General features: G+C 35.5%; 1 protein-coding gene across 1 annotated transcript; it reads right to left on the reverse strand.

Annotated features, from left to right (window-relative positions):
• Positions 1–15,615: 15,615 nt before the first annotated feature.
• LOC149807853 (uncharacterized) lies at positions 15,616–79,650 on the reverse strand. The gene is made up of 15 exons (XM_089947197.1): positions 79,524–79,650; positions 70,353–70,449; positions 69,800–70,018; positions 68,227–68,448; positions 59,435–59,647; positions 49,765–49,956; positions 42,270–42,461; positions 38,628–38,819; positions 31,746–31,828; positions 30,848–30,922; positions 28,364–28,451; positions 22,953–23,053; positions 22,330–22,401; positions 17,166–17,310; positions 15,616–15,747 (listed from the first exon to the last, which is right to left on the reverse strand). Exons 2-14 carry the CDS (start codon positions 70,438–70,440, stop codon positions 17,191–17,193), a joined length of 1,857 nt encoding a protein of 618 aa, XP_089803323.1. The 5' UTR covers positions 70,441–70,449; positions 79,524–79,650; the 3' UTR covers positions 15,616–15,747; positions 17,166–17,190.
• Between the last annotated feature and the right edge of the window lie 64,529 nt (positions 79,651–144,179).

Here is a 144,179-nt window from a genome sequence, read left to right on the forward strand (position 1 = left end):
GATTACCGTTTGAAAACCGATCCCGAGTTTAAACGTATCGTGGAAAGTTACCAGTTCATGGACCCCCTGAACCCGAGGGATAGTTTGTACGGAGGAAGGACCAATGCCACATATTTGCTGTACCAAGTCGACGAAGAGAAAGAAGAAGAAATCAAATACTTGGACGTGTGTTCGCTGTATCCTTACGTGTGCAAATATTGTCACTTTCCTGCAGGGCACCCACAATTGCTGACGGAACACATCAACATTCGGCAATATGAAGGCTTGATCAAGTGTAAAGTTTTGCCTCCCACGAACCTATACCATCCCGTCTTACCTCACCATTGTCAAGGCAAGCTGATGTTTCCCTTGTGCCGTACTTGTGTCGAAACGTGCAACCAAGATCAGCCTTGTCAGCACATCCAGGAAGAACGGGCCTTGACGGGAACCTGGGTCAGCGTAGAATTGTTCAAAACTATGAACATGGGATACCAGCTGTTAGAAGTGTACGAAATTTGTCACTTTCCCAAGACACAACAATAGCACAAGGGTGACCCCAGTCAGAAAGGCATTTTCGCCGACTACGTGGATGCCTTTTTGAAACTGAAACAAGAAGCCAGCGGCTATCCTTCCGGGTGTTACACTCCCGAAGACCAAATACAATTCAAAGATAAATACTGGGCACAAGAAGGCATCATTTTAGATCACATCGAGAAAAACGAAGGCAGGCGATCGTTTGCCAAAGTGATGTTAAATTGCTTCTAGGGCACAATGGCACAACGATCTTGTTTACCCAAGACGGAATATTTGACAGAACCTTCCCGCTACTTCCAGATGATTCACGACAAAACCATATTCATGAAACACGTGGACATCGTTCGCGAGGATTTGATCTTAGCGAATTACGAAGAAGATGTGGACTTTGTAGAAGCCGATCCCTTTGGAAATGTCATCATTGCGGCTTAGTGACAGCTCATGCTCCCTTAAAATTGTACGAAGATTTAGAACTGTTAGGGGAACGCGTCCTGTACTTTGACACGGACAGTTGCATTTACATCGATCACCCGAGTCAACAGCACCCTGACATCGAAGGAGACCGTTTAGGAGCCTGGACAGACAAGATTCGAAGTTTCGCGAGTGGCAGTCCTAAAAATTGCGGCTACGAATACCGGGACAAACAAGGAGAAGTGCACACGAAGTGTAAAGTTAAAGGATTGACTCTGAATTATCGTACCAGTCGTGTGGTCAACTTTGGAGTATTGACAGAAGCCTTGCAATCTGGAGAAGATGAACACTTTAAAGTGACCACCTATCAGCCCAACAAGATTGTACGTTTACCCACTCACCACATCGTCAGTCGACCCTTGGAAAAAGTCTATCAAATCGTGTACCAGAAGCGAGTGCGACTTCCCAATCATTTCGCCTTACCATATGGACATGTCGGTATTGGTCTGTATATAAAAAAGAACCCTAGACAAGATCGATGGTTCATTGTGACCACCAAGACCAAGCGAACAAGATGAATACTTTCAGAGAAACACAAAACAAGTTCAGACAGGCACAATTCAAGTTTGGGGCCTCTGAAGTAGAATGCGACTGTGAGCTTTGCGATGGGAACGATGCTGTACGTTGTGACCTTAGCGATGTCATAAAGCATCATGGGAACTTTAGTGTCACTACCCCTATCATGGAAAGTGATGCTGTGCGTGTCAAACCTGAGGAATGCGAAAGCGATGCCGCTCGTCCTCTTGGACACTTTACTGGGTTTCGTTTTAAAGGTGAATGTCCACCTTCACGTCTATTCCCCTACGGATGTCATCCATCCCTGAGCACACTCCTGTCCATGTCACCCTACCCTCATCGAAACGAACCTGTGAAAGACGAATATTCGTTCCCGGTACGTTTGTCGGAATACTGTGACTTTGAAAATCGTCTTCAATCGTTCAAAGAAAAATGGCCTAAGTATCTGGGAGGACCGACCCCCGAAAAATTAGCCAGAGCTTGATTTTGTTTACTTGGGCGAAGGGGATAAAGTCAAATGCTTCAGTTGCGGTGTGTCACTTCACCACTGGGAACCGCAAGATTCGGCCTACCTAGAACATGCTCGATGGTCACCGAATTGTCATTACTTACCCTTAGTGGGACCGAGATATTGAAGTAACTTACCATGTCGTTAAAGAAGAAGAAACCAGATTGGTTAGGAATCAAATGTTGGACATCACCGAGACCAGTATTTAAACTTCACTTCAAAAATGATATTAAATCATTACCTAAAGAACTGCAAGAGAAGATTTACAAGGAAGTTTGGCAGGGACTTGCCAGAGTGAAATCTCAATGGGTAACTGTAGAACTTTTGTGCCGAGAAATTCACAAGAGGAAAGTGAAAAAAGTCAATCAGTGTGTTAGATTTCTCTGGGTCAAGTGTACATTCATCCTATTATATCACTCTAGACCGTTTACATCAAAAGAGTTCAATGAGATTCTTGGACGTTACCCTGAATGGCAGTGGTCAGAAATTACTCACTATGTGGATTACTTTTGATCTAGGAGAAGATTGTGAATTGTACTGACTGACCTATTCATGGATGCTTTGCTAGAGAACATTCGTGCTTTGCCTGTGGAGTTAAGAGAACTGATTTCCCGAGTGCTGGTCAAAATACAAGTGAAACGTAAAGAACAATTGCATCCGTTACATCACCGGTGTTTGAACCACTGGTACCTGAATGCTATACAAGGACTGATTCAATTGAAAGTGTTCCATTGGACAGACAGTGATCAACGACCCAATGGTTTAATAAAGGATTGGTTTACTATTGATGATTCTATGTACTACATTGTAAACTTACTGCATCGAATTACAGAGGAAGAGTTAACGAATTACCATCTTTTACACAATGTCAACTTAGCGAAAGAGGAAACTTCTGAACGAATTGTAATGTGTAAATTAGTGATTAAACGATTTAGATTCGACAATGAATTAAAACCATGTCTGTGCAAACGGTACATTTATTGTGTCAGAAAGAAGATTTAGTATGACCTATTCATGGATACTTTACAAGAGAACATTCGTGCTTTGCCAGTGGAGTTGAGAGAACGCATTTACCGAGAGCTGGTCAAAATACAAGTCAAACGTAAAGAACAATTGCATCCGTTACGTCACCAGATGTTTAACCACTGGTACCTGAATGATATAATTGGACTGATTCGTCAGAAATTGTTTCAGTGGTCAGACCTTGTTCAACACTTTGAGTTAGTGAATGAACGAAATGTTCATCATTTTGGTTACTTCGAGATTCACCTAGAGCAACGTATTGAGGAAGACGTGTTAAAGGATTACCAACATATTTTACGTGAAATCTGCTTAGCGGAAGAGGAAACTTTTAAACGAACTCTCAATTGTAGGATACAGTATGCAATATTTAGATTCCCAACTGGAGAACGAAGATCTCTAGTTAGACACTATAAAAACAGGAGTCCATGACACGGCTTATGTCACAAGTGATTGAACAGATTCCGTGGAAGGAACTCAATTACCATATTCAAACCGTGGATCATTATCATCATTTATTACAAGAACTGTATCCAATCAATTTGGGACGACGCATAGTGTGTGTCTTAGTGACTTGTTTTCTGGGATTTGTGGACTCTTTACGAACAGTACTTACCACCCAATTCAACATGAAAGTGGTGCCTTTAAATGTTCACGAGAGACTCATTTTTCTCAAAGCCTTACGTTTTCATCTGGATACTTCTCGACCTCTGCGGAAAAAAAAAGATTCGTCAACTTTTAGCTACCGAAGACGTGTATGACAATGTGTGTGTAGCTTGTGACTTACACCCCCATTGGACAGATGTACGTGCCTGGAAAAAAGGGGGTTTTGAGGCTTCGACCCAAGAAGTGGCCCAGTATGCACGAGAGTTGTGATCCTTCCTTTCAACGTCCAAAGAAAAAAGTCACTTTTCAACCTGTGTTAGTGATGGTGCCAGAAGAAGAAGAACCCGTCACCCAGGACAGAACTGTCGTGGACATGCCTGAAAAACCCTTTCGGGGGGACACTTTTGTGACCTTACCCCCTGTTGAACTGGTCAGAACATTACCCAAAACATGTTGTTCAGAAACTTGTTTCTATTCCACGTTGATGGTTTTCATGTGCCTTTTATCGTTGTACTTAAGCCTTTGGCTTTTATTTATCTTTGTATTTCGTGTTCATGTTTAAAACATTCAATAAACATGTCCTGAAAAAAGTATAAAAACTCTTTGTCTTGTCTGTTTTCGTGTCACAAGTGACATTCCTAACACTATTGCTACCTCTGCTGTTTCTGCTCCCTCTTCCTCCACTGTCAAAGTCATCGACGAACACTTAGATCGTGCCAGTTGGGAGGCTTTGTATCTTCGCCATCCCTTTAACATGCTCATTGCTGGACCTAGCGGTTCAGGCCAAACCGAATTCGTCAAACTTTTGATCGAACATAAACATCATTTGATCGATCGACCACCTCAACGCATCGTGTGGTGTTACAAAGAGTGGCAATCGGCGTACAGCCTCTTGCGAGAAAGTCAAGGCGATTCCATCGTGTTTGTGGAAGGCGCTCCTAAAGAAGACGACGGAATCGTCTCTGACTCCCATCAAACCCATTTGGTCATTTTCGACGACATGTTAGGAGAAGACGAAGAAGAAATTAAACTTTGGTTCACGCGCAAAGGGCATCATCGTAATGCCAGTGTCATTTACATCACTCAAAATTTGTTTCAACAAAGTAAAGCCCATCGCACCATCAGTCTCAATGCGTATTACGTGGTCTTGTTTAAAAGCCCTCGAGATAACTCGCAGGTGCAAGTCTTAGCCAAACAATTAGGAACGCCTTGGCTGACTCAGGCGTACGAGGATGCCACTCAAACTCCACACTCTTATTTACTCGTCGATTTGAAACCTACGACCCCCGATGATTTGCGAGCCGTACCCAATTGTTTCACCACTGGTGTCAAGACGGAGGGCCTGTCCTGTACACGTCTCCGTCCTCGACTTAACCTCACCAAAAAGATCTATAAAAACCTCAGACACTTTTCGTCTGTCTCACATACCGTCAATATGACGTCCCTTCAGTCGCTTCTTCCCGTCAAATTGATTCGTGCCTTGTTTGGCATCAGTCGAGGGAAAAATCCACAAATACGGGCTCGTGTCTTAGAAGCTAGCCTCAAAGAAGTCTTACGATGGTTCACGGTGACAGCACGTCAATTACTCCAAGGGATCATTCAGATTCCTCATCAAACCAAACGCTTGTTTGATCGAAACAAAGTCGCTCTGACCCAACTGGCCGATCTCCGCATCGACACTCTAACCAAAAAACAAATCATTTTGAAGCCTGAAGGGAGCGGTATTCTAGGAGGGGTCATCATTCGCTCTCTCTTAAGATGGGAATTCTAATGCTTCCAAAGTTCTCCCTAAGAAAAAAGTCAAACGAAGCTCCATGAAGAAGAAAAAGAGTCACGGTGGCAAGACCAGGTCCCCAAGGAGACCCGTGTCTCCAAGAACTTCTCCTCTTACCAGTCACCACCCCGGAAAAAGAAAAGCCCCCAGAAAAAGAAGCAGAGAAAGGTCCCCAAAAAAAGAAAAGTCCACAGAAAACTAGTCGTAAGAGAAGCACTTCGGCCAGGACACAATCTTACACTCGCAAACCACGATCTGCAAAGACGGTGACCGCGTCTCCGGTAGCCTCAGGTTCACTCACTTCTCCGTTGATGACACCAAGAACTGAGAAGTACTTGGAGACGTTGATCACACCAAGAACTTCTCCGTTGATGACACCAAGAACTTCCCCAGTGGCAGGAAACTCCAATTTAGTGGTAGTGGCCGCTGCTCACAAAGTACCTTCTCCCAAAATCAAAGTTCAAGAAAGATCGGACATGTTACAAAGTTTACTGGATTTGTCCAAGCAAGAACTGGCTCGATTTAGTCCGTTGCGTACCCCTGCACGACGTATCATGCCTGTCCTGAAGTTAATACGACGTAAAGACAATCAGTGGCGACGCGTTCCAGTGTAAAAAAGGTGTGTGACCAAGTAGGGGTATCAGTGTTTTGGTGCTCCTTAAGACTCAAAGATGTCACCCTCCAGAAAACATCCCTCTTCTAAATAACCCAAAGGAAAGAAAAGGAAAGGACTGCCTCCTCGTTTAGTCAAACATGGGGACATGTTATCTGTCCTGTCGAAAGCTTCTCCACCCCTACGAAAAAAACTCATTCAAACAGCCTCCAAAGTGGTCATCGATACCGTGTGCGAATGTTGTTTGAACGTGTTGAAAGGCACGATCCCTTTGTCCAAACACCAGAAACAATGCTTAGGCAAACATCGTCACGTTCTTCGCCAAATGGTTCAAAAGAAAATTCCCCTTTGTCGAAAGAAGAAGATGTTGGTCCAACGTGGAGGAATTTTATCCCTCTTGCTAGGCCCATTGCTGAAAGGAGTCTTGGGAACCATGTTGGGAGGACTGGTGGGAGGAATATAAAAAGGCCCTCTGGAGACCCAAGATCTCAGAATCGACCCCTGACATCCCATGGAAGGACGAAAACTAGCTTTAGTGCCTTACAAACGATGGATGGAATACCATCGTTGGCAAGAACAAAGCAGCCCTCATTTGCCTCCCAATCCCAATTTGACTGAGATGTCCCAGTTACAACATGAATTGCAGTCCTTGATGGATCGCCAAGATTTGTCGGAAACAGAAAAATCGCAAAAGTACGGTCAACTCTTGCAACGACTGCAACTTTTTCACCACAAAGTTTTAGACGAAACAGCTCTTCCCACTCTGAAAGGTTTTAAGACCTTGATGAAAAGTCCAGCACCATCACCACCACCACCACTACTATCCCCAGGGTTCACCAGAGACGCTACCCTAGGAAGACCTGAGGAAGAAGAGATACGAGAAGTGTTTCAAACACCGTCAGCAGCTCCCATTTCTAGTAAGATTGCAGCGTCCTTGTTGACCCTGTCCCCCGCAACCCAACGAGAAGAGATGAAACCTTGGGTTAAAAAGATGATCTCCACTCCTCCTTCGACAGAAGTGAAAAAGAAAGAAGGGAAACCAGAAGTGAAAAAAGAAAGGAAGTCCAAAGACATTCCATTGCCACCTCCACCACCACTACCTTCGACTTCTACTCCCGTAGCCCATCGGACACGTAAATCCGTTTCCAAACCACCCTTTCGACCCACCGAAAGTAGCATCCTCGAAGAGTGGGTACCTTATTAAGAAACCAAAAAAATGGAGAAGGTGTTAGCCAGCATTTACTACGATCCCTCCCATCCTGCAGGTTACGCAGAAGTTCAAAAATTGTATCGTGTTGCCAAAACTCGACTGAAAAGTCTTCGTTTACCTCAAGTGCAACGATGGTCACAAGAACAAGCTACTTGCACTTTACACAAACCCATTCGACGCAAGTTTTCCAGAAGTCGCACCCGAGTGGAAGGCATCGATCGTCAATGGCAAGCCGATTTAGCCGATGTCTCTCATTTGGCCAGCTATAATCGCGGCTACAAACATTTGTTTAGTGTCATCGACGTCTTTTCCAATTTGCCTGGGTCGTACCCTTGACTTCCAAATCGAGCAGTGAGTTAGTGCGAGCCCTGTAACGGGTGTTGAAACAAAGCGGTCGTCACCCTCTTCGATGACAAAGGGACAAAGGCACCGAATTTTTGAACCAAGCTTTCCAAAAAGAATTAAAGAAACGTGACATTCATTTTTTTACCACCGAGAATCCTGAAACCAAAGCCAGCATCGTGGAACGTTTTCAACGCACTTTGAAAGAACGCATGTGGAAATATTTTACGCATCACCACACTCTGAAGTACATCGACATCTTACCGCACCTGATGCAGGCGTACAACCAATCTTACCATCGAAGCATTGGACGTGCCCCGCAAGAGGTGACTCCCGAGAACGAAGTGCTGATGTCTGATCGCCTGTTTGGTACGTCCCCGACGAAAGCTGTCCCTAAGAAAAGCGGAGTGTTGGACGTAGGAGATTGGGTACGCACTGGCAAATCCAAACACACTTTCGACAAAGGTTACTTACCTAACTGGACTACCGAATTGTTTCGCGTCACTGGACGAGTGCATGGCCGTGATCCTGCCGTCTATAAATTGGAAGACATGTACGGAGAAGTGCTCAAAGCAACGTTTTATTCGCCCGAGTTACAACGTGTCACCAAAAAGAAGACGACGTGTACGACATCGAAAGCATTCTCGAACGCAGAACCCGTAAAGTGGGCAAACGACGTGTCAAAGAAGTCAAAGTACGTTGGAAATGATATCCACCCAGTTTTGATTCTTGGATCGACGCTTCGCAAGTTATCGACTATAAAAAGAAGTGACCGTCATGCCCTTTCACACAGACGCTGCTACGTCGACCACTCATTCACCCAGTTCTTCTCTGCAAGATTTACAAAAACAACCCTTGTGGGTGTGGTGTGGAGAACGTTTGCTTAAAACGCAAATCATCTTTTGCTGCCAAATCTTCGTGGTGTATTGTGTCATCGGGGCAGCCATCGCCAATTTGAGTTTGCAACAAGGAGACAAACAATTGTGTACCATTTTATTAAGCAGTTGCATCGGTTACCTGCTTCCCAATCCCTCCATGAAATTCTCTTCCAACGGGAACAACGGGAACCTTGTGTCCAGTGCCAGTGTCAGTCACCACTCCAACAACAAGAACAACCCTATTTTGGGCTGAGACGCGCCTCTGACGTCCAGTAACCCCTCGGACAGCCACAGAACTCTGGAATTATGAGTCACACTAACCAATTTTACTTAACTTTACCCAGTGACAGTTCCAACAACACGTTGTGTTGTTACACGGTCAAATTACCTCAGACCATCCAATTAGATCACGAAGCCCATTGGGAAGTGGCTTTAGTGGAAATCATTCACCCGACCCAAGTCTTCAATGTCCTTCCCAATCAAAATTCTTTTACGGTGGAAGTTCATAACGAACAAATGCAACAGTACTACCACCTATCACTTGTTCATTCCACCAGGCTATTATTTTAGTGGTCAACATTTGGTGAGCACCAGAGCCTCAAGGTTTAATGTCGTGTTTCTTAAAGCTTTGGAGAGTGCCAAAAAAAGTGTCACCCTGGAGTACCATAAAGTAGCTCGTCGCTTCCTAATGAAATTTCCTGAGGGGGGTAAAATCATGTCCATTTTATTTTGTCCTGAATTATTTGTCATGTTGGGCGGGGACATGGAGCTGAGAAAGAAAGTAGAACAACAAAAAGACGAATTAGCAGTCATTTACGACAACGATTCTTTTGCCAAGTTTTTTCGTGCCCCGGTAGAACTGAATTAAGGACTGAATTTGATCTTTGTGTACTCCGACGTAGTGGAGTACAACGTGGTAGGACACACCTCCGTACCGTTAATGCGTGTCATTCCTTTCAAAGTGGATTCTGCCACGGCCGCTGACTAAGGTTGAAACACTTATCACGTTCACCGTGAATTTGTACATCCTCACTATTTGCAAGTCAGCAAGTCGTATTTGGACACGGTCAACATATAAAAGGAGATCTGGGACAAAATATTCCATTCAGCAAAGGAAAAGTCACGGTGAAACTCCATTTTCGAAAACGGTTCTCTCACGAGTTGTAAGTCATGTATCCAGTGTACCGAGGCGTTGCTCGACACCGAGGACACGGTTTAGGAGATATGCTGAAATCAGCCTTTCGTTCGGTAGCCCCAGTCTTGAAAGCGATAGTGACACGCGAATTGCACGCATTGAAAGATGCGGCATTGACACAAGGCAAAGAATTTCTCCAAAATGTCATCATCGACAAACAAAACCCTAAAGAAGCCTTCTTGAGGGCTGGCAAAAATGTCTTGCTGCAAACGGGTAAAGACATTTTGGGTCGACGAGAAACACCTATAAATGCCCTGCACGATACTGAGTCAGGCATTCAGAAAGGACAAGGCAGAAAGAGACGACGAAGAAAACACCCTTTCATCAGACTTCACACTTCTAAAGCTAGAAAGACAAAGAAAAGAAGAACCGTTCAAGACCTAGACGTTTTCGATTATTGAGAAATAGAAAAAATGATGCACCGAGAGTCTTGCGCTTGTTCCAAGTCGGAACTGGATCTGTTTGCCATGCCCCCCCCCCATCATGATGTCCATGGAAGAATCCCAGTGGGTGGAAGTTCATCCTGTCTTCTCTTTGACAGCATCAGCTCCCATCGAATTTGAAATAAAGGGACAGCCCGAAGATTACATCGATCTGAATGGTAGTTACTTGTACTTGAAAGTTAAAGTTGTAGATCAGGACAATTCGGAGCTAGATGGCGATGAGGTACTAGCTCCCGTCAACAATTTCATGCATTCCTTGTTCAGCTCAGTGGATTTGTACTTGAATAACAAACTAGTCAGTAGCAGCATGGATACTTACCCTTACCGAGCGTACCTCTTGACGTACGGAAAAGAAGCCAAGAACACCCATCTGGATGCTTGTATGATATGGAAACCTGACACACGAAACAAGTTTACAATTCTAGATGAAAACAATGTGGGGTTTAAAGAGCGTAAAGAGAAGTTGCTGGAAGCCGTAGTGTATAACTGATGGATCGCTTGCATTTGGACATGTGGTTGCAAGAGAACTATTTGCTGAACGGGGTGAATGTCCGCCTGAGACTCAATCGCAGTAGTACCGCTTTCCATTTGTTGACTAATGCTGCTTGCAAAACTGTCATCGAGGAAGCCAGGCTCTACGTACGACGTGTGGAAGTGTTACCTAAAGTGGGAAACGACATCAGTCAGACGTTGAGCAGAACGACTGCCAAGTATCCAATACGACGAGTGGAAGTGAAAACCTTCACCATTGCTGCTGGACAGCGGTCCATGATCGAATATCATCTGTTTCAAGGACAGTTACCCAAACGTTTAATCCTTGGTATGGTCGAGAATACAGCCTTCAACGGAGCTGTCGATAAAAATCCTTTCAGCTTTCAACTCTTTGGCGTGTCCAAGATCGAAGTCAGTCGCGATGGCAAGACCTTGTGCACCCGACCCTTCGAACCTGACTTTAATCCCGAGAAGAATTACTTGAGGTCGTACTTGTCTCTGTACGAAGCCACCGGACAGTTAGGAACTAACACCAGTCACGGGATTACGCAGGAGGCTATGCTTTGTGGGCTTTTGATTTCACTCCAGACCAAGGCAGCGACGAGGGACATTTCCACCCTATAAAATCAGGCCAGATTCGAGTGGAAATTCAGTTTGCAAACCCAGCCCCTAATGTAACGGTGAACGTCATCCTGTATGCAGAATTCTATAATACCATATAAATCAACAGTTTGAGAGAAGTCATTCTAGACTATTAGAAGCTATGGAAGATTGTTATCCCTCTTTACCTAGTGGAGAAACTTTGGAGATGGAATGTGAAGAGACTGTGGAAGAAGAAGAAGAATCCCAAGACGAAGAAGTTATCATGATGATGTCCCGATGGCCAGAACAAGAAGCCCATTTAGTCTCCTATTTTACTACAGTCCTGGCAGATAAAATGAAAGAATTGATCAAGGAAGAGTGCTATGGATGTCACAACGATCACCCCAGTCAAATTCAACAATACAAATGTCTGATGTTAAGTCAAGAAGAAAAGTTGGACGAATATCTGGACAAAGCTTGGAGTCTCATCGAGATAGAATTCGTGTTGAATGAGTGGTATAAAGCCTTGGATAAACATTCTTCTCCTCCACTAACGTCTCTGGAGTGCCGTCGCATCGAATCTCTCTTTGACCAGAGTAAGAAGTCGGAGCTAAACGCCTTTTACTTGTCAGACATTTTCAAGCAAAAAGTCAGGATCGAATTGATCACTTATTACCTGTGAAGAAGAAAAAACCACACAAATAAATGGATACCTGAGAACTTTATTACCTTTTGAACCACAGTTCGTATACTGCTTCTTGGAATCCTGTCGTCTGTGCTAAAGATGAACTCCCTCATCGCAAACCTCAAGACCATCAAGCTTATGTGATCAACACGGACGACAGTCATCTCTCAGGAACTCACATGGGTAGCTGTCTACTTTCCTCAAGAAGGATGTGTGGAATATTTCGATTCGTCTGGATTGCCTCCTTTGGAAGACGATATCATTGACTTTATGAGAAGAAATGCTCAGACCACCCGATTCAATAATGTGAAACTACAAGGCACAGATTCCTTGGTGTGTGGACAATATGGTGTGTATTTTCTGCATCATCGCAGCCTGGTCTATTCCTTAGAACATTTAGTAACTCATTTTGATCCTCGTTCTTCTTCTAGAAACGATGTGAATGTAGATCGATGGTTTTGTGACCATTATACTGGTATTTTGTCTCAAGCTAGGAAACGTAGTGTTCATCAATGGCCTAATGACTTCCAACAGTGGAAATCACAATTTCATTCACAACGTTGTCAGCCCTGTCCAAAATAATATGTTAGTTGAAAAAATGTTTGTCATTTGAAAAAAAATGTTTGATGTTATATTGTTTGATTATTGTTAAAAATGTTATAGTTGTTTGTTAGTCTTAAGTGATTTTGAACAAAAACTGTTGTGTTTTGAAGAAAAAAATGCCTTTGTGGTTTGTTTGGCTATAGGACTCTTGATTCATGCTCTTTGACTTCTCTCTATCCCTCTCATGACACTCATCAAACTTTCCAACTCGAAAACCGTGTGGGGATGTTTTCCTTCACGTCCGCGCCTTGACTTTAAAAACTGGGGCAGTCTCCAGTCTAACCATCCATTATCGACTCATTCTCCTAGGAAGATGTGCTCCAGACTAGCTAAGCTGAACGAAGCCTACGTGAATTTGCATAGGGTCAGACACAGTCTGATACCGAAGCCAGAAGAGATAGAGAATGTGAGAATGCTAAAAGTCACTGAAGACCTGATAGAAGAGCTCTTCAGAGAAGAAATTAACAGGGAGAAAGAAGAATGGACAGATAAGTACAGACTTCAGAAACAGCAGAGAGAGCAGAAACAAGAACAACAGCAGCAGCAACAACTTGAACTAGACAGAGGCTTTGTCGACTGTCGTATCGATACTAAAGAGTTCTTCTCTTTCCGAAGAAGCAGATCTTATCCTGGGAGAAAGCCTATCGTCAGAGGACGTCGCATTCTTAGAACATAAAAGATCGCCATAGCAAACAAAAAAAAAAACAAAAAAAAGACAGCCCTTTTCAGGGCTACCCCAATCTCTAGAAAAGAAATAACAATCGATTTGCCAATGTGTGTATGCAGAGTAGTTTGAATATAAACACTCACTCTTTTCTGGTGTGATTGTACGTGTTTGTGATTGTAAGCGCTCAAGTATGTTTGTGTGGGTAGTCGATAATGATAATGTCTTTTTGCTCTTTGACGTGTGTGAAGAGTAGATTTTGGGTTTGATTTGATTGCTTTGCGTATGTGGATAGTATATTTAAGTGATTAATGAAAGTTTTTAAATTAGTAATGGGTAGTAAAACAGTGAGTGTTTCTTTTAGGTCCGCGCGTTGTTTGGTCATGATCTAGGTAATATAAGTTTTGTCTTAGGGGATGTTTTCCTTCACGTCCGTGCTTTTCGTATAAATTGAAAACTAGTCGGCAGTCGGGCTACCCATCGTTGACCTGTTAACAGCAAGACAATGAATACAAGGATTGTAAAACTTCTAGAACTCCAGATGCACCTGGAATATGCCAGGCGTATAGTGAATGAGCTGGCTGTGGAGGCCATTGTTGAAGAAGGGAGAATAAAAGAGGAAGAGGAGCAAAACAGGACAAAAGAAGAGGAGGAAAAGAACATAGGAGAGAGGATGGCTTACAATATTCCAGAGAGAGAGGATTGGGGTGCTGAAGCCAATTATCCTCCCTCTGCGCTCCCATCTAAGAGAGTCAACTGGAAAGATTGGAGTAGAAGATGTGTGTGTGGTGCCAGGCCGGGGAGGTGCAACAATTAACCAGGTGCCCTGGAGTTCAAAAGAAACAGACCTTTTCAGGGCTAGCCAAAAAATTTGAAAAGAGATAGTAATCTATTTGCCAATGTGTGTATGTAGAGTAGTGTGAATATAAACACTGACTCCTTTTTCCAAGTGTGAGTGTATGTGTTTGTTTTGTAAGCGCTCACGTAAGTTTGTGTGGATAGTAGATTATTGGGTTTTGTAAGTGATCAAGTAAGTTTGTGTGGATAGTAGATTTGGGTTTGATTTTAATGCTTTGCGTGTGTGGATGGTAGATTTGGGGTTTGTTTATTGCTGCTTCGCGTATGTGGATAGTAGATAATATGAGATGAGAAAAGTAGGGGATGTTTTCCTTCACGTCCGCGCGTTTTAAGTGATGATCTAGGTAATATAAGTTTTGGGTCTTAGGGGGATGTTTTCCTTCACGTCCGCGCTTTTTATATAAGAACCCACAACGTTCGTCATTCACACCATTCTACGGAATAACGGAAGAACATGGCAACAGTGACAAGTTTATTTAACGATTTGAGACATAGCTATTTTTGGATCATGGATGGGACTTATGTAGTAGAAAGATTGAATAAGGAAGGAAGATTTGAAGGTAGCCTGAACAATGTGAAGAGTCTTGAAGTAGCAAAAGATCTAATGGGGGAATGATTGAGGAAGAAGTAGAAAGAATCAGAGGATTCATTGACCCACCTTACGTGAGAGTAGGTAGTTTAAAGGAAGCCCCGGATCATGTCATAGAAGTCAGGAGCTTCCTAGAAAATAGCTTTTATTGGACTGACTGGTGGTACGTAAAGTGGGGTTTTAACCAGTTGATAAAAGCAGAAGAACTAATTAGAGAGGTAATGAAAGTAGAAGTGATGAAGATAAAAGAAAAATGGAGCAAAGAGAGAAAGGAAGAAGAGAATAAGAAGAAGAAATTAGAGTTTGAACGGTTGAATAACAACTGGATAAAGATTCAACAGAAATTTAGAGCGATGGGTCATCCTGACTGGATGACAGAGACTGAAAAGAGGACGAAGAAAGGAATAATGGAAAAAGTGAGAACTTGGTGGAAGAAGTGGAGGAAATAGAAGCAGAAGAAGAAGAGGAAACCCAAAGGCCCGTTTCAGGGCCACTCATTGGTCTTGAAAAAATCTTGATTTTCATTGCCTAGCACCCCCCTTTTTTTTAAAAAAAAAAATAGAGACCCTCCCTGTTTCAATTTTCCCATGTTCCATTTCCATAGGCCCATCAGGTCGGGACCGTATTAAAATAGGGTCCCGACCCTGTTCCATTTCCCCTTGACGCTAAACAGGCCCAAGATTTTTTTTCCCATGTTATATTCCCTTGAGGCTAAACAGGACAAAGATTTTTTTTCCCATGTTAAATTCCCTTGAGGCTAAACAGGCCCAGCGGTTTTTGCCCATGTTAAATTTATATAGAGGCTAAACAGGCCCAGGGTGGTTTCTAATGCTAATTCCCCTTGAGGCTAAACAGCCCCACTTCACTACTTGTGATTTTAGCATTGCAAGGTATACTTAGGGCAAAAGGTATGACCAATGAATAACTGGGATGTGGATTAGTGTATACTACCTATAATTTCCCAAATATGTGTATTGCCACGAGTCAAAAGTTTCTTCACTGGTAACTCTAGGGACATATTGCAAAAAAAGACATATACATCTTCATAAAGTTTTAATGAACACTAATGCTTGAAAACGTACTCAAATATCCGCGTCAACGAAAATCAAAATTCAGACAAACAAAATAATACTTGTTGGAAAGGTACTAGGTGCCTATTTCGCACATCAATGTAGTAGTCTGCACCTGAAAAATAAAAATGAATAATATAACTAAAATATTTGTATGTGTTGTGGCTAGAGCTCTCGAAGGGGACAACATCTAACAACAAGTAGTCGTCCATTACTATTAGAGATCTGAAACTATCACTCCTTCTACCTAGAGTATTTACAAAATAAAAATAAAATATTGATTTGCACGAGTAGGACACTCAGCTAAATTTTTAGTTTTATAAAGTAGCAGAGGATTCATATAGGACATATATGGAATTCGTGACAAATTCACTAAGTGCATGACTCGGAATAATACGATATGTCTCTAATACAAGTTAATATTTACGTCAGAATAAATAGCAAAATGTTCAAAAAATAATGAATCAATGACTTTAGGAAGAATGTATCATTAGGTATACAATACACTTGCAAGAAAATACAAATAATTATCAGATCGGTAAGACACATAGATGAAACAAAATACTAATTAAGAAAAGAAAGAAAATGAAAATAAAGGAGAATGAATGTATACTTTTATATTTCGTTAAAAACTTATTAGAAAATGTAATTAACGTCTCAGCTCTTTAGTAAGACAGGTAACATAACAGTCTCCCTCAATTTCAGAGAAGATATATCAAGGATTAGAACAATGGACGGGGAACAATATAGCCCCCTTAATGGAAAATACATCAAGGTAAATAATGAAACATGAACATAATTAATTAAAGAGAAAGGCTTTTATTTCACTTTTCTATTATTGAGTAAAATTAACGAGATTTGCAAACTTTCTATTTGCAACATCGCGCACAAAATAAATAAATAAAGTGAATACGTTAAAGCGCAAATGCATGCAACTTTAAAATAATAAGAACTACTTCCATCCCAATTTCGATTTCAAAATAGAAAGATAAACATGAAAAAGTCAAAGCATATGTGACACAAGAGGGAAAGTCTTTTTTAGTATATCTTTGGATGAGAAAACCATTAACGAATCACGAAATTACCTCGAAATGTGCTGTATAGATGCATCTAAAGATTTGAACAATAGCTGAGCTTATTAAATATATACACGATATTGTTTAGAATCACATATATGAAATCATCTTCAAACGGGTAAAACAACAGGAAGTGAAAGTTATTATGAAGATTTGTTGTACTCCTTATTGAACTTAAGACTCTAACTTTGCATTGAGCATACCATTATATAAAGATCGAAAACTTGCAAGGGTTTATGATGATATGACCCCAAAAATCCCGCCACCTTTAGACTGCTAAAATTCGGCTACATATTTTGATGGTGAAACGCTAATTTTCTTTGGTTTGTAATCGATGATTCCTATTCCTTTCTGATATGGCATATGGATACATATTTTAATTCTACAACTTTACATGTGTCAGCGTGGAAACAGTGTGCATGTCAAATAAGTGTCTAAGAAAGAGAGTAATACATACGTTTGTGACCTTACGTAGGAGTAATCTACTGTGAGGTGCAGTTTAGATTACAGAAGTCCTCTGCACAACACACACTGCACATTGGAACAGACCTGCCTACTATGATGTGATCAGGGTTAACCGGAACTGAGTGAGAGATGCACCGCTAGAGAGAGAAGTACATAAATTGTATATTTGTTTGACTTTTTATAATAGGATATGAACTATACTATATAGGCTTAGTCATAATTCGCACAATCCCAGCCAAGATTTGTTCTCACAAGGCCAATATCCACTCAGTAGAAAGTTTATCAAGGGAGACACGATCACTGTCATGTAATATACAATTGTAAGCAGATGACCAACAGAGAAAGGTGGCAGGCTGAGGAGAGCTTTGGCATTGAAGCTATTTGCATTGAAATGTAAATCTTACATATTAATTGATGATACAGAAAGTTTTAACATTTCAACAGCTGCATCCAACAGCATATTTGGAAACGGCTTCTTAAATTACCGGCAGTTTAGATAATAATTTATCGTTTTTGACTTTGTTTGAGCCATGAGCCCCCGACCCGGGATAATGCGCAACTACTACGGATCCGTCTCTTCCAAGGATACCTATAGCATAATCCAAGCAGTGTTACAGGTTAAGCATTTCATTACCTCATGATGAATACATTATTATATACAATGAAAAAAGAATAAAGCATTGCTCAAAAAAGGCAGGTCGAAATATCATGATAAAACCCCAAATAAAACAGCTCATACATTGCTAACAATTATATGGTACTATTTGAAAGGTGCTTATAGGTAAATACACACACACACACACACACATATATATATATACACGTACACACACACATACATACATACATACATACATACATACATACATACATACATACACACATACATACATACATGCACACATACATCCATACACACATACATCCATACACACATACATACATACACACATACATATACACACACATACACACACACACACACACATACATACATACATACATACATACATACATACAAATCACATTGCTTTTAAAGTGTTGGTTTGAAGCAATTTGATATACCAGTAACACTGGTATATCAAATTGTGGTCCGCCCCAAGCGCAATAATAAGAATATATAACCACTCTTCGAACTGTATGCTGTCGGTTCAATTCATATATATCAGTGATGAATTTCCACTTATTTATCCTTAGTGACATGAAAATAACGATAACATGTGCTAATAATCCCCGTTTTCTAAATGAATTTAAAATTCTATACAAGTTCATATCAGTCCTTTATTTCATCCGTTTCTCCTTTCCTTCTCATGCATAAGGGACAAAATACGCAGAAATCTGGAGTGAGAGAACAATAATTTTGGCTGGATAAAAACCTTGAAACGGAACGTTCACCAAATAACCAACAAGAAATACGATAAGTCGTGACGGTATATATGTACTTCGCTTGGGATGTATCTACATTTGTCATATAATCTCATATAATCAATGATGGAAAATTGCAGTAGCCTCTCTTATTTACGCGGTACATGTAATGTAAGTATGTATTGCTTTGTTGTTGTTGCTGTTGTTGTTTCTTAAACCTATTATAAGGTTCTAAAGATCTATTATTAATAAGCAAGAAAATGTCCATAGGCCGCCATCAATCTCTCTCAGTCTCTGTCTCTCTCTCCTTTGACCATCGTAGCAAGATACTGACGATTATCCATGAAAAGACGAGCATAGATGATTTTCGTAACAAGATGCCTCCCAATCTATGCAGAATGATGGTAATGTTAAGTCAAACCGACCAAACGAAGAAAGAGAGAGAGAGAGAGAGAGAGACAGGGAGACAGAGACTGTTATGATCTGTAGTAATCTTAAATAAATTATGACAATGACTTTGGTCAACTGTAAGCATATTGAAATAGTTTAATTATCTCTTGTTGGTTCGTCGTTCCATTTTGTTTCTGTTCAACACTAACTTCCATGCGCATGCATCTGAATGACTGAGTGTTCTGTGTTCAAGTGTAACTATGTGTTTGTACTGTTCTACTTTATTAAAACCATATTTCATGTATAAAGGATTAGTGTGTCTTATATTGATTTAATCAATTTGAATAAAAATAGAAACTCAAAAACGAACACAATCAAACTATTAATATGCTAAGTGATTGTGAATACCCAAAAAAGTCATTTAACTTCATTTTGTAGCGGACACACTAGGCAGGGATGTGAATTAATTCACTCGGTAAAAAGTTGCCTGTAGTTAGTCTTAACTCCGTTCACAAGGGAAATATGTGTATTTGTATGTGATGTAAATAAAATATATGTATATTATTACCCTATGATATACCACCACTCGCTGTTTACATTTTTCATTACACGGAAATACGGCAAGCCGCCTGGTTTCCTTTTAATGAAAAAGTGATAAATCTCGTGGCATATCATTAGTACAGCTGACACACACACACACACACACACATATATGTGTGTGTGTGTGTGTGTGTGTGTGAATTTAAGTGTTGTTTCACGAGGTGGTTAGATGGCAAGTACTAATACGATTGATGACTTGATGATAATTCTTAAGTAGGAAAAATAAACTGTGTTCGTATGTTTTTATTTGTTCTAGCAACTGAATCATCACAACAATATTTTAGCTTTCATTATTCATGAAACAGTTAAAGAGATGAATGTGGTATAGAGTATAGGCAATGCAAATAAAGTTTGACGAATTTTGCATAAACGAACATAATGAACCTGTTTGCCAGAAATACAAATTTGTTTAATATTTTCAATTTAAGATTATTATTATTAACATCTGTCTCTGAAAAACAAATCAAGCAGTTTCAAACTGATACTAATTGTATAAATCTGTCATTGGTTTATGTTATTGTTCTTTATTTCTCACTTTCCTTTTAAGCATCCCATTTTTAATTTTTTCTTTCATATACAAAAGGTTAATACAAATAACACTATCATAAAGGTTAAGTAACGTTTCATTCGTGCTCTACGGAGATTCTAACACAGGTACTCAGCACGCCATGCAATGATGTTTCTCATTCGGTGTTATATGCACTCATGTGTAGCCGACACACTCGCATGACGACCTAGTAATTAATTTTCATTGATTTACATAGTCATTCCAGATTACTATGAAAAAAATCATGGTATGTAGAATTTATTATAGAGAATTTTAAATATACACCAGACAACGGAAAGCGCTATCGCTGGATTCTATAGAAAAATGATTGGTAATAGCAGGCAGAATAACTATTTTAATACAAATGTTACTATCATACAGGTTTTACCCGAGGACTAGGGTACGAATCTCCGTTGAGTACGAATTAATTTTCTCTAACCTTTTAGCGATATGATTGAAATTTATTTAAAGCTACGTTAAAGATCCAAATCAATCTTGCTCTTTCTCTCTCTCTCTCTCTCATATATATATCCTTGTCATAAATGCATATATAGATGTTGTTGACCTAATTTACCAGTGTGTGGTCCTAAGGTGCAACAAATATAAATATCTTAAAAAAATTCCTCTATTTTATATGAGCAAAATTTTAAACATTAGTGGTGATATTAGGTGTGAATATTTTGAAAAATGCTCTGTGTGGGCAACCTACTTATATGCAAATTTATAAATCCCGGTAAACACACACACACACACACACACACACACATACATCATAATGTAGAAATTGTATTTACATCTCATTCATGTCTTTGATATTGTGATTATAAATTTCATCACTGGAAGATAGCTTTCAAACCTTATAATTAGCCAGTTACTTAAAACAGAGATTAAAATGTACAACAATTAGAGGACTTTATGGTAAAATTAGGTGTTTGGATGATATCTCGTTTGTAATAAGTGACATTAAATACCGCTCATCGGCTTTCAAAATGTTAGAGATGATTCGTTTAAATTTGAGGCGGTAACACGAAAGTAGTACGAACTGGACAAATAATTATAAAATCAGATTCATGTTTACGCAGACATTTGAAGTACACGTATGTGTGAGTGTATATATATATATACACACACAGAGCGGAGACAGAGAAAAACATAGAGAATAAATCTTGGTATGCACGAATGGATGTTATCCTTTACATAGACATTAAATAGTTTTAGTGTTTTAACATTCAATGCGACTAAGTGATAAGTTGTTTCATACAATCATAAATATCATTCACTATAGACATAATCAAGAATATCATTTGTCCAGTAGACAGATATTTTTTCTTATTGCGACAAGAATTTGATGAGATTTCAAATATGCTGATAGTATATTTGTAACGTGCTCTATAAAGTATGATTCACACAAGTAACATGTCAGCCTTTACTATGGAAGACAATGCCCCAAAGTGCTTCTATTTTACTCTCTTGGTACATATACGAAACCTAAATAATTGCCCAAAATGTAATTCTAGAATCTATTAGTAACATAATAACCATGATCTCGTACAACAACATAAAAACACGTACAGCTTAAGACCTATATATCCTATTCATGGTATAGCCAATAAATGTGTTTAAACGGGCTGTTAGAAGCGAACCAAACGACTGCCTGAAATATAATGAGTGCAATTACGTAGAAATGATCAAACATAAACCAGAAAACTATGGATGAAGAACAACACTTTCATTTGGCAGCATGGAAATGTTAAACATAGCAACATGTGCCTTTTTTGGCACGTGCGGACGAAGTGATTTAGAAAACTATTGATTATTGTTTATTTATATGAATATGGAGCATATTTAAAGTCATAATCTTATAAATTGATATATTTATGTATATTTTCCTTCTTTGACTTCAATTTTTATGAAATCTGAATTCCCCACCTAAGCAGTCTACTAAATAATTTAACAACGAAAAATGTCTAACCAGAAGACAAGTGCAATTTTGTCCCTTTCGCAAATGGAACGCTGTACATATGACACACATTACAACATTTAGTTTTTGCGCTAGCTATACGATACATAAAAAACAAATAAAAATACAATGGCTTACAAATTTATTGAAAAAGCAAACCTACAAGTAGGTATTGCTTAACTGAATTGATCATAATATCATTGATATTGCTGAATACTTTGACTTACACGTATTCTAGCGTATGATTGTTAATATACAGTAGTTTAAAAGAATAAGTAAATGGCTTTTATTTACGTGTCTTGGCTGGCATCCCATTGAGTACAATCTATCGTGTGTTCCCCAGCGGAATTCAGTAATATGGCATATCTATTGTTAAATAAAATACAAACGATTACTTTTGTAAATATCGAAATATTGAACCTAATTTAAATATCATTGACTTTATAGATTATCCCCTGCAAATGCTATATATTTTCTCCCATCATTCGTCATTTAATTCATTAGGTTCATTACAAAAAGCACAGTCAGGTGAAAATCACAGTTTGCATTGCTAACGATGGTGCAACATTCACTGATATTATTTTTTAAAAAATCGCCATTAAAAACCAAAGGAAATAAAATTAATAAAAAGACTGGTGATTTCATGCATTTGATTTGCAAGGATTGCCTTTTAATCAGGATAGTGTTTCAAGGAATCGTTGGGGGTTGGGGAATTGCGAGTTTCCCACTTTTCCTCCATCTAGTCTATTTTTGGAAGAAACGTTTCAGCAAATCTATATTTCATGTGCGTACATGCATTTGTAATGTAATATGTACACTTATCCGATGTTGTAACCAGTAAATGATCTCTAATGATCCGAACCTCAAATGTGTTATAATCATTAATGTTAATTCTTCTGAAACGAAGACCGTAATACCTCAAATTCAGCACATTCTTGGATGTTTAGACATTCTGAAGGATCCCCTAAATGCTGACAGTCATAGCACAGCGGCCCTCGTTTTCCACTAACTTCGAAGCCTGCAAATATGCACAGATTCCGTATAATAAAATACAATCATTATTATTGACTCAAATGCAGCATTACATGAAGTATAGTTGAAAATATAGCGTCATACGTTTTTTAAAGAAAGTACAAGCTACTCACGTAAATACAATTTCATAATGTGCATTCTTATTTGTTCTGGGATTGTACCATGCCATGAAATGTAGAATTATGTAAATTAGTCGGCACATTGTTCCCCTTTTTCTCAGTCTAGTAAATAACATATCGAACAACATTTCTTTAACGATAAACATTGGCAATGTATTATAGACATAAGCCAAAATGAAATACATATACATTGTGGAAAGAGCTTATAATCAGTATAATCACTTAATTGGATAATTAAGACAGAGTTTACATATACAAAAAGCGTAAATAATAACCTATTTTGATAGTCTTTTTGTCATAAATGCATATTTTATTTTAGCGTACTATTTCTGGTGGATTTTAATAAACAATGAGCATCTGCAACGTGATAACTGTTAATTTTACAAATTATTTATATACATCAAGAGTATTACGATTAATATAATATAAAGTAGTATTTACATAAAGAACGCGTTCAAGATGCATTTCATTACGACTCCTTAACAAACGATTTGAAATCTGTATTCATCTTCTGAGATAAGAACGTCTTACGTTGGTGTAAATAAGCCAAATGTCCCGTACAAGAGTGCAAGAGTCATCGTAACAAAAAAATTCAAATACCTTTCATATTTTTTTGTTTCTTTTTTATTTTATTTTAATTTTATTGTCCCCTTAAAAGTTTGACCATTGGGACGGTGAACCATCCCAAGGTCACCTTACATCTGACGTAGTCTCGGGACAATAACTGTATTGTAGGTAAATGTAATGCACACATATGCGAGCACATGTGTACACATTCATATAGTTCACAATCTCGTTCTAGAACGTTACAAATATACAGTCTAGTTTCCAAATTGTACAGTATTACATAATGCTCATATATGATAAAAACTTTTTTTTTGTCGTTTTTTATTTTACCTCGAAAAACGCGTTTTTTATACGTATTTTTAAATAAAAAATGCGTTTTTTGTATTTGGTACTTCCATTTTTTATCATCGCCCATACATGCAATCCTCTGTCATACTCTAGTAGATAACAAATATTGATCAATAATGAATCTATGATGCTAGCCTACGATACTTCACGTAAACATGCTACAACATAGTGCTGATATCTGGTAGTGTAGGCAAGGCGTGGTCAGATCAGTCAGATGGTGATAATGACATTGAGTAAAAGAAATTCAATGTTATTTGGACTACGGTTTAAAACCTTTGACATTTTTTCATATTTGTATCACTGAAACTTTAAAACTGGTATGTAGCGTGTATGTAGTAAAATATTGATTTTTGAGTTGCCTAAAAACTACTGGAACGATGTTTGTTTGTTTTTTTATTGAGAAAAAAAATGCGTTTTTTACGTTTTTTATTTTAATTTTAACGTATTTAACATCTATGATAATGCTGTTACACATGCATTTAAACACATCATTCTCAGTTACCATGGAATAACGGCTCTCTCTCTGTTCACAAAAGCATAAATGCTTCTTTCCTTTAAGATTTGATTGCAATATATATTTTCAGTTCTTTAATAAAAACCTTCAAAACATCTAACCAAGGCATATCCTTGTTTATTTTACATATGTGGATGTGATGTAGTATTTGACTAGAAGAAAGAAAGCAAAAAATAAAAGTTGTTTTTATCTTCCATCATTACTTGTAAATCCCAATATAACAGTTTTTGCACGTGGCACATTCTCTATATTCACTTTATTCTGAATCCAATGGGACACATCGTGATTATCACATTAAATCCCCCCACTGAACATTTTTACACAAAAAGTATATTTATCAGTAGTGGACAATTTTATTTCATATAGAAAATAATTTGTTGATAAATTTCTTTGAGTAACACGAAATTTAAATCATTGTAATTTTGAGTTTCTTGTCATTTTAAAAGCTTTAGTGTATATGTCAAGTCATATATGCATATTTAACCTAACATTTCATACCATTTATCTTCACTAGTTCATTTAACATTCTTTTTTAAAAGTAAATTGTAAAAGCCTTTACATCCTTTATTGCTATAAATAGTTTCTAAATGGAAAAGGATAAATTGTCTGACCAGCGTCGTTTTGCATAACTTTTACTTTTTACACAATTTGTTTTTGCATTGACTTATTCATTAAAAGGTTTAAAATGCTAACACAATCAAACCTGTTCTATCTATCACATGATTCAATGGGTTACAAGCGCTACTCTATTTTACCAATATAAATTTCCTATTTAAATGTCATGCAGGCAGAGTCCACTGGCCGTGTGATTCTTCAAATGGTGGTAACATACCTTCTACGCTCAGTGCAAATATCTCCAGCGACCGCACCAAGTATACAAATTAGACATATTTTGTTTAATTAGTAATGCTCGCTAATTATATATATATATATATATATATATATATATATATATATATATATATATATATATATATATATATATATATATATATATATATATATATATAAAGGCATATTATGTAAATCTATGTTTGAACCTTTCATATTTCGATTGAACTTAGAGTAATTCCTTGAATACCAAAGAGTTATATATGTTGGCATGTTTATGTTCATCTCCTTTATGAAAACTATTTCAAATTGATTTTCCTTCTCTTTTTGATAATAAGATGAATCTCTAAGGTGGTATTTTTAGATTGATGAAAAAAAGACGTAATGTCCGAGTAGAGGTACACTACACTATTGATATCACTCACGGTTTACGAGATAGCGATACTGGCACAAAAAAAAAACCAAAAAAACCCGGAAGCTTTACTTTCCTTTTCTCAACCAAGACCTGAAATTACGTTGATCGTGTATATGATAATTAGTGATTGTATTAATCTACCAATAACGAGTGAAAGTAATTGTGATGTGTAAGAGTTATAAAGAAAGATAGCGAGAGAGAGAGAGAGAGAGATGTATACATTAATTCATGTGCACAGTTGTAGTTTTCTCCACTTGACGGGATTGTAGTTAAATATCAAATTGATTTTAAACTACACTAAATGACAAGCAGCCAGGGATATGTGAAATAATAATGATAATACAACTACTAATAATGCCTTCAGAGGTCACCTATCTACAAATACCACGTTTGCATTTTCCCATTACTATACAAGCCTGACTGTAGGTGAAAAATGCTCAATGTCGACTTAAATATATATGCCCATGTTTTGTAGAAGAATTAATTGCAAGCCTGTTTCCTAGCTATCATGGTGCCAATTGAGTAGATACAAATACATTTATAACTCACTAATATCCGACTATCAATCAATCTTGTATAATGTATGTAGTTTCCAAATCATGAGGCAACTTTCTTGTTCATAGTAATTTAGAGATTGTTAATTGAAAGTATAGCTCGTGAGCTATTATATGCATGCCCCTGTTCTCGGAGTACTTTAGCTTCAATATTCTCAAATCTTTGGTTGACAACTTAAGCCATAATACCGGAGTTGGTTTAATTTGTGCAGAGGTGGCTGGTTAATTTCTTTATTCAATGGCACCACAATTCGTTGATTTAACTACTTGCACATTAGAACGCTATCTAAAAGAGGTAGGGTGGTGGAGCTGAGGTAAAATTTGTTTTACCTTACCATTTTCGATCAGGGTAGAGCTTAACTGGAAGCTTAGTAACAATATTCCCATCATATACAGTTATATGAAGCAGGTTGGCATTATTCTTCTTTATGAAATCGGGCAAAAGAAATTATCAAACTTGGAAATGTGCGAAAGTCTATTAGTAAATAAATCCGATACGTATTGTTTCCTTATAACAGACAAGCATTTGTTTTCACCACCAGGCCGAAGAACTACATATACAGTAATTATGACCAAAACTACTAAATAAATGTCTTTGTTGATACATAATAGAGGAAGAGAGGGTGTCTAAGAAACCCCTTCTAAAGGACAAAGCTAAAAATATCTGAGAATTTGTATCCCAAGATCAGATGATTCATACATGGTAATTGTGTTACAATCAGAAGGAAGACACGTTTGTCCGAAATTAGTATGATGATGATAAACTAGCTCATGCCTCTTTGACGGAAATGAAGGCTTGGTGGATATTTATATCACATACACACTGGTCAGGAACGTTTGGTGCTGATATTTCTGCTGTCAAATAAATAGGTGAACATCAGTAGATATCCTCTTAAGGAGGCACGCCATATAAGTTAACATAATTGTAACTCTTGCTCGTTGTATGAATGTCTGTATTTTGTTTCAAAGGTCAAATCGCATACTGATAATTGAACAATGTTCTAAGGTGTTAGCTAATCAGATACAGGTGGATTGGGTGATATGTATCAGCGCCTTTGATCTCCTTTCATTCTTTTCCAAAATTAATTTTTCGTACAATAGCTCCAACGACAAGTACTCAGCTTTTCTTGTATTACTATTACATTTGTGGTAATCGTTGTTAATATAAGACGAAATTATTCTCACACAAACAAGCAAACAAAACGTACGTGTGAGGTTATTCAACCACACTTTGGAAAGGAAATAGGCATAAAACATCAACAATGTAATGCCACTACGTAAGTAATGTTCATTACATAAAGCCATTGACCCCGATATATCTGTAGTCACTGATAACATATATTCGATCAGTTATGTATATAACGACTTGTATCAATAGTATCATCCCTCGTGCAGTAGAATAATTTCGAGCAGGAGCTTATGATACGTAAACGTTATAATAAGTGTGATCTCTGAACAATCTATACATGGTAGTGAACAAGACAAACAAATATAAATCACAAAAGGAGATGTTGCTTAGCATTTCCTGACTACGTCGTGTTTTTCGAAGGAATCTTGGGGAGGGGATACACGGAGGACATAAATTTAAATACTAATCTCATAACATTGTTGGAATAAGCCATTACCTCTTCATGTTTCCCACAGTTACGGAAATTGCCGCAATATTTATAAAAATGCAAATGTGATATAAAGAAATTATTTAAACAATTGTTTTTAAAGATACCAATATGTTATGTGTCGAAAATCCGTTTAATTAAATTATCAGTTTCGTTCATTCTCTATACATAAATATGTATTGCGGTTTTAAATCAACACTGTTTATTTGATGTATGAGTATTACGGAACATGAATTAAAACACCATTTATGTCAAACATGTGTCCATTTAATAACATGTGCCGTATTAAACTAGAACTGGTGAAGGTTATGTGAGAACCTATTTATACTTGCCATTGTCTCCACATCCGTGACTGTTACAGTAAGAGGTATTGCAGCATCGTGTGCATTGGCTGGTTACAGTTTCCGCCATATCACAGACCTATGCAGACATATGTGCAAATGAAAGCAGACGCAGTAACGTTCAAATAGGCTTAATAACATTACCGTAAACAACATCAGTATGTATGCAACATGCTTATAAGGAAGAGTTAATGTTTTAAGTTTATTATAGTCACTTATTTTACAAGTGACATAAACAATTTGGGCAACAAAGGCAGTGTGCATAACTGTAAGATGCAACAGGATTAACCAATCGTAAAAGCACAGAAAAGGAGATGTTGAAGCGAAGTAGTTTTAAATCATGGAATATACACATTTTCGCTTTATAATGAGTGTGAGGTGGAGACGGAACATTACATTCCCATATGTAGGCTGTTCAAAAAGTGTGGTTACAGTAAATTTACCTAATAATAATAATAATAATAATAATAATAATATATATATATATATATATATATATATATATATATATATATATATATATATATATATATCGTTCACAGAAAGAAAGCGGTCGTACTTGGTACAAAAGTATTTATTTACAGAAGGCATCGACGTAGTTACTTAGAATTAGACAAGATATACACGATTGGGTATGGAGCATACTCTGTTTTTTTTTTATGCCAAATGCTTATTAACAATAATATTTTTATATTGCTGCAGACGTAATAAAAAAGAGCCATGTTATTGTAAACATTAAAACATGATCGTATATTAAAAGAAAAGTATACATCCTATATTGTTATAATTTCCATCGGCAAACACTATATACTTGTAAATAAAAAAATTTGAAAGGAAAAAATAAAAAGAGAAGTTGGCATAATAATGATCGGTTTCAGAGAGCAGCACATTTAGTACAATCTAAGAGAAAATATTTTGCGTTTGCTGGTTTTGCCACATGGAAAGCTATTGCTAGGTGTCAAATTACTTTTGCAAAGATAGTCTTCTTAATAAACCACAGTCAAATAGAAGATTGCAAAATTTGTGTTATTCTTTCTCCTTGACCGTAATATATTGCGACATTTTCATGTTTCGTATTTAGATGTTTTCTAAAAGAGCAAAGCAAACGTTTTATTTTCGAATTTGTATACAGAGGATACTCCATGTTGCAACATTTTTCAGCTATAATGACCATTACTAGGGATTTTGCCTGTTAAAGGGAACTTGGAGATTTCTTCCATTGTTATACGTTTCTTACTTGCTGGATAACTGGCGGGATCAAAGACAGCGTTACTCATAGCCAGCCATGCCACGTCACATTATATATCGCAATAATAGAAAGCGAGTTCTTATAATGGCGAAATAAAAATATTCTACCAATGTTCGATCATTTATAAATATCGTAGGATGTATAATCTTATCTTTGTTATTTCAGTTATTTGTTGTATATGTATAGGCTGAAATAAGGATTCGTGTATAATTAAGCTAAAATGTTTGTGAGAAACGACATTCTTAATAACTTGTTTATTAAATGTTATGATGTTGTATCGTTTGCTATTTTTTAGATGCGATCATTTATTCATTTTTGTTTTGATTAATATCAACTAAGGATTGATAAGATATTACATTGATTTTGCGTAGGTATTCATTCAAAATAACCAGCAACCAGAATTGGGTTCTCGGGAATATTTGACAACGATATATCATCAGCAAATATTCTTTTACTGAACCTAATATCAGCCTCAATACCACTCAAAGAATTTACAAATAACAGTTGTCCAAGACTAAATCACTGGGGCACACAAGCAAGGAATCGTATTTTGCAGTATGGACTCAGTTCCTTCAAACTATTTCATGTATGTACATATTAGTGTTGTACCGCACTTGAGCTTTTGCGGCTATATAGTGATAACAAAAGGTCAGATTTAAAAGAATGTGAAAATGAATGGCCCCAAGCATTAAGCAGTTATCCCCTCCTAAAATGTATTGTTTAGTGCAACAGTTACGGGCATGCATGGACTATTAAAACTCACATGCCCCGGCAAGGTATTTAAAACGATGCTAAAACGAGCACCATGAACAAACATAAAACCACGCCCTACAGGACAAATTATAAATAATATAATGACAAATACAACCTGGAAATTTACTTTTTATCTGTTGGCATTAGTGTTGATATGTCCCTATTGTATCAAACAAGAACGGAGAAAAGCATTCTTTTATTTGGCATTTATATCGGCAAGTATACTGAACAAAACTAATCTAATAATTTTCACCACATTATGGACATGTACAGCTTCATCATGTTTGTATCGTTCGAAAACGTTATCGAACATCTGGTATAATAATATCATGTTTCGTGGTTGAGCATTTCTATACAATACAATATCATTAACATACAGCGATACTAACCACTGCAGTTGTATTTGTTAAACTTCCTAAATATCAATTCGCTTCTTTAAATCTCTTAGACGAAGCATGTGTCAGTGTACTTACGCGATTGTCCTGACTGATGCACCCAGAATTGTAGCGTATGTGTTCTCCGACGTAAAACTGTTCCAAATAGCATCCCTGGAAAATCAAGAATTGTATAGCTAATAAAACACCCCTTCATCATATGATGCACTTATTAATATTATAAAAGATGCTTAAGAGATCTACACTGGCTTCTACTGCTGTATTTATACTATTTATAACATTTAAAATCATCTTGTCTCAAGCATAGATTAAGATCGTAAACAAACAACTAAATAAATAATAATAACGTTCGAGTAAAATTTATTTGTAGGTCTCAAACCACTTAGTCTGTTAGCGTAGATATAACTGCAAATCAGAAATTACACGTTTATTTTCGTTTGATTAAACCACAGAACACCACATGAAAGAGTACAAGAAATTTAAAAAATATACCTTTATTCAAGCAACTACAACATACCTGAATCGGTCCAGTTTCTTGATAAATCTTTATGAGCAAAGGACGGACAATTACACGTCACATACATTTCCTGACTAATGTTAGTACAATTGTTCTAAAGAATCAAGCGAGAAATAAATGTCAATAAAGCAGGTGCGGTGTTTCAGGTAACTTCTGGTAGGAACGGTATAATGCATGGACGCAGTATTAAATTATATGATTGTAATTATATTTACATAGTCTATGTTGAAGCTTAAAGCACTGTCAACAGAAATGTAAACTGTATACACTATTTTCCACTGTGGACACCGTTGCCTAACTTAATAATTATTAGTTTGTTTCAAAGGTTGATAAAATAAAATTGTTTGAGTTTCATCATTTACACAGTTGCAGACATTATAGCTAGCAATACAAGTCTGGTTCCTTCGAGTGAAATTATGTTTTTGTTTGTATAACGTGTGTGTACGTACGTATATTTACCATATGTTCTTGACATTGTTCTACCAAGTTACAGTACTTTAAATGTGTCATGTCTTGGCAGGCGAAACATTTCAATGTCCTTCCTATACAAAGGAAAGGTACGCAATTAAAAAATATACTTTATTGTCATTTTAAATGCGGTTTAGTCCACTGTTATACTAATGATATCTATATGGTATTGGCTGGAATTTTATCAAAATATATGCTTGAAGTGCTTGTTTCGGAAGTTAATAAAATCAACCTCAAGCAATTACATGTTGTTTCCTTCTGAACAACCTTCTAACGATAACACCCAACAGCCTGTAACAGTATGTGCATAGACGTTCTATAAATAATAATCAAACTAGCATCGCAATTTCTAGACTCATATCAACGGGGAAAGGAAGTATTTTAAGCTATTTTGCAATTTTACAACTCATCATTAAGTATTACTGCATGGTGACTTGTATGTTGTTTGATATAAAAAAAAGAAACCCAACAAAACAAACAAATCAAACAAATAAACGTGTATGCGGAACTACTGACATGGTATGTTCTGAGATGAATTTTGTTCATTGTTCATATACGTTGATGCGCACCGTATTGGCATATTTGATGTTTTGCTGCACAGCAACACATGCAGGTGTTTTAGTACGTATACACTATGAGTAAGGTACCCTGCCCACCCACACCACACATGAACCAATCAAAGAAACAATGTCGATAAGCGTTATTAAATGTAGATTTTGTTACTGAATGGAAACAGTTCTACTGACATTCCATAAAACGCACACTGAATTTAAGGATACGTTGTGGTACAAACGACGAAACAGAATTATAGTAAATTTTAATGAAGAATTCTAAACCAAACTCATTTCAGAAAAATTAAATGTACAAAACTTTAAACTAACCTTTCTCATATTAATATGTTATCGTACAGAAATCGGTTGTTTAGTATATACCATTTGTGTGCGATCGAATGTGTACAGCTGAGAGGAATATCGTTTTCGGTAAATCTGGGCTCCAATAACAGTTTAGTACAGCGTTATACCGAGGTAGTCCTGAAGATATAGCGATATACCGCAATGATATTAGGTACCAAAACGTTTGATTTTCTTCTGAGAGAAGGGCCTGGCCTGGCACTCATGTGAAGAACGATTATGTATGTATGTTGCTTAAAAATATATTCAACTGAGTTGTAACAAATTAACACCATATCGTGTCAATTATGCTTTAATAAAATATTTATCTTGCGATAAGAGATACTAATTAAGATCTCGGCTCAAAGGAAATTAGTATGCCCGACCCCTTATATTTAAATGAATTTTTCCTTCGAGTAGATGAATTTGCTAATTATCTTTAATTGTTCAATAAGTTATAATTCGAAATTACTGATTAAATTTAGTTTACACTATACTTGACACTATGTACGAAGCAATATGATAATGTTTGAGAGCAGGTTGATACAACCAGGAAGTGTTGATGGTAACAAAATAACCGGGTGGGATTTCAGATTTACGAATGAACACTTTTTATATCAATACAAATAAAATGTTTATTGACAAATGACTTGAATGAGAAAATATTTATAATTAATGCATGCGTATAATAATACAATATTTGATCAAATAATATAATCCGCACGAACTAAATAATGAAAAACCAAATAAATGGCCTTAGTAGAAGGGAAAGGGGTGCATCATTCACAGTAATTTCACACCGAAAGAATGATGTGTTTTACTCAAACAGTAAAACCGTTGTATTTTGCTCATATTAAACATATTCACTCATATAGTGAAAATGACGAAAACAAAGGGACAGATTTACGAAATAACTGTACAGTCCCAAAAATACATTGGGTATTACAAGCCACAAAGATTATCACACTGCTAAAATGTTACATGTATAGAGTTACACACTCCGTCACCAGCCTACTTGGCGATTAGTCACACTGGTCAATCAAGCAGTCAGTATTCCAGGTTGATCAATCTAGCAACCAACGCCCACCAATCTCTGTCAGCAACGCCCAGTCACCTGCTACTTTACAGGCAACACTTGTTTAGTCAGCTGTACGGCTGATATGGTTATGCTACACAGCTGCTATGGTCAACATCTATGGTTAGCTCTGCCGCTGGTACCACGTCAACTTCGATCACTCCGATAACTCTGATCACTCTGGTCAGCTATACAGTTGCGACTCCGATCACTCTGGTCAGCTGCAAGTACATCTAACACCGTGTACTATGCATGACACGGGCATATACAATAACACGTAATGGCGTTATGTACGGTAAGCTACATAGATTATATTATCAGCGCAATAATAACAAAACAATACACAATAAGTGAACCCTACCGTGCCCGACAAGAACCATACGGAAGTAAACGTTTCTATAAAATGCAACTTGTTATATTGTTAATATAAATCTCTAACAAAGTCACAAACAAGAATATAAAATATTTGCATTATACTATGTAAGCCGAAGATATACAAAAAATAAACTTGGTAGTAAATAGTTATAAATTACACACAATGAATTAATAACTCACATGCCTCTGCAGCTGAAGATGTGCAGGTCCTTAAAGTAGACCGTTCACTGACAAGACGTTCAGTAATGTAACGAGTTTGGCCTACGGTGAGGTATATATACACAGACGATGGCGCAATTTATCATCGGTGTGCTAGAAATATTCGTTTCTTCCCCTCGAAAGCCTTTCGCGCGTGCGGATTAGGATGAACCGAACTCACTATTTCGAAATCTTTGCATAATATACACACGTCACCCTCGGGAATCGTTGCACACACAAAAACGAAACCCATGTATATGTTTTAATAAATAAAACGATTTATACGATTCCGTTAAATTGATACCAAGGCCTGCAACTTACCATCTTTACTGTGATATATTAGGACAGCGGAACTTTGACTATTATACCAGCACCGGGGTAAGATTTAATTTTTTCTCAAAGAGTAAACATAAATCACACTGGCACAATACGTGAGAATAAATTAGTTTACTTGCAAAATTGAGTAAACTTTAAACAAAAAGTATGTACTCTTCTGAAAATGTAACGATGGAACGCAGTCTTACGTTACACGTTTACAAAAACTATACACTATCTAATATTACACTTTTTACAACTTTTAATCCGAACAGTTGTGTCAAAATAGTAGTCTTGGGACCAAATATCTTTCAAAGCATCCAAGTTGGCCACTACTTTGGAAAACGTGATAATTTTCAAACTATTTGATGAAATGGATCATGAATATTCATATATTTGTAATATTCAAAATTAAATTGCGATAAATGAAACCTTTTATTGAGGAACTTTAAGTACAATAAGAGTCTTATCTGACACAGATTCATATCTGAACCTACTTATTGCTTTGTATAGTTGTACCGATAATTTAACGATTATGAAACAATTAACTCAAGTTTATAGTCGATAACGTCATTACATGTTATTATATATGATCATGCCATTTGTATTACACGGATGTTGATATATTATCAGCCGATTGTCTGGTTGATTGACAGGTGGAATGATTGACCAGTGACTGACTGATGGTTGACGGACTCATGGAATGATTGACGGTTGCTTAGTACCCACGTGCTGTGCTTGGATAATGACGGAGTGTTCTGTTGTATTTCCATACATGCACAGGAGTATATATGTCTTTTAGCAGTGGGGTAATTTGGGTTCTGGTATATCCAATGTGCTGGTGCCAGACAAGACGTTGGACGGAAGAATATTAAAGTTGTTTATTGGTGAATAATCAGGCTTCTGGACCAACCGGTTTTCAGAGCAAAATATTGTACTCATCTTTAGGCAGACCAGGAGGGGCGGATCATTAGTAGTAACTCCTCAACTTCCCAATATATCATTATCGGAATGAAAAACTCATACATTTCACTATTTGAGTAAACCATATCATATTTCGTTGAACCATATAATTTATTATTATTTTTGTGAACATTGTCGAGGTCACCGTTAATTGTAAGTCATTCTCTTTACTAATTCAAGTTATTTTCTTACTTACCAATTTACATTTCATGTACATTGCATAACATTATCGGGTTGGTGCATATTATATTAATTGTCCAATATTTGGATCTTGTATGCGTACGAATGTAATCTAATCTTTCCCATTGAATCATTCATAAATAGACATTGTATTTTTGTTACCATCATACGTGCTCTTCGTTATATTCTAACCACCACCCGGTTATATTGTTACAGGTGATATCATATATTTGAACCTTCATTTGTTTTAGCTGTAGGGTTAAAAGATCTGCAAACGTTATCTAATTCAGTAAATGTATTTGTATGGATCAATGGTGATTTCAACTAACAATTTAGAGCTGCACTTTGTTATGTACATATTAGAGATACTCAGGCAGAACGTCGATGGTAATATTCACTCAGTTTGCGTAAGACAAAATATACGCAGCCTAAAGAAAAATTATGTGAGTGTAATTTAAATCCACTTTCATCAATGGGCATTCTTTGTCTTTTCTTTGTTAGCTATGACTCCCTTTTATTGCAACATTTCTAGATTCTTACTTTGTGTGCAAAAATTCCCGATTCTAAGAATCATCTTTTACCGTCTCTATATTAGTGTATGTGTCTTCATAATTCTTCCTGACTGCTTCCTTTATCTCGTGTATAGATTTTACTCTTCTGTCAAATAATCAAAACTATTTCCTGATTGCTTAAATACTTGTAGCGTACTTATGGAATATGTTACTATCTCACCGTGTGCTAAAGCTTTGCTGCAGACCAACGTTTCCTTGAACTCGCGAGCCACACAGTTACAGGTGCAACAGTGTTTCACACACACACACACACACACACACACACAGATATATATATATAAGTTTACATCTAAATAAGTATATATATTGCGAATTGAAATAAATTAGAGGTTAATTAACTCAATTTCTCACCATAAACATTCCGAAAATGACCCACCTAAGAAAAAAAGAACATTGTTCAACGAATCCATTTTTAACCACTTTAGCGAAGTTTTCACATATTTGACCTAACTATTACAAAGTTTCAACATAATGTGCAGAACTATTTTGAACAAATATCGTTTTTAGATACGATAGCAGTATTCACATTTTAACTGCTTAAATTAAACAGACATTATTTTCTTGCAAAAGAAAACCTTTAATGACGGTATTGTGAAACGCTACATCAGTTTATGCTCCTGGACTAAATCATAGCTCTACCAATAAATTGTAACTGTATTTCAGATGTCGATAAGTAACCATTTTAAAGAGATGTTTCATTTCACTCATAAGAATGTAAGAAAGAAGATTGATCGGTTTTATCTTGGCGTGCGGGGAATCATGACATAACACGAATTGTAATTTGCGTGTCGTCTGTCAGAAAATAGTTTCAAAAGGAAAACTGACGATGATGTCTTTGATGGAAACTCCCTGTAATCAGATATATGTGGATATTGTTCATCATATCTTCCCGGTTATGTAGTTAACCCTGTACATTGCTACATACGCGGTAGCTGTTGTTTAGGGGTGATTGACAATTTTTTCGCAGATCGTGGTGCACATATGATAGCTGAACATAAAGTTGAAATTATTGACGATTTTCAATCCGACATTTACTACAGTGCGGTACCACCAACGGGGTAACGGCTTAATATAAAATTTTAACTGCACAATATAATATTATCATTTGCACGTAGAGGTATTTTAATAAAGTTTCTGTTGCGCATGGGGAAGTGCCGCATTAGAGGTGAAGACTTTCAATTTGTCTGTTGTACGGAGGAAAATTCCGTGATACGAAGTGTACCTACGCGTGCTACTGTCGGGTGATTCCACGGCGAATGAACTGAAATAAATATACCAATCCTTCTGTTCATTATGTATAACTCTTTCTTACCTTTTTCCTTGGCAGTTTTCTCAATGTTAAACAATTCATATGCTGTGTCCAATTAAATATTACTTTAATAGTTTATTCCGTTATGTGTGCCAATTTTTACTAATGCACTGCCTTATTAACATAATACCGATCCGGTGGTATAGTGGTTAGAGTGTCCGCCTCTGATGCGGGCGGTTGTGGGTTCGATTCCCAGCTGAGTCATAACAAAGAATTATGCAAATGGTACCAACAGCTCCCTCGCTTAGCGCTCATCATTAAGATGTCAGTTTTATAATTGTTTGCCCTGGTGTCAGGATAATGTGACTGGGTGACATGTGCTCGGCATGGTGCACCAGTTTTAGACATCTGTAGACTGTGACAAAATGTTAAAGCTACGTTAAAAATCCAAATCACACATACACACAGACACACACATTTAACATATCCTCTCATATTAAAAATATATTCTTTGTAAGAATATAGTACGCGGTGAAAACAATAATTGTCACGTATTTAGGCCGTTCCTAGGTAAATGTTTTAAAAGATCCTAAGAACGTCATCGATATTTGAAACAACATTTCAAATCAATCAGTAGTGACTTTTTTTAAATACTAGTCTTACTTGGACGTGTCATTGATTATAGCATGTAACAGCCGAACATAAATAGAATATTCTTGGTGTATCTCAATCAATATATAACATATTGAAAATTACAACAAATCGAATAAAAACGAAAGTTGGACATCTGTAACTTATGTAAGACATGCCTTAAATGCTGATAGTATAGGTCAGCACCTACTAAAAAGAACATTAAATCAACCCGTGGATCGAAGCGCACATTGCTGACCCCCCTGATTTTTAGTATAGTGTAAGTTTTCTTATATAATGTCTTTCTTCCACTTGTTGAGACTCTAAATGAAAGAAACTTTGAGCTATACAATCTTTATAACAAGACGAAACAATGTAGTATTATATATTTCCATTTCGGAAGCTATGGTTACTTTTTATGCTGACCTAAACACAACCCAATTGATCCTTGCCATTGCTCGTTGTCGGAACAACGTGACTGACCACCGCCAACTAGTTTGTATCCCTCCTGACAGTTCAAGGACACTGTTGTATTATAGGTTCCGTTGCCTTCAAGTCCGCCGTTGAATGTTATGAAGCCGTGTGAATCATGCGGTAATGACTGGTTACATCGTTTTACTAAAATATCAAAATGATGATGACGATGTAAATTTGAGATTCGATGAGTTTTATATCATGATGCGTTTGATGTGCTCACATACTCGTTTGATAATTAAAATTTATTTTGTTAAGATTTATCATAACATTGCATGGTCAATATCATAGTGGAGAGATGAAAACGTTTCTGAAGTAAATCATATCCTAAACATAAAGAAAACGTGTTTCGTCAAGCATATAAGGAAGTCAGTCATGGTTCGTTTCCTGTAGCTTTAATGCATTTAGAAACCCACAGATGAATGGGAAATATAAAATCTGACTGAATACAATAAACAAAATATTAAAACTCTACGTACACGATTTAGGGTATTACCAGACTTGTAAATCACAAGTGTACTCCATTGTTCCTAAAGTATATAACTGTGTAACAACACATATGCAATTCCATTTCAAAGTATAATATGTATTCAGCGTTGACATATAATCTGACTTCATTAGATTCAAGTTGAAACATGTGTCACATAATATCGACATTATTAGATGCATAAAGTATAGAAATATCAGATTAAAGAAAGATCATTTTAAGATAAAATAAATTATGATCGAACAAACCAAAATGGAAAAACTGTTGAGTGCTAATTAGGCATTATATATAAATACTAAGCTACCTATATCTGAACGACGACCTTCAATTAATTCTAGTATATGTGATTAGCAAAAGACGTTCAGGGAAATCATTTATATTTGTATTGAGATTTCCCGGTCCTATTATTTCGCTTTATTTTAGAATCTGGCTTCTGTGCATTGACATTAGAAACGAACGAGAAGGAACGATACTAGCGTATAAGTTTTGTCATGTATTTTGTACTTATTTGCTTTTATCAATCTTCATCATTTTGAAGTAGACCCTAAAGAAGAACAATCTTTAAACACCTGAAATGCCTAATAGACAATAGGTTCAAATGTCATATATGATACTTAATATTTGCTCAAAATGAACATGCATTAAAGACAATATATTCTTTATTCAAGAACTGCAGATCGATCTAGGAAATCAGTGCATGTTGAACATGAAAATATATAAAAAGACTGCCATGATGCCACATTACAAACTATAACAAATTTTGTAACGTTCGACACTGTTTGTAGCAATCAAAGTCATTTGGGATTGTAAGGGTCTCGGGAAAAATAGGACGCTAACAATACTTACGAAATGTTCTTATTTTGTTATGTTCATAAACATGAAGTTCAAAGTTTTGATGTGGAGGGAAAACAATTGATAAAATCTCCCTTGTACGGGTTATACCTTATTTAAATTTTTAACTAATTATGCACATAAAATACAAATGGATTATTGATCGATAGTTATTCATTCGTCGGAAAAAAATATATCGTCGATACCCCATTTAAGCAATGTAGAGCAAGTCATACAAATTGTTATTGATGTAAACATAGAAAGCCGTCAAAAACGTAATGTCAATTAATTATGGGAACACGTTCGCCCTTCTTACTACAAATGAAACTTTGACTAGTTCTGACTTTTCAAATACATTTGATGAATATATAACGTTTTTATATTCTTTTTAAGAAGTATAAATGAACTTTAAGGAATCCCATTATACAATTAAATGCGGTGTGAAAAATGTATGGAAAGACAAAATGTCCATTAAATGTTATAGAAATTGTATATAAAAGCTTAGTCGACTTAGTCTTTTCTCCTCCAGTCATTGACTTAATCACGACATACAAGAGATAATGGAAATTTAAAGATGATAATGTAATTCTCGTATATGTTGGTTACACATAAGATACACAGTTAGACTGTGTTATCGGCATTTACCAGGAAACAAATGTTCAGGTTGGAATAGACGGCAGTGTTGCATTTCCATGATGCAAAAGTGAAATTAATAAATCTAGAAAGGTTACTATTTCCTCGAAGATACTGTTGGTATTGAATATAGTTATGTTACGTATCGCAGTGCAGAAAAGTTACATATAAAAAGACAATACAAACTGGATTTTAGTGACATTTGATACACATGATTTTTTATATAGGGAGGTATATATTTCGGATATTTATATGTCATAGCACATTCGTTATGTGCTGGGCGATTATACAGTTACAAATTATGTTGTGTGTTGGGAATGTTTCATTGTTTTCTATTTCGTTTTCATTTCCATTCCTTCTGTTACATAAATTTGATACGTATGTGCTGCATTAGAAGTTTTCATGCTTAGTTGTGCATTAAATTATTTTCGGAAAATAATTGTTATACAGTATTCCATGTTTGTAGAATGTTATTTTATACTTACGAATACATAACCTAATAAAGAAGATGAATCCTGATGAAATATATTTATCTGTTTTCGGAATTATTTGTTCCTCAAGTTCCTGACTAAATGTGTTATTTCAAAATACAATTGCTTAGGATATCAAAATGCACCACCAAGTGAACATTATTTTTCTTATTTTAATCTGTGAATCATTTTACTAGACTCTTGCAAGGAATTGTTTTGTTTTGCGTTAGATTTTTTTTCCAGAGCGAATTATTTTTCAGGGTATTGGTAATTTATATTTTTTCAAGTCTGTAATTTTACAAGGTAACCGATACCACTACTTAACAACTATTTTCCTTTACGTTTTTCAGATTTAGAATGTTTATGAATACTTTCAAAATACCAACCTTAGATAATTTTCTGCAGAAAGTTTCGCTCGGTTGCCTTATATTCCAGGTGTTCCAATTTATACTCTACATAGTCTTTAAGAATGAATTGTCTTACCGTAGAAACATGTATCCTATCAGTTAAGCATTATGGTTTGTATTAGAAGATATAATGTTCTGAAAGCATAACTATGATACGCATTTTATATTTAGTTAGTTTGAGTGCATCTATTGTAAAATATTCTGCTATCTTAACCAATACTTAAGCTTCAGGAGAACCACAAGGCAAACTGTAAATTGGTCGGTTTTATGAAAGGTCACCTAGACTAAATATTCCACTTTCAGTCATATTATTCAAATGTGTCTATTAGGATAACATTTGCGACAGCTTATATTGATAATATCATGTTTTATGTCCATGTTAGACCGGAACATAAGTATTATACTTTTGGTAGACCTAAACCTATATATAATATAAAGTATGTTATAAGAAAGGTACCAGTAATGAAACAATTATATAAGGAACCTAAGTAGTAAAGTCACGACTTAAATAAGTGCATTTGTTTGCAGTACAAACTAACACAAAAAGTAAATAAGCGGAACATCGTGGTGCAAATTGCTGACTGATCTTACACTAACCTTTGTAGTTAGCATATTGTAACAGTTGTTTGTTTAAGTTCTTAAGTCATTATTTACGATGCTAAATGTAAACAATTAGATTCATATGTGCTTTATTGTACTAGAAGGTAAAACATTTAAAATTATATGAATTTGTATCTCTGCAAAGTAAGTTGCTTTCTGCATTTACCCATACAAAACCCAAGGGAACCATGCCATTGTTCATCGTCGGCGCAACGCGGTTGACCTCCGGCGACTAGTTTGTATCCCTCGTGGCAATTTAAGGACACTGTGGTATTATATGTTCCGTTGCCTTCAATTCCATCCATATATATGTGTGAGCTGTGCGGTACTTGCGGTAGTGGCTGATTGCATCGTTTTACTAAAAATATTAAAACCATATGAACGGACTAAAATTGTGTCTACAAAAATTACAAATTATGTTGCATGTATTAGGTCAACTATTGGTTTGACATGAAACATAATATTGTGAAGCTTAAGAAACCACTTAACATTAAATGTCATTGATTAGATATAACCAACTGTTTGAAGTCAAACATGTATTAGATATGATGGATTTTCCATGTTACTCCGAGCATTTATCGACTTGGGCCATTTTTTATTTCCCCTAGCTTCCATGTATTTAGAAAATCGTTTGTTAAATGGAAACTTTATTGAGTATAACTGAAAAGGATCGACGAGAAAACCAATTTAAAAATGTACGCAGACATTTTGGGCATTAACAAACGTGTACAATATGAATGTACTCCTTCTTACCTACAGTGAAAAACGGCATAATATGTTTAGAAATTTGCAATTAAATCAACAATAGTACATAGTTTCAAATTCGACATAATCTTTCCTTCACTGGCTTTAAGTTCTTACTTTAATCATGCCACCTAGAATATATACAGGCCCGGCAGTATACAGTTCCAATATAGCATATTAAATAAAGCACATTTTGAGACAACGAAAATTATAAAGAATTAAACCTAGAAAAACATTCCAGCAACTGTACAACGCGTTGTAATTAAATCTGGCAAACAGAAATGGTATTTAGAGTGTATACGGCACATTATATATAAAAAAGAACTCAACATCGTTCTAAGTCAGGACCTTCATTTAATGCTTGGGTCGGTGGTTCATAGAGGGCTTTACCCCGTGTAATGAGAATTTTTTGATCCCATTGCCTCGAGCTATATCAGAATCTGGAAGTGAACTTAAATGCTAAACTAAGGAAACGGAACGTTAATCATATATGATATGATCTCACATTTTGCCCTCAATGGTTTTGACAAATCTTTAGTTACTTGAAGAGGATTCAAGTGCATTTCCCTGTCAACAAACCCGAATCGCTAGATAGGTGATATGCTCACAATGACAATAGGTCGAAATGTCATATGAGATATATACAGTGTACTAAATATGAACAATCATTAACTGCATAACGAACAAGGAAATGTATCTTAAAAACTAAAATAAAGGCAGTAGGTTTCAGCACAATTTCGTCATTTTTTTAAAAAACCAAACGGAACATATGAAACAGTCATTCTAGAAAGATTATCGTGATGTACATACATAGTTTTAAATGGTATTTATACGATTTCATGTGGTGTTACATTTTATTGAAAGACAATTTCAATTACTTTTGACCGCTGTATAATATAAAAGCTTTCCTGATTTAATGTTTGGTTTTCTTCCAAGTGGTAAAATAAAAGATGCATCATACAATGAATTTTTAGATACGACAATGTAACTGTCGTAATTGCTGTTTACACATAATATACATAATGAGATCTAGTTTCTTAGTTTATATCGGGACTCAAATATTTAGATTCCAATAGACGATTATACTTAATTTCGATAATCGTAGAATGATAGGTTGGAACAAATTTAAGTAAATCATCATTTAGTGGTAGAACTTTGAGATATTGCACATAACATATGCTTTTTTCATAGGCTAATATGATACAAAACAATAAACGACATTCCGAACAATGATATAATGTTAACAGCAGTTAATATAATATATTATACGTATATTTAGATATTATTTAGAATTTGTATATTTAAATATACATTAGTAAATGTCCTGGGCAATAATATAGTGTCCTCTCATATGGCCATGAAATATGCATTTTTGTCACCTAATTTTACTTCATCTGTTTCGTTACAGAAATGAGACAAATATTTGTTGAAATAGAATATTTTAGCTATTATTGTTTATTTGTACAGTTTGAAATTAGTGAGGCTGTTCTGAAAACAGAATATTTTCAATATAGTCTTCATCTTTGTAGAGTATTGGCACATCATTATATATCTCTAGCATAATATGGAAGAAAAATTGGGATCAAAGGTATTCAGCATTTTTGTTAATGATTATTGGCTAAGTATCTGATAGAAAATATGTTTTCAGAAACAAATTGATCGCAAAATCTCAATGCATTACAATATAAACAATGACGTTATCTTAAGTGTGGGACTGTAACATATCCTATTTGATTATCTGCACCCTTTTGTTGTTGCACCTTGTACGAAGGGTAATTGACGGTATTAATAACATACGTTTTACTCATCTTGGTCTTTTAGGCTATACTACTTACTTAGTTTGTACTGTTCGTTGTAACGACACATTGGTCTTACCCTAATTAAAAGAAACGGCTAAAGGAATAAATTTAAATTCTACAAAGTTTAAACGTTTACGTTTTAAATGACAACGGAAGAGGAAATTAGATCATAAAGCCTGAAATCCAAGACAATCCTAAAACGTATGTTAAAAGTTTAAAAGTATAAACTGTTACGAATTAATATCAATCATGAATGTACTGATATATCGATAGCCTTTAATGTTCTGACCTACCACAATTATTGGTGCTTCAAAAAGAAACAAAAATTATTGTCTTTGAATGAATTATTAGCAATTCCAAAGCAGTCTTTTAAAAAAGGCAATGCACATTACAAATTAAAATGAATAATTTAAATAAATAGTTCCTCTCAAATTATAACCAGACCAATGTTAGAATATGAATAAATAATTGTTTATCAGCATTTATATAATCTATGACGCAAATAATGGACCAACATGTATGCCTAACATTTATTTCTTGGACATGATAGGGTCAAAACCCATGTAAACATGTTTACGCACATTATTTTAAAGTACACACTACAGTCACGAAAAAAGTGATATATCGCAATAGGTTGATTGCAAATGACCGTTAGCTCAAACGTAAAAATGCAATCATTGTAAACGTTAAAAAAAAAATATACGTGTAACACTTCCCATCCTAAAGGACAAGAAAAGTATATTCAAAGAAAATCTTTCTTTTCATCTTAGTCAAACATAATTCTAATAGAATTATCCTTAAAAAGAAAGCAGGTTAAGAACGACACAAAATGTATGCAAAATCTAACAATAGAGATAGTCTAGGTACCTGTTAATGGAACGTCGATCATGTTAACGTTTCATTTTGATGTGCCTATTATCAATATATCATTCTTACAACATATTGTTCCACTTTAACAATCTCTGAATTTTGTTTTTCCTTTTCTTAATGAAAGTACGGAGATCGTGACCACCAAACCAATCGGAAAAGGAATTGAACTAATAGTAAAGTGTTGCAAAGCTAATACTAAAGCTAAATATTCATGCTCATTGTGAAATAATTTATTTGGCGTCACATATTTTTAGAAGAATTACATACTGGTTGATTCACACCATTTCGGTCTCTTTGAATCAATTCTCCACAAACCCCTACATCGTTTGCATGAACATACATTTTAAATGATTTTCTCAAATCTGAGTTTGAACAAATTTTCGAATCTTTAATGATGGCAGTTAATTTATCAAAAGCATACGACCGTTTGTCTGATCAATGGAGCTGGAATTTCCTCCTACTGTACAAATTTGTCAGAGCATCAGCAATTATGGAAACATTTGGGCATAATATCCGATTACAGTCAACCATACCCCAAACTCACATCAGTTGGATTTTACTAATACACGCTGGGAAACCAGCGATAGCCTTGAATTTAATATACTCATTTGTATGTCCTTAAACTGCAACATAAAGCAGGGCCGATTTCACCTTTACTTGGCATAATTGTCAAATTTGCATGACTGAGTCGAGCAATGAAACTGTTAATGGTTTATAAATGATCTTAATAGATGAATGTAGATGACATCTTCTAATAAGCATCGACATGATCTAGGCCAGATGTTAGTGTGTTCATTATACCCCAAAATAGTGACGAAGAATGTTTCAATCATCATTGTTTTGAATACGTAAAGATTAATTCTTGTTAGTTTAAAGGCTTTTAACAATGTATACCTCAGACTAGAGGCAGTCAGTCAAATTTAATTCTAAATCGTCGGTTGAAAGATGTTTCTCCTTTAATAGATTCAATGGTCAACGGACATTATGTTCAAACACCATATGAAAAGGACTAAGATCTAAAAGTTCTTAAAATGAACCTTTAAAGCAAACGACAGCAAGTAAACACACCAATCCAAATGTGTTCTTGTATCAAAGCGATTTTACCAATCGTAATTTGCAAAGCTTGATGGCATATTTCTACAACGCTTTCACTTTCATGGTGAGTTTTCCTAACATTTGAAAGATGTGACACGATTTAAAGTAATAAGAGTCATCCGACCAAGCCATCGGCCAAATAAAATGAAAGAAGATGCTGCGATAAGTCTTCGTGACTCCAAAATGACTAACCAATGGAGTCGCATCATCTAGGCTAAGAAATGTCCTCCAGATATGCCAAAGGAAAGGCACTATATTAGTTTACTGAACACTTGTCGCCAAAGGGAACTTTAGGATGTTTCTAATTTCTCATAACAACCCCATGTACATAAAAATGATTGTGACCTGTGATTCCTATGTTTCCCACATAGCCTACTGACACAAACATGAGATTTCCGGAACTTGCTCCTGTTTCACTACTAGCGAGTGTATTGTGGTGCCTGATTAGAGCAAAGAGAAAGTGCTGAATAAAATGGATCATGACTGTCAATACTTCTTGACTGATCAATAACAGGAGCACGATTAATCTCATCAAAGGAAAAATCAATAAATGTGTCAGCTCAATGGATGATTTCCTGGTCAGCATCATTCTCAAAGTCTCATTTGACACTATCACTAGTACATGTGCAAGCAGAATATGAATTCATTTTCAATAGGATCAAAGTTTTCATCGGAAAATGCCCTGTCAGTTACAAGTGGATCAACCAAAAACTCATCTCCAGCTAGATCACTGCATAGTAATAAATAAATTCCAATATTTAAAATCACTGCTCCAACAGTCACGACTGCTGGAACTAAATCTTATGCTAGATTCACACAATGAAGAGGAATATTAACAAAGACCCCATCTACCTCCTAAATAAGAATCTTTTCACTAGAAGAAGACTTCGCAGATAAAGGTAAATCTCATGATAACAAGGGGTTTTATTCGTGTTTGTTTAAATATATATTTTGACTTGGCAGAATCACATAAGTGGCATAGTCTGTTTCGATATGAATGGTTCATAATTATCTATAGTAAAATCTGACTGGTATTTGTTTGACCCGATCAATGTGTTGTTTTCAATACCAAACAGTGCCCATGACCTTTGTGAAATCGAATAATTAGAATAGCTCAATATGTAATATGTTGCCTATCTATCAGCATCTAATAACTAGGAATAGCATACCCGTTCTACTTACAATAAGCGCGCATAGCTGAGACGGTTTTATTTTTCCAACACACTGCTGCCAAGAAGACTTATTGACAAAACTAAACTACTATTCAATGAATATTCATCTCCAGCACAAACAATATTTGTCAAATGTACCAACACCGTTTCCTCATCTAGTTAGATCTCGACATTGCTATGAACACGATTGTTTAACCCTTAATAAAAGTACTAATGTAATAGTTATTGTAGCATCAACAAACATGCTCTTGTATGTAAAGGGGGCGAGGTGTACTCCACCATCCATTTCTAATTATTTTAGTGTCGATTGCATTTCCCCTTCTTTGTTCTCTTTCTGTATCTGCACCCCCTATCTCCATCCCTCCATCCCTCTCTCTACATTTTCACCTGTCTTATTATCTCTCTGCCACACGTTTGTGTCCGTCGTCATTTGCGTCTGCGTCTCTTGCCTTCCTCTTTTTTGTTTATAATTCCCTGTCTTCTGTTTTCCCTGCCACTCCATCTGCTCTCTCCGCTAGTGTATTTCTTTGCATTCTGTCTCTCTTCGCATTTGATTCGTTTTATTCTTTACGAACTTGTAATTCCGTCATCTTATTTTGAAGGTAAGATTTGGTAAGTCATCTTCCCACCTTTATTTATCTATGAAAACATACTAGACCAAATTATATTGTTTTCTTCTGCAGATGGATGTACTTCTTTGACAGCATTATGTCTGTCTGCTGAGCACAAACAAAGCAAAGACTCTAACCACCCCTGCATATGATTTGAAACAAATTTCGCCGTATTAGATGCCATAATAAAACTAAGATATTGATTAGACTAACGTTGTTGCATGTGTGAAACTAAAATATTTACAGGGGACAATTGCAGTTCCTAAGTAAAATCCACAAACTATAGTCTGTTTAGGAATTACAATCTCGAATCTGATGATGTTTCATTATCTCTGACTGTTCATGATGTACCACTAATAGTGCTGTATAAAGTGACATTATATGCGGGAGGTCGTTGGTTCTATCCCTGGTCGAGTCATACCAAAGACGTACAAAAAATAAAAGAACATTTGCCTTGCTTGGCGCTCAGCATTAAGATGCTAGTATTAGGGCTAGTCAGCCTGGTGTCAGGATAATATGACTGGGTGGGACATCATGCTACATGTCTGCGGCATGATGCCCCAGTGCTAGACATCACTATAAACTGCCATACTGCAGACGTCGTAGCGATATGTCTGAAATAATGTTAAAGCTACTTAAAAAACCAAATCACACGCACACACACACACTCAAAATAATATACTCCAGAATAGATTTGAATCAATGTACACTAATCCTTAAGCAATGTAGTAGTACTCAGAGTCAATGAGCACGTTCTTATTCTAATAATTTTTTTAAATTAAATAGTTCCCTTTTAAACTATAACTGAACATAACTAAAAGTGGTTCGACTAGAGAGATGTTAAAATAAGAATACATAGTTATATTTGTCAGAAACTTATATAAAAAACTAAAACGTTAGCTGTCTAAATCGTTCGTTTACTAATGCATAGTACGTACAGCAACAATGTAAATTCATGGATAAATGTAATGAAAACAAAATATTTACACATAGCATGACAGAGGCGAACATAGATAGGATATCATTAGTGTATCAGCCTATCCTAATGTACTAGAATTTATAATAAATATAACAAAACTTAAATCATTATATAAGGAACACAGGTAGTAAAAGCATGCCTTACTTAATGCTACTGTGTTGCAGGTCAAGCTAACGAAAACAAGGAAGTCAGTCTTTGATCTTGGTGCAACACGCAAATTGCTGTTATACTTAGTGCTGCATTTGGTATATTGTAAGATTTTTGTTATTGTATGTTGTCAGCATTATTCTACAGAGATAAATAAAAGTTACTTATAATTCATTCTAAATAAAATTTGTTAAGAATTATATGGTTTTTCATCTTCAATAATTTATTTTCTTTATGTGTTTACCCAAACAAAGCCCAATGGATCCCTGCCATTGCTCGTCATCGGCGCAACGTGATTGTCCACCACTGTCCATTTTGTATCCCTCAAGACAATGTAAGGACACTGTTGTATTATAGGTTCCGATGCCATCGATTCCACCTTGAAGTATTAGTAGGCCGTGTGACACTTGCGGTAGTGGCTTATTACATCGTTTAGCTGAAAATATCAAAGTCAGACAGACAAACTAATATTTTAATTAGATTAATTTCATACCATGTTGCATTTGATACAACCACATATTTTCTTTGACCATTAAACATCATACTGTGAAGCTTAAGAAAAAACATAGTACACTAACATATCATAATGTAGAAATAAGCAGTAGTTTGAAGTAATTCATATCTTTAACTTATCGCTAATATCTTGTTATGTCCTGAATTTATATAACTCCGCTAGTTTTCATTTCGTGTAGTTTCTATTTATTTAGGATATTTAGTATTAGCGGAACGGCTGAAAATATATCATTCAGATTGCAATTTCAAAGCTACAATGTACCTTCTTATTAGCAACCTGGATCTTACCGGGTACAATAATTATACTACCTAAACGAGCATTTTTCAGGCTTATACATATAAAGAGCCGATACACCACCTACATTATAAAATGGCAAAACATGCATTTCAGATTGCATACGGTTAATGAAGGTAAAGACGATTAGGTATTATTGTTTTTCTTTCTTAGTGTCAATGATACCTTTAACAAATCACTGTCACTGGCGACATCATGTCGAAGAATTAGGAGCCAATACAGCATAATTTTAGATTGGATCAAAATAATAGCACCACATTAGTATACGCGCTGATAACGAAACTGATCTTCTATAATCACCTACCTATCTCATACTCACGAGACGTGTATCTAACACCAGCTTTGTTCGTTTTTGTACCACATGTCTCTGATTCATTTGCATAATTTCACAAACAGTAGATCGAAATTGTATGCCATGTACTATTTAACATCACTTAAAATCTAGTCTATAATTAAGAATACCTCGATAATTTTTTATGTTATGGAACGATCCTTGATACCAAAAAATCTCAAGAATACTAAATATTTTGAGGTCGGTACCTAATGCTTCGTTAATTACTCCGTTAGATAAGTGTCTACCCAACATTCATTTCACCATAATGAAATCACAGAAGCACTACATTTAATGTAACCATAAACAGATAAAGAAATACATTTAGGTCATAGCCATGGCTTTGTTGCACTCTAAATATCTTTCGTCAAGGAATGCAGATCGTACACGTTCACACAGACCGAACCGACCTCAAAACTGTACACATTTGGTATCCAATTTTGATTGTCTAGAGGACTGGTGAATGGTTTAGTTTTTCTTCTCTGGCATGTATTGGCATCTGGAATGTATTTGTACCTATATTTTTGCCTGTCGCTTTCTCAGCCCATAATCTGTTCAATTTCCACGTCCAATCTTCCACTTTTTCTTTCCGTTCGCAAATATATAATTTCCCCTTCCAATATGCCTTCAGACAATAGTATATCCCATCTGATCTAGAAGCCTCCCTGTCTCTCGGTCATTGATATGGCTTCACTTATCTTGCGCAATCTCTCCGTGATCGTTGTTCACTCTTCTTAGATGACGAGTCGACGGGAAATAAGAAAACTGGCAAACGCACCCTTTTAACTCCTTTATAGCGGAGACCAGGATGGCAACATGAATATTACTAGGTGGCTAACGCAGATATAACACGATGCATATTATTCTCAATAGGTATATTAAAGAAATAAGTGGGTGTGTGTGCACATACTACACACACAAACATAATTTCATGTACTATCTGAAAATAAAGGCAGGTATTTATTTTTTAGCTGTCAAAAGCATGCACTAACATAAAACAAATACATTGTATGGGCAATCACAGAGTATTTTATATTTGTTTATAAAGATTTGAGTTTTTGTCCAAAAAGACCCTTTAACGCATGCAATACATGACTTTAATATTACAGCATCTCTCTGGCCTTGCTCCGCAAGAATAACAATGTGTAATCGAATGATACCAGATAGACGATTGATTTCCATGAATGGGGAAATGAGAATGGTTACCGTCAATTTCCCAAGCCTCCTCTTCCGTGATAAATGAAGGATCTTGTTGCTGTTCCTGCTGCTCAAGGGCTTATATTGCCAACGGAGTTGAATGATGTGGTTACGGTAAATCTATATCGCAGTATATCTGATACGTTCATATATTTTTCATTGAGGTGGGGGAATTTAATCTTCAGTATCTCTCTCACCTGCCGTTTTTTCATATGTACAAACCGTGTTAATAGGTTATGCTTCCTTCTATATAACTTATTTGATAAGTTTTTGTGCTGTTCTGCTCAATCTGCCCCCTCTTTATATATCACTTGTTCGGGAGCACTTTATTTCCTTCACCAGACCAAAGAGGTATACACTTCATCACTAAACATTACAAACCTGCAGTAGGGACGAGTAACTTTAAGCTTCATACAAGTCAGCCAAGGCTGCCAAGACAGGAAATCGCACCTCGGTGTACGCTACAGTCGAATAATGATGTACAGCATCCCTTGAATAGGTTAACACACGTGTAAGGAGGCAGGCACTACAAACATTTGTGATTTGTGATGTGATGTGATTTTGATTTTTAACGTAGCATTAACAATTTTTCAATCATATCGCTACGATGTTTGCAATGTTGCAGTTTATAGTGATGTCTAGCACTGGGGCATCATGCCGCAGACATGTAGCATGATGTCCCACCCAGTCACATTATCCTGATACCAGGCCGACCAGTCCTAACACTAACCTCTTAATGCTGAATGCCAAGAGAGGCAGCTGTTAGTACCATTTTCTAAGTCTCTGGTATGACTCGGTGGGGATCGAACCCACGACCTCCCGCATCCGAGGCGGACGCTCTAACCACCAAGCCACCGGAGCGGTCCAACAAACATTTAATATAGAAAGTGATATACGAAGTATTTTAAAAAATAATCTCTAACTTAAGTATCAGCAAATCAATGAAGACCAAGAATTAGAATTAGTCACTTCCTCTTCTCGTACAATTTGTTTTTTATGATCAATTACTGTGGTATTTTGTCATCAATGACCACCACGTTTCTGAACTAAAAAAATAAATAAAATCGAAAACGGCGTCCATTATAAAAATGCAGACACTATTATATAATCATATCCTTGCAAGCTCACAATATTGAATTAAGTGGGGGCATCATTCATTTTCATAATACTGTCCTCCAAAGGTGATATTCCATATATATAGAAATATTGAACATTTATAAGTAAACGGTTACCCAATGTGTTCCTGGGTGCTGAATGTCATCTGTCTTTATAACAAGAGCTTGACAGTCTTTCCATTGCCGACAAGAAAGGTTATATTAACACTCATCATTTGAATCCGCGATGATGCGATATGAGAAAACGGTCCTTTGTATTCACTATTTGAAGATAAAAAAGTAATGAATCCGCACGAATATTTCCTTCAAGAGGTATATCAAGTAAACCGATAAACTGGAACTATTAGCACTGCGTGACGAGAGATCTTCCATGCATTTAGGTTCCGAGAAAATAACAAATATTAGGAAATGGCCACATAATTCTATATAATATATATCGCGATCTTCTTGTTTTAATCGAGGGTCCATGTTTCGACAATATATACTTCCAACGTTTCTTCTTGACCCATACTCAGTCATGTGTCATGATGTATATGGCTGATGATTTAGTTGACAACAATGACAATGCTCTTTGGTCTGGAGTGGGACTATTTCAGCCAGTTGTCGATCAAAACAGCAGACAAATGATGTTCATGGTATCGCTATATTGACATCTTGAGTATATATTTCACTTCTCAACGTGTGGTCTGCGACTGCTGTTTGGATATGTAGCATCATGCTCACCGGTTTCTATGGTTTGTGTTCCATGTTTTTGTAGTCTACGAACACGTCTCCCAATCCGTCTGATTTCCATTGTATTATCGAATTCTGCATGTAAGATATAGTTCGATGTTTGCACTAGGGCTGGGTAAATTGAAGTTAAACAAATAGTTATCCTCATTTTATTGGAGGGAAATTTCCCTTCTCGTTGCCAAGGTGAAATCAAATGCCCACAAACCAAGATTTTTAGTAAGTGTTCTGAGCAAACATATTAGCCAGCTCAGATGAATTCTGTCTTGAAGTGTTGGAACATAAAATGATTTTGCTCAGTAGTTTCGTTGACAGAAGAATTGAATAAGATGTCAATAAACAAACGTGTAAGATCTTGCCTTTGGAAGATGTAAATCTTGACCTCGTATCGGAGATCACGGGCAACTGTCAACGATTTAGCTCCCATTAATTGTTGTGGATACTTTGCCCGGCATCTGCACAGTCTTGCTATGTCGTTTATCACCTGAGGTTAGGAAAAAACATAGCCTGTCGTCTTGGATGACACTTTCGTACTCGATGGCACTTGCAATCAACTCGAAGACTACATTACTTTGAGTCAATCTCTAACGTACATCATAGTCATTCAGCAAACATTTGACAAGCACCAACTGTCCAAGTGTATACATGCCGTGTTTTGTAAACCACATCTGTATTGCATTTATTTTGGTGATGATTATCCACAGCCAAATATTTCTTTCTTAAAACTTGCATAATTGTTAGGTTTCCACGCCAACGAAGCATCCATATGTTTACTCTCGGCTTCTTTAACGTGCGTGAAGTTATTTTTTCTGAAAACAGTGATAAAGATATGATTCCTTGCTGCTGTAACAAGTGTGTTGCTCCAGTACATATCCAACTAACTGAACAAGGGGTGCGTAAACGTGTCGACATGATTGGTGCTGTCTTGTTTAGATCTTTGTCAGTTACAAATAAATTTTAATCAGCTTAATTTAATCTTACGTTTATCCTTTGATTTCCAAGACGATGGGAGCTGGACTCGATATTGACGACAAATTGCCAGATCGTCTTCCCCTTTGTTGACATGGCAAATATGTGGAGTTCTGAATTCATATATTTACAAGAATCTTGATACATTATCTTGTGAAACGCATCTAAACCTTTCACTGCTTACGCTATGTAACATACCTCTTTTTCCTTTGTAGTAAGTGTTATTTAGTAATTGAATATTCCTAAAAAGCATATGAAATGAATATTAGTCTATATAAGCATCGTTTTTGTGACCAGGAGAGTGCTATTATCAAATTGTCTTAAAGCGGGCGAATTTGTTTATGTTCGTTCCATAAAGTCAGAACAAGCAAGACCTATATAGCAATTAACTTGTATGTATACTACCGTAATACAAAAATGACCCCAACATATTTAGAAGTGAGTAGTTCGTCGAGATTTACGATTATACTCTGACTCATTTTCACGAATCAGCCCCTAACTGTAGTCTACCATCACGTTCTCGTTATAAAGTCCTTGGTAGCGCGTGCAAACTCCAGTATATCCTAATGGAATCACTCCCCTCGCTCCTCCGACTACGCTCCCAGGTTCTCCTTGAATTCATCAAGATGAGCATCACGGATATGAACGTTGAGGGACATCCTGTAGCTAATCATGCCGTAGTTCTTCACTAGAGTCTCAAACAGCTTCACATAGTTTTAGGCCTAGTGATTGCCCACGAAGCCACGAACCACTGCGATAAAGCTGTTCCAATCCCGCCTTCTTCTTACTAGTCAGCTTCTTGGGGAATCCATTGCTCTCAATGATCTTCTTTCTATGTGGTCTAACGAAGACACCTGCTTTAACCATTGCCTTAGACAGCTTAGGGAAGAAGTCTTTAAGGTACTTGAAGGCTGCCGACTCCTTAGCTAGAGTTCTTACAAATTACCAGTTTGATGTGCAGTGGTAGCATCATCACCTTCAGGGGATCCACCAGTGGCTCCCACTTGACGTTGTTCCTCCCCACAGAGAACTCTGTCTGTTGTGGCCAGTCCTGCCTGTGTCATTGCCGTCCCGAAGGCAATGATAGCAGGGAACGTGGTAAAACCACCTGGGAGACCCATTAGGAATGCCACAATTTGTATGTCTCCGATGACCTCCCAGCCGTACACATCATACTTCAATGCATCCATCAAGGTATGCATACTGTTGTAATACTTTCTGAGGTGGACCGAGTGAGCCAGGGGAAGATATTGATACCTGTTCCCCTTATGGAGCAGAATGGCTTTGATGCTTCTGGATGAGCTGACAATAATGAAGCGCCACTCTTTATGGTTTCAGACGATGTTGATTGCCTCGTGCAGACAGAACACATTGTGGCAGAGGCAGAGCCCTTCTTAACTGGTCATAACACTGTAAAAAACGTGGTGACTCTTCATCTGATCTGCGACCTGCACACTTTCTTCCAACAAGTTCCACTGCTTCAGCCTAGACGTCAAAAGCTCGGCATTGGACTTGGTGAGACTAAGATCGCTGATCAAGTCGTTGAAGTCTTTTTTTAGGGTTGTATGGGTTTCTCTCATCAGCTCCACGTATGAAAATGTCATATGGATCTACAATGACTTCCTGACTATCTGACTTACTGCTCTCTTCTACAGCCGGAGGAGTAGGTACGGGGAGCTCAGGGCAGTGATGCACCAGGGCGATGGATGATGGAAGGTCGGGATAAGTGATAATAAGTGCTTGCGTGCCAGTTCAACGTTTGCAAGTATCCACCATGCAGAAGTAGCAGCTTCTTGAGTAGTCCGTGGGTTCCCGCCAAATTCTTTGTATAGCAAACTTCATGACTTACTTTCCCCTCTGTACCATCCTACAAAAATACATATATTTTACCCATGACTAATGTGTAAGAGATTTTCGCAACATTTGTTTAATATATTTTTTTTGAATAACATTGAACATTGAAACACATTTTAAAATTAAACACTTTTATTATTTAAAAATGTTTAACAAATGTTAGAACATAAAGATCCGAGCAACAATATTCCATCGTACCTTCCATATTTGTTTTCCAGTGCTCGCAGGTGAAATGAGGTGCCCAGATAATGTCTTGATCCCCGACAGGCATGCCGAAACATGCCTTGTAGGCCTCACACATCTTAGCAGATGCTTTGACGGAGTAAATTGTCGCTCTTGTCTTGATAATTTGGTCGCAGACATATCAAAATGCGTCTGCCAGCTGCTTTCGAGCATATTGATGCCATCGCATAAAAATGCAGATATGTATCCATTAGAAACTGGAAATAAACTGAGCTGCTAGGCTTAAGGCCCCTGTATTTATATAAATATTGATATTGCTTGAAAGTTACAGAACGTTCTAGAAGTTACTTCAAGTTTACTCAGCAATGACTCTATCTGGAATGTTCTGGAAAATCGGTGAATTTAAAAATATCACAGTCCTGGTAACAAAAGCAAAGTTTGTGGGACATAATAACCATCTGCTATACTTTTGAGACATAAGCAATTAGGAAGTAACAATTATTACGCAGGAATACAAAATAATGTTACATGGTGTTCTCATTTCAATATTCTTTATTATGGGCATATATGTCATGTTTGTAGTGTTTTAGACGTGTCGTCTCTCTTGCCCTTCTTGTGGAGTAGAGTACGAATTAATTTTTACGTCAGTCCTTCCAGCAGTTTCATATTTCTTCAAAAGTGTTCAATTTTCTCCATGTCATTACTATTGACCATACAGTTCTTTCCGCCATGAATAGTGGCGATGAAAATGTGATTTACAACGTTTTGCCTGGAGAAAAATCCAATCTGAGGCGATAAGACGTTCTTCAATAGAACTCACTAATATAACTTTGGCGAACATTAGCTACTCTTTTGCTAATCCTAAAAGGTCGATGCGATAGAAATATCCATCATTATAATAATATTCTACAGGAATGTATATTAAGGTTGGAATTAGCTGCTGCTGTTTTCTATTTCGTATTAACAAGGATCAGTATTATTCTTATTTTTTTAAATTATTACGCCCATATCTCATAGTCGAAAGTGTTTTAATTCCAGGAAAATGGGTTGCATTATTTGAATGTCTATTTCCATGTAGCTTCGTGTTCCAAGTGTATCTACTGGGGCATTTTCGAAATGGAACAACATAACGTTTTGCTAGCAAACTCATCCTAATTGTCACTTGGTAATACTAAAACAGCAATTACTTATAGTTCTGTTTCTGTCTTCGACAAGTCACTTAATGGCAAATAATGAGTTCCCAAGGAGAATTATTTCGGACGGCTACTGAGATCAAAAGTGATATGAATGACTCGCTATGCAGCCGTTGCTGTTAGTTAATGTCGACATATTTCAGTGAAAGATTGGAGAACCAATATGATTGCTGAGCAACCTAAATAGCAGCTATTTATGTACATGGAATCAACTCATATTTCCAGTAGTTGTTACATTAGCTCAATTTACCACAAAGACCAGGCAGACAAATGGTAGACGTTTAGGAACAAGTTAAGCAAACCACACTCAAAGTTGTTCTGTTTTCAGAGATTTGATACGTTAGATACAATAAGAAGATACATTAATAGCTAATGTCATATTGGTGATTTGCGTCTTTTAATTGCGGAAGACTTGCGTAGTTACAATCGAACCATCGAAACTGAGGAGATAGCCATTGCAATGCCCATTTACTTCTTCGATTCAGATTGTTCAACCTTACGTGTTTTGATCGCTAATAATTTAAATATCATACAGGTCTTCTTTCTTTCAACATTTATATGTGCATATATTCCCATATATGGATGAGTTCTGTTCACTTACTTATCCTTTGACAAGTAGCAACCGTATCATCCACACAGGAACACAAGCTTTGTGGAAAGTGCACTTTACTTTTCCAATGCAGACACAATTGTCAGGCTATAATATCTTATTGTCTCTTCTGGTCCTTGATGTTAAAAATGAACGATTTATCACAATCACGTTAATTTTATAAATTATGATGATACAATTCATTTTAAACTTTGACTAGACGTAATAACATGTTAAATCTTTATCTCTTATTGATTTGTTCAATATTCGCATTTATGATGCTTTAAACGTTCTTTGAAATAATATATACGTCATTGTTCATACGGCTAGAACTTAACAACTTCCTCTCTCTCTCTCTCACACACACACAGATATATATATATATATATATATATATATATATATATATATATATATATATAACAATCTTGCATACAAAATTAAATTTTAAACTTATATTTATGAAACTGATACCATATACTAACGTTTTGTTCTAAAGCATATTAAATTTTGTTTCTCATTCGCATTAACTTGCCGATAAATACGTTTTGAACATAGTATATTTTAAGGAAATGGTACATTAAGGTGTATGGAAGTAAAGTCATTTCTAACTTGCATGTCCATCAAAAGAGCATTAAGACATAAAGGTCATTATGATTTCTCTCTCTCTTTCTCTCTATTTGTGTGTAGAATTTTGCCATGTAAGTATAATGATAACATTAACTAACAAAATAATTAAATACAATTAAACCAGAGTCAACGCATCAAAACACGTTATATAAATACCACGATTATAATGTCCAAATATGCAAACTACAACCAAAGAGGAAAATGTTTATCGTCATTTGCTTCCATAGATTGCATGAAGCTTCTATGCAGCTTGGTATGGGGGTTATAAAATAAGCTATTTAGGATATTGTAAAAATAAAAGAAAATTAATAATTACCAGAACACGTCAAATGCTTAGACCAAGATTTATTTGCTGTGCATTCTATGATACTCTCAGGTTCTTGAAGTCTCACTACACCTTCTGATAAATGGTACCCTTCCTCACAGGTGACAGTAAGTTTTGCTCCATAAGTAAAGTTCTGTCTTGAGTCCCCCAATTTAACAACTTTGAAACGTCCTTTTGGTATTATATATGGAGAACATTCAATAACTGCAAATTAAAATCAATACCAAAAGTTAAATGTATAAAGTTATCACCTTGGGAGAAGAGAAGTTATTCACTTTGAACCATTTTATCTCCAATATATATATATATGAATTACTGTTATATAAGATGAGGTATTTTAGGAATGAAAAAGAATACAACGATTAGATATGAAAATATTTCATAATCCTTCCAAATTTTTTGCTAATTTGCTTGGCATTTTTCATTATTAAGGATATTTTATTTGAATAAGACAAGTAGAACTTTATCTTAAGAATAAAGAAATGCAAGAATTTAATTATTGTACTACACTACTAAGATCATGGAAATTTCCATCTGCAAAGAGCTCTTCGAGATTACTAACAAGCTAATGTCAAGGAACAAATCATAACCAATTCCAACTACCTTCTCTCCAGTCGACCTTCCGGACAAGTTTACAAATTTCTTCCATGACAAAGTACAAACCATTAGAGATAAGGTTGACACCACAATTTCAATTGACTCGTCGTCACCATACAGTTAGCATAAAGAATTTGAGCGGCAACCATTAACAGCATTTGAACCTTTCTCTATGGACTTCGTACATACAATCGTGACGAAGAGTGCACCAAAGTCAAGTGAACTTGATCCAATTCCATCATCACTGTTGCTTGAGTGCTTAAATACAGTATTGCCGTCAATAACTGATGCTATTAATACTTCTCTCTCATCTGGGGAATTCCTATCATTTTTCAAAAATGCCATTGTAAAGCCTCTGCTGAAAAAAAACATTACTATACGATAATGATTTAAAGAACTCACATTTATATAAAAAATTTTAGAAAAGGTTCTTCTTTCCCAGCTTGTATCTCATATAATTCAAACAGTCCTTTTAGCAATGTACAAGCTGCATATCACCCTTGCGAAAGTACTGAAACAACTCTTCTAAAAGTAGTCAATGACATTCTCTCTGCGTTGGATAGCAGAAAGATTACAGTCCTCACCTTCCTTGATTTGTCTGCAGCATTTGACATAATAAACCATGATATATTATTTCACCGTCTCCAGCATGTATTTGGCATTCATGATACAACCTTACTGTGGCTCAGGTCCTACTTACTCAACGGGACACAATTTGTATCTGCAAATGGAATACACTCCAGCCAAGTTAATCTATTTTGTGGTGTTTCGCAGGGGTCTGTTCTTGGAAATGTTCTCTTCATTCAATACACTCAGCCGCTCTCAATTGTCATAGATCATCATTGAGCGTCTCACCAATGGTATGCTGGTGACACCAACATATACAAATCTAGCCACCCAACTGAAGTTGATGCTACCATCCAAGGTGTAGAGAGGTGCATTTCCGATGTGAAATAATGGATGACCTGTAGCAAGCTCCAGATTAATGATGATAAAACTGAGGCCATTCTGATCACAACAAAGATACTTTCTCATTCTCATCCTTTACCTCAAACAATAAATATCAGCAACGCCAACACTTAATTCACATAATCAGTACGAAATCTAGATGTTACTCTGGACAGTACTCTCACATTGCACTAACATGTCATGAACACAAGCAAGGCTGCATATCTTGAGCTGAAACGTATCAGCTCCATTCACAAATATCTTTCAGTTTATGCCACTAAAACACTCATGTGTTATTAGTACTTTCAAGACTGGACTATTGTAACTCAATTATGTCTGGTTCATCTCGATATCTACTCCAGAAACTTCAAAAAGTTCAAAACACAACTGCTCGGATCATACTTAGAGTACCACGATCAGAGCACACCTCCCCGCTGCTTTGTACCCTACACTGGCTATCCATTTGATCCAGAATCAAACACAAAATTTGTTCTCTGTGCTACGTTACACTGTCGGACTCTAGTCCAACATACCTATCCCATCTCACCCATGTGTACACAACAGCAAGATACTTACGCTCCTCTTCTGACAATCGTATACTCATTATTCCCACTATGAAAACAAAGTCATATGTACAGCGTTCTTTTGCATACTAGGGCCCAGCAACGTGGAATGAATTGCCCACTGAACTTAGACACAAGACACATTGATCACATTTAAGAGGGCTCTCAAAACTCACTTATTTCGACTGCAATAACAAACTTAAAGAACTAATAATGTTTCCTACCTGAAATGTTATCAGCATGTTATTTTATTTTTTAATGTTTTTCTACTTTCATAATGTTTGCTTTCGTAATAATATTATGATATTTTTTTATCTTAAAGGTGTTTTCTAATATTGTAAAGGGCTTAGAGCTTCTAAAGATTAGGCGATACATAGTCCTCATTATTATTAATATTATTACGATTATTATTATCATTATTATTATTATTGTTATTATTATAATTATTATTATCATTATTATTATTATTTTTAATATTATTATTAATATTATTTATCGAAACATAGTAAATGAAAATAAAATTTACTTGAAACATGTCTAATAATAAATGAAGCATGTTAGAAACGTTTCAATCGTATATTATTTTCCAGTGGAGACCATGCAATAAAGTATGTTGCTGCAGTTTGCTGAAAAAGTTATGGAATGACGTTTGTAATAGAATTTGAAAAAAAAAAAATGCGATGTTTTCCTACAAACTAATATTTATTCCTTGTACAATGATGGATGGTAAACACATTTCATTCTCCTCTGGTTCATTTTCTCAATCTGTATGCATGAAGGGGAGTGGTATCGAACTATGCCGACCTTGTTTCAGCTCTGATATTTATAACTACATTTCAGTTGCATATGGAAAATTAATTCATCTAATGTAAATGGATTACACCTTGGCATTATGTACATTTATGTTTTAAACACCATAGTATCTTCTAAATGAAATATTACTAAGACAATAAATTCAACTTGTCATTTATATTTGTATAATATGCTCCGCCTAATTGCGTTTTATATACAAATGTATGCTATGTCCATGATTGTATATTGCAAACAAGATGGTTACGTAGAATATAAGTTTTTAACATCATAAGCAGTGCATTGTTTATCATTAGTGTGGAATTTTCCATTATAAATGTCTCATAATCTTTCTCCTTGTGCTTCAAGCAAATGTTTTAGAAAAAGTAAGTTATTAAACAAATAATTCAATCCTGTTTTGTATGGCACTGTTGACAATAGAACGAATCCTGCTGAAAACATTTTAATGTAAATTATTTATGGCTACCAAAGATTCAGATAAAACCAAATCACGAAAATACCGTCTCAAAAAATATTATCGGCTAGAACCTGTCCCTAGCCAAAACAAACGAAAAACACTAAACACATGGAGGAACCTGCCATGTTGATTTATTCCACAGATTGAGAAATCAATTAGAAACAGTATCGTATTATTAAATATTATCGAAAATAATCAATGCATATGAGGAAGACAACGTGCTTTTCGCAGGAATGTGTCAGTGAATATTGATGGATATATCATGATCTCGTGCGAAACGATGTCAGGTGATTTTAATGCACATACATGAACAGCAATGCAGGTGTGTCCTTTCATATATCATGATATAACGCAAAATAAAAGTGCGTTCATGGTGACAGGTCCTAAATCGTCCTTCGTAATTCTTTTATTGATTATAGCAACGCCTATTTTCAGAATACGTATTATGTCTTTGAGAGTTATGTGATTATATTGCCTTGGCTTTCGTGTAATTGATCTCTAGTTTTAGCTGATGTATTAGCGAACGTGTAAGAGCGGAAACGTTGTCAATGATCCAGCCGTAACCTTTACAATAATCAGGCATCATGTCATTGCTATATTAAGATACAATCACAAAGTCAAATATATTTTAGATCTTGTATTGTCCGATGGTTCAATCAACACGCTGGTAGCCTCACGCGTAGAGAGTGCGCCTACCTCAGATAAACTGTATATTATTATATACTCATCCCCCCGTTAACTTTACACTGTCAGAATCGTGCAGTATTACCCAATACTGAACCCGCGCGCCAATGCACATATAGCATTCACATGCATAAACGAACTAATTTATATTCTAAAAAACTAGACACGCTATTTTCATTTGAAAGCTATATCGAACGCGCGACTAAGTTCAAATGTATATGGGCAGAGTTATGTGCGCAGTAATAATGTTGTTGTGTAATGATGAATATGCTCTTGTTCATTTAGTTTGGAATACGACATACATTCATGTACGTTGTTTATTGTAGTGCATTTTGTTTGTATAATTAAGCCTTAGGTAAAATTAAAAAAATTAGCATATAATAAAAAAGTTACTGCATTTGTATGGGAAAATACGAACTCGTTCTGTCGGATGGATATACTGCATTCCCAAGGTCGTGCAGTGTTCCATCCAAAACATTAGTTCATATTTCCGCATACTAATGCAGTAACCTATATTTATTAGATGCTCGTTTTCCCGCGTTAACTTTACATTGTCAGAATCGTGTAGTATTTCCTGATACTGAACCCGCGCGCCAATACACATTAAGCATTCATGTGCATATATGAACTACTTTCTGTTGTAAACAAACCATGGACGCAGACGGCAGCACTCTTGATTTGTAAACAAATTATGTTCACTCGCTTAAGAGGCCGTTTGCGTTGTGGTTGTTGAAATTTTATTCTGATGAACTAAATCAGATGTTTCATGGACTGCCACATAATAGCTTCTTTGTCACATTCCGCGTTGATACGTTGTTTCGGATTTAGGATAGCTACATTATACAACGGACACAAGAAACGGACCTTGCAAATAACATACAAGTCACGAAGTCATAACATACCTGATCATCTGAAGCTTGCGCTAGAATATATAACTTTCATTTTGGAGCATTCAAATATGGAGGTTAAGGAATAGCTGATATTTATAACATCCAGACGACACTATGATTATCGCGGGAATATAATTTGACTCCATCGGCGATAAGGTCAGCCGATACGAAACGAAACCCTGATAGCCAAAACAGCCACCAACGTCGCAAATTCATTCGGGTTGGTATAAGCACGTGGACCATACAGTTGACCAACTATTTACCGGTTGATTCTGGCGGATGAGTTCTCGAAGAATTAAACGCGTTAATGAAAGTTAAGCGGGTTAACATACTCCAGGGCAATGTTGACGTTCATCGCGGTCAAGCCATCGTTTAATGAGTTGACAGTTCACTCATGCAATGATGATTTGTAAAACGATATGCACAACAAAAATGAATTTTACAACGCATTCTTTTCCGTACACGATGAACGAGAAATGGTAGAAAGATTTCCTGAGGTCGTAGTTGCATTGAACGAAGACGTTACACAATGCAAAATAGAAACAACAGTGCGCGCCGCTACAATGATTAGTCATCTTAAACCAATAATGGTGGGCACTGAAAGCTCTGTCGTGATATATTTATACACGCCTGTAGAGCTAGAAGGTGGAACAAAAAGTGAAACTGATCCGATATGGAGTTTGAACACGCAGACCATCTCCCACGATGGTCCGTTGCAGAAAAGCGTCGAGCGATTTATTATCACGAAAAGCCTGCGCTTACGAAGGTTGCGCATTTCATGATAAAAGTACCGTTATGATGGTCTCGTTATTAACAGTACGGTCTGAGGTAACTACATCAGTTTGGAACGTAACATACATTGTAGTGATTGTGTTACATATACTGTAGTGATTGTGTTTGTCTAAGTCTAAGTCTACGCCACACGTACATTGTATTCGCCACATCGTCGATATGATGCTATATTTTTGCTATCAGCGTGTGAATTTTCAGTAATATGCGGGACGATTTGATAGCGGCGGCATGCTGTCATGCTATCGAAAGGTTGCCTACTGTCACCAATAACTACTGGTCACAAGTGTTATAATGTTCGATTCGCTGTTCGTCGAGATATGAAAACTATTGACAATGGAATGCTTTCGATGATAACCCATACATGCTGAGGATTTATCGTTAATCCTTTTGAAGTATGGACCGATATAGCTATGCGTCCATTAATTCTTAATGCGCATCAGCTCCACACATATAAACTGTCTCGTGTAGAATCAGTTTGAGTGTCTCATGTATGTCTGCAGCAACCTTCCCGCTATCATTACATGGATAATATTTAAGACGGATATTTGCTGATCGACACATCAAGTTGATCAAGAATACATTCACAATGATCTACACTGCCAAACAACCAGACCGATACTGGATAATGTTTCAAAATTTTCTCAGTTGCATCATGAACGCCACCAGAAGCATGTTCGTTGTGTTCGCTACTTTCCGTGAAACTACCGTGGCGTTATCGTGCAGTAACATCGCCGGTTATTGTCATGATAATGATAGGATATTGCAAAGCTGTATTGTTGCATCATGAACGCCACCAGAAGCATGTTCGTTGTGTTCGCTACTTTCCGTGAAACTACCGTGGCGTTATCGTGCAGTAACATCGCCGGTTATTGTCATGATAATGATAGGATATTGCAAAGCTGTATTGTTGCTGAGTTAGACGAAATGCAGATTGAAATATACGCGTACATCGATGCATGATTAAACCACTACTATCTGAAAAATTCCATGTGCAACCACGATGACCGAATACATATTGTTATAGTAAACATCGTCGATGCCAGTCTACTCAACGACCACAGCGTCACATCATTAGGTGAATAACATACTCACTACGTTTGCGTTCTTCAAGTATTATATCTAGTTTGTATCTGATTAAAGATTCGTATGTGATACTGTAAATAAATGTATATGTGAGAAAAAAAAATTGTGGGGGGGGGGTCAGGAAATCAATAATAATCACGAGCCTGTAGATTGTTCATGCGACAATCGTAAATTTGATTAGCTGTAATTGTTCTTTGTACCACGTCGAATACACGTCTCCCTCGTCATGAACTTTATACTGCGCATTTGCATCACGAAAATACTGATGCAGCTCTGAAAAATAGTTTGGAATTGTGACCAAATATGTTCAAGATCAAACAAACATCAACAACAGCTTCGACTCGTGTTTGAATTCATTGTTGGTGTAAATTGTGCCAATTATATTATTAACAGAATCTTTCTCAATCGATAAATCATTTAAAAGTGAATCTGACGTGGCCAGTGAAATTTACCCTAGTACAATGTATGTACGTATGTTGTGTCCATCGATCACGCGATTTGATATTTTCATGATGACTTGATTTTTTTCCCTGGTAGTTTATTGACCACAAACAGTCTGGAGGATTCATACCAATGTTTTCCTCGTGGTTTGCGGCATTTATGGTCACTCTGCAATTGAGTATTTCTCGCAACACTGATTCCACATTGGTTACATGGGACGAGACCGACGCTTTTACTTACATGATCGGAGTTTATCCAATAATATTTATTGGCACATTGTCAGCCACCATGCCCTGTTCTGTATTAGAAATGTATAGCCATTTGCAGTGATTCTTCTCGATCACATGCATTAATGTTATAATTGTTCTACTTCAGTTCATTCTGCATGAACAAACAGCGTAGATGATCCCCAAATGTGTCTATTTCGCTGTTTTATTGAGCAGAGGAGATCATAATGGAAAAGGATTATTTCCCAGTCATGTCTGAGTTTTGTTCTACCTGGATGTATGGTATATATAAAAGTTTGCCTGGAATTAATCAGTTCAGTAGGATTAATCTTTTAATCAATATTACCTTAAAATATCATTTCCAGGTTCCTCGACGTGCTGCTGATGTTGAAATCGGAGATGAATCATTTATACCAAACTAATCCTTGCAGTGACTAAAGGGTTTATTGACGATTTGGATAAGCACATTACTTTGGATATTTGCGAATTATTCAAAGACTTTCTGGACTGCGTCATTGATATATTAGGGAATTGAAGAATATTTGTATTCCATGATGTTTAAGACTATTGTAAGTCATTATTAATATTCATCATTTTTGGACTGGTTATATGACATGTAGGATTATTTGAAATTTAATTAAATATACTGAAAGTCACATTTGAATTTTCAGGGTTTTTGTTTTCTAGAGTATTCATTTTTTTGCAGAATGTAGATAAAATATTTTTTTTTCTAGTTGTCATTATTGTACATATTTGTAAGACCTTGAGTCGTAACATGTTACTGCATACATTATGTTCTAGAAGGATGATACAGTATTCATGCAAAACTAATTAATTGAATCACAACTCCATTCCTAGCTTGCAAATGCAACTGGGATGACTGCACTTCTTGGTATAGCCATTTCCTAAATAGCTGGAATTGACAAATGAGAGAATAAAGGCACCCGTCTTGTCTAGCTAATGTTTGTAAATAAGATTATAATTTCTCTGTTTTTGCAACTGAAAAATCATGATTAATTTGGAAATATAATACAAAAACACCAAAGTTATTATGCAAAATTCCGAAAGAGATCGAAATATCCCCTAAATCAAGTAAACGTGTGTTTATACAACGAGGAACATTGACTATAAAGACTTGGGGTCATGTGTCTGTGGAGAAATGTGTAAAATGATGGAATATATCATAAGTCAATCGATTTAATTTGAAATGAGATGATAAATCCTTCCCAAAGAACTAAAGAAAACAGCTTAGGGGATTAAAATAGTAACATTTTAATTGCAACAATATTACCTTCATATACTTCCAACTCGCAAATGCAGATAAAAGTCTCATTTGTATTTTGTATGAGTTGTGTATTATTAAGCATTATTTCACCGATCCTTGCATCGAGTGTAACATTCACATCGAACACGGCAGGAGGCGATGTCGAGTTGAAATATATATGCTGCCATACGTTGTTCTCTAATTTAACATAAATGTTCGAACCATTCAGCCTGTTGACCACATCTGGCCCTACAATGCGACAAAAAGTGTGGTTAACTAACAGATTTATAAGCGTTTCCGTTAACATGAAGTAGAGCTAAAATTCAAGTGTTAGGTAGTTTGAGTTTGTATGTTTGTTTGTATATACACAAACATAGTGTGGGAGAATTGTTTAATATGATTTGCTCTCATTTCAGTTATCAAATTATAATTTATATAACCTTGAAAGTTCAAAACTAAAATATAACATTTCAAGTACTTTTCTGACAATCGTTTTCCCTTCATTTATTGGATATAATTTCTTAAGCGTATGAAGATACGTTTGCTTTTTTCAGGTTATCAGAAAATCGCGTTTCAATATTATCCAATGGATTTCCTCTATTATACTCTCGTAAGTAAATCATTAACTTATTTTAAATGCCGATCATCGATGTTGTTCACAGTTGAACCAGTTATGAACAGTGTTCTTATAGAAGTTAATACATTAAAAATAGATATGATAGGGTGTGCTGGAATTGTCAGTTTTGCCACGGATCATTTTAAAATCGATCGTAGGAACATTCAAATCCTTTATGGGAGCAAAACATTAAAATATATTTCGTTTGCTTTTGTTTATATATTTTGTGAATAAATCAGCAAGCATTGCCTTGTAATAAGACATACAGTTTGTATAGTTACAACTTTCCATTCTTCTGTAGTTTGCTTCTCTTGAAATGGAAAATCACATTATAGCAAGCGACACTATCTTAATGGTCAGGATAATAATTAAATTGCAAAGTCGCTCGTGTGAATTCAGCTAAAGCCTTCCTAATTGTATCCATAGATGGTTAACTGCTTGCAACCACAATATTTACAGCCATTACCTTTCAAATAAATCCTTTTTCCGCAGCTGATCTTGTCATGAAAATAATCGTCAATTTAAAAACACTACTGTGAATTATGCAATAGAAGGAGAGTACCATGAAGGAGTTGCACTTACTCCCTTTCTTTAAATACGGAAACAGTAACACACTGGTGAAATTTTTATAAGCGCAACTAAATCTTCCAAATGATAGTAATGATGAGAATAGTTCTTTTCGCACTTACTAAAATCTTCAAAAAGTAGCCTTCTAAATGATTAACTTATATTTAATGCTGAATATACAATTTCGGTCCATATTGATCATGTAGGTTTTATATTTCTTTGCGCGCATTATTAGACCATGCATCATTTTGGGCTGCAAGTCTCTAACCGGCATATAAATGATACACGCGGACTTTTAATGGATGACGCTCAGATTGAAATCGTCATCAGAAATCAGGAGACATGCATGTTTAAGGCAGTACGATTCTGAGTTACTACAATATATAAAATATGCAATATAATCGAAAGCAAGCTTACATATCCATTGATATACCCTGATGAACTTTATAAAGAAGAATCCATTGAGATTCACCGTCCACCACGCAGATAGTTGATGTTCATTTGTATGACTGCAGGTCTTGTCAATATAAAAGTTCGTTGACTGATTGCCATCTACTCCAAGAGACGCAATAAAGCTTGTTTGATTGTCTTTGTACGTAGATGATTGAATTGCCGGTTTCTTCAGTGCAACATTATCTGAAGTAGAACAGATTAACACATCAAATATAACATTATTGGAATCGTATTATTCCTTATACGATCACAAATGTCAAATATAAGTTCATAACTTAGTATTTGCATAATTACACGATCAGCATCTAAATAACTTTATCAAGGGATATTTATGTTGACAGTTCAGGTGAAATATTTCACACCAATATAATATTGATCGTCGAGAAAACGTTTTCAACAACAATCTTTCAGTTAGACGTCACACTGAAATTTTGCAATTCACAATTGTATTTACAGTAGTTGTGCTTTTGTGAAATACTGCTTACATTAATATTATAATGTTTTCTATTTGTTTTACCTCCATATGGCTCGTGCTGGCAGCTGATGATATCTGAGAGGTAGACTGCCATAATAAGTATATACCTCATAAAAGCCAGCCGCGTCATGATTATGATCTGCAATGTTTGTATAAAATAGCAATAGATTAGTGACCTCCCACTTCAAGTTACATGCTTCGTGTGTTCCATTGCCATAAGAAAGCAAACTATTCTTGGCATATCTACAAAATGTTTAAGAACATGACTTATGGACTGTAAGCGCACTATAATAGCACCATGCAAATAAATGATATGTGCACAGAATGGTGTTAAACATTGATAATTTATAGCACATAACAACTAGAAACCATCACATATATTTGTCATAAGACAATATGAAGTTGTTAGTTTGTGAGCATGTATTTTAAAGCAGAGAACACGTTTATGATGAACAATATACGTGTATATTAAATTTGACAGTCTGACCGAAATATATATTCCAAATATGTATTTAAGAATATGGCTATTATTACTCACATGAATTAATGATGATAATGACTATCATGAATAAACAACGTACCGTCCACATTAAAGGGGAAGTAATATCGAGATAATAGTACTGTTAAACTTGGTATTCAGGATATTGATTACGTATCGTTAAACTCTTATGGAGAATGAATTACATTTCAAGAAGAAAACGTTACGTTAAGAGTTTGTTGCAAATCGAATTTGAATTTTCATAGCTACACAATGACACTTAAATTTCTGCTCATATATCACTTGCAATCTCCATTTGAATACATTGTCTTGTCCGAGAGAATTTTATTCTGCTGCATTAAATCTTTAATGAGTTTTGGAGGGACAACTGTGCCGTCAAGGAGATCTAAATATCCTGAGATTATTGCCTGAATCATAGTATAACACAGTGCTATCCAATTATTCTATCAAATCCAATCAAAGTGGCAAACGTTTAGTAACACAATGGTTTATCAAACAAACGTACTTAAAAACACAATATTTGGAAGTTATTTTAATGCTATCAATTGCAGTATATTGCATGTCTTGTCATTAATATAAATATTTCCTATAAAATTAGACGAATCCATGGAATTACAATGTAATTAATAACCTCATAAAAGAGTTCGAATACATCATCACTTACTATTATGCACCTGGAACAGATCACCAATGCATTAGGCTCAGCAATCGTTAGTCATATAGTATCAACTTTACGTTGCGACAAAAATGTAGAATTTGCAAAAATATTGATTTTACCTCTTCTCGATTGATTCGCGACCTATTCAAGATATGTTGATTAAAATGCTCGAATACATTTTTATATATGTGACCCGCTTACATAGTTTTAAATTTAATTATTTCTTTCTGCGATTGCAATGATATCTTTTCTAAATCCAATAATGTATATGGATTAGGTAGGCCAACCCAATGGCCACGTCTCAAATGTTTGTGTGTGGTAAACGTTGTTTCGAATTGGTTTAAGAGAGGAGTAGAATTAACTTTCAATGCATGCGAAGCATTTTACTTGTATAACCATAGAGCACTCGAAACAAATTATTTATGTAAGTTATGAGAAAGAAATAGTTCATGGGCCAGTGACGTATACGAAGAACAATGATGTAGGAAGCCTTTGATAGTATGCTACAGAAAGTGTATCTTGATATAAAATAAATCGAATGGTCAATATGTTGAATAATACCGGATAAATATCGAATTAATTAATGAATAAATGAAACATACATACAGCGTATTGATCTTTATATTTTCACGAGGATGTTGTTACTCATTGGTACAATATAAGATTTATTAATGACCGATATTACTGACAGGTGTTTAGTCAGTCGCCATTTGACGTATTAAATTTTACATGTTTTACATCAATACTAAGTTCATCCATAGGGTTCACATTTTGGAGCACTCTGACGCCAAGGTTAGAAATCCTATGTTTCAAGCAAAGCAAACATGTTTAACATTTTACATAAGTTAAACAATATGGTCGACGAGGCATTATGACTCCATCGTCATAAAAAAAATTAATGTGAAAGAGTGAGGAGCAACAATTTTTATAAATACCATCCAATCGTTATTTCCCTAATATCAGTCAAAACGTAAAAAAGCACTTACGGTACTGCGATTTAAATTCATAATGACCTAAGAATTATAGACACAAGTCCTAATGATTAAAGATCTGATTAGACTTTATTGGAAAGCCAAATTAAGTACAATCCTGGAAGTGTTGAAGTGTCTGAGGTGGCTCGTGTCGCAGTTTTTTACCAACACTCTTCTGTTGGATACAATTATATAATCCAATAATTAAATTCTTATTTAAAATTTCGCTATAAATTTAAACCTCGTTTTACAAGGATATTATTGACGCAGATAACTTTATATTTCCAGAGAGGAAACGCTTGAATTAAATAACTTTAATTATCAACATTTCAGCCCATATAACTTAATTGACACAACAGTATTACAATTAATTTTGTTAAGACTTTAAAGCACGAATAAATTATTTGAAGAAATTTTTTTATATAGTCTTCTATATGACACCAGGTCACAATCAGCAGTTTAGAAAACAAATACCTACTGCAAAATATTATTTTTTATAAGTAATTGTTATCCATGTATTTGCTGCCTACAGAATAAGAAGAACCAATGTATCAGGTCAGGAAGATAATGAACTCAGTTTTGTATAAGTTCAAGTCCGGAACATAATTATTAACATCATGTAGTGAGTATAAAATTAACAAAAAACTACAAATCATCCATGCAAATTAAACATATATAACACCTCCAATCATAAAGGAAAATAAAGATTCATGTGACAATTATTTATTATGCAATTAGTTAAATATACATGTGATAAAAATACAGGGACGAAATATTATGAACGACACAAAGAATACATTAAACTATATACTAGTTCTATACACGGGAACGTACATCTGCTATTAAACTGTCTTCTCCGTTGGCGTGCCTGATGTCAATATTGTATTGTTGCAGAATCAAAGTTCACATTAATACCTTTTCAGCTTTCTGTTTTATCTTGACGGTGAAAGTGAGTGGGTTGTGATCACTAGGCACATTAATCGGAGAAGAAGCTGAACTAACGTAGACGTCAACATCTTACTGTTCCAATATGAAAGCCAAACATTCCTTCGCGATTGTCGAATAATTTATCTGGTGATTATTTAATTTCTTAGAAATATAGTAGACTGGATGCCTTACACCATTTGATATTATTGAATCAATAATGCTCGTACACAAAGAACAACATCAACATACATTTTAAATGATTGAAATTTTGAGCTGAACAACTTGTGCACTCTTAAGTATGGCCATTAACGGATCAAAAGCAATCTGATATTTTTCAGACCAATGCAACTTATTCTTGTTTTACTCATTAACATTGTCAATGGTTCAGCAATTTCGTAAAAGGTTCAAATTTTCCGATAGTATCCAGCAATACCCAAACAATCGCATCAGCTGATGTTTAGTGACAGACACATATAATTTAGAAATAGCCTTGACCTTAATATCAATAGGTTTAATGTATCCATGCCGCACGATGTCCTCGAAGTGTAATACAATCATAAAAACCTCATTTTTGGATAAAATTAATTATAAACTTTGCATTAGTGATTCTGTCAAAGAATTTCCGAATTGTCTTTAAGCTATCTTTCGAGGTGTCGCTGTAGATGATGACATTCACGTAAACATCATAATTATATAGACCACATATAATTATATTTAAAGTTAAAAGTACAATGCGAAGGGTATCATTTGATATTGATGAAGTCGATCTGAAATCAGGAATGCCGAAATTTCATTTGTCCTTTCTGTCAGTGAAATTAGGAAGAATCATTTCAAAGGTCAAATTTTTTCACAGATTTAGCGATTCCAATTAATGTAAATGCAGTCGTCGATTCTTTGTAATGAAACCGAATCTTATTTTGTTGTCACACTATTCATTTTTTCTATAGTTGGTCCACATGAGAAAGTTACAATCTAGTTCGGATACAAGAGTGCACGATGAACTCCAGGCAAGTTAAATCGGTTCTATGAAACAGTTCTCCAGCATTTTATTTTTTCAAACAGTGGAGAAGGTATGTCCTGCAAGGATGCTGTTTCACAATTTCAACATCATGGTAGATTGTATTTGTTAATTGTATGCACACCTGGAAACAAGTAATAATTTTTTAATTAATTCGTTTCCTATGACTGAGGATTTGACATATTTTAGTCAACACGATTCATAGTTTCTGAATTCCGAAGATTGCTTACTCCTTCTCATAAATCATCATTGTGTGGGACAGAGACAATTCAATTATGTGCATTATTAACCTGACTATATCTAATAAATTCCAGTACTACTTTAATAATGTTTACATCCCAAGAGTACTAATAGGGTAATGTAACTCATTGCCTTTATTTTGAACTTTGAATATACCATAATATATATTCTGAAGAAAACTTTGAAAAGCAAACCAGAGAGACATAACTCTATCACCAGAACGAACAATTCTCTCCATTGCAGTTATGTGGTACCTTAATTTCGTTTTTGATCTTAACATCAGGATGTCTAACTACTGCATAACTTGCTTGAAAATACCAAAAATAAAATTTTTCCCATGACCTGACAAATAAATTTGGGCATGCCAAACTAAGTAAAAAATGTCTTTATATAGCTTGAAGTTTAATATTCCTTAAAGAAATTGCTTCTTGGAATCTTGTCGATATACAGATTATGGTCAGGAAGTATTGGCTGTCTGACGTAGTCGAGGGTAATTTAATATTTAACATAAGGGATAAATAATTAATACATATTAGTGTTGGTATTATTATATATGGTTGTTTCGGCCACCAAACCAGTTAATGCAGAATGATAATATTGCGCTCTTTGCAAAAGATGGTACACAGAGAGGTTTCGGCGTGCCCATGTCTAGAGATTGCCAGGGCTTATAGTCTTAGGGTGATTGATCCCACCCACCCGCATGATGCCCCACCTCGAAAAAGATATGTGAAAAGACACTATGCGTTCAGGTTTCTCCATACCGGCGTTGCAATGTCAGGTATCATCAACAAGAGTTTCCATACATTTATGCTTGTAGCCGACTCCCCAGATACCTAATCCTAGGACACGGTTATACAAATATGTGTAAATAGAAGTGTAGTCAGAAACATGGACAAAATCATTTCGAAAGACACTTTACTGTTTCAGAAAAGATCTGGAAACCGTTTACAGGCAAAACGTACTTAAGAAATCTTACATCTAAATCATAAAGCAACATACTTATAAAATGTCAAAGAGTATATTTACGCTGGTTATATCTTGAGTGTCTCAGAGATCAGCGGCACAATCAGGGGCGCACTTGTAATGAACAACGTAATAAAAAATGCACACGACCACCTCAACCATGCAAATGCCACTACACTAAAGTTATCACTAGCCAAGATCAAGACACAAAAACGGACTCTTTAGAACCAGTGCCTGTCTAAAATCCATGTAAGCGTTTGTTTCCCGCAGCCGACACCTTGTTTAATCCGTAATCATAATTAGGTCTACAGAACGGGCAGGCAATACTTTATATCGCGGCATTTATAACCAACGTCAGTAGGCCAGTCATAGGGACTAGTTCAAACAATTCATATGGATGCTATACGTGGATCATCTCAAAACCTTCAAAAAATTAGTAATCGCATCGATAATAATAACAATACTCGTCTTTGATCGTCTTATAACACAATTGACTAGTCTGGATTACAAGCAATAACAAATAATAAGCAAAACTGGCTCATTATTTCTACATAAGGATATATTGGAACCTATCTATAATTTCCATTATAGGAAACGTTTCATTTCTGAACAAGAACAGTTGCCAAACACTTTACGAAAGGTTTAGGCGATCTGTATTGCATTGACAACGCAGCTCATTTCAGATCTTATTATTGCATCGTAATCTTTCCATAGAATGTTGCTCTCCCTCTAGCAAAGTATCTTTACAACATTGTATAACTATAATTATAAAATGGTTCTCATCTAAAAAAAAAACTTGATGACCCCAAAACATCCCCATTCATCATGAAAATGGTAGATTTATGACCCTATTTACAAAACTTTGTTTCCATGTCTATTGTAGGTCATGGTCTTGTTTTGGGAATCTATCATCAGTAGCGTTTAATCATTTGAGCCAGTATTTTTGACTACCATATATGCTTTTACTTGTCTTGACATTACACATAATGCATTCGTGTTGTTTGTTTAATGCCGGAATGATATTAACAAAATGACATATGTACAGCCTCAATGTAAAGTTCTTTGGAAAACCTACAAACTTATAAACCATAATTCAAAATTGGTGTTATTTTAGTATAGAATATACCACAAAGAGCGAATCATGCTTCAGACTTTACAATGCCTGTACTGCTTCTGCTTGTAGTGTTTTTGCTATTTTGATACATATACTAGCAGTGTTTAAACGAACATATACAACCACTATACTTATATGTTACCGTCTCTATCAGGCACACAACGTTATACCACATTTCATATCCTCTCACATATCTCCCTTTCCAAAAATCTGCTATTTTGATTTTGTATCAGGTGTGGCTTTGGTTTGAACCTGTGGCACTATTATTTAGCGCATTTAGAGTTATTTGAAGCTCAACGGCTATTTTTGCGAATGCAAGCAACTACATCATATGTATCCAAGAAAATGCAATGAACTTAGCAAATTCTAAAGTTACACCGTCATTCTGGTCATGAATGTATACCTTTAAGTCGGTTATAAATAGTAGAACAACAATCGGTCAAAAACGGCAACCTTGCATTTGCCAACTACATAGTTGTTTTATATGTACTCCAAGCCAATTTGGCGTTTTCGCACAAGCTTTGTTTGTGTGGCTGTAAGTATCGCAAGCTCCTTATGGCTAATATTTTCCTGCACTAATTTATGATAATGTCCTATCAATAATGTTAAAGGCTCTTTCATGATTAACACAAAGAGGATAACAAAAACTATTTGCTATCGGTATGTGCTTATAGCTACATTGGAATATCTACTTTTAAATCCAGCTTTTCCTTCACCTAGAAAATTGTTATTTGTCCTGATTTTTTTTTTTGCCTTTCATTTAAATATAAAGCAAATATTTTGCCAAAGACTGATCAAATGAAAATCTCGGTATTGCTGTCCATATGTTTATATTTCCTTTTGTGAATGGGTGCGATTACAACAGATGTTAAGCACACTAAGAAGCATGTACAATCTCATAAGGTATTAAAAGTATATATTTTAATAGGTTCCCTGATATTTCCAGTTGCCATAAATGACTCACTACAAAGATTATTAAATATCACCTGATTTTCCAGACTTTACACTCTTGAAACCATGTTGCCATTCTTATCAGGCATTTTGCCATCCTGGTTTTCATGGAAAATACAAAGTTTTTCGCTTAATCTAAAGGTTTGGTACATCAGTGTATTACATAATTCCGAAACGTAATTGTACCATTAAGTGCGGCTTTGTTTCCATTTAACGTGGCCTTTTGACATTATGTCAGTTTGAACAAGCGTTTCAAATCTTTGTCTAAAAGTACTGTTTCAAACACTTCCTTTTTATTTGATCTATGTTGACTCTGCGTATGCCTATTTATGCTTTGCTACATATTTCTTTGTTGCTGATGTGAAGGCAATTTATCTGCTAAATGATTATTTATGAAGTTTCTAAGTGCATCAAATGCGCGTTGTTTTGCTCCTTTACAGTCTGCATCATGGCAAGGTTTTTAATGACTGTTAGGTGATCATTTATAGTATCGATATCGTCATGGTATGTGCTCCTTCACAAAATTTGTCCATGAAACAATTTAAAGCAGTGTGTCTAGTATTTGTATAATCCAAATATATTTCATTTGCAATCCTCATTTCAGATGGCCCACAAAACTTCATTACACCCTTACCATAGTGATTAAATTAATTTCTGTCCGTCATAGCAGGTCGTTCTTACTACATATCCTCGACATAAAATATATTCTTATTACTGACATCGTCACTATCATGTATTACACAAAGAGATTCCGTGGAGGTATATACACTGAAATCTCGAACCAAATAGTGTGGATTGGATAACTGCCTCGAAACGTTGCCGTTTTTGATTTTGCCCTGGACGATGCTGGCATGCCCTTAGAGGTGCAACAGGCTAGAACCACTAAGATTAACGATGAGGCACATATAGCGGTCGACTCTGAGGCGTTTTGTGCTATCAGAGCTACAACGACAAGGAGTAAAATGAGTTTCTGTGGAGTCTCAACACAGGAAAACGAACAAGCGCAAGCGAAAGAGAACCAAGAGAGCAAATTATGTAGCTGATAACATTGGTCACTGAACATATAAGTGAAGTAAGGTGCACCAAACAACTGAGTCCGGTCTCTGACCAACATAAAGACATAAATCATGACAAACGTATTTGCTATGGCTACGGCCTATTGGATCATTTCAAGAAACATTGCTCTGCTTACAAGCCAGATACAAATAGTTCGCAACCGACCCCACTTTCGTTTGGGTTACATTGGATATGACAGAGATTTAAGGCAAGGACGCACGATGAAAAAATAACATTGCAAACATGGAAACCGATCTTTGGATGCGTACGTCGGTTCCATGTAGAAGGTACCTTTAAAAAAAAACTGGTGTCGATCTCCTGGTTAATGTAAGAGCTAACGTAACAGTCATATATAGATAAGACTAGCGGACGATCAATCCGTAGAAAAGGCCAAACTTGATTACTGTGAGAGGAAAATTCATTTTCACAAATGGCAAGTCTATGTTATTGTCTATGGGAACGGACATTTTGTAAAGACCCGACATGGGTTTCATTGACGACATAAAATGCTGGCTGCCGCTAGCCCAGCAGAGGGATTACTTGGATTGGAATTTCTCAAGATTAACTCGAGTCATTTCGATGTTAATAACAGTAGCCTTTCTCACAACGGGGATAATTTATTGTTAAATTGAAAGTAGGATTCATCCTAATAGTTGTAGTAGACACAGTAACCGTTCCAGCGCTGCACGATATTTGAGAAAGTGTCGTACGCACTTGTACCGGACTTTTGACTGATATTGCAATATTAGAAGCTTCGTGATCCCCACGACCTCCTATTCACGAGGACGTTGGTCAGAACAGGTGAAGGGAATTTACCCTTAATCATATTAAATACAGCTGCAGATAACCAGACGCTCTATGCTGGGGCGCATATTGCTGTTTTAGATTTAATCGGCGAAGTCGTCAACTTGGATGGAAATTCGACCGTTCGATGTCTGCAAAAAGAGAGCATATTCAAGTATCGAGTCATTTAGAAGAACTGGTTCAAGCGTCTATATAATCAATATACAAAGAGCAGGCATGAGAGGTGCATACGCTTCTATGCATCCATCTGTCGCTACATGATGTAGCAGTAGCTGATGATGATCTAGGAAGGAAAAGGACATTGATACTTGGTGTTCGAGATCAGTATAACTACCCCCCAAGGAGGGGCATTATTCGTGAATTTGAAGGTGCATTACATGTTTCCTAAAATAATACTTTCACAATATTCCTTTTCATGGTATTCGACAGTGGTTTCTGTAATGATAAAGGAAAGCAAAACGACGTGTTGCATTGACTACCCTGTCGTTGACGAAGTGACTGCGAAAGACGCCTACCCTCTATTGCAACTAGTTGAAAGGTACAATGACGCTGTATAATGACACTAACAGGAACCCTTCAGGTGTCCTTAGTACAGTTTCTCCTACACAATTTTCTTTTTATGTCTTGCTTCGTTATTTTTGGCAATAATTAATGTTTGAAAAACGATAAACAGTGCTAATTACCAAGAAAATAAATTATATGGGCAGTGGGCTAAAGAATAACATTGTAGCTTTTTTCCCTCTCGGTCAAAGAAGTCAGACACTTCATTTCAATTCGTTTTGATGTCTTTCTTGAATTTGTTTTGCGTTATAATTCATTTTGATATACCTCCCCGAACACAACGGTCCTATATGAATGTCACTACATATTTAAATAAATAAAAATACGCTTAGCAGGTAGATACTTAAAATTAATTTGTTGTGTTACGACATGATCTCAAACTAAGTAATGAGAAAAATGAAAACCAGTTTTGTAAAATTTAATATATAATTAATTACCTGAAAGAGAATGTAACAATTTAAAAACAAAATGATTTAGAGTCTGGTGGATGAAATTCGGAATAGTCCTAAAAGTTATAAATGTCCAAAAGTCTCGAGTAATCAAAATAAGTTCACACCATTGTGCTAATATGCCAATATTATGGATGCATCACAACGATTTAACCAAAGATGGCGTTAAATGAATTTACGAAAATTCAATACAGCTACTAAATCGAACAATTGTGTCACCTTTTAATTCCAATGAATGATTGAAATAAACAAATAAATCGACTCAAATGATCACAGATATTCGCCTCTTCTATTATTAATGTTAATTCTAGGAAGAATTATTTTACAATAAATCATTCCTTATATCAAACCCTGAGACTCGCTACAGAAAGAAGAATGAGGCTTTACTAAATAATGTCGAAGCTGTTAAATATGAACAAAATCAGATATATGATCCGCTACCGATCAAAACTAGGTCAGTTAGATTTCACATGGGGAAGCCCATAATATGTACTTAACTCACCAGTATATTCACTTCAATAAAATACATCTCAGTATTCTAGATACAACCTTGATCCTGACCCTAGAGGACTCGAGACACTAACTTTGCTTACAGTTTGATCAGTTTCTATTTTAAAAAATTCCTCATTAGGGTCCTCTTATTGTGTCTTGGGTTTTATATTAAGTTCGTTCATAATTTGAGAGGATTTGTTTAAAGTTATCAATGAACTTACAACGTTATTACTGACTTTGTGACAAGAGCATTATTTTGGAATTAGTGTGGATTCATTCAGTGATAAAATGGATTATATCATTTTTATGCGACATGATTGTTAGCACTACGACCTATTGAAGGCTAATAACACCTCAACTCATGGTGTACTATAATTCATTCGGAACACTATATTTTTGGACTTGAGATAAGACATTTTGGATTATTGGGGATTAATTTAAAAATACTGCGAGTTATTTTATAATGTTCATCATTGAGTAGAGGATAATACATTATTTATTGAATTTAAGTAAACTTGTTTTTTTTCCGTTTACTGTTAATTAGCGTACGCCTATTGAGTCGCAATGCAATAGTGCACAATGGTAAATTGATGTGATGTGATTTTGATTTTTAACGTAGCTTTAACAATTTTTCAGTCATATCGCTACGATGTCTGCAATGTGGCAGTTGCACAATGGTAAAGATGAAACAAATGGTTAGGTGAGTGGAAGGAGCTTACTCCATCAACATCGACCACTAAAAGTTGTGCATGGTGTTACACGTTAGTTTTCAAATAAAACCCTGTAAAGAACCGATAATGAGCTCCGAATTATCGCTTAGCATCATCAGCAAAAAAGATATGTTTGATGATTATATATATATATATATATATATATATATATATATATATATATATATATATATATATATATCACAATGGATAACAAATAGTCATGGTTCATAAATATATATTAATGACTCAAATTTGCTCTCTCTCTCTCTCTCTCTCTCTCTCTCTCTCTTGATGCGATGCATAATATCGTTTCAGAAATATACCTTCTGAACCATACGTTGTTCCTTGTATATGGCAGGAGCACTCAATAACAAATTATCTAGGGGAGAGCTGTGAGCATATAAGAGTCACATAGACGTATTGAAGTAGTTTCCTTGCTCGTTATCAAACAAGGTTACTTTTCCGCATGACAGAACGTCTTAGGTTTAGATGTAACTTGAAGAAAAAAAACATTTGAAAGGTAAAGGATAAAGTGAACACATCATTTCATCAACTACGAATATCCGTTAGTAATTTTGAGAATGTCATATCATTTCAATAGTTGCATTTGGCCATGCAATATCATTGCTTATAATAGATAGGTCTGTAGATATATGGAATAACCATACATTTTAAATTTCTCTGTGTTTATAAATTTTGTTTTATATATAAAGATTTCATATAGTGTGTGAATTGCGTTACAATACAGAAAAACAATAACATGCTATATTAGAAACAATAGATTCTGCAAATCATTGTGTTCTTCCACGGCGGTTTAATGAAGAGCAGCATGAGTTAGTCAGCTGTCAACTATGGTTCTTTTTGATTGAATATAACCTACAAAGAGTGTGAACATTAGTTTTCTTATATGTAGACAATTCGTATCAACCCTAGTTATGAAATGACTGTAAACAAGCTAACATTGATAAACTTCAACTCGGAGAGACAAAAGAGCAAAACCAACAAAACTGTTTGGCAAACAAATTCTCATAAGAATCGTGTTTCAAACGAATGTACTCACCAATAAATTTCGTTCCCTTTTCAGCTTTTGTCAGCTTGTTACCCTTAATTAGAAACCCCAACTACATCCCCTTCTCAGATCATCTAGCATATGGTTTCACTAAAGTAATGGTTTATGCACCTTTTGCCAAGCATGCATTGTCATTTGTCTGTTGTAGCTTATGCAAACCCATTGCAAATTATGACGCTTATTAATAATGAATTAGTTAGCTAAATTGCATCTGTCGCAATAAGATTCAGTCTTAATCAATGTCCGTCTTCAGAAAACAATACACATAACACACACATTTTATAATATGTTAATGTGCAAATGTGTGTGTGTGTGTGTGTGTGTGTGTGTTTGTGTGTCAGAGCCTTGACAGAAAATGTTGTGGACATTGCGTGTGATCATAAAAGCAATACGGCAGCAACATTTAAGCTTTGAAAGATTTAAGCTTTTAAATCATACCATGATGCGCGCTAATTTTCACGACATTTTACGAGATAATGTGATGGGATCCTACAGACACCGTTCTCTACGGCGACATATAAAAATCAAACCCTTTGGTTAAGGCAACTTCGGGAGGAAAACTGGTTAATGGACAGATATATAATTTTGGCCTAACTGTGGCAAAAGGCTTAGCGCAAGAAAGGAAATAAAGAGAACTGACGAAAACGTACGGTATTGTGTAATATTTTCGTAAGCATGTCACTGGCGATCTCGGGAAGGATAAATGTTTCTTTAAAGGAGACCAGTAACCAATGGAAATATAGAATAATAATAAAAGTACTATAGCAGAAAACCTTATTCTGAAGTATCATCTGCGACCGTAATGCGAATATTTAAATATTGGCCTATCTTCTAGGAGCTGAATTTCCGTGACCTCGCATTGCAAAATTTCCGCACCTATTCGGTTACTTTCGGGATGTGACGTCATAGTAGCGACTCCAGCAGCCCAAGTGGGAGTTGCCAGAGTAAAAGACAATACCGTTTTGCGTTGCTTACGGGTGTAATATAACATTAGGAAAAGCCTGTTGACATAAAAAAAAACTTTTCCGAAAGATAAAGGCATAATGAAAGAAACGGTACATTATTACAAACGAGTCGATTTCAAAGCAACACCAAAGAGCACTATGTGCTGGTTACATTTCTCAAAGGAATGTTACGAGAGGGATCATCAAAAAATAGCAGCTCAAAGATACGCAAATGCTAGACCTAGATTAAAAGTTGGCGCTGTTCCAGACATACCTTTCGACATTTTAAATCCTGGGAATAGTGTTAAATGTGTGAGTTACGAAAACAGGCAGAAGGACGAGTAAGTGACCACAAAATGCAACAATCAATCCACATCTTTTATCTAAAAACAGCAGTGCTAAAAACAGATCTGATAGCCCGACACCCTGGGCCCCTTCTGGTTTTAGTTTCGGCCCATCCTGTATTCAAAGTGAGGTGCCCGTCAGATTTGTCGAAACAAAAATAGTTTGCATGAGGAAACTTTGATTGCGCTGGTGAAATGAGTAAATGTATTTTCAAGATGTTGACATACATGCCTTAACACGGCACAATTTAAATCAAATCACCACTGTCCTAGGTGAAATTTAGATTTGATTTTAATCAAATGGAAGCTTTGCTAAAAATAAGATTCTAAACCTGTCGTGTTTCGAGAAAACACAATTTTCCGTAATCTTATAAAAATTAAAAATTTTTAAAAAATGCATTGTATACATGTAGTATGCATAAACTGTAATCTGTAAAAATTGGAACTGATATAAAACTATTCTTTGGGCAGTTTAAAAGCAGCGATTAAATAAAAAAGAGGTCAAAGTTTCACATTAACTATCTGACAATAGAACGGAGGGGGGGACTATTGACCCCCTCCCATTGCCCCAACGTGCGACCGCCCATTTGACGTGCCTTTTCTCCCTGTGATACGCCTTATTATTCCCCCATGACAAGCCCCTTTTGCATATTCTGGTCAGTTCTGGCTAAATTGCAAAATAGCTAAAGTTTTGATTCAAGTACGCCAACGATAAAGCCGGTGTGACTAATGAACATAATCCTTATCCTTGCATTGATCTTGTGAAAAGGACTGCCCTTCGGACATACTTCAAAGAAACCATGTTCGACAGTGTGTGTATGCGTAAGCACCAGCAATTGATTACCAAATAAACGATGCCTATTTTGTTGTTACTTACGATGCCATGGACTTAATTTTAATAGTTCAAATCTGCAGACACAAGTTACCGTACTTGTGGCAACTGTTTTTCTCACGTTTTATGCCCCACCTTATTTCCTTAGGTTTAAGTCTTAATGCATGTAACACTGTTTGCTGAATAAAATATATATTCAGAATTAGTTCTTTAGGGCCACATATACTGCATGGTATATTTTGTTTTATTCCTTGTAATTTAATCATGATAATTAAACTTTTCATATACGGTAGAGAACTGTCAGGTGTTAACTGGCCGAGTTTCTTTGGCGGAAATGGAGATGCGATTTTGTTTGCAGAGAAAATTTCAAAGTGATCATTCATTTAAGCTAATTGGTGACAATTTTATTCTTTTAATTTTTATAATACTATAGTACTGTTGTAGTTGTTTAAAAAATCTGAAATTTACTTGAATAATGTTAAAAATGGTTTGGGGTTGGGTTTGTTTCTTCTGACAAATGAAAATTGACAGACATAATGTAATAATCGGGACTTCGCTGCGCAAAATTGAGATATTACGAGATCGGGAGGTAGATGCGGAAATACCCCTAAAATCGGGAGGTTTTTCTCCCGGCTTGAGAGTTGACAGGTATGAACTGTCCGGGCTTGTGGAATTTCATTCAGGACTTTAGTTTATTTAAGTCACCAACCCGGGGCCTGTGCCTAACAAATTTATTTTAGCACTTACCAGTACAGTACATAAACTGTTATATCAGATTGCAGATTCAACTTTTGAATGTGCAACCCAAATGTGGTCTCCTGTCTGCCTCGCTCGCCAATGTTTATGTTTGTATTCGAGGACTGGCTAGTATAGCGTCACGGTACCACGTGATCTGTCGTCTCATCAAAAGTCGGAAAAACTCGGCAATTTACGAAATCGTGGTATCTTCCACGCAATATAATCACTACCCGCTTACGATATTTAATTTATAAGCATTGCAGTCGAATTAAAATCTGAAGAGAATTACATACGTAAAAGGAAAATTTTGATTTCTAGTCTCCTTTAAGGTTTTTGTGGGTGTTTTATTGTAATGACGCAAATGGATAGACAGAATAATTCACTAGTAAAAGAACTACATCATTAGTAAAGTCAAAGATCATAGTACTAATTAATGTGTATATTTGTGCAGATTTGGAACTTTGTTTTTGGTAAAGAGCCCTCCTTGACGCTAAATAATAAATATTGAATGATGATTTAAGGACATTTTACTATTCTCGTTGTAAGAAAACAACAGTACTTTTTACTCAGGATGTTCAAAGGTTCTCCAGGTTTCCTTCCATGGATGCAAAAACTGGATGTAATTTATAAGCTAAACACAAAAATATCATTGAATGTTACATATCGGTTCATAAATAAAATTCATCAAATGTGCCGAAAATTTAATTTAGAACGTTAAATTTCATGTATCGTGTACGCATTGCCCACATTACCATCGTTGTGTTTTTATTTTGTATTCAAACTGTATTAGATAAACAAATTGAAGACCTGCTACTACCGTATTACTTTTGGAGAGAGAGAGAGAGAGAGAGATACAGACAGAGACTAAGTTCCCATGTCGAAAATTATGGAGGTCCTTATTTAGTATTTCAGAAAAACCACACAAGGAATACAGCATTAGATACGTATGCATATCAAACTGACAAGGCATTGCTTAATTAACCTTAAACTAATCTAACGCTTTCATGCCTAAATGTCACTTATTTCAAATGGTTTACAAAAACACAAAACATGCAAACAATATACAATAATGAACCAAACCAAATGATTTTTGTTTATATTTTCTTATTAAGAAAACAAAATACGACAGAAAATGGAAAGTTGAAATAAAATGGTCGTTATTGGAACTAGTCACGATCATTGGCTGTTCCTATTTGTATCACAATCAAAGCCGCATAGTTTAAAATTTGGATATATCTAGTACATCAAGCTCGATAAAATATTCCTGCAGATCGACTAAGCTTCATATTATATGGAGCCAAAACCTCTTAAACTCTAACAAATTTAGAAAGCGATAGTGCCAGATATAGATGTATGCATGTGTGAGTGGGTGATTGGATGGTGGGGTGAAGATCAAGTGTGAGAGAATGAAAACTGAGGCCATACTTGTGAATTGCATATCCTGTAAAAAGGAAACGGAATAAACCGGCACTGTGGTCTTATTTAAGGTGATGAAATAGTTGAAAAGTCCAGTCGGAAAAGATATATGTACGTGTTCTGATAATCATATAACACGTACCTGGCTGGTTAAGGTTATGCCCACCACACAAGAACATCATTTATTTTGTATACGTACGCACTTGACTGAGCGCAAATGTGTTAATATAGTTAACTCCATGAAATAAGTCGAGTAATGTTTTTTAAACATAATTAGGCAAATGTTATAATCTAATGGATGTTTGGCTCCTGTGTGGAAAAGAATTGTGACATAAAGAACAATATATATTTTATTAGAAGTGCAGTATTAGTCAGAATCGTATATATGAATATATAATGTCATTCACTACCTTGTGAGAAAAATTTACAAAATTGCCCATCAAGTTTCGTGCCGCTCATGACATGTATGTTCTATAAAGATTAGATAAGTCGACCTCTTTTCGCTAATCTACAGGCAATGTATAATACGTATTAGCTCCTTACATAGTCTGTGTGAGCTAAAACCAAGAAAACTCTTATTTTAATACGTAGATTGTATCGTATCTAACATGGGAACATGTACGAACAACTACACTTTTGTGTGTGCTACAGACAAAGTAATAGAGTATTATTTGAACGTATAAGTTGAATGCATTAATCTTTCAAATAAACAAGAGTACGAAGATTGGCAGGTTTTATTGCATCATGAGATGCCACTCTGTCAAAGTTTCACTAGCATTGTTCACTTCACCTAAAGCTACGCTTAAATATACATATATATAAGCACACATAACTGTAATACAAATCATTTTACAAATTAGATCAATAATGGTAAATGAAGGGACAACATAATCACATTAATTGTTTTCCAAATTGTATAGGAAATGTTTATATGTCCCTCACACATAAAAGTGATTTAGATTTTCAGCAGTTAAATGTAGGTAATTCAAATATAGTAAAATATCGTCATGCTTGCAGACTATGATTGTAAAAGATAATTGGACATATTAGAAAGTAAGCCAATGACACATTATTTAAATAAACATATTACAAAATCAGTTTACCATTAAGATCAATCCACCTACCTTGCAAATTATCTGCAGAGTCCTGTTTACGAACAGCCTTTAAGATAACTATTAGACCCATGGTCATGTCTCTGGTTTGAACCGATAAACACACCTTGAACCCTCTTGGTAAATTTGATTTCCTTTATTATTCACATCTGACCGGAGTAGAATGCGGAGAAAAACAATCTTACCAATACATGATGTGTTACATTGTTATTTACTATATTTCAAGCATGACAAGTATTTCGTGCATTTCTGACTTATCTTATACCGTCTATTTTGTTATCAAATTTTGCAATTAGGTAACTGCATCGTATTCCTGATTGTATTTTCCCTTCATGACCCTCCTTAGATGGAATAAGTGTCGCTAAGAATAAGATAGCACGGTATCTAGGCATGTCAAATAAGAATGCGCCTTCCCTGTAACTCTGAACCCAATATGAACTTTATGGACGGCTTGATAAATGTATGTTACAAACAGAAACATAAGTAGAAATAAATATAAAAGAACATTTTTTTTGTGGAAACTAAAGGGAGTGTGAGGTAAGGGTACGAAAGGAATACATATATTCCATACACACCTGCATATCAGTACAGACATAAATGTAAAGAACTAGTCCATATACTGTGATGTGTTGTGATATGATTTGGATTTTTAACGTAACTTTAAATTTTTTTAGTCATATCGCTACGATGTCTGCAATGTGGCAGTTTATAGTAATGTCTAGGACTGGGGCATCATGCCGCAGACATGTAGCATGATGTCCCACCCAGTCATATTATCCTGACACCAGGACGACGAGTCCTAACACTAACCTCTTAATGCTGAGCGCCAAGCGAGGCAACTGTTAGTACCATTTTTGTAAGTGTTTGGTATGACTCGGCCGGGGATCGAACCCACGACCTCCCGCATACGAGGCGGACGCTCTAACCACTAGACCACCGGAGCGGTTCAGCATATTTGACATACAAATGAATAGTTGAGTATTAAAGTTTTCTCTGCATGCATTTGCACATAAAACATGTGAGTCCCAAGGGAATTAAATTTGGATAGTTTAATTTGGTCTCCCCGTTCGATATATTATCACACATTCAACATTGGAGATGTACCTCACTTAGTTGTATGTAATAAAACATTACACATACAAATGGAAGTAGTAATGTGTATTTTGCGTATGCTTCTTTCACAAACACATACTTCATATACACACATACACCCACATAAAAAGAGAATGCATATGCTTATTAAGTTTCAATAGATATAATAGGGGTACAAATGGTCTCATCTGAAAGTTGCATCCTAACACTCACACATACAAGCACACTGATGGGGTAAGGTGAGGAATATGATGTGGACACAAATGCAAGTGCTTAAAGGCAAACATCAACACATGCAAACAAAACAGATATAAGAGAGATATATCCATTTCACCTTCTTAGTGTCTAAGATGTATTTACATAAACACATCCCAGAAGAAAGAAAAAGCACACATGTAAATAATGTAACTGCCAGTGACTATCAAAACAAATATTTCTATAAATAGAAAACAGTTTAAGCAATTATATGTAAACAATTGAACATTTAAACTATCTTAACAAAACAAAATTAAACCAATGTTAAGATAATTAATCTGTACAAAATAATTTGCTTTAAATTAAACACCTGACACAAACCATGCTAAAATATATCCATTTCAGAGAATAGAGAAGTCACAATATTTTCAATGGCTAACAATTTGAATGGGAAAATTGTTGTTTACCTTTGTAAACTTCCTTTATCTGTTACGTTTTTAAATATGTATTTACTTTTGGTTAGCATTATTGTATATTTACATTTTTTTTCTCAGATAAAATGGTTTAATATTTTTATTTTGGGTTAGATTTCTTGTGGAGGGGAGGGTACAATTTTGAAAGTTGTCTCTCTTCTTCTAGTAATCATTTTATTTTTTAAACTCCTAAACTTCCGTTTGTCGTTTTTATTTTAAAACATTTTGTTTTCTATCTTGTACGTGTTCCTTGGTTTCTCAAAACAATTTTTTAATTAGTTTCAATTTTGTGATATATTTTATCGCTGCAGCTTAAATGAAATATAATTCATTAACAATTTTATATTATCTAACATTGTCTTTTTCATTTCTTGGAATTTTAAAAATTGTTCGTTTGATAATGACTTTATTATCAAATAATGTTTCTTGTTGGTGTTTTCTCGTCTGTAGTTTTATGTATAGATTTTCTTTTAATGTTTTACTCTTTTGTTTTGTATAATTTGTTCAATTAGCAAATGTTTCTTTGTAAATTTTCTTTGAGACAAATGCGCACTGTTTAAATAACTTTTGCAAAAATTTAACCTTTCTGTCAATGTGTTTATACTGTTTGAAAATATTCGTACACTTCAATACATTTACATGATCTGTTGGTAAAATATAAATGTGTTCTGTCCAAAAGAAATATGAATTTGTTATTCAGTTTGTTATAACTCTGCACATATTACACTTCTGTTCAAATTGTTATAATTTTAATTTGTTTTCTTTTTACAATATTTTTGGGGGTGCATTGGAGCGGTCGCTGCTAAATAACACTTGGCAGATTCGAAGTGTAACATTTTTAGTATCTGCTAAATTCCGTTACATTTGAAGAACTTTAGCAAGAGCTTTAGTTTCATCCAGTGTACATGTAACAAATTATTTGGTTACTTTTATTATCTACAAATTTGCAGCGTTAGTTTCGTAACTTTGTGCTACTTTAATTCTCAATCACTATTTCGAAAATAATATTGCGTAGTTTAGTTTTGTATTCGCTATATTTCCTACAGATTTTGATATTAGCACCTTTAAACTATGTCATTTTGAAAGAATTATTACCAGTTACTATTAATCTCGATTATATTCCGTTTCAGTTTCAGAATTTTATTACAGCCTTTTGATAAGGACATGCATTTAATATATTCTGGATTTATGTTTAATATTCGCTCAAGTGTGTGATTATTTCGGAATGAAACACTGTTTGCATCCTCTGCAGGTTTAATATTATATTCCAAAAGTTGTCTGGTCTCCGTTATATTCTGTGTCAAGTTCATACTTTTATTCATGTCTTTCATTTTAATACCCCAAATACCACCCAAACAAAAATGATAAGAAATATTTATTTTTGTCCATTCTCGCATGCACCCCAGTCCCCGCCCCCCCCCCCCCCCCCCCCTTTTTACCGGTTCCTCATACAATTACTAGGGACATAATCCATTCAATGCAGGATGAAAACATTAGCATATCTCCTTTTTTTTTTTTTGCTAATTTTATACTGTCAGAATCGTTCAGTATTCAACGATACGGAACACGTTGATATTGCAAGCACGTGCACGACACGTGTGAATAAAAATAGTATAGTGTATTAGGAAATACATTAAAAACAATCCATGTGTACTATGTAGACTTTAGGTTTCAGTTTATTATATTTGTTTGTGGATGAACTAAAACAGCTGTTTCGTCTATTTGAACGTAGAGATGATAAAGTGAACAATGTGAATGAATTTACCGAGTCACACCTGAAACATTCAAAGGAACAAAACTACAAAAAAGCGGGAGAGAGGAAGTATTGAAAAAAGTACCAGTCCAATCGTTTGTACTGTTATTTACTATAAATGTTCGTTCTTGTTGTTTTAGGGTTTAACGCCATTTTTCAGCACACGATAGGCTATACATGGCGGCCAGTATTAATGGTGGAGGAAGAACCCGGGAAAACCCCACAAAGAACCACCGACCCACGAGAAGCTACTGACAAGCTTTCTCACATACCCACATTGGCTGAATCTGAGACTCGAACCCACGCAGGCAGAGGTGAGGTGGCGGTGATCCGTAACGGAGAGCGCTCTAGACCACTCGGCCACTCGTGGCCCAATACATGTTCGTAATTTTTCATACATATAATGGTTCAGACTATGACCAGTGCTATCTTGGGTATATAAAAATAGCAGCGAAGAAATGATACTGAGGCAGGGTCTATTGGATATCTATCAAACAAATATAATTTTATAAGCGGAAGTACTACATTCGTGGAAAAAATGCAAGTGGAGGTTGCTCGTTAACTTTATTGATATAATGTTTCGGACTTAGGCTAGCGACCAGACATAAACATGTCCCAGCTGGTATCCATTAATCTGCGGTTGTGTATTTATTTTGAAATGCAGCAAAAATTCAATTATTTTATTTCTTGTAGTGTATTTCTTTATATTTTAAGCCTGAGGTAGAAATAGAAAAAAGAGTATATAATACAATGTTACTGCATTTGTATGGGAAACTATTAACTGGTTTCGTCGGATGGATACTACACTCAACAAGGTCGTGCAGTATGTATCCGAAACAAAATTCGTTCATATTTCTCCATTACAAATGCAGTATCCTATAATTACACAACAAGATTGTTTTTATTTAGTTAGATGGTTTATGATGAATAAAAGAACTGGATATAGAGTCTGACTAGTAACTGGTAGGACACGAACTTCAATCCCAAAGCGGATGGGCTGATTTGAGCATACTTGAGCAATCGTACTTTGTACACACATCCTATTTTAACCGTCGATTGTGGCTAAACATAAAACACAATACCCCGCTAATGCAGCATACTGCAAATTTGAAGTAACATTCGAATCAAGATTATTATATTACACATACTTTAAATGTTCACAACACTTATGTAATGGGCACATTTGAGATAAAACTAAGTTTGAACTGTGGTTTAACGTTTGCATTGACTTCCCCAACTGATTCATCCCATCGCTATCATTATCGTTAGCTTCTGAGGCTGAATGTAGCAACTAATTTATGTGAGGTGCACTGGGCCCTCTTTTTCAAACAGATACTGTGCATAGCCAACTCTGTAGGACCTAATTGTGAATCTGCAAAGCCAAGTTGCATTATTTCGCCAGGAAAGATTCTCCATGTAGCCAACATTTCACATGAGTCAGTCGAGTTTCGATGAAAGGTCGAAACGTCCTTTTTAATCCTTCTCTGCTTTGTTCGTACTTTCGTCAAGAAACAGATCACCTGAAAACATATGAAGATGTGATATGGAATCGCAGGTAAGACTATGGTGTATCAAACTAAGTAACATGAATGGGCAATGATCAACAAGTGTTATAAACTTCAGCAAATAATGTATTTTCCAAGATGATGTTTTTGTCCTTGCTATTTATTGAAATGTATGTAAGTTCCAGTTTACATCAGATGGTTGTAGAAAAACGACTGATATAGTGACGACTTGTAAATGCCCGGCTATGGATGATGAGCTACTGTGATACCAGGCCAGTATATCAGATATATCTGTACGGTAGCACACACACACGTGCAAACACACACACACACGCACGCACACACACACACACACACACACACACACACACACAGATATATATATATATATATATATATATATATATATATATATATATATATATCATAAACCTGGAATATATTGCACAAACTGTAAATAAAGTTCAAATACGTTAAAGTAAATAAACCAACAGCAAACCGATATATGTACAGCTTGTGTTTAAATTAACAAGTCAAGACTGAAGAATTTTTCTTTAAACAGTGAGGACACCTTTACACATATTATATCTTCAAAACTATACATAAGAAAATTATTTAAGATGAGTCAATTGGGCAGAATACTGTCACGTGTCACATACATATTACGAAAGTCTCATTCATCCGAACATAAATGCATTTATGTTCGGATGAATGAGACTTTTGTAATATATATATATATATATATATATATATATATATATATATATATCACATTACATAGCGTTGGCCACTTTGTTTCAATACAAGTTTTAAACCTCGCGCTACTTCACAGGTCCTATCTGATTTTACACGCACGTTGGGACTCGAGGCGAATATGTACTACGTGTAGTATACAAAAATAAGACTCAAAGTATGTATTAACTCGATTTGCGATTGTTAATCAGATCATGCTACTTTAGTTTGATTGCTTTGTCATTTTCATCCAAAGATATTATGTAACCGTGATGAAATCGGACCAGGTTTTGAAACAATAATCGATATGTTAGAATATAACATTCAAGCAGTTTCGAGATGGTCTCTTCCCAAGTGCGTGGATAATCATAATGAAGTATTCACAGTCTTTGTTGTTTGATTTAAATGAATGAAATTAGACAAAAAATAATATATGAAAAGAAGAAATACATTATATGTTGTAGAGCATAGTGTTGTAATGAGATAGGATATCGCATAATTTTTGACGAGTATTAAAATAGAATGCTTATATATCTTCTTGATGTGAAATGAAAAATATGTTCTTTAAATGTAATTTATTAAATACCTTGCTTACACTAAGCTTCAATGTCCACATTACATGTGTATTTCGATCATTTGTACGGTTACTGTACGTACGAAAATGACAATGCAAACTAATCAGCAATATGTGTAAAGTGATAATTTGCCATATTCGTTTGCAGTTTAAATGAGTTAAGTTCGTGTATTTATATTTATTTAAGGTCTTAATTATGATAGTCATATCTTGAATACAGATAATTAGAGACACACAACATATGTACTCAGTGCGAAATATGAGATATTTAAATGATGGCATAATTTTCATTCTTAGTTGGTGTGCAGTTGGTTAATATATGAATCATTTACTATAAAACGTGATGGCGCTGGCAATTAGTTTTTGTAAAACTTTTACATGTAATATTGATTGTTCTAAAAACTAAAACATATGATTGCATAATCATCCTTGTTAAATGCACATCATTTTAAATTTGCATACAACTCTAAGTGGTTAAAGAGTCCGCCTCAGATCCGCGAGAGTGAACCTTGGAACCCAGGCTGAGGCATGCCAAAGAGTTCTAAATATGATAATAAAGCTGCCTCGCTAGGCGGTCAGCATTAAGAGGTTAGTGTTAGGACTGGTCGGCCTGATGTCAGGATAATGTGAATGGGTGGGACATGTTACATGTCTGCGGCACTATGCCCCAGTGCTAGACATCAGAATAAACTGCCACACTGCAGACGTCGTAACAATCGTAGTAATACGATGGAAACATTTTGAAAGCCACGTTAAAGTCCGATGATTACTTTAACTTTCATATTAGTAACAATTGCTAAATCGTCATTAAAAAAGTATTTCTAATCGTCAGACTCCAACTATCATTACTGCATGAAAGGCAACAGTAAATATTGGTATGTTTAATTTAATTTATATGTTCTTTATAACTCTACACTGTGTATTCAATACACTGCATATATTTAATTTCCCATATCCCCTTTGTACCCAAGAACCAATATAGATTATCAGGACAATCTCTCCAGCACATGATAGCTCTGTTAAATTTGTATTTCTTTTTCAGTCCATGATGGAGAACAACCGCTTCTTACACGGTCTATTTTTCCCCGGCACACGCTCTCTCTCCCCTTCTCTCTCTCTCTCTCTCTCTCGAAAACTGAATTACATCTTTTTCGTAATGCCTTTTGTATATGTATTACTAACTATGTCTTGTTCAAGTGTTAAACTTTTCTTACTGTGCCCTAGTTTTTTTCTCGCACTATATGTCAAAGGGTATGAAGCTACTGTTGTGAAGTACGTTTCGCTTTGTGGTTCTGTATGGCACGTTTTAGGCATGGGTTTGTTTGTTCCAACAAAAAATGTATTTCAGCCAAGTGATATCAATTTAATTCAATAGACAGAGACCAGCATTCTCTGCTCCAAGTTTGACCATTCCAAAGTGGTAGTGAGGAGAAACCTCGCATCATGTTTCGTTTCTCATCATTGTTAATTATAATAAAATTGCGACTACTTTTCTCTTTCAGCAACACATTGCCAATATTTATGTTATAATGAAATGTTAACTTATGATTCCAAAAGTAATAGGAGATACAATTGAAAACTTGTACTATCTATTAGTAACGATCTATTAAAAAATATAGCAATTCAGCATTTTCACTGATTTAAAGCATGAGTTTTGTTTTTACTGGCAAGTAGGTAATCACACACTAGACACTTAAGTCTGACCCGATAGATAGAACATAAAACGCTTGTTTTCTCCTGAGATTCGACACTCGAAATCTAATTGTATATGAATTAAGTTGTTCGTGTCTGACTGGGACACGTCTGACAGGTAAGGCAGTTTATTTGTAGCGATGACAACGGTGCTCCCATCGGCCTGTTTTCGCTGGAACAACATTTAGTACCGTAACATAAATTGTATCTAAACCAGTACAATAATAAATAATCACCAGCAGGCCACGAGACAAATCGCCGGCTGCTTAAAATAAAGTAATGTGAACAATGATAGTAGAACATTAGTACTAGTGTTATGGCAAATGACTAGGTCTCGGCACACAAATTTATTTATTTCGGAGATTTTGTTTTCTTTTTTGGGAGATTTATAAGGTGTGTTGGGCGACCTCCGAGAAACGCGGGTAGGATGGGGTGAATCAATTAGCTTCTTAAAAACACTCATAGTCGATATTGGTTTGTGTTTTGAAACCTGTCATCTACCCTAAGACCTAAATGAGCTTAGTCTTCAATAAAGTTTATGATCTAACAGACTAGTGATGTTTATTTTGCAAACAACATCATACATAGGAAATATTCCTTGACTATTATATATTAAATATTAAGATCGTTATTAACTGTAGACATGTTTACTTCAGCTGGAGTTGTTGATACAATATTGATTCTGACCTTAGAAGGTTCCAGAAACAACCTTTCCCATTAAGATGACAAAGTATTTCCAGGAAATAGTAATTGCGAACTAGGTTAAGTGGAGAAGTATATAAAGTTATTTGCCTTAGGATTGATTATTCCTTCTTTAACATCTGAAGTGTGATCAATCCGATTGCCGAGTTCAGAATTTTGATTTAGTTAGATTTATTTATTTCATATTATTTACAAAATTCTCGTTTATATTAATGGACTAAATCGTTAATTTGAAACTATAGTGAATTCAGTCAATTCCAACTTGGTTTACATTATTGTGATACGCAGAGATAATGTTAAGACACGGCCACATTCTAGGTCATTGACAAATTAAAAATTCGAGCCTACAGGCACAATAACACATTCTAATTTATTTAGAACACCGCTGAAATTCAATTGTAACTCAATACATTTATATTGTGATAGTAAATTGTAGGACTATTTAGGATCAAATTCAGAATTCGATAAGTTCTTTAAAAAGTGTTATCTTTAGTAATCAAAAGTAAATAGATTATTTGTTGAACGTTACAAAACTGGCTGGTGTTCGCTCTTTTATGTTACTTAGTTGTAGACCAAAGCGTCTTGCGTAGCAAAGCACTTAAAATAAACATTTTAAAAATATTAGCTATGTACTATCGTTATAGTGTATACAATCATATATTCAGTTATTCTCAGAAGAGACCGCATGGACACCTGAAAAAATTTCTCCTCAGTACTCGAATTTTATGCACCGTTTAACATAATGTACAACAAACTTTTTTCATTAATAAACTAAACGGGATCGTTAGCATTCTACTCTTTCCGGCTTCTTTTATCACGAACGCTGATAGTTTGTTTGTCAAATGACGCACGCTGTTCTATACATGATTGTGTCGGGCTATTAAAAGGATACTTTTGCAAAATTTCGTCTTCATCATTTCGTTGTATTGTTGAATGTTGTTTGCATTTTTTGTATGGGCATGCTATCAAAGGAATTGATCATTTACATTCTAGAGGCAGCTGTAGTGTTTCGTTGATACATTACTCCTCTATTTTTAAACCGTTCCGGTGGCCTAAGTCGTTAGAACGTCCACCTCGCATGCTGGAGGTCGCGAGTACGAATGCCAGCCAAGTCATACCAAATGCTTCTAAAAATCGTACTAGCAGCTGCCTCGCTTGGCGCTCAGCATTAAGAGATTAGTGTTAGGTCTAGTCGAGGACCTTCGTCAGTGAAGCGGAACGTATCTTAAGAGACACGACTATATCACATAGTTAACAATTATAACAAAATGGTATAATAGAAAATGTAATGTAGTCAAAACTAATAGTCTTGTTACTCCTTTAGAAAACTGAATACTTTGCGGCAAAATGCATTGTACTGAGTACGTTGTGAGTTTTGACCTGACTGCATTTCTTCAAATATTTCAGATTGTGTTTCACCTGAGATTTGAGCGTAGCAACAATAGTTTAGCCCTACATACAGCGTGCACAAACGCATAACGTGTTACAGTCGATAGTTTTAACTCGATATTTCAAGGTGGTTTATGTATAGTAATGCTACAAAAAGAACTTGTACAATGGAACTTGGGCTGGTAATCTAACAAAAATCTTTTATATTGCTGTACACAATACAAGTATTAATCCAGTGATAATGATAAAATATGGATTCGCTTGACTGTATCCTAGGGAAATTATTTAATTGAGAAATTACTAGCAGCGGCACACTTATGTATGTACAAATGCAATAAACTGACAACCAATAGTTTCCCACTGCTCGTTGTCAGGTTATTGCGTTTATTGCATTTATCTTAATCAATCCCTGACACACGTGATCCCTAGCTGGATCCAGTACACGTGAAAGGATTGTTACTCGCAAGTTGATTTGTTGTTGTTGTAGGGTTTAACGCCATTTTTCAGCACACGATAGGCTATACATGGCGGCCAGTATCAATGGTGGAGGAAAAACACGGGAAAACCCCGGAAAGAACCAATGACCCACGAGAAGCTACTGGTAAGCTTTCTAACATACCCACACTGGCTGAATCGGAGACTCGAACCGACGGAAATGATATAGAGGGGCCCCGAGTGGTCGACTGGTCTAAAGAGTTTTATGTAAATGTTCTGCAACAATAAACATATATTAACCGAACTGTTGGTTTATATGTTTCGAGCTCGCTAATTTATTCATTTGTTCGTGGTGTTCGCTTGTCTGGGTTTTATAAGTAATAGCTTTTGATAGTCAACTAAAATGTATGAGTCCATGTTTTGTATTCGATTAGCTCACGTAAATAATATTACGGAAATCATCAGATGACCTTGATTCATGAAAGTGTTGTGTGAATTTATCAATATTCGCATTTCTTAAATAGTTTTTCCTCCATATTTCCAGTGTTACCTATAAGATGATTCAAGATGGCCGCTATCGCTTAACCGGCTTGATGCAGCTGTTCCGTTTTTTTGTGCCGTTTTCATGATATTTGTACTTGTTGCCTGTCTTCGTCTACCTTTTTGTGTTCATTATGTATTGGCTGTTCAGTTCGTATGTGTTTCTTCATCTCCTTGTTTTGGAAACGAGAAGAATTAGACTTTTTCTCAGTTGTCTTGATCCACTGCTACAACTACCATTTGAACAAACCGCCATCACGTGATACTCGCCAGTTAACCCGTTTATGCTATGATGGACCCTCATTAATTGCTTTAAATGACTACTCCTTGGCTCTCCACACTATATTGTGCTCTAGACTAAATGAACTGGGACTACATTCATCATTACCTAAATGTAAACAGAAACAAACAAAAGAAAAACGTTGTTTCAAAGCTGGCCGGCATAGAACAGGAAGAAGAATTCCAGTTATCTCCCTTATGCCCTTTCCCGCTTGACAGTTTAAAAATTCGACCGTTAATTTAGATAACCTAATTAAAATCCCTATTAATTCGTCAACCTTCGTGTAAACTATCCAAGAAATACCTCTGCGTATTGCATTATTCAAAACCCAATCAGTAAGACCACCGGAAAAGCGCACATAAATAGATAATTTTATCAACGACCAGAATATAGATGTCTTTTTCCTGACAGAAACATGGCTAAAAACATCAGGCGATGAACCCAATTGTGCGGATCTAACACCCACTGGTTACTCCATCAAGTCGTTCCCCCGTAACTCTCGCGGAGGTGGAATTGCTGCCATCACAAAAACTCCATGATCAAATGTCTTAATCACACCACAAAATTCAATTTCGAGCACACACACACACACATCGTTTGAACTAGTCCAAACCAGACTCACACTGGAGCAAAGGTCAGTCCATTTTGTCTGCCTATACCGCCCTCATCCTAGTAGAAAAAAACAAGCTGACTGAATCTCTCTTTTTCGAGCAGTTTACGAATCTCCTGGAGTATGGAAATTCGATAGGTGGCAACCTGATTATTCTTGGAGATTTCAACGTTCACTTTGACTGTCCCGGAAACCCAAACACATCAAAAACCCTAGATTCCATTAATGTTTTCAACCTCAAACAGTCAGTTAACACACCCACCCATAAACACGGTCACGTTTTAGACTGGATTCTTCATAGACCTGATGATAACATTCTACGGTCCTCCCTGGTATCCCATGAACTTGCATCAGATCATTTCTGCATTATATGCAATCTTGACGTATCAGTCCCTAACCCTAAACCTTTATCTGTTACTAAGAGAAACCTCTGTATGATAAATAGAACCAAACTAATGCATGACATCCAAGAAAACCTAACAACTTGCTTACCTCCTACAGAAGAAAAACTCGATAACTGCCTACGTTCATTGCTCGACAAACATGCCCCAGCTACCAAGTGCAGAGTATCAATTCAAAAGTATTCTCCATGGTATAGCAGTGTTCGGGACTAGCTTCGCACTGCTAAAAGAGACCGCCGTAAAGCTGAAGGCTTTGGCTTTCCACCAGACTCACTATTCATAAGAAAATCTATGAAGTCGCTAAGAAGAATTTCATAAATATAGTCCATGCAACGGAATCACCCCACTATATTACTAAGATCATGGAAAGTTACAGCTGAAAAGAGCTGTTCGAGATTGCTAACAAGCTAATGTCAAGGAACAAATCTGCACCACTTCCAACGACCTTTTCTCCAGTGGACCTTCCGGACATGTTTGCAAATTTCTTCCGTGACAAAGCTTGACACCACATTTTCAATTGATTCGTCGTGACCATACAGTTTGGAAACAGAATTTGAGAGGTAACCATTAGCAGCATTGGAACCTGTCTCTATGGATTTCGTACGTACAATCCTGATGGAGACTGCACCAGAGTCATGTGAACTTGATCCAATTCCAACATCACTGCTGCTTGAGTGCTTAGAACCAGTATTGCCTTCACTAACTGATGTTACTAATACCTCTCTCTCATCTGGAGAATTCCCATCATGTTTTCAAAACTGCCATTGTAAAGCCTCTGCTGAAGAAACCAACTCTAGACCATAACGATTTAAAGAACTACCGTCCAGTTTCTAATCTCCCATTCATATAAAAAACTAGAAAAGTTTGTTCTATCCCATCTTGTATCTCATCTGAATTCAAACAGTCTTTTTAGCAATGTACAACACCCACAATGTAGAATCTGCATATCGCCCTTGCCACAGTACTGAAACTACTCTTTTAAGAGTAGTTAATGACATTATCTCTGCTTTGGATAGCGGAAAGATTACAGTCCTCACCCTCCTTGATTCGTCTGCAGCATTTGACACAATAGACCATGATATATTACTTCACCGTCTCCAGCATGTATTTGGCATTCATGATACAGCCTTACTGTGATTCAAGTCCTACTTGGTCAACAGGACACAAATTGTATCTGCAAATGGAATACACTCCAGCCCAGTTGATCTATGTTGCGGTGTTCCACAAGTGTCTGTTCTTGGCATGTTCTCTTCATTCTATACACTCAGCCGCTCTCAAGTGTCATAGATCATCATCCAGTGTCTCACCAATTGTACGCTGATGACACCCAAATATACAAATCTAGCCACCCAACTGAAGTTGGTGCTACCATCCAAGCTGTAGAGAGGCGCATTTCTGATGTGAAATCATGGATGACATGTTACAAGCTGCTGATGAATGATGATACAATTGAGGCCATTCTGATTACAACACAAATACATTCACATCCTTTACCTCAAACAATAAATATCAGCAACACCAAATTTAATTCACACAATCAGTACGAAACCTAGGTGTTAGTCTGGACAGTACTCTCACGTTGCACCAACATGTCATGCACATATGCAAGGCTGCATATCTTGAGCTGAGACGCATCAGCCCCATTCGCAAATATCTTTCAGTTGATGCCACTAAAACACTTGTGTGTTCATTAGTACTTTCAAGACTGGACTCTTGTAACTCAATTATGTCTGGTTCATCTCAATATCTCCTCCAAAAACTTCAAAAAGTTCAAAACACAGATGTTCGGATCATACTTAGAGTACCACGATCAGAGCATACCTCCCCTCTGTTCTGTACCCTACACTGGCCATCCATTCGATCCAGAATCAAACACAAAGCTTCCTACGTTTCAGTGACGGATTCTAGTCCAGCATACCTATCCGACCTCACCCATGTGTACACACCAGCAAGATTATTATTATTATTATTATTATTATTATTATTATTATTTGTTATATGATACACCACACACGTGTCAAATACATTTTCTCTATGCTAAATGGTACTAGGATGCCATTATAGATTATCTGCACCTAAAAAGCGAAAACAATGGAGTTCTTGTGCATACAGTGTTTGACTGGAATGGATTCTTAAACAAACTTTGTTTTACGTCTTAGTGATTTCTGGAACCTCAGCACAATAATTACTATATGGTGACAACAAAAGTAAGGTTGTAAATGTATAACTATAAATAATTGCAAAAGTTTAATAAGATAACACATAACAAATAAATCAATGTAAACATTAATGCCAACTGTATAAAATATATATAATTTAGTCAATACATTTCTAAAGTTGTCATATAAAAAACGATCCCTAAATAAAATTCAAGATTTTATCTGCTGGCACATATTCAAAAAATACGCTTTAGTGAGTTAACATTTGAAAACTATAGATGAAAAACATATTTTGTTTTGGAGGGTTGAAGCCGTTACACTCGACGAAAATTTGTTATACTACAAGCCGACAAATCTATATCTAGATTTCATCCATATCACCAGGAATCTTGACTCCAATGCTTTTTTTCCGAACATTATAAATGGCTAGAAGAAGATTTTGGTAGCTTGAACTAATTGTATTGCATTTACATATATGTGAATTGTTGGACAATGAAATGGAGTATACGTCGAAATGATTGCAAAATAAATATTACATTTGTTTTCCTCTGTCTGAAAGTTAGTATTTTATTATTGTGACAATTCCGCATGAAAAATGTCCCACATAAATTATTAACTAATACAGAAGCGAATTTTAAAACATGAACTTTGGCCAAAATTTTACATTTCCCTTTGCTCTGGACAACGTGTCAGCATATGTCGAAATTAACGAAATGGGATATAAATCAATGTACGTAGTCGTCGAAATGTTGCTTCATTTACCTCCCTTATTCTTTCTGGCTTCATGAATTCAGTAGACTGAGCATTAAAATCTTATCATCTAAAACTCAGTCGAGCGTTACTTTATGTGTGCTGAGAATATTGTTTTTGATACGGATGCAGATTTAACGTGGGTGGAATTTAGCACAGCATTAATTAAAAATATAGCTTTCCTCTCGCAAACTATTCACAGTTTATTAGCCGAAGTGTGCGTGGCTAGGTTACTTCATTAAATGTACACTACTGTCTCGATTTGTAGCCGATCATTATTTCCAAAACTGAATATTTAATTATCAGGAGAATATCTATCTATCTATCTATCTATCTATCTAAATAGATAGATAGATAGATAGATAGATAGATAGATAGATAGATAGATAGATGTTAGAGTCTGCATGTACTTGTTGTGGAATGTTGCCATTGCAAGTTTGACCTTGCCATTTTGACAAGTGCTAAATTGTAGAGCATACATAGAACCATGTCTCTGTGACCCACATTTCAGCCTAGGATTGTTTTTGCTCTAATTATACATCTTGAATTTTCTCCGACTGTTGCATGCTGATAAATAAACATGGTATTCAAGGTATCAGACCATCTTGCTAAGGAAAGGTAACTTCTCGTTCTTCGTGAATCAGGGATTTCTAATGAACTCGAATGACACCATATCACTGCGGCCTTTTGTGCTTTGAACAATTATGGAAAGTCTGGTCAATATTTTATTATTATCATAGAGAAGAATTATTTGTCTTGGTTGTACTCCTGTTAATTGAGTAGAACAGAATATGATTTTTAGTCTTCCCAAGTGTAGTGTAGTGCGCAGTCCAGTAAACGTCATTTGGTTATCCTCGTATTTCTCTGAGCTCTGGTATGTATGTTCTATGTTTGCCCCCATTCTTTCAGCTAAAGGTAAGTTTGATACTGTGACAGTGTATACAGTCGAAATTCATTAAATATAGTGGACACATTATAACTGAGATTTACGAATTTCAGGAATTTATAGTCTAAAAATACTCAAAATGAGTGATGGTGAATGCAGATGGTATGACTTTATGAACCTCACTTCTACATAGATACTATTATAGCTACACAACCTTTTTAAAAACAACTCAGCTGCAAATGTTAAATACTTATTTCTTTTATCAATTTACTTGTTTCTGAACCAAACGACCACAATAGTACCATTAAATAATTAGAAGCGTAATGACAAACTTGGTATAGTGGTCACCTTTTATATATATGAAGGTCAGGCAAAATATGAATAAATCAGTGCTAATCAAGGTGTAATAAAGTCAGCTGATAATACTATTCAGGTGTCGCCAGTCACATAAAAGACATTGCAAACAGTTTTCACTTCTTTGCATTATTAACTGTAACTCTTGAACTATGCGACAGACGGGTAAAGTTCATGATCAGAACGCAAAAAATCATGTCACTAAAAATATTAAAATGCTGCAAAATCAGTAGTGGATCTCCTCTATGCATCCGCCTTCTTCTATAAAATTACATCCACGTTTTTTTTACAATCGTCTTTTAAACGAAGCTACGTATAAATGCAATATATATATATATATATATATATATATATATATATATATATATATATATATATATATATATATATACAATTTGTTGATAAGTCCTCAAGTTAGGTAATCGACCAAGAAATCGTTTGTAATGTCTCAGCAAAATTGTTTTGTTGTATTTGTTTAGACTAACCATGGGAAATCAGGGATGGGTAAAATTCATGCTGTCGTCCTAATACAAAATATGGGCTTGGCTCAGACACCCCATGTCAAAGCCTACTTATATATATATATATATATATATATATATATATATATATATATATATATATATATATATATATACACATCTAAACAAATACAACAAAACAATTTTGCTGAGACATTACAAACGATTTCTTAGTCGATTACCTAACTTGAGGACTTATCAACTAAATGTATCGTCGTAAAACAAAATTTACTTGGCTCAGAAACAATCCTGTTTTATAAGACTACTCAGAAACAATCCCGTTTTATAAGACTACTGCGGTTTTCAGTTTATATTTCACAAATGTTTTTACTATTCCTGTTTTTGACATACACACACCGTTTGCTGTAATAAATAATATAAAAATCCACCTTCCTAAAGACAGCGTCAGATATTTTATATCGTAAAACAAATGTATTGCTTTCATAAGATCAGTATATCTTGTCATACAAATCACACATACCAGATTTTATGATGACATCAATCTTAACTTTATAACAATTTCATATTTGGCCATCATCTCAACATAACCAGAAAATATGTCTAGAGTAGCCTGATTATTATTGAATCATATTACCGTACCAAATTAATTTATTTTGATTCCTTTTGCTCGCTTTTTTTTAAACTTTATTATCAGCTAGTTTTAAACGGCACATCTTACTCTGTAATCCGATAAAATCGACGATAGGAACAAAATTTGTTTCATCCTTAAAGTTTCCTATTGCTCTTTTGTTATTGTCACAGTGAAATCTGCTGTTTATTGGATTATCTGAAAGATCCAATAGTTCTCGGCTATCGTAAAGCTCTTAATAAATATCATCAGATTCTGTCTTGAACAGTCTGTAAATAACAGCTCTGCATCAGGCCACTTAACCGTAACAAAATCACAGTGTAGCCAGTGCATTACTTATTTGATATCTAAAGCCAGTGCATTACTTATTTGTTATCTCAAGTACTGTCATACCAACATAAACCGGCTTGTTCAACTTCAAGTTTCAGTTTCTTTTATAAACGGCTACTAGATTTTAATTAAATATTTTCATACTATGACTGATTACATTTGAAAAATGTATGAACTTTTCTTAACACCAGACCATGATCAGGTGCCTGTTTTAGATATTTGTAATGTAAAACGTATCTTCGTCTGTTTAGCAGACTAGGAATTATTTTCACTGTGAATAATTTTGTTGCTGGTCTGATACTAAACTAGTGTATTATCATTGATTCTGAAAAATGCGGATCAACCGTTTTTCGCTTATTATAAAGCGCAACAGGATAGTCAAAATCAACTTCAACAAAATAGCTAATATTGCCTGTTACATTTATATCCGTTTCATCCAACAACTGGTTTTGACTGATCCATCTAAATCCACCATCCGGCATAGACTCAGGCATGGCATATCCAATAAGATTATTCGTAACGAGATAGGTTATAAAACTAGATGGCACTGTTATATCATAGTCGTGTTAATATTTATTATTAGCCTTAAAAAAATTTTATGACATTTATTGCGAGCAACAATACATCTGTGATAAGATACAAGTCATGTTAGTTACCTAAGTGTATGCAGCCGAACGAGTCCCATATCGATCTAGCATAAGCATAATCATCATCACTGGCACGCTCAGTGATTTAACCGAGAATAAAACATTTCTTTGTTGGGTACATTTGTTGCATCAAATATATCCCAACTGTCAAGGTACTCGTAGGGAAAGGTATATTTTCTTGTTAACAAGCTTGCCTTGTCACTGAAATACTCAGTCAAATTATCAAACTTGCCGCAACCTTTTACAAGCACATACAACGTTGATGCCATAAAATGCAAACTATCAATAAATCTTAACTTGCCATGTGTCATTGACATATACATTTCTGTGTTATAAAGAATACATTTTATGTTATCGTTGTTGTTAATATTCAGACAATACAGCATATCCGTATTGCCAAACGCTTCAACTATAATATGTGAATTATATCGACAAAAGTTGTGAAAGACAGCATTAACAAAATCTTGTGCGGTATATTTTAATTACATTTGTCATGTGCTGGACCGCGATACTTACCAGTAATATGACAGCGATCTTTTACACGCGATCGCTCACAAATATAACAAGTTTCTGATGCAGCATAAACAGCTTCTTATTTTATTATCAGCAGTTTCATCGTTTGTGCCTTAGCGAGTAATATCAGGATGACATCAACCTTGTTGATGAGCCTTTTCAGAAGCCCGAAAGCAGGATTTTGCTCTATGATGATGGTTCTTTTTTATTTTGATAAACTTTCATCAAATAAAATGTTTGTTGTAAAAGATTTATCAGGGTTATTTTCTGCTCCTAGCACTGGAAGTAAAAAAAAACTCTTGTTTTTATAGTTTGTAAATTGTAATATCTTTTGATCTTCGTCAGGAATAGATATCCGCTGTAAGTGTAAGCAATACTTGAGATGTAGATCAAGTACTTGCAGCGATATACAGCCTTGAAAGCATCTGACACATACATATGTCTTTTCTTCATGCTCGTTTTACCGATTAACCCCTTAAAATGTGTTATCTATGAGTAATGTTTTTTATTAAAAACAATACGTTTGTTGTTTGTGATGATCGATCGCTGATGTATCTCGGATATATATATATATATATATATATATATATATATATATATATATATATATATATATATATATATATATATATATATATATATATATATATATATATTGTGATTTATCGTTGACACTAAACACGTCAGTACCTCCTGTTGACAGTAGGTTGTTTTGTTTTTCAAATCTTGGAATTTTATTCTGAGCAGCAGGAAAGTCGATCTCGCTAAAGTTTACATTGTTAACACGAAAACTGTAATTCGATTCTCGATAAGGATTATCTCTTGCTGGAACTAAATCTGATTATGTAGCTCACTGAAAGCACATGTTGTCACTATTTCTAACATTTTTTGAAAGCATTTTGTGCATTTTGTTTTAGTTGGCAGCTACACATATGAGTTACTTCGCAACTGACTATATTTCATAGTGTGGAAAACATTTTTAATTTTATTGTATCAAGTCTCCAACCTGATCTTGATGATATGTACTCATCGATTTTTTCCAATAATTCATGGAATATTTCATCTGACAACGACATCAAATCTGTTCATGTGACTTTTATGTGATATGAGGATGAGCAAATTACTCTCAGTGTTGTTATTGGGATTCTTGAATCTACGATGGGATATATAGCTTAGAAAACTGAAATTGAACTGATCAATAATCTGTAGACCCTTGTATGCATCAAGCTGATATTTAATTGTTGGTAGAAGAAAACGATGTTTATGGCAGAATAGTTTACTAGTAAAGGTTGATTATCAAATTTTCAGCTATGATCGAACGCAGCAACTGCAGTTGCAACTGTTTAAGACGGATAGCTCTCTTCTTGTTTCTATATCAGCTAATATCTCTATAGTTATAGTTTTACATTTTTACAATTCAGTTTCATATTACAATTGTTAGCTAGAGATTTCAAATTACTATTCAATAAAATGAGAAGAACTATGTTTAGAGGACTTAAACTAGATGCTAATGAGCAGGATATATTCTACGTTCACCAGCAGTAAAACTGCTATGCTGCAAATATGCTAAAAGTTAAAGGGGTTGATGATACCGTGTACACTGAGATGTGTATCAAAGATTTTATTTATACGCTGTTCTGTGATGATATTTAAACATGGTTTCGAGTTAATCATTTTAAAGGCAGTGTAGTAAATAATAATATCGCCAACTTGATTTTACAGGATGAGTTTCAGTCACATCTTGTTTTTATTCTGTTCGAGACCAACGACAGAGGTTTTATCAGAAATATTAAAACAAGAAACGGTATTGTAAGTATCATTAATAGCGGATATGTACTATTAACAGTACGAGGAACACAATCCGACAATAATAAATATCGCTCACATCGTTTTGTTTATAAGGTATTTCATGGGTGTATTTAGTTTAGTTATTTACCACATCAATGGTATTCGAACTGACAACCAACTTGAGAATCTTCACCTTATTTCTCCGAAAGACCATACACGACGTGGCAATGCTAGAAATGTTAACAAATTCAGAAATATTAGATCTGTTAAGGCAACTAAGTCTGTTTCAATTGAAGAATTATCATTTTCATCAATCTCAGCAGCGGCGAAACAATTGGCATTTGTTTAGCATCTGTAAAATATGTTGCTGATGGTATTACAAAATCCCCCTTTTCAAAAACAAGCGGATATATAATCTTTTTCAATACAAATCACCCTCTGTTTAATATCTGTGCGACGTCGTTGTTTGTCAAGCAATACCTGTTTAAAATATCCTTATCGTATTAGATTACGATCTCGCCGTATCTACCTCAACATTGCTGAGCAAGATAAAATTATTGAAATAAGTTTCTTATAACTGGTAAGGATTCACCACATTATGCTAATAATCATCACAGAATTGTGCTTCTAAAAGTATATTTTGAGATCTCTCCTAAGAAAGTTTCTCATATCTTCGCTCGTCAAACAACAGTGGACCAATTTCATTACAGTGTCCCTTCATATCGAACCCATATTTTGAGGCATTTCTCAAGTTCTGATACCCTCATAATCTGTCAGTAAGACGCGAAACGTCGAGTGAGGATCATGTTCAACTAGTACTATTTTTTCTGTTTTTGCTTTGTTTATAAATATCTTGACAGCATCGAGTAGTAGAGTCATATTTAAGATTTTAGTTCTTATTTCATTTAACATTGTATTACAGTAATTATATAAAAGTCGTATGTATAAAAGATGTCTCTGATGGAAAGGTTGTCAGATATTTAGTCTGATCTCGATCGTGACACTGCATAATGTAAGCACTACGAGTGTAAATTACATCAGGATTCGAAGAATCTCATTAATGTTAACAGTCAGGATGCAAAGAGTCTGAGTACTGCAAGCAGTATGAAGTTCGATCTAATTCGTGTAATTCAAGTGCAAGAGTGCTTTGTACTCTGCTATCACCAAGCCCGAGTTTATATGTTGTTCCAGTAATACCTTGCACTAGGTTACGATCAATTTGCTCTCGAATTCCATTAGGATTCATATCTCTTTTCTCGTCAAGCATAATACGATCACAACCATGTCTATCGTTTTCGTTGTCACCCGAACATATATCATGACGCATTGCAATTCCAGTGACATGATTTACGGCTCTTGCCCCATAATTGGGTTGTCATTTTAATTAAGCTCTTGATCGGGCAGGTTCCAAGGTCATATGTATTGATGACATGGCAATGTCCATCCACCTTTGGGGTTTTATACTTTGCCAATACGTTTGTGCATATGAAAACCGCTGATTACAAACACTGACAGTAAGTTATTATTTTCTCGTAGTCAGCTTTATATGTGCGTGAAATGCTCTGCATTTTTATTACAGTGTAATCATCGACTAAAATAGCATTAGGAATGTTTTACATTCCATGATCTTCAGGTAGTAAGTCACTCAGTTTAGCTAGTTTAAGAAATATTCTCTTTTTTCTGTCTCAGATAGCGCAAACACTTTTCAGCATTAGTCTGTTTTTTGTAGTAGTTTTCGTATTTTCGTGTATATTTTCTGTTTTTCTTCTGCACTTGTAGTCATTTAATATGTGCTTGATATATGCAATGTTTTATAACTATGTTATCATTTTCCAAGTATGGTTTAGTTGTAAACTGCAATATAAATATCAGAAAATCACCCACATCCGCTCGCGGACTGCTCTGTTCTCTGCGCTTGTGTCCATTTTTGTGATAAACATAACACAATAATATCCATAAACTGCAGTTACACCTGGCTGAAGTTGATTAAACAAATATGTTATATTGTTTTGCATTTTTTTTTGTTGCTGCTGGTGTTGTTGTTGTTGTTGTATGGTTTAACGCCATTTTTCAGCACACGATAGGCTATACATGGCGACCAGTATTAATGGTGGAGGAAGAACCCGGGAAAACCCAGGAAAGAAGCACCGCCCCACGAGAAGCTACTAGCAAGCTTTCTCATTGGCTGAATCCGGACTCGAACCGGCGCAGACAGAGTGAGATGGCAGTGATCCGTAACGGAAAGCGCTTTAGACCAATCGGCCACTCTGGGCCCCCTGTTTTGCAGTGTGCATATACAAAAACGTACTGATTGATAACATCACTCTGGAGTATACCAAAATAATCAAAGGTAGTTGTTGTTGTAAAGCGCTACCCAATGTGTACCAACTCCGTCGTTGAAATGTTTGAATATCTATAGCACAGTTTGCTGCATCTGTAGGCAGAGAGCGAATACGTTGTGATATAACTAGTGCAGGGCACATAAATCCTCCACTTAATTCTTTATTTCGAGCCATTGCAGTAACTTGTCCTGCTAATAAATTCAAAATAAATGGATTGCGTTGTTGTATTGTATTGATTTTTCTTTGTGTTAGCATCAGTTTTGCTGAAGGAATGCAAGGACTTGAATTCCACAGTCTATCTTCAGCAAAACAGATTGTCGTTTAACAATTGATTGTGTTAGTTTTTTAACTTGTTTATTTCGTGTACAATATAATTCTTTGTATTACATTTTTCTTTTGTTTGGATAGTCATGCTGACTTTTGTTAGAAAATCAATAGATTCCAACGCTTGCTACAACATCAATACATTTTGTCTTTTGTTTGATACAATTCTACCGCTTGTCGTAAAGTGCAGATCACTTCAAGTGCAATGCACCTCACACAGAAGTCTTTATACTTGAGCAGTCATTTTACTTTTTGTAGAAAGTATCGTTTAGAATCTATCATACACAAATAGCGCATGAGCGTGATAAACAGTTCCTGGAAGTGGTCCTAGAGACCTAATAACCTCAGTATCAGATGTTGATAGAATAGCTTCTCTACATGTTTTGATACGTGAAAGTGAAATATCGGATAAAGTATGCTGAACTCGTCGATTTAATTTCAGATCCACTGTCAGCATCTTTATATATTTGCATAGCTTCCATCTGATACAGGTAAGCACGAAATACATTTCTGTCGTCGCCAGCTGTAAAATTAAATTAGATTGCACGTTCAGGATATTGTTTATAATTTATTTTGAAATATATTTGCCTGACATCTGGGCTGTCAAATACACAATTGTTTATAAGTTGAGTTCCATGTGTATCTTGTCATTGAAACACAATAACAACATACCTTGGTAACTGTTCGCTAGGTACTAGGTGCTATCGATCGAATTTGGTACTGTTGTTTGATCGACTTTGTTCTGCATAAATATACCTTTTTGTAAATGCTGTAACTTTGTCTCGCGTGCATTCTTGTTGTTGTAGGGTTTAACGCCGGTTTCTGCACAATATAGGCTATATATGGCGGATATTATAACTGCTGGATAAAAACCAGGGAAACAGTTCGGGAAGACCCACCGACCAACGATAAGCTACTGGCAAGCTTCTAACCTACCCACGTTAGCGGAGACATTGACTCGAACCCACTCAGACAGTGGCAATGGTCCGTAACGGTGAGCGCTTTAGATCACTCGGCCACTCTTGGCCCACTCTTAAGTTCGATTGATTTGTCTATGGAAACTGCAACTATTGACACCCACAGAGTTAGTCGTAAAATTACAAATTGAAAGTTATCATCACTATCAGCTCTCATCAGACAATCATTTTGATTAGCTCTGTCAAGTATAAGAGTATGTCTGATACCACGACAATTTTGTTATATTCTCTGCAAAACCCACTTAGTGTGCTGAGCGGCAGCGTCATTGTAATTTGATCTGAGCTATCTGTAAAGGCCATTCGTTTAGCATAACATTCATTGTACGCTTTAATTCTAATTTGTATTGTTCTGTTTCCGATTGCTTATATTGCCGTTCCAATAGTTTCAGCACCTGGTGTAGGTATTCCGCTAATAATGCAAACATATGTCAGCAAATTCCTTATAGCAGCTTCAATAGCATATGCAGCTAATGCAATAATTCCATAAACTGCAGCATTAGTGATAAGAAACGTTCCCACTGCAGCTAGATCAGCATCAGCATCAGCTCCTTCTGCAATCGTATTATAATAAACAAACTTTAAACCAAAGCATATTTGATACAACGGATCGTTAGTAGTCGTCGCTGATCGACATTATGTTACGAATAGTACTTGACACTGGAAAATGCATATAATATCTTCTACTGTTTGAGTAGCTAGTTCATATCTAGCGCCTTTAAACTCCAACCGTTGTTCGCAGGTGATACTTGAGTATCATCAGCAATATCACTACCTGCTGATGTTTGGATTCTAACTTGCACTTCAGGTATGGATTTTTGCGGCAAAAGAAACAAGTCTTCATCACGTGTATTAAACGTTCTTGTACCCATCTTGTTAGGTTCGCGTAACTTTTCGTCTAGATACTCAACGTATTCAAATTATGTTGTTGTGTTATCTGTTGGTATTTAATCAGTCTGGTAAATTTTTGATATATATTTTGTATTTGTAATTGTAAGATAAAATCGCGAACCGCGCTGCTGTTTGAGATTGTAAAGCAACCAGCTCAAATGCTGCAACATCAACAAACCGCGTAGCGTTTTGAGGTCCTATTTTCGTAACGGTTTCTGATGATTTCTTCACCCGCCAGAGACAGCACTTTTCTGTTAAAGCACTATGCTTTTGATTTTATTAGCAATCGTTTGTGCTACTGCAGTACCCACTGCTGATGCAGCTCCTGTGGCAAAGGCTTTTGAAGTCTGATAGATAAAACACGGAGTTCTTTGGTGTTAAAACATTAATTTATTTTTATTTTGAGTGATAAAATCACTATGTAAAATATAATATTCGTCAGATGTTAGATAACCATTTGATTGCAAATGATCTCAAATATCATCAATTTTGTTGTCGATTTCTGTGCTTACTTTTCTTGCTTCTTTTGATGAGATTAATAGCATCAGTTGATCAACTTTTTCAGCTTTGGATATATAGATCTTTATCCACTATTACTCGTCCCTCATTTTCAATCTTTTTAGCAACTGTCCTAAATTTATATCGTGCGTCAAAGTCTTTGACTCAATCTAACATTTTTTGAGAAACTACAAGATAAAGATTAGCATAAGTATCATGTCGTATTTCATCATACAATTGGTTTCATATAAAAGATTTTCAATATTATCAGAATATTCTGCTTTTTAGATTGTTTTGAAAATCGTTAATTTGATTAGGGTTTCTACCTTTTATTTTTCATAACATCAGAGAGTTTCGTAAATTTTAACTCAACATAACTTATTCAACCTATGTTATTACATCGCTAATACGATCATGGTAAGTTTTGATCTTTTTCTTTCATTCTCCTCTTTCTGATCTTGCCCAGTATATTTTCTAGACTTTTCTTCTTGCTATTGAGCGAATCGCCGCCACTCTTCAAGTTTTTGCATAATGTTAGCTTCTCGTGTAGCGGAATCTTCTATTTCTTCAACAACTTGTTCTTCGACTTTTTTCCGAACCTCTTGAGATCTACCAAGTAGCTCTATCTCCAATAATGTATTTTTTATTTTCTGCTGATTCTGCAGAAATACCTGATTGTTTGCCAATTACAGCTTCAGTCACTGGTTTGAATAGTCGTGCCGTTTCTTTAGCTGTTTGTTGTTGCCCGCGACGCTCTTGCTCAACGTGTTCTTAAATGCAGTTCTTGTTGCAAAAAGTTTCTTTGGCGCCTATATTCATTTCGCGTCGATGTTTATAATTATCTGTTTAATTTTTTTCAGTCACATATAATTTCGATCTCGTGCTAGCTTATCCAATTTAACGAAATTATGCTTTACCTGGCCTGTTGCGTTATGATAAAGTTCAGCAACTTTATCTTTCAATACATCTCCGCACTGTTCTAGTGCTAGATTTTGTACGTCAGCATTGTCGAGTCCAGCAAATAATACAAACCATCCTGTATTTAACCTGATAAACCGATCGACCATAAAGGAACCCTCTGCTAGAAAAACTGCATTACATTTTCTGCTGCGCGACAGTGAAACGTAAAATTTTATTTATTCATCTTCGCGTTGCTCAGCGGTCTGTCATCATGCAAAACTAATTTATGCTCGTCATAATCAGGCTCGGCAACATGAATGAGATATTTAGGTTGATTTATGAAACAAATATCATCAACAATGCCTAGAACATTTTTTGTTTTGTTTTTCGTTATACTCACTAAGTAGTAGATATTATCCTGCATTGGATTTATTGTGTTGATATGTACCCTATCGAAGTTGAAGATGTTGTTAAGTAACATATTCATCAGCAGGTTAGTTTTGATTGTTCCAGTTTGTCCTACTATCAGATAATGTCAATCTGGTAGGTCGTGGTTGTATTGATGGTTGATTAATGGTTCCGTTTCAAAGTCGATTATAATCATTCTATTTTAACCTGCATTTTATAAAACTAAATTTTATCAGGTTGTCAAAATTAAATTGTATCACGCGGTAATAATAACAATGAGCTATTACACAAAATTTGGTACATTAATTGGAAGCTCAACAGAAAGAAACAGCAGCAACAACTACGACTAACGCATATCTAATACTCTATCTCAAAACATCTGGAAATATAATCACAGGTAAATAAAGTATTTAAGGTCAGCGAGTGCGAGACTTTGAAACAACATATCCACTTATCAACGTAGAGAACACACAAGCCGTAATCTAATCTCAACTAAAGACGATCGATAATAGTAAGTTATCGTTGGCGATGGAACAATGGCTGGATCGATAAACGTGGCAGGTAATAAAAAATAAATCTAGAAACTGAATACCCTTCTGCTGATGAAAATAACATACAACCATTAAGGTTTGCCTAGCGTAGCGCGGTCGATAGTAACAAAATCTCGCCAGACGGTGCATCAATGGCTGGAAACAAAGATATGGGTGTAAACATAATATTTAAGACTGAGCTCAATAATACGTAGATAACCAGCAACAATTTTGTAACAAATGTGAAGTTTGCCAAGGATAATTATGTGATAAAATCCGGAGATACGATTACAGTAAATTAAACATGGGCGCTATCAAAATCACATCGTCGTACAATGCAACTGCCGCATCGGATCTTACAAATAAAAAATACGTGGACGATGAAATACGTCCAGCATCAGCAAATACAATTATTGGTGTGGATGCCGCTTATCTTAGAGAAAATAGGCGGCACAATTACAGGTGCGATCGATATGGTTGCTAACAAAAAAATACTTCTACGTATGTACCTGTTGCTTCATCCGATCTTATGAATAAAGAGTACATGAATAATGGTGTTGCCGGATACAAAATAGTGTTGTTTATATTCCACATCTCGCTCTTACTGTTCATTATCTTTGGGGTTTTATTGCATCTGCGTCAAGTTATTTCTCAGGAAATATTGCACATTATGCGTTTGTGTTTAACAGTCTAATATATGACGGGTCAGAGTGGACGACAAACGAAGAAATTAGTGGCATTTGGATAACAATACTGTGATCAGAAGCCGTAGCAATATGGACAATATAACTGCTAATGTCGGAATAATGTATACCTAGAAATTAAAAGGATCGAATGATACTACAACTGCGCATAAATATATTTTGCGTTGCGTGTTTATGTTACTACTTCACAGCGATATTCACTTGATCCTGAAGTAACCACAAACAAGTATTTGTATTTCCGGATTTATGTATTAGGAGCAGTATAACATTTCCCCCTTAGTAACAGGGCTGGTTAATTGGATTTGGCTGGGATTATCTAATAGATGACCTCCCTCGATTTTATAGCTCGGTGGGAGTGGATAGATAGGATATCAACAGAGAACAGAGCAGGACTATCGTGCAGAAATAATGCAATACGAGCCCCCTTAGACAAGAAAAGCAAAACAAAGTTTAATCAATAACAACTATTATCGGCAACTCCAATTCAGTATAAGTTATGTCAGCTGAATTTAATAGCACTGTCTAAGTTGGATTTATTTCATCACAATAACGAATGTTAGAAAGAACCCATTGTCCACGACTGATTCAATCACCTTGATCTCGTGACCTGTGTAGCACGTCTTCATTTTCTCTCGTCTTCATATTCTGAACGTTTCATCTGTTCCAGGACTTCCTATTCTTTTTGTATGAACACTTCGTCTATTTCCTGACTTCCGAAATTAGTCTTTGGACTGTCCTGTCTGTCCCAGAAAGCTGTTTCCTTAAAGAACAAATTTACCACTAAATCTCTATACGTATCACTTTCTATGCGTATATTAAATTCCCTCACTTACGTTACTCAAAGCATAACAACTATCCGAACACTACATAAATTCGGACTTAATTCGATAGATCTTCACTCTCGCTTCACAGCGACCGACCATAAATTAACAAGAGAGCGGTGTGTCTGATATTACCGTATATCTGTACCTATACTACCACATGATCGATTAATATTGTATAAATTCACACAGTTCTAATTCAATGCAATCCCTAACTTACAAGATTATTTAAACATAACAAAATCAGACATAAATATGCAACTATCGTTAACTCTCGATAATTAATATCGTCCTTACAGACATAGGAAATTGTTTCGTATAACCCTATGAAATACTACACTCTAGCATCAACAAACTTCCATGAAATTGAATAAACAATAGATAATTTGGATTCTAGTCATATCAAATACATGTGTACAAAACAAACAGTAACAAAATAGAAAATTACGTAACATATTAAAATTGCCACCTTAATGATGGTCTCTTTCAGAAATTGTGCGTCCTAGCCCTAAAACCTCTCTTCCCTTCCAAGACAGCCGCCTGGTCCTTTTTTCTAGTTTTTCAAGGAGAGCATTATTTTTAGGCTTCCTCGGTTCCACACATCTCCTCGCTCAAGATTTCGGACTAAATAAGTTCGACCCAGGTCATCACTTTTAATTCACATTACTTCCAAAGTGTATGCCTTAATATACTCTGACCAGCCTAGAATCTCTGAACTACGTTACATATCAATTTCCCTTTCAAACTGATAATTTGACATGGGTTTATATCAAGCAGTTATGGTTGGTAGCTCAATTGTACTTTCTCAGGACAGTGTTGCAATGCCCTGGTCAAATCTCAATGAGTCGTAGATGCTGCCCTTTCAAGTTTAATACTGACATGGGGGAGGAAAGAACAATGGTCGAAGTGAGTCTTCACAAAGACTTTACTGGCTTAAATGTGATAAAATTGTAACGCTCAATGCATTGAACTTTAAGGTCCAATACTATTCATCTGTTCATAATTCGACACTTTACAAGCAGAAATTCCTAACCCAGGTCTTACAATGTTTCCGATATATACAGCTGACGATTTAATGTAATTGTAATATATAATGTATGTTAATCCTTCCTCGATCAGAGTGGCAAAAGTTTTATGATTTTATACTAAACCGACAAACATAGATCGAAATAGCTAGTTGATTAGCTAAACCTAGAAAGTGTTGGTGAAGCAAAGGCGGCAAATGTAATTGCTCGAATGACACAATTAACTTTAGATTCATCCGGTTTAACTGAATATAGTGGTAACATTGTTAAAGTTGCAGGAGTGAGAGTCCCTCAACTAAATTACGCAGTCAGAGACTTTAATATAATTAGTAAATACTGTCCTATAAGTGAATGTAAACCTTGATTCATTGTTGAGCTTAACAAAGAAATCTTTTGACGATCGCCAAATCAAACCTTGCTAAAACAAAATATCATGGTTGTAAGAAACCAGAGCAAGAGCAAATCATACAAATGCACGATGAGATTGACAAATTAGCAGAAATAAAGAAACACAAATTTCTAAAAAATCGTAAGTTCAAAGACACATTTGCTAAACATCGAACATTTGTTGTTCTCGGTACAGACTACTATGATAAAAAGACGTTGTTGTAAATGGGTAGACAAGAAACGGATGCTAACCTGCTAACAACAATATATCAAACTATTATAGACTCTTTCATCGGTGATAAAAAAAAAACGTATATCACATTAATTCTGCACTAAACGCCATATCAGACATTAAGCATACAATTAAATCATAGATTGATGTCGAACAAAACATATTTTGGTGATATTACTACCATATAACCTAGTACTGATGGGGATATATAGAATCTATGTTGGGATTTGGTCAAGGGTTTATATTATTTGTCTCCCCACTAGGCTTGTCCAAGTTGGGAGACAGGTAATATAAACCCGCGACTGGGATTTCCTTGTCTCGGCCCAAGCCCCAACGTAGATTATTTTTCTCACCCAATATTTTCCTTTAAAGTAAAACGAATTATGCACTAGTGCTCACGTCCAATGTTTACATGCGGCGCATTAATATAAATATGTTAATGAGGCCTGTGATGTGACCGTTGCATCCGAAGTACACAGTTTATACGCGTGAGCAAAGAAAAATGAAAACATAAAACGTCGCATAACAATTAGGTATTATCACATTTAATATATGGATGTTATATGAAACTGACAATGAATAATTAATATTTATTACAATAAACTGTTTTATTTTTTTGATCAGTTTCAATTTTGAAAAGTTACTTTGTAAATAATAAAACTATATTGGCTACTCAGCTGTACTGTAGTTACACTTAGTACAAGCTGTAACGAAGAGTAATATCTTTCATTAGATTATTCATGGGTAATTAGATATTTTTGTCACTATCGTATATAACTATTATTTTGTTTGGAGGAGATGAAAATGTGTGTGACATACTTGTGTTGTTCTTCAAATTGATTGTAAAATTACCCCCGTGTATAATAGACCCTCCAAAAACGGACTCTAGCGGATAACCATGTGCTGAAAATTCAATTTCACGGATTCTTTGAACATTTATTTTTCTGTCCTGGAAATATGGCATGTGCTACAGTGAAATTTGCTTATGGATCAATGTGCTGACGGATAAAAAATTCATTCTGGCTGGTAAGTGTATTATTTGTCATTAAATAGTGTAGGTCTATTTTTGATTCAACCGGAGCACAGTGGAGACTCTTAAATTTTTTTAGAAAATAGCATGTTTTATATAGCACTTTTCTGGATGTTACTAAGTTTGTTAAGATAGTAGGAAGATTATGAACTGTATAGGTCTATAGTATATGCATGGATAAGTGTTTTCTCTTATAATGTTTATTTGTTATAATGTTCATTTCACATAGCACTGAGAACTGTATCCTATCTGTAGCACAGTCATTTTCATTAAATGGGGCTAACAGTATATAATTTGCTTCACACGAAGTATTTAAAACTGGTTAGGTAGCTTTAGCTACATTTAATGACGCTGATTTAAAAATGTATTGAGCTAGGCCTGCATATAGGATAAAATTGACCATGCTGTGTGGAACGAACAAGCATAATGCCAAAAAGCTCGATATTATATGCGCTTGTCTTTGTCTCTCTCAAACTGTTTTTGTATGGTGTGTTCTCAAAGATGGATTTAACTTAAGTTACTATGTTTTTGTTATATATTAATTGCCGTTGTGGTTGTTGTTGTTGTTGTTTGATTTTAGTACAACTACGTCGGCACAGCAGAATACAACAAGGGTTTATTTTTTATTTTTTTTTTGTTTTTAAAGTAGTTCCGAGCGCGTGGACACCTTAACTGAGACGACTGGTCTGAGATAACTAGACTGAGACAAGAAAAGTAAGGTTAGCAAAACAAGTATATTCCTCTGTCGCATGGGTGAGAATATGAAATATATGATTGTTCCAAAAACATACGTTGAAAAACTATCAAACAAATCAGGAAAGTTGCTGACATAAATTTTAAACAAAATATTAAAGAGTTCAGGGCTGGATACCTAAACCTACCTGTCAATGACATAAATATAGCACAATCAGATATTCACGGTCTTTTGAGTTTTGCAGCAGCATATATAAATCTCAGGCAATATATAGTGCTTACACATTTTAAGCTGGGACATTTCCATTATGTTGTTAGTTACATTGATGAAACAGAAGATATACCCATTGATGTTGCTAAAATACCAGCAACTTTTGATTCTCTATTTTCATCCTCAGATTGTAAAGTCTTAACAGATAACATATGTAATGATATCTCATCTGAGGTATATAAGTACAGATCTTTTCTTGCTGATCCTGTTAATACTAAATTTATTGCTCTGGTTGATAAAGGTGCTGCGGAAAATAATTGTACCACATCAATTGAAATAATAACTGAAACAATTATATAATGACAAAATATTTTTTTTTATTGATTTCAATCATATCTCATCAGGTCTCTCGGACAACGACATGGATTAAATGATCAAATACTATAAGTACTATCATGAAAACACTTTACTGCATCGGACGGGCCAGAACATATTACAGTAGAATAATTAGCGTGTTAAACTACATTCACATGTTACTTACAACAATTGGAATAACATCAGCGGGACGGACATCGAATCTAGTTGTCCTGATAGTGTCAGGAGCAGGTATTGTATTATCGGCAGTAAACAAAATAATCGAACCAAATTACGTAAGGAAAAATACGTCGTGTAAAATTGCAATATCGACTTATAAGAAATTCTTAATCAACTTCAAGCTTATCTCAGAGGTGGCAAGTTTATTATGCTAGATCTGGTAATGGAACTGCGTGTCAAAAACGATTTGCTTGCTGATATGATACCGAACAGAGTTGTGAAATATGAAAACCAAAACTCAGAAAATTGTGTGTGAATTTCAAAAATAAGGATAGTAATTTATTGAATAAATTTAAATAATAAGGATAGTACAATTTAGTATGAAATATGGAATATGGGAGATTTTACAGTAAATGATAATACGTTGAAAAAGAAAGGAATTCTTTTCTCAGGTAAGCATATGACAATTATGCCTGACAATGAGAAATATGTCTCATAATTCAAAAGCAGAAATGCGATATAAAACAATTCTGGTTAGGATAATTCAGATTAAGCAACCTAAGGTAGTCTACGAGACCATTACATGGGGGACTCGTCTGGGAGCTGAATTAGACATAAATATTATCTTTACGGTCTAACGTTTATTTGTTAGGAAGTAGTAGTGAACAGTGTGAAATATTTTCCATCCTGAGTATTTGAATTTATTGGATTTTTCATCTTGTGTATGTTATATGTTATATTTTGATATTTGCATTCTTGGTAGAGTTTTGATTACTTCCAGTAATTGTAAAGCAAATACTATAAGTATTGTCATAAAAACACTTTCGGCGGCAGTATTATCTATAATTATTACAGAAGACCCACCCTGGCTCGTTTTTGTTAGAAATTGAAGTAGTGATAGAGATGCAAAGCTCCAAGCCTCCAGTCAGCGATGCCGACAGTTAAATTACTGAATACACAAAAGGTGGATTGCAAAATAAACAACAAATTTAATGCCATTCAATAACAGATAGTCCTTCCTCAAATGAATTTCAATATCCAAAACCCTATCACTCGTCTTTCACTCGACCAAGTAACGGCCTATTTCATCATTTGACTTAGTGTGATATATTTTCCTCCTGTCCTGCGTTTCTACGCATCTGTATTATTTATTGACTGTTACCCAGTAACCCTTCAGTCCAACAACCACGTCCTTCACCCTTCCACTTCCTCCACTTCCGTTCTCTCCTTTTCTTGTCTCCCAGAGACTCGAGACCAACTGTACCAGGGTATTTCCCTTCTCTGTATCATACAGCTCCTCTGGTCCTTAAAAGCTTCCTGTCTGAAGCTCCTTTGTAATTTCCAGAATAACAATGTTTCCCGTCAATTTCGAATGACGTTGGAGTAGCTTATAACTTCCTTATGTAATTCCCGCAAGATGGTTTAGCGACTACTGACGTTTAGTTTCAAGACACTAGATTTAAACTTGCAATTCCAATGGCGGCCAGGCCTTGCTCAATTCCGAGTGGATGTCGATTCACTCATGGTCTGTATATTTAGCAGTTACTGACCCTCCCCGGCAATCTGTCAAGGGTGGATTTACGACCCCCACTTGATGTTCTTTTGAGCCCAACACCGGCATTTCATGCCACTTACCTGTGAATCGCAAGCAGCCAAATATGGCGCCAGTAACAAGTTCCTATGTCCATGTTATATACAACTGGCTTCCCACCCGTCCTTTTGATGTCGGCTTACGCTATCGTAACATAAGCCAGCCGGCCAGCTGTGTACCCATCGCTCTGACACTCACTGTTCGCAAAGTGACACTCACAACTCTTTTATGAAGCGAATAATTAGCCTCATGATCTAACATACATGTTGCAATCTGGCTATTGTTCCTTACTTATAGCTTGACATGGATATTTTATCAAGATGCTAGAACCTCGTTCGCTGATAAGCGGCTAGATTAATTTGCATTGTTCTGACATGACGATGAGAGTTACATAATAGCAAAATCTGAGACATTAAAATATCTCGACAAGTTGCTGGATTAAAGTTGTGCGAAATATTAAATAAAAGCCGCAGCAATCTTATAAAAGGAGATAGTTTCTGAACCAAGCCTATTTGTTTGACGAAGATGATAATTTTCCTTGACAGGTCTTCTAGTAAGGTAATCGCCTAAGAATTCGATGTTGTTGCCTTAGCAACATTGTTTGCAGTATTTGTTTAGACTACCCTGGAGGAATCAGGGAGGGGTAAAAATCATGATGTCATCCTAATACAAAATGCGGGTTTGGCTAAGAAACTCCCTTATAAGGACTACTTATATATATATATATATATATATATATATATATATATATATATATATATATATATAATTTTATTGTTGATTGTTATTGAGTGTTACCTCCATTTTGCCGCACAAGATAGCCTATACATCGCGGCAAGTATTAATGATGGAGGAAGTAGCCAGGAAAACCCCGGAAAGAACCACCCACCCATTATAATATACTGGCAAGTTTTCTCACACACCCACATTGGCAAAATACTTGATTCAAACACGCGCCGATAAAGTTGAGATAGCAGTGATCCGCAACAGTGAACGCTTTAGACCACACGGCCACTCGAGGAGCCTTATATATCTTTCTGTTGTCTTAGAATGCGAATCTTTGAGACCAAAATTCGAAATTCAAGAATCGGGTAAAAGCAAATGGAAAAGCAATGTTTAGGCACAATCTTAAAAACTTCTTATTTTTGTTTGATTATCTGGTACTGGTAACACATGATGGGATGTATGTGAAAGGAAAGTCGAAATGTTCCTACAGAAACCTCGTCATGTAGACGGCACATAAACTATACAAATCGATAGTGCGTATAGGCGGATGTTAGGGCATGCAGGAAAAGCTCGTTATATTCACCAATGGTAACTAAGTTTACCTAGTTTAAGAGACTGGAGAAGCACTCAGTAAACATACAATAGCAGAGAGGTTTAGAGAGCTCGCCTATAATGAGCTCTGCGTTCTCACCCCTGTCAGCTTGGGTTTGTGTAGGGAGTATGTGAGAAAGTTGCCAGTAACTTCCGGTGGGTCTGTGGTTCTTATCGGGGTTTTTCCGGGTTCTGCCTCCTCATGCTGTCCGCCATATGTAAAATGTCTTCAGAAATGGCGGTAAACCCTGCAAAAACAAGAATAACATTAAACATAGCGGATAGTGTGTGTCAGAAGATCAAACTCATTATATAAGAGTCGACATGTAACCATTATACGACTTTATGACAAAACCTTTATGTGTAGACATACTAAGATGATTAGGGGAGGTTTACATGTATGACTAGGAGAATAAGAAGGCTTGTAATATTGGAATTAGGAATATAACTGGCAAGAAAAGCTTATCGTGGGCCACTGGACATAAGATGCATGAAACGAGATATGGATGGAACTAATATAACCAGAGAGGAACATGATTAGTGTGCACGTTAAGGGTAATGTAAATAATGGCAATAGTTTGTTTAGTAAATGTATATTTTTGTCTTGTGTTGAAATATTGAAGGACTGAAATTATAAATACAGGTTTGAATTTCCCTCTTTTTGTATGATTTCGTCAAATTAGGTTATTGCGAATATTCAAGTTGTGTCATACCTTTTTAGGGATATATGACTTTAAGCTTTATGAGTAGAAATAAAAATCTCAGTAGGAAATTGGGCACCGTACTCGTCTTTTAAAACGTATACAAATAGTTGACTATATATTTAATTATATGCAAGAATATTGATGCATGTGATGAACATCAACACGTTCAGATATAAGTTCATTCCATCCTGCAGTATTATGTGTTATCCCAACTTAACATTTTTGTATTTATTTATGTACATATTTGTTTTTGTTTGTATTTTGTGTTTATTTAAATGTAAAGTAATTTCATTCAAATCAACAAATCGTATCTTCCATTTTGTTCAGATTTATCGATCTATATCTGATTTAAACATGTAGCAACAATACGCTTAGGAGGTAGGTAAACTTTATTCCTGAATATCCGGCGAAACATATTGTGGTCTAGTTCGATGATACATTTTCTGCAAAATCCAATAAAGCAGAGAGTTGACAGTTTAATTTAGCTTTGCTACACTTCCAAATGGAACTCATGTTGTTTACTTGTCATTTTCAGAAATTCAGTTGATTTAAATTATTTTAAACACTACTAAAAACTACTACTACTACTACTACTACTACTACTACTAATAATAATAATGATAATGACATTAATATAATTAAATCACTATATTGATCATATTTACAAGGAATTGTAAGTTCAACTTACGTGTTATTTAAATAACTGAGCTTAATAGGTGTATATTTAGAGCAGGATTGTCTCATAATTTTATCGATACGTTACTCCAGAGGTCACTACATTATATCCATCATGTCTTGATGAACTGTTTAACACAAATCAAATAATCAAACCCTTTCAATAAAAACATTATAAACAAGCACTGAAATTTTCCACCGAGAACTGATACCATCTTCGATATATCAAAACGAATTTTAAAAAATTCAAGAAATAACCAGTTGTCACATATTTACTTCACGTTTACTTTCACGTTCTGTAATAGCAAAAAAAAAAAATTTCTTCCAGGTGGTGAAATCATTGTCTAATTAATTTCAAGTCAAGCACATGTCAGTCCTCAAATATGTGCATATGACTCATTCCCTTCCAAAGGGAAAACAACATGATTTATAGAAACGAAGGATGCTTAATGGCATATATTAGCCGTGAAATAGTATTTCAATGTATACACTATATTTTAAAGATAAATCGGTTGCAGCTTCTCATATATTGCTTGGATTTAACATATTTACTTACGAGCGTGATTGTACCTAGTCAAAACATATTTGAACATGTTTCGTTATCATAAACACCATTTACTGCACTAACAAGAAACTATCCCAAATACATATCAGAATAATAGTTGATTCTGGATAATCAATCCTACTGTTCAATTATACTAGTATAATGTCTCTTTGCTGTCGTTTGCATAATTTTGTTTGCATGATTCCGCCTTCTAAGAATCAGAGAAAAGTTGCTTTTGTATTATCTCCAGTCCACAATGCTCAATCCCATATAGTGACTCCTGTTATATACTATTCTCTTTTATTATTTTTTTAATTTAGAAATATTACTATTATCTCCTTTCACTATAGAAATTAGTTAGTAAGCCCTTGATACTGTTGTTACTGATTCCGTTTTATGTGGCATATGGTATACTTGTACCTCGCATATAAATCAATATCCAGAATACAAATGCCATTTTAAGATGATGTAATTTTGCATTGAATACATTGTGATGTATATTTACTTTGTATTGTTTGTCATTTAGTGGGGGGCGGTAATTTCAATATAAGCCATTGCAATGTAACATTATATGTTTGACTTGACCTTTTCCAAAATCAAGTTCATTTTCTTCTTGCCCTGAAACAATTACTTTTTTCTTTTGCAAAACTAAGAGATAAATAAAATATTCTCTAGATGTATGGGTTTAATATCAAAATCATTATTAATAGATGTAAACATGTTTATTTGGGTCTGAGTTATTCTATCGGGATTTCCCAGGCGTACTGACATATTCCAGGTTCTGTATTATAACTTTAGCAACAGACCTTCAAACTGTAACTAACATTTCGTTTTATAAACATTAAGACGTTTATGGGAGGTTAATTTTTATTAGGATTTGTGTATGGGATTATTTTATTTTTTTTGTTGGGGGCGGGGGATGCTAATGGTTAACCGAGGTCAAGCAGAAGACTATATAATATTATGTAGGTACGAAAATTAGTTAGACTTATTCGTATACCAAAATTGTTACTGAAAAAAATTTATTAATTCGTGCTTTAAATTATAATATAATCAGTATAACTATTATTGTGTCCCGAAATACATTTGTGCATTACTTTTTTTTAAAATTATTTAATTCAAGTTTCAAGTGACTCTTTTCTCTGGAAATACAGAGAGCGCATAAAAAAAAAATATTCTTGGAGAGAGACATTCTCTGGGATTTTTACTGAATTCAAACATGGAATTATATTACTGTGATACAAGAAAAGGCTGCTGGTTATACGCCACGATAAAGGCCACCACATTCACTTCGACGCCTTCAGCGTTGGATTGAATTCGGACTCTACTAAATTTTATTCAGAACTTGAATTATTAGGTCTTGTGTCTCTGATTCAAGGATTATTTGGGATTCAATCTGCAGTACTGTAAGATTCTTTTTATTACATTTTCACTTATTATTCTAAGGAAATAAAAAATTTGTTGAATTTAAAACAATCTTATTGCTTTTTACTCTCTTCTATTACTTAGTTTATAACCATAGCGTCTTAAAAATATCAGCTTAATTGCTCTGACTCCTGTATAATATCGGGCGTTTACGCTTTTGAATTTATTACTCATTTTTATTGACATAAACTCTATCAAGGAGCTTATCATTATTAAACTTTAAGTGGACGTTGCCTCTGTTAATGATATTTGAATTGAAATGTAAAGATTCCGCTGAAAGTTTCGAAACACATTAGTGTGTAATTAAAGTGTTTTCTATTTCAACCACAACTCTCTCTCTCTCTCTCTCTCTCTCTCTCTCTCTCTCTCTCTCTCTCTATATATATATATATATATATATATATATATATATATTTAGGAGGTCATGTCAATTTGTCATCAATCTATCGTTTTATAAATGTCAGAGTAATATCTGGCTCTTGACAATAAATCCTATTGATCAATTGTGCTAGTATCGTGTCTCTTTGATGTCGTTTGCATAATTTTGTTTACATGATTCCGCACCTCTAAGTAGCAGAGAAAGGTTGCTTTTCTTTTCCAATCTACGTTGCTTCAGCCCATATATTGTCTCCTTTTAAATGTTATTTTCTTTCATGATTTTTTTAATTTATAAATATTACTATTATCTCTTTCCGCTTTAGAAATTAGCCAGTAAGCTCTTGATACTGTTTTTACTGATTCATTGTAAGTGATATATATAGTACACTTGTACCTGTATATCCATCAATATTTTTAAACTACCAGTGCCCTTTGCCTCTGTTAAAGATATTCGAAAAGAAATGTAAAGATTATGCTGAAAGTTACGAACTAAATAACGGTGTAATCCAAAGGCTCAATATTTCATTCAGAACTCTCTCTCTCTCTCTTTATATATATATATATATATATATATATATATATATATATATATATATAATATTACCCATGTAAAAGAAGAAACAAACGACAAAATGGTTAGGGAATCTTGTCAGTTTATCATCAGTTTATTGACTTTGAAGATATTTGGTAGGTATTTTGTCTCATTGTCTTTGTAGCAATTCATTATTTCTGAGTTGTAAAAGGTCTTTACGCTATAGATTAAAAGTAATGTGTATTTGTTTGTGCTAAACCTTTAAACTGCATGCTTTACTCTTGTGTCGTGAATTAATGTTTCCTCGCCCTTACAAACGTTTGAAATATTATTGATTATATAATTAATTGTCTGCAAGAAAATTGATTCTTCTGAAATATCCATGCTGAAGGACGTAAGAAAACGTTCAGATCTAAAATTATTTTATCAAGCAATAAAGCGAGTTATATATATATATATATATATATATATATATATATATATATATATATATATATGTTTAATTCAGATCCATTCAGCTATCGTTATTAGGAAAGTTGCTTTTAATTGGTTGATACGGTACCGCCCTTTACGCGATCGAATTAATTGTATAATCCGTATATCCGTTATCACAAACCAACAGGTCAATATTAAGTACGGTTTCAGATTTACGATTTAGAAAAGGTGCTATTTATACAGCCAAAGTTATTGATCTCAATTAGAATACTTAAGGCATTGTCTGTAACAAAATTAACTTTATATATTAGACATCGAAATTTTGAAAACTGATGCGTTTTGTGTCGCATAAACTCTATCCCTGAATGTCCGGCAAAAAAAATAGTATAATTCGATGATATATTCTCTAAAATCCAATAATGGAGAAAGTTGAACATTTTGTTACCTTTTCACACTTCCAAATGGAATCTATGTCGTTTTCTTGAAATAATCTGAACTTCAATTGAATTAGAGCCTTGAAACTACAACTATTAATACTACTACTACCACAACTAGTACTACTACTACTATTGCTAATAATGATAATAATAATAATAATAATAATAATAATAATAATAATAATGATAATAATTATAATGCCATTAATATAATTAAATCCCTATGGCTATTGCATTGAGAATGAAATCGTAAAATTAAGTATCTTGCAGCTGTCCGTGATATCCAGGTAACTTATTAAGAGTAACACTTTTAAAGATTGTCAGCATGCTATGAACGCTAAAACATTAACACATTCGATGGAAAAACAATATTACAGGACGTGACGTAACAGACTCTTCCACTAAAAGAGTCCAAACTAACAATTACATCAAATGTTCGACCATGAGTCGTGAAAGTCCACGAATGTTATTATCACAATGTATTATTTGGTCATCTAAGGCTCAGCGGCTTTATGTGGATGCTAAATACGTGTATTATAAGATAAGTATACATCAGTGCTGAAACATGTTCGTGTGACCACCCCCTCCGGGAAACAAAAATTATTTATCAAACGATCAGTATGAAATGACGTATAAGGACGTGAAATATTATTTCAAGTATTCCCTACATTTAAAAGAGATATAGGAAACCAACGTATCATATATTTTTTGGATGTAGCATCTTTATTTTATTATACATATCTAAATAAAAATAGAACATGTTTCATTATCATAACATTTACAGGACTAGCTATCAATTATCCCAAATACATGTCAGATTAATAGCTGGTTTCTGATACTACATCCAACTGATCAAGTATGCTTGTATAATATCCGGTTAAGTTGCTTGCATAAAGTTGCTCACATAATTACATATTTCGAAGTTTCACTGGAACTAATTTTATCATCTCCACCTAACTTGCATTCGCCCATAGAATGCCATCTGTTCAGTATTATTTTCTGTCATTGTCTAATTGTTTAGAATATTATTATAATTACCAGTAAGTCTTTAATTGTGTTCTTACTATATATATATATATATATATATATATATATATATATAAAGCTTGGTTGAAGTCTTTTGCGGATACGCCCACCCACCCACCCAACCCGGAAACGTCGAAACAATATACTGCTACAAAACGTTTAGGGGCTTATCTCAGCTTATCATTAACTACACAATCAGTGTACTTAAGAGGTTCATTGGTAGGAGGATATAAATCATTGTCTTGGCTGCGATTCAGTCTTTATTAATGGTACACTGCCTACTTAGCTTGGCCAATGTCTCATTTATGCAGTAAAGGAAGGTTCAAGGCAAGCAGTGTTTTGCAGACCTTGCTTATGTTATCTAAATAAATGTTTCTTTTCTCTCTCCCCAAATCAATAAATTCAACGTTATTATGTGTATAAAAACTTAACATTACTTTTGTACTTAGTTATTTATTCATTAGATTTTATATTTATTTATATCTCGGAATTTATAAAGTTCTTGATTTTGTTCTTTTTAATCTGAAAAAAGATTATTTGTAATTCTCTTATGTTACGTGTTTAGGATCGAATAAACAGTAACACAAGAAAGAGTGAAAACAACAAGCTTTGGAAAAATATAATAATTTACTTTCCTGGAAAAAAATTTTGTACAAGCGAGGAAAAAATATGAACTTACGGTTTTAAGAATCAAACCCAAAAATAATCTAAGAATAATCTACGAATACAATTTCTGAAGTCCTATGAACAAAATATTCAAATGATTTCAAGTTCGAGTCCCGACGAAGAATTCAAGATGGAAGACGATGACGTACGCTGTAACATGTAGTGTTGAAGTCTACAGTTCATTGTAGAAACAAGAATTATCACTCTTGGAAATCAGAATAAAGTTTTATAAAAACTGTCCTTGTTCAACAATTTCACATGAGCACACGTATTTTCCAGAAAGAAAAAGAATTATTCCTTTTGAATCCAAGTAATTTGGAATAACTTCAAACAGCACGACATACAACTTCCAGTGTAAAGAAAAAGCCCAGCTTTTACTGAAAATATCTCTCCAAAACAAAGTTTATATCGTATTCTAAAACGCAGAAAGGAGGTAACGTGATCATATTCTGGAACCTCGTAGAAAGTATGTACTTGTTATAGATCACGTTCAACCAGTGTGGCCCTGACAAAAACTAATCAATTTGCTCTTAGAAATAAAAAATAAAAAATTGTTTACATCTTAAACACGTAGTCCCATCATGACCTTGACAACAACCAATCATTTTAAATACAAATATAAATTATATACGTGGTTACTACACATGTTTAATCAAGGTCCGGATCTAGATCAACACCTGGTTGTTTACAAAAAGAACAGTCAGGGTCAAATTATTTTCTAGAAAAAGTATGATCTCTAGTGAATAAATTTACATTAATATAACATGTATTTGATAAAAGAGAAGAAGAAAAAAGTGACAAACAATTAAATTGAAATAAATATATATTAAGTCAGATATAATGAAATAAAATATACATACCAATTGACTGCTACGATTTTATCATTCATAGCAATTATGTTTCTGGATTTTAATTGAAAATTTTTTTATTTCAGATGAAAACACACTTTTTACCAGCATATCTAAGCACCTTCTATTAAATCGTTCTTCATAACTATCTATATAATTATTTCTTCTTTATTAATTTCAATGTAGTTTAAGAATGTTTTTCTTTGTGACTTTTAGAACATTTAAAATAGGTCGAATACGTTGGTTTATTATAATTGATGAAGATTGGATGCGACATTGTGATGTCAGGACTATGTTCACCACTGAGGTAATCTTAGCTCTGGGTAGGGAAGATAATGCTTGAAATGGATTTGTCGTATCATTTAAACTCTTGGATTTGAATATAGATCTAGGCATATATTTCCATTATCGTAAGGTATTCATTCCCCCCACAAAAGAAAATACGTTTTATCCGTATTTAGAAGTAAACTTCGATCCGACATCCTTCTTATTAGGTTTGGTGTTTTCTGTTTTTTCTTGAAGTGAAATTTTACTTCTTTATTTTTTCTGTCTTTTTCAACTTCATATAAAAATCATCGGCTGGAAGAAGAGAATAGTGTACAATGCACATGCAATGTTAATATAACAATATGTCCGACAGTACTGGACTATCTACACCAGCGTCAATCAAGAGAAAGGTATACTATATTAAGTATTAGCTGTACCTGAGGAAAAAAGATGTAACATGAATCATATACACGAAATAAGATATCAAATTATCGATGGTAGCATGACCGAATTCTTCTTCATGTGCATGCATAGTTGAAGTAGTTTGGTTGTGTTTAGCGGAATGATGCAGCACATCAGCAGTTCAAACCAAAATGCACTGTCTGAAGGGAAATGGTTAGAATAATTTACTTTCGATAATTATTGATCTGATGTGCTTCTTCCACAAACGTTTTCACGTTTACGTTCTACGTGGAATTTGCGGTGACCACATAGTGAGTCACACCCGACAAGAGTATTGGTTTAACTGGACAAACGGAGTGGATACTACTCATAAGGTGCAATAGTACTTCACATTGAATGTTAGCAACTAAAATTAGGGTCGACACTACATCGAAGTTTCGTATATATATATATATATATATATATATAGAGAGAGAGAGAGAGAGAGAGAGAGAGAGAGAGAGAGAGACAGACAGACAGACAGAGACAGAGAAATGATAAATTTACACCAGACAGAATAATAGTAGGCAACATTGATATTTTAATACAAATAATACTATCACGCAGTTTAGAGACTTTCTAATTCGTACTCTACTGAGATTCGAACCCAGGTCCTGCCGGAAAATAGCACCCATCGCCTTGCCTGCACACACAATCCCATATTCCCGCACGACTAAGCACACATCATCAATAAATGATGTTACTCAAGCGGTGTTATATGCACTCGTGTGTAACAGACACACTCTCATGACGAACTAGCAATTAATTATCATGTACCTACACAGTCATTCCCAATTCATGCGAAATAAATCAAGGTATATATAATTAATTATAGAGAATTATAAATATACTCCAGACAGAAGGGAAAGTGCTATCCCTGGATTTCTTTAGAAGAATGCTTGATACTAATAGGCAGAATTAATATTGTAATACAAATAATACCAGCTTACCGGTTTGAGAACTGTTTAATTCGTTCTATACGGAGATTCGAACCCAGGTCAGCAGGTAAACGGCATCCATCGCCTTGCCTGCACACACGAGCCCATGTTCTCTATATATAATTCAGTCATCACCATTTGGCAGAGTAAGCGAGAAACTCGTAGGTACGAAAATGAATTAGAGAGAAGGTAGTTGGAAGGGGTGTAGATTTGACAGCATACAGTGTCTATGTTCTTTTTCAGAAAACAACAATTAGGTTCTACTATAGCAGCATTTGTTTAGTTTTCTCAGCTGCTTTCTAGCCAAAGAAAGATTCATTTGATAAAGGTTATGCTATAAAGTAAATATGTAACTTCAAAGTAAAGAAGGTACGAGTTGTGTAAACGGCAGTGAAGCAATTTATAGAAAGTTAGTAGGGAACTGTTTATAAACAAATGAGTAACATTCGAATACAATCTACTACCTCCCATGATCGATACAACGATTAGATTTGCATTAGATTTACATTTTTAGAACCTTGCATTTTAATGGGCAGTTGTTGTTGTTGTTGTAGGGTTTAACGCCATTCAGCACATGATAGGCTATACATGGCGGCCAGTATTAATGGCGAGGGAAGAACTCGGAAAATCCCCGGAAAGAACCAATGACCCTCGAGTAGCTACTTGCAAGCTTGCTCGCGTACTCACATTTCTCACGTAGCCACATTGGCCGAATCCGAGATTTGAACCTACGCAGACAGAGGTGAGATGGCAGTGATCCGTCACGGAGAGCGCTTTAGACCATTCGGCCACACGGGGCCCCTATATTGGGCAGAATAAAGCCAGTCTTGTGCTGACGTGCTACTAAAACCTACCTAAGGTCCAAACTACTTACTGACAAAATAGTTTTGTTTAACAGTGTCTAGCAACAAAAACTTTACTAAATTGATGCAAGTGACAGTTTAAAAAAATATTATGCCCGAAATAATGTTTTACTAGAAAGCTTTTGAAATCGGTAGTGGCATTTTGAGCACATCTTCGGTGGATTCTTTCATTCTTCATATTTTATTTTCTTTTTATTGTTTGCCTTAACAAAAGCACTTACTAGTTTTACACTGTTAGTTGACAAATTTTCTTTCTACAATTATCGTAATTAATTCCTTAAAAACCGATCATTTGATTATATAACTGGATACAATATATACATGTAATGTACTTGAGGCAGTGAATTCATATTTCAAAATTAAAAACTTCCGCAACATCCGCATCTATTACATTATTTGCTTAAAATAAGAAATGATTATACGAAAAACAGCAACTATTTTAATGTCAGAAACCCCACAATATATTGATATCTAAGGCTGTACTTAACTTTATTATTAAAATTTCACACAAATACAAATCCTCAACAGAAGAAACGTTGTTGTTTTTTTTTTTCTGTTTGTTTTATACTCCTGGTCATTACTATTATTAATGTTATCCAGATAACATTCCGCCCAACCTTTCTAATAACAGTTAGCATATTTTTAAAACTTTAAAATAATGCAAGATCTCTTTTACGGACACATTGGGTTCATGGTTTAAGGGGTAGGGGTAACCAAGTGAAGAATATACTTTATAGCACTCGGTAGTTGTGGTCCTGTCAGACATACTGATATCAAATAATTTCTGGCTCTCTAATAGCTAATCAACTATATTCTTGCTATGATTTATACAAATTAAATCAATTATTATATCCATTATATCAACGGAGAACAAATGTATATAGATGCAAAATAACTAATAAAGAATATACAATTAATATCCAGGTCCCTGGCCCCTTGTACATTTCCCAACGTGCACTCTTCTCATAACTTTAATGGTCAGTCATTACGGTATGGACCTGTCGCAAGGTTTCCATCTTGTAGATAACGAAGCGTTCAACATCCTTCTGAAGTATTTAGATGATGCGATACTGCATCGTCAGAAGGTTGATTTTGATTGCTGTCGTCTGATCGATGCGAGGATGCTGATAGTGCTACTAGGGACAAACCGCGGAATGTTTTCATTCTCTTACATACAGTACATTACGCAGAGCTGCGGGTTATAGGCATAACGACACCCCCTAAAGCGTTCACAATTATATCTTTTAAAAAGTCATATGCGGCCTGAACTGATAATACTTCAAATAAGAAGGATTATTTTTTGGGTAGCCTATGTCGAGATATAAATGACAGTCTGGCACCTTTGCCAGCCTGGGGATTCCAGAGCCGATCTAATGTTTCATTTTTAAATATACCGTTCGCTATAATGCCAACACAAACTGGAAATTTTTCAATATAGTACGTTATGGTCACGTATCGAATATTTAAGTCACACGTCGGTATTTCGGTCACATAAAGAATCAAACAAACCTTGTCACGGAAGTGGGAAAGCATACGCACAATGGTCTGATAATCAGTGATCAACTGTTTTCCGTTATTGAATCAGGTAATCAGAATAGTCATTGCATTAGTTTGATGTTTGCTCACATATGAAGGATATGAATATTTACTCACCTATGAATGAGATGAATATTTACTCACCTATGAATGAGATGAATATTTACTCACCTATGAATGAGATGAATATTTACTCACCTACTTAGAGACATGCACTAGTTTTAGACTAAATAACATTTACTAGACTTTTGCGTACTAAAGTCAATTCATCCAAATTATTGTTTTAAATATCTGCTTTATTTTTATGCCGGTGTATTTACTGACCTACAAAACCTCATGGGTCATTTAATCTAACCATCCATTATTTTATCTTTATAAACAAAATATTATATGATTCTCACCAATTTTATTTTCATTTGTGAAAAAGATGCGTTATTTTTAGTAAATGTATATTCAATTATAGTTTTGCAAACCATGCCAAAGGAGTGTTAAGAATACGGCGGCGGCATTGTTGCTATTAGCATGTCGTCCTGATTGCATCCAAGCTGCGATTTGCATTCCGGCCTATTCAAGATACAAAACTCAACTAATGCTGACTTTCCTGTGCAATTTTGTAGCATCTCCTTGCGGATTTGGACACTTCCATCCTATGGGTATTGCCTTTTGTGATGGAGCCCTTTTCTCATGGTTGTGCATTTAACAACTTCATGTAGGAAACGCAGACCTCGTATATATATATATATATATATATATATATATATATATATATATATATATATATATATATATATATATACATACATACATATATGTATGTGATTGTGTTACGCTAAGACGCGAATTTCATCGTACTTTCTAGTTTTCAGGGATATTCGCAAGCTGCTAAAATCAGTAATAGGAGTTAGAGCACATATCAGAGCTGTTATATCAAGGACAATTGTGGTGGGGATCTCAACATCGGTTGACAATAGTACAATATTCGCCACTCGAATGCTCTAAATCACAGCCGCATATGTGTTATTAGCAAAGGCCACTACGTTTATGTCGCGCATGTACATTTGGTACAGACAGCGGCAAAGGGTTGGTTGGGGTCAGCCTCGCTGGTCTTCTACCGGCTAAAGTCGTGTTTGTTTTGGAGTTGTGTATATATATACATTATACTTCCTCCAAAAGAGCTGAGTGATATGAAATATATCGAGTGGTGCAGGGGGTAACACCAAGTGATAACATCGACAATAAGTGTTGTAGGGACTGCCGCTGAGACCCAAAGCAAGTTTACTTCAAACTTTGAGGATATTATTACCCTTGCAACAAGATGTGTTCAACTCCAAACGAAGGTATCAGTATATGCTCCACTATGCCCAGAAAAGTAGCCCATTTTCTGTGAGATCAGCTTATTTTGGTACCAAGAAACATGATACTTAACATTAGAATATATGAGGTTTTGAAAACAAACGTATGTCAGACCTCACATCGGACTGAGGACTGGATGATAACGCGGATACCACTGCGTATTGAACTCAGTCGCTGGAGATATCGGTTCAGCAAACAACATAACAAAAGTAGCTAAGCAAAGTGCGAACGGTTTTACTTTGTCCTCATAAACGCTGCAACGTTGTCGTTTCTAGCGACCACGAAGGTAACAAAACTGCACCAGCTGTGGAACGGATTGCTTTGGGTTTTGTGATAATTTGGTTTGTGTGGTATATTTTTTGTAGATCTACGTGTACGCGGAGGAGCCGAGAAGTGCAAGGAAATCTAGCGATATGAGGATAAAAGCCTTTTCAACATTTCTGGGCAACACGCCGATGACATTGCCCACAGTTTCTAATAAGAATGACGCAGTAGTGTCAAGAATACCCGTCAGCTGAAACCTAGTCTGAGAGCGTTTTCAGCATCTCAGTCAGCATTTGTAATTGATTTTGTACCCACTCTATTACATTCGTGGACATTGAAGTGTCAGAATTATGTTGTGACGTTTGTGCGCCGCCGAGACCTGTAAAGGAGAGTTTACTATAAAAGTGTTCAAGGAAGAGGATTTGGAGTTGCTAGATATTGTTGTGTGTTCTTTGAGGATAATGTTGATAGCTTCCCGAATGTAAGAAATTTGACTGTTTGGGACCTTTAGGTTGTTAATGGCAGCCTACTTTAGCGCTATGATCTCATCTTCTGTGTAGCTTAATGAAATCTGGTATCTTTTGACCCATTTAGTTCTTGTCATCATTAGGTTAGTTACAGTCATTTTCCACCTGAATCATTATAATATTTCTACGTTAATCAAAATATCAAAACCTACAGGCTTCACAAATTGATTCAAAACACGCGCAGTGTGACGTTGGAAGTGACGCGTTGATAGCAAGGAACTCTGACATCTGTATGCTGACATGACCATAACCATGTTTTCTTTGAGTGATATATCCTAAAATCCCGATGATGCGAGGAGCTCTGTATCCGTCATTGTTTATGCTGACTGATTCGACTTTTAGAATCGCGAACATACCCGATCAGATATAGCCAGATAGCTTCTCATCCCTAAGACCTAGCGTTCGGATAAAAAAGTACCCATTTTACTTTCTGGCAGGATCCAAGAATATGATTGGGACATTGTTATACCTTCACAAATTCTAACATTGGCCCCACTTTACTGCGTTAGCCCCATCTTGTTCTGGCATAAACATGAGCTCGATCGAGCAGTTTTCAGAGAAACCTTTTGATTATCGGTACCTTTCGAATTCTTGCACGTGTAGTTTTAATACATATGTGTGGTTATATATTTTTTCCGTTACCGAATAGTCACCTCATTTCCGACGGTCTTTAGTGCACTGCACTGCTGTGTTGACATTTACAACTTCATTGGGCCGTTTGACGCCAACTATATAATCGTCACAAATCTTGGGTGGCTTGTATTGATGGGGCCAATCTTTTGGGGTGTCTGCAGAGATGTCTGGCTGAACTACAAAGAACTGACTAATGTAGCCTATGCGGGATACAGAGCGCTAACACTTCTATAATACGTGTTTGCACTGGCAACCCTGTCTGATTTATATATCGCGGCTTGATTTAGATATCGTGTATAGTGTACTTATAAAACCATGTGTCATGCTTCCAGCTTGGCCTTTCAGACCGCCTATCCTTGATTATTGGGTAAACATAAACTAATACTTGGACGAGCTATGCCATTTGATTATCTCCCAGGAGTTCCACATTGAATGGAAGTCGGAACTCGCATGCATGATAAGTCAACAGTGCTAATCGTTTGCCACCAAGTGATGCATCATTCAAAAATGTTGCCCGGCAAGACCGACCTTGTGAGAAGCAATTACCAGAACATAATAGCAAAACCCATCAAATCGATATTTGTGCTCTTGTGGATATGACAGAGTGCGCCCAGTTCGCACGTGATACGGAAAATGTATACAACCCACTAAATATCTCGGCTTTCATGATGAGCGGTGGCATTCCAAGCCAGATCTATGACCGGGGTAGCTGAAGTATCATCAGTGTGAACAAGACAAATACTTAATTGCGACGGAGTCTCTCAAAGACTCAACAGCGCCATTACTTGAAGTTGGCGTATGATGTCAAAACCGGTTTGCTCTAGTCCTAAACATGAGGTCGATATAAACCATGTGCATCACGGGTCAGGATTATGCATATAAACAAAAGCGAAGGTGTAATGCTGCAGATGGATAAAACGGTCCATGCGGTAGACGTCAAACAATTATCCAAATGTACTTTTGACTTTGAGTCCTATCCAGAGCAAACAGGTCAAACATGATGATAGTAGACTTGCACGAAATGGTTGCTGTCAGGGATAGTACAATGGGACTTTATAGTAACCTCAATGACGTCCTGGTAATAAACTCTGAGATAGCATACCGGCAAAATATTGATGCTAGCTTCGTGTAACCTGGGATTCCGTTACAAGGCGGCTAAATACGGAAACCTAAGCTCTTGAATACATTCGTGTCCTGGAGAATATAAATTTCAAGACCATTGCAGATGCCATATCCTCCAAATAGTTCACATTTGACCATGATGAACTCGACAAATACACTGACATGAATACTGATATGCGATCTAACGCGCACAAGGTTCACGTTTCTGTCGCAACAAAACACGTGATCTCCCCTTGGTCTAAACGACAAAGACTGCTGAGGGTGGTCCAGACAAATGTACATGTTAAGGAAAGATAAACACGTAACAGCTGGGTGCCGGGATATTGTAATGCTTCAAACATTATGAACCTTCGGAGTTGCTGCCTTGAATAACCATTCCGCGTCTACTGCTATCTTGCTTATTATGTTTCATTTATCTTGTTCTGATTAAGAAATTGTAGATATAAGAGTTAAACCTCTTTTAACCAAACGTATGTATTTTCATTTCCAGCATTTGCTTCTGAAGCTGAAGCTTACTTAACCTGGTATCCTTTGGTTCTTACAACTGTAATTTCTTTGATTTCCTATAAACATCAGCAGCAGTGGGGGCGAATCCCACAACTTTTCAGGCAAAAACAAAGGGCGAAATAAACCCTTTATAAACCCACGATAACGCTTGTAAACGTAATTGTCCCCGTTGTTGCTGAGTTTTGTTGTTGTCGCCCCCTCTGCTGCTTGCAATTAAACCAATTTATCCAAAAATTTTATCTAACCCAACTCGATACCGTGTCCGAGGATCATGTAAATTTATTGCTATAAATCCGTGCGGGGTTGATTGGGCATGACTAAATAAATTTCTAAACTTAACTATGTCCATATCACCGCTGCACCAAGTCTGATGTATATTTCGTAACGTGTGTGTGTCAACTCCGTTGAACATCGCAAGAATATTACAGTTATCCCTGATCACTTTAGAAATTTGAGTATATCGTTGGGTTACATAAATCACATCAGTGTTTTTGTGCCTACCTCTGGAAAATATCCTGGCAGGATTTGATTGGTTATCCAACATCACATCATCATACACGACTAAATTATTAATGAATCCATCAATATCTTCTACAGATGGTGCTTCATTAATGTCAGTTATAAATTCAACAACATCATCACCGTTTTCATGTAACGACTTTGCACTTTCATTAAAATCTTTTAACACTTCGTAGCATCGTTGATGGTCCACAGATGGAGCTACCAAATACAGCTTGTCTCATTTCATCCACTTCATTATTAAATTAAGTAACAACTGCGTCTTACCACTCCCAGATGGACCAATTATAATCATACGAACAGAGTTTGGTAGTGCTGCGTGATGCTTAACTGGTTCTCGTTTTCGTGTAGCAGAAAAGTCAGTGATCTCCATTAGATATATTATAAAAGAATATGGATTTATATTGTGTGAAATGCAAAGCACGTACTCCAACTGCAGACATAACAACCACTACAACAAAAAATAATCGACAAGCGCTTACAGGCAAGTGTGAACGATTTGGTACAAAGAAATTTAAATTTATTTCCCTGACTCCGTCAGGTGGAGCGCCGAAACTAAAGTCAGCTAAAAAAAAAAAAGAGGTGATATTGCAGCCAAGTTAGGAAAATTACCCGGAACTCCGTGGGCTAAATACCCAGAAGAAAAACATCTTCCAGTATATAATTACTGTGGTCCTGGAACCCGACTTGATATCAGGCTTGATGCCTTAAATCAGCCCAATCCAGGTGAGTATCCGATAAATGCTATCGATAAAGCATGCCATGTCCATGATGTATCTTATCGAAGTAAGGATCTATAAGATAGACATCTCGCGGATGTGAAACTAATTCACGCGTCTAATGCCATCACTGATAAATCTTTCAAAGAAAAGTTACTATCTGGTTAATAAAATCTGGAACGAAATCTAAGCTTGTATTAGGCGCTGGTAATTAATTATAATGGAGTCGACTTATTATTCCCAAGAGGATACTGGAGAGGTAGCGCAGCAATTAGTAAACTTGCCAGTGCAGCAAAAGTCACACGTGATACTGCAGCAGATTGGCTATCCAAGCAAGCAATATGGCAAATTTATATACCGCGTCCAAGAAAAGTTCACTTTGCGCATTTTGATGTTAGTGTGCCAAATGAAGTTCATCAGGCTGATATATTATTTCTACTACATGATACCATTCGTCGCTAAACATACAAGTACGCGTTAACTGTAGTTGATGTTGCAAGTAGATACAAAGATGCGGAACCTTTAGCGACTAAAAGAGCATCTGAGGTTGCTTCTGCGTTTGAACGAATTTATCAACGAGGTGGTCTACGATGGCCAAATCTATTACAAGTTGATCCTGGAAGAGAATTTCAGGGTGCAGTATCATCAACGATGAAGCAACATAACGTTACCATCAGGCGAGGACATACTGAAATTCACCGTTATCAGGCAGTTGTTGAGCGATTTAATCGAACACTTGATGAGCGGTTATTTGGATATCAGTATGCGAAGGAATTTATCCAAGACAAGAGATCGCGCGAATGGGTTGCAAGATTACCAAGCGTGATAACTGCATTAAATAATGAAATTACTCGAACAACCAGCATGAAACCTGCCATCGCGGTCACTTAAAAACATATACCTGTACAACGACGTGGTTTATCAGCACAGCCAATACTGGGTAATGTCACTGTGAGATATTTATATGAACCAGGTGAACTAGAAGGTGGTAAAAAAAGAGAGACTGATTATATCTGGAGCATTACCACACACAAGATATCTAACATAACTAGATCTACTGGTAGACCAGCAATCTACAGGCTGGATTCAACTGCTCCTCAACGTAGATTCACACGTGAATAATTACAAGTAATTCCCGAAGACACACAATTACCGCCCAAATCACTTAACTAGCACCAAGGGTGCCTGCACCCCGACGTCGATTACACTCAAGACAGGTCAGCATCACATTATCGCTTGTATGACCAAGACGATTATCTTTTCTATCTACGGTGAATTGTCTGGAATTTTTATCCGAATACTACCAAAACATTATACAATTACAGCTCATACAGTGATTATTCTGCTGTTGTTTCAACGCCATGATAAATTCAACATCAAGGTCGAAATCGCGATTATTTTTTTTTGTCACTCTGTTTGTAACCGGCTAATTTTTTTCTTATTATATCACTGTTGTTTTCATTATTAACAGCCATTGACTCTTCCAATACAATTCTTCGCAGTTGAGTTATTCTTCTGACTCTGGACACAGCCAAGTAAACTAAATTTGACCACTCGATTCGATCATCAACAATCCAAACACCTGTATCAGAAATAGTTAGTCCTTGAGATGAATGTATCGTCATTGCGTATTCTAGCGTCCACGGGGATTTGTTCATTTTTAGTGCATCTTCAACAACACTGACATCAACTGTGACAATATCATTCAATACTAAATTCTGTTTCCTTGACTCTGTCAAGTTCCCAGGAATATCAACATCTATATTCTGCAACCGCGTATCAGCTGGTCTATAACACAATGGCACTGGCAACATTGGAAACTTTTCTTGTTGTAGCTGAAATAACTGCTGTTGAAGTGTGTCTCTGACTATCGTTCTACTTGCCACTATCAAATCGTCTGGTTTCCACGTTTTCCAAAAGTCGCTCATTGAAGTCTCTGAAATTATTTTACGCATGATTTCACATTGAATTTTATTCTGTTGTAATCTGATTAATGTTTTAAATTCCTTCAAAGTTGCATCAAGAGATCTACGATCATCAGACACTTCTTCATAATAATCTACACAATCTTTTAACCACAAATGCGGAGATGGACCAACAAAAGGTGGTGGCTGACCGTGATCGCCACACATTATCACAGCTGTATTTTTTGTTAGCAGCCAATCCAGGAACAATTTTAATATATCTAACGACACTGTGCCTATTTCATCCCAAATAATATTCCACGGAATATATTTTGTTCCCATTCGATCTGGAGTCCATACATCGCTGCTGTATTTGAAAAAGCTGTGATAAGTGCAAGAATTAACTCCTCGTT

This window comes from Sinohyriopsis cumingii, chromosome 1 (assembly GCF_028554795.1).
Source record: "Sinohyriopsis cumingii isolate HCF-2022 chromosome 1, ASM2855479v2, whole genome shotgun sequence".
Taxonomy (NCBI): domain Eukaryota; kingdom Metazoa; phylum Mollusca; class Bivalvia; order Unionida; family Unionidae; genus Sinohyriopsis; species Sinohyriopsis cumingii.

Excerpts from the sequence above, each read along its gene's own strand:
- LOC149807853 (XM_089947197.1), bottom strand. The coding sequence starts at position 70,440 with ATGACGCGGCTGGCTTTTATGAGGTATATACTTATTATGGCAGTCTAC. Across the intron at positions 28,452-30,847 it reads GCATCAGTCAGGACAATCGC|GTCTGTGATATGGCGGAAAC; the intron begins GTAAGTACACTG and ends ATGTCTGCATAG. Across the intron at positions 23,054-28,363 it reads TCACGGATGTGGAGACAATG|GCTTCGAAGTTAGTGGAAAA; the intron begins GCAAGTATAAAT and ends GCATATTTGCAG.